The sequence below is a fragment of the Dendropsophus ebraccatus genome, chromosome 9, assembly GCF_027789765.1.
Source record: "Dendropsophus ebraccatus isolate aDenEbr1 chromosome 9, aDenEbr1.pat, whole genome shotgun sequence".
NCBI lineage: Eukaryota > Metazoa > Chordata > Amphibia > Anura > Hylidae > Dendropsophus > Dendropsophus ebraccatus.
In genome coordinates, this window is record NC_091462.1 from 310,935 (window position 1) to 455,113 (window position 144,179).

Genomic DNA, 144,179 nt, shown 5'->3' on the forward strand with positions numbered 1-144,179 from the left:
ATATAGGGGGGCAGGATCTCCTCTCCTGTGTGTGCAGTGTATATATAGGGGGACAGGATCTCCTCTCCTGTGTGTGCAGTGTATGGAGACATTATGACAGTCTATACCCAGCAGCGTAGGGACAAATGAAGATTAAAGATGGATCCTGGGGAGAACTGGTGAACAATGTTATATACAAGTTATAAGATCCAGGACTAGCGCCCCCCATTCTGTGCACACGGCGCATCCTGAGCAGTCACATGACAGGACAGACAGCTTTATTTACTGATGGTTAGAGTGCTGCGCTGGGGGTCTGTTCTGCTGCCAGAGAGTGAATGTTCTTAATGGCGTCTTGGGGGCGATTCTTGTGCAGCATGAAGTGTCCCTGCACCTGGGCAGCACTTATCCTGTCACCGGCCGCCAGTGCTGCCTCCGCAAACTGCTGTGCCGCTGAGTCCGGCTGCTCCGGGTAAAACCTCTGATACATGGCGGCCAGCTGCCCCCGGCTACAGTGTCCTATCACCTGCTTCACATCGATACGGCCGGGACGGATCAGCGCCGGGTCCAACCTGCAATCACAGAGATAGGGCTCAGATATAAGTCACATCTAAACGATTATCAGCCGTATCGTCCCGTGGAATAGAAGGCAACGATCAGCCGACATTGTTCAGCACGGGATGCAACTGTGCCAGACCCTCAGCAGTGAGAAGCATTAGACAAGCTTCAGACTCCATTCACTGACAGCAAACAGAAGGAATGGAAACCAAAGATCAGAGTTGACTGTCAGCAGCCAATCACACGCCAGCATCTGCACTGATAGAACACAAGCTGGCCTCTGATTGGCTGCTCGCATGATAAATGAGGCAAAGTGAATCCACAACAATGGCGCCCCCAACCCCCCCCCCCCCCCCCGTCCTACCGCTCAATGTGATTGGTCGTCATGAAGACAATGCGCGCTTCAGAGGAGGCGACACCGTCCAGAGCGTTCAGCAGACCACTGAAGGAGAGCCGGCCGAAACCCTGATAGGCAGTGGGGTCTGCAGAGAGAGGAGATGTCAGCAAACAGAATAGTGAGTGCAGCTCTGGAGTATAATACAGCATCAGTACATCCAGTAATGTAATGTATGTACACAGTGACCTCACCAGCAGAATAGTGAGTGCAGCTCTGGGGTATAATACAGCATCAGTAATGTATGTACACAGTGACCCCACCAGCAGAATAGTGAGTGCAGCTCTGGAGTATAATACAGGATGTAACTCAGGATCAGTAATGTAATGTATAAACACAGTGACCGCACCAGCAGAATAGTGAGTGCAGCTCTGGGGTATAATACAGGATGTAACTCAGGATCAGTAATGTAATGTAGATACACAGTGACCTCACCAGCAGAATAGTGAGTGCAGCTCTGGGGTATAATACAGGATGTAACTCAGGATCAGTAATGTATGTACACAGTGACCTCACCAGCAGAATAGTGAGTGCAGCTCTGGGGTATAATACAGGATGAGTAATGTATGTACACAGTGACCCTACCAGCAGAATAGTGAGTGCAGCTCTGGAGTAGACTGGAGGATAGGCGGGTGTGGTCACTCTCTGTGTCTAGGTGTGTCTGTCTGAGCTCCAGAGAGAGAGGCTGATTTTCCCACCTGTCTTCCCCGGGAGTGTGGCAGGCTCCTGGGAGAGGCTTTCAGCATGGATCCCCGGGAATCCCAGGCCTCCATCTCCCGAACCAGGCCGGCGGGGGGTGGAGAGGAGAAGCTACCGGCCAGCGCTCCAGCCTGTGGACTGAGGAGATCTGGAAGGGTCCGCAGCAATGTGGCCCCTGGCCCCCAGGCAATGGCTTCCAGTGATGGGGGAAAGAAAGCTGCGGCTAAGAAAACTCCAGCAGTGTCCAGGAGTCAGCCGGTGGAGATGTGGGGTGAGCGAGGCCCCAAGGAGTCTGCCAGCACGTACTGCTCCCGCATCACCGCTAAGTTTGCGGAGTACGAACAGCTTGGGAAGGAACTGAAGGCAGCAAGAGAAGATCTGCACTTTCTCAGATACCAGGCGAATACGGCTCCCGAGAGGAAGAAGCCCGAGTTCTCTCCCAGGATCAAGTCCCTGAGTGCTCAGGTAAAGGGGATAGAGGAGAGGAGGGCGGCCATCCCGAAGGGGATAGAGGAGAGGAGGGCGGCCATCCCCGAGGGGATAGAGGAGAGGAGGGCGGCCATCCCGAAGGGGATAGAGGAGAGGAGAGGAGGGCGGCCATCCCCGAGGGGATAGAGGAGAGGAGAGGAGGGCGGCCATCCCGAAGGGGATAGAGGAGAGGAGAGGAGGGCGGCCATCCCCGAGGGGATAGAGGAGAGGAGGGCGGCCATCCCGAAGGGGATAGAGGAGAGGAGAGGAGGGCGGCCATCCCGGAAGGGAGTGAGGAGAGGAGAGGAGGGCGGCCATCCCCGAGGGGATAGAGGAGAGGAGGGCGGCCATCCCCGAGGGGATAGAGGAGAGGAGAGGAGGCCATCCCGGAGGGGATAGAGGAGAGGAGAGGTGGGCGGCCATCCCGGAGGGGATAGAGGAGAGGAGGCCGGCCATCCTGGAGGCGATAGAGGAGAGGAGAGGAGGGCGGCCATCCTGGAGGGGATAGAGGAGAGGAGAGGAGGGCGGCCATCCTGGAGGGGATAGAGGAGAGGAGAGGAGGGCGGCCATCCCCGAGGGGATAGAGGAGAGGAGAGGAGGCCGGCCATCCCCGAGGGGATAGAGGAGAGGAGGGCGGCCATCCCCGAGGGGATAGAGGAGAGGAGGGCGGCCATCCCGGAGGGGATAGAGGAGAGGACGGCGGCCATCCCGGAGGGGATAGAGGAGAGGAGGGCGGCCATCCCGGAGGGGATAGAGAGGACGGCGGCCATCCTAGAAGGGATAGAGGAGAGGAGGGCGGCCATCCTGGAGGGGATAGAGAGGACGGCGGCCATCCTAGAAGGGATAGAGGAGAGGAGGGCGGCCATCCTGGAGGGGATAGAGGAGAGGACGGCGGCCATCCTGGAAGGGAGCGACCTGTTCAGGGAGAAATTGCACAATGAGGATCGCTTTGCCACTATGAAATCCCCTAGCAGCAGAGCGGATGATGGGGGTGATGCTGCAGTAGATGGGGAGAGTAGTAGTGGTGAGGAGGAAGAAATGGAGGCTGAGGAGGCTGTAAAAGCTGAGGACTTGGTGGAGTGTAAGGAGGAGGAGGACTGTGTGGTGAATGAAGACCCCTCTGATGTCACCCAAAGTACCCCCCAAAGCATGCAGGAGAGCTACAGTATTATGGCAGCGCAGGTGGCTCGGCCAGAAACTGATGATGATGATGATGATGGTCTGTCAGATGGAGGACTACTACAGGCCATAATCAGGCAGGAGTCCCCCCTGAGGATGGAGGCCTTCACATTTGGAGAAGATCTCGGTGAGGATGTTCCTGTAAAAAGAAAAGCAGCCAAAAAGCAAGAGAGTGTGAGTCTTGTATTTACTCCATTCCAGCAGTCCGGGGCGGCTGAGAAGTCAGTCCGGGCGGCTGGTGACTCCTCTACACTGCCAGTCCCCATTTCTGATGTGGAATGGGGCCACCAAGGAGGAGAGAGAGATGGCAAGATGGCGGAGAAAGCCGCTCCTGCTTGTGTCAGTAGTGGGGGCGGCCATAGTAAGGGTAAAGAAGGGCCGGACAGGAAGGTTCAGGGCCACTCGGGAGTCTCGGGTGCTGCAGGACGCTCCTCTGTGGGGGGTGCCCGGGCATCAGAGACTGGTGCAGAAGGTTCCGGAATGTCACATCCACCCGGAGTGACGGCGTTTCCGGTTGCTGTGTCTCCTGCTGTTGGCTCTGCGGGGTCGCAGCGGGGTGGCGTGTCTTCCGGAAATGCAGTAGACAACTCTCCCAGGGCAAGAAAATTGGAGCCTATAACAGGTTCCAGCGGGAGAGTTCATGATGATGCGGGGCCATGTGCGTCACCTGTCATGGCATCCGCAGCTAAAGAGACTGTTGGGACTGAGACGCGAAAAATCGATAAAACTGTGATAAAACCTGCCACACTGATCCACAAGGTCAGCCCAGCTACTGAGTGCATGGAGGTGACGGATGGGGGGAGTAGTAGTGGTATGAATGTTGTGCAGACTGGGGGAGGGAGTGGTGTTATTGATGGGAGTAGTAGTCATGTGCATGATGGGGATGTGAGTGGTTTGAATGCTGGGGGTGGTGAAGTTAACCCTTCAGGTGCCACTGGAGAAGTGGCAATTCTCAGGGCAGATATTGCTGGGATATATTCTGGTAATGCGGTTACTAGTCAGTCTGGGCCGGGTCCGGCTGCCCCTCCAGCTGCCATCAGGAGTTACGCTAATGTTGCGGCAGCCGGAGGTCCAGGGAGATCTTCACTTCTACCCCCTGGGGAGGGTCACTTGCAACGACGCCTTCTGGAGGCACTTAGGAAAGGAGATAGAACGCTCCAGGTAGAGGGGAGGGAGGTCGACTTGTCCTTCTACATAGAAAGACATGGACTTGGAGCCTTCCGAGAGAACAATGGGGAAGTGGTCTGGTCGCTTCCAACACCCGGGCAGGAGGTGGTCGTAGGAACGTGGCCCGTCTGGTATGGAGAGGCAGTGATGCGTGCGCACAGAGAGGGAAGGTGGTGGAGCTTCTCTTCCAGATGAGGTTCAAGGCCAGTGACATCTTTGCCTTGATCCACCCCTACGGCTCCTCTGAGTTCGACATCATCTTTGTAAGACCAGAGGGGCTTGAACTTTTCTGGTCTAATTATGAGCTGGTGAAGGACGAGCCCGGATGGCGAGATTTCGTTGTTAAAGCGATATCTCGCCAGAGCCTGGTAAAGAAAGTGACCGTTTTGACACGTAACGAATCACTTTCTTGTTATGACATCATGACTTGGTTGGGCAGGTACGGGGAAGTGACGGACGTTCCCCGGAAGAACTTAGATCAGCATGGCATCTGGTCTGGGGCCTGGACGTTCTCAGTCCGTCTAAAACATTCAGGCAATACTGTTGCGCACATACCATCAGCCGCTTTCCTTGGTCGCGACAGAATCCAGGTCTTTTACCAGGGCCAACCGAAGCTGTGCCACAGGTGCGGTGATCCCACCCACTTTAGCGTAAACTGCTCTAAGCTGATGTGCGCTCTGTGCGGTGCGGAGGGTCATCTGGCTGCATCCTGTGGCCGGATTAGGTGCCACCTGTGTGGTGACCTTGGTCACCCATTTAGTAGGTGTCCCCGTTCTTTCTCTTATGCTGCAGCCACCCGAGCTGGGGAGAGCCCTGAGGTTGCCTCAGCGGGGGAGGGGACCAGCAGAGGAGAGGGAGCACCAGAGCCAAGGAAGAGAACTGACAAGGAAAAGCGTAAGAGCCCCACTCAGCTTAGGCGAGAGGAAAGGCGCAGAAGGAGCAAGGACCTTGGGAGTTCCAAGATGGTCGGGGTAGTCCAGGGTCCTGCTCCTGGCGTTGGCTCAGATGGTCAGGCTGAGGCTTTGGGGGGCGCTGAACTAGATGAAGAGATGGGGAGACTGCGCAAAGAGGAAAGCGAGGCTATAGCCATCTCCTCAGGTTCTTCCCAGTATGAAAGTCTGGATGAGGATGGAGGGAGATGGCAAGAGGAAAAACCTAAGCGCAACAGAAGGAAGAATGTTAAGAAGATGCCTAAAAAATCTAAGGCGACTTCTTCGTCTTCCCAAAAAATTATTAAAGGCCAGATGTCAAAGGAAGCTCTGACTGACCCCCCTCTGATCGGTCTATCTAACAGATATCAGTCCCTCAGTGAAGGAACCTCTCCATTTATAGAGGGAGAGGTTGAAGGACTGGTGTCTAGGGCAGAGGAACCTCCAGGAGGTGCCGAGCCTGCTCTACCAGAGGTACTTTCCTCAGGGGGTCAGGTGGCCTCAGGTGGTGGAAGTGAAGATCAAGAGATGGATATGTCCACCTCTCTAAAACGGTCTAAGGAATCATCTAAGGGGTCTTCCTCTGATGTTGAAGGGGGTGGAAAGAAAAAAGGAAAGAAAACAAGTAAGTAGGGGTTTAAGGCCGTCCAACTCTATCATCCATGATGGCGGCACTCACCCCATTGACGCTGGCATCCATTAACTGTGCCAGCATTAAGTCTGATACGGCTAGATTTGCAGCCTTTGATTTTCTCGGTCGTATTAACGCCGACATTTTGTTTTTGCAGGAGACCAGGTTGACATATCAAGCCTTACTAGTAAAAGCCAAGCGAGAGTGGAGGCATGGACCTTCACACTGGTCTCTTGCGGCTGAGCCGTATAGTGGGGTGGCGGTCCTTTTTACCGCTCCTGTAGAATGCAGACGGGTTATTGAGTTAGAAATGGGGAGGTGCCTGATCTTGGATGTCCTCTTGAAGGGGCAAGAGCTCAGGCTCATTAACATCTATGCCCCACAAACTAAGTGGGACCGTAAAAGCCTCTTCATGAGGATTAAGCCCTTTCTTTTTACGAGTCGGCAGGTGGTCTTTGGTGGAGACTTCAACACTATCACGAGGTCTCAGGACAGGAGAGGCGCCAAAGACAAGCTGGCTTATGATAGCATGGCCCTGATCAGCATAGTTAGGGAAGCTCGCCTAGAGGATGCCCACATCCGGACCCCCTCGGGCCACACGGGTATCACCTATCATCGAGGTAGCTGCAGGTCTAGATTAGACAGGTTTTATTTAAAGGAGGAAGCAGTCTCTTCCGCAGTGTCCGTGGTTGAGGTGGAGTTCTCCGATCACTGTTTAATTTTGTTTTCCCTGAATGTGTCCGAGACCCCCCGGATGGGTAGAGGCTACTGGAGGCTGAATTCGTCCCTCCTGGAAGAAGCAAAGGTAAGACAGTCCTTTGAGGATTTTCTTCAGAGTCAGGTACCTCTACTGGGCCTATGTAGTAGTAAGTCAGAGTGGTGGGAGATATTCAAGAAGCGGGTTGCGAGGTTCTTCCGCCAGCTCTCGAGCCTCAGGTCCCTGAATAGGTATCGTGTGTATCAGGGCCTGAGGAGGAAACTCGAGCATCTCGTCTCGACTGGAGGTAGTAGAGAAGAGATCTCCAGAGTGAAAGCCTTGCTCATGAGGTGTCAGTATGATAGGCACGCATCTTTAGTTTTTGAGAGGGATTTCGGGAGGTACCGCTCGCCCGACCCCTACAGAAACTGTAAGATGTCAGTGAATAGTAAGATCGTGACTGGACTGGTTGATAGTACGGGATCTCTGAACCGGTCCAGATCAGGGATCCTGGAGGTCGTCAGATCCTTTTACTCACACCTCTTGGGGAGGAAGGATCTAGATCGAGACGTGATGTCGGGTTTCCTGGCTGAAACCATTCCTGAGCCAGGGGTAGACCCCTCTCTTGATGTTTTGGCAGAAGAGATCAGGGAAGAGGAAGTTAGACTGGCGATTGAAGGGCTTGCCCTGAAGAAGTCGCCAGGTCCAGATGGCTTAACATCTGAGTGGTATAAGACCTTCAGGGACCTCTTGGTTCCCCTCTTGACCGAGGTCTTCAATGAGTGTCTTTCCTCGGGCACTCTGCCGAGGTCAATGAGGAGGTCAGCCCTGATTCTTCTGTCAAAGGGTAAAGATTCGAGCCGCATTGAGAATTGGAGACCCATAGCTCTTCTCAATGCGGACAGGAAGATTCTGGCCAAGATACTGTTTAATCGGCTGGTGAAGTTTGCACCCCGGCTCCTTTCGGAGGCTCAGCACTGCTCTGTTCCAGGCCGAAGCACCTTAAGTGCTGTCCTTAGTGTCAGGGAGGCAGTGGAGCGGAGTAGTGCGGGTCTTTGGAAGGGGTACTTGCTGTCCCTGGATCAGGCCAAAGCATTTGATCGGGTGAACCATGAGTACCTCTGGTCTGGACTTCTGAGATATGGCCTACCAGATACTTTTGTCAATTGGCTTAAGATCTTGTATGCAGGGGCAGAGAGTTTCCCGCTGGTGAACGGTTGCTCTGGCCGCTCTTTTGAGGTTGGGTCTGGTGTTCGCCAGGGCTGTCCTTTGAGCCCACTGTTGTATGTGTTCGCGATCGACCCTTTCCTTAGGAGGGTTGGTTGTGGACCATTGGCAGGGGTCGGGATGAGCCTGGAGGAGCCAGAAGCCACCCTGAGAGTGGTAGCGTACGCTGAGGATGTCACTATCTTCGTGTCCTCGAGAGAGGAGGTCGATATGGTGATGTCGGAGGTGGACCGCTACTCAGAGGCATCTGGGTCCAGCATCAACCCGGATGTGTGAAAGTCTATGGCTGGGAGGGGGAGATCCTGAGTTTGATCTCCTGGGCACCCTTCCAGGGCCCCAAGACTCGGCAAAAGTCCTAGGCATTACATTTGGCCAGGGTAATTACCCCACTAAAAACTGGGATGGTAGGCTGCAGAATGCCGCTCAGAAGGTGGACCAGTGGAAGGGTTGGTCCTTAACCTTAAGGGAAAGGGTACACCTGATCAAATCGTACCTGCTCCCTTTGTTCATCTACCTGGGCAGTGTATGTATCCTGCCAGAGGCTTCCTATACTAGGATCTACAGCCTGTTCTTCCAGCTGTTATGGGGGAATAGGCTGAACCTGGTCAAGAGAGAGGTTACGTACCGCACAAGTAGACTTGGGGGTTTGTCTATGGTGAACCCTGTGGTGTTCTTAGCAAACACTTTTTTGAATGCTCACCTCACAAACCTCTGGAAAGAGAGGGCTCCTCCGTGGGTACTCTCCTGCAGGGAATGGTTTCGGCCTTTCTTCCAGGAATGGGAGACAGGAGGGCGAGTGAAGGACCTTCGTACACCTCATGGATATCTTCCGGCTTACGCTACCCCGACTCTGAAGGTTATACGCCCATGGGGTCTGGGAATGTGGGTGCTCAGGACTCAGTTGAGGAAATTCCTTGACCAAAGAGTTCTGTTGACCCATTTCCCGAAGCCCCTGGCGCTCAGGGATTGCCCAGGTCGGGATCTAGAGGTTGGGTTTAGTCTTTTAAACTCAAATTGGATCTACCAGAGTTTTTATGATGTGACCTGACGCTGCCTCTAGGGGAAGCTATATGTAAGGGACAACTTGAAGTGCAGGAGCTCCGATGATCGGGGGTGTCCCCAAGAGGAGTGTGGGAATATGCTGAAAAGCATGGATCATTTCCTGCTTCATTGTCCCTTCAATACAGGGGTTTACACCAGGGTGGGCGCCTTCATAGGTTGGAGTCAGTTAGCCAGCCTCACCTATCTGGAGTGGGCTCATGGAGCATTCAGGAACCTGGGTGGCCGAGATCGCTGCACGTTATTTCTAGTCAGCTTAGTGTGTCTAGTACCTACACAGCGTAGAGTCCTCTTCAAGGTGGAGGTCTGTAGGAACATCACTGGTGACCTTGGGAAGATCAGGTCTTTGGAGTATGGCAGGCTGGGTGCCAGTAAGGCTTCTCTCCTGTGGAGAGCTTTTTCCTTCGCTGTGCCCTAGGTACTGAGCCCACTGGGTGAGGTGCCATAATTATAATTAGGGACAGAGTAGGTAGGGACAGCGGTAGGGAAAAAGCATAGGGTCAGTTTAAACTTAGGGTTAGAGGTAGGAGGAAAACAGGGTAAGATAGTAAGGGATAGTTTATAAATTTCTAGTACCGGGTCTGCCATCCTCCGATCCCGGTGGGGGGCTGGTGCATGCCACTCTAGCTTTTTGTTTTGTTTTTATGGTCAGCAGTAGGTATAAAGGGCTTATAGGTCACTGAACTTGGGCCTTATTATAATTTTGTATTGTTGTGTTATGTTATTATGCTGTGCTATGTTTATATATGTTATGTGATAAGTGTTGGTAAGGTTAAGGCTACATAAGCCATGTGACCTTTATGGAGGTTACAGTCATTGTATATATTGCATATATGAGGGGATACAGAAAAAGGTTGGGAGGAGGGATATGGGGGGGGGGGGTCTGTGGGAAGATGTGGGGTGAATGGAGCTGATGCTAAAGAAGGACTGAACTTTAACTCCATGGAGTGAGCTCACACTGGGGTCTGGGGGTAGGTGGAGGGGCAGGTGGGTAATAGTATTGTTGGGTGTGTTGCTGTTACTGGGGTCTGGGGGTAGGTGGAGGGGCAGGTGGGTAATAGTATTGTTGGGTGTGTTGCTGTTACTGGGGTCTGGCGGTAGGTGGAGGGGCAGGTGGGTAATAGTAGTTTTTCAGGGCAGCCGGGCTCATGTGTTCTGCTGGAATAACCAGTTACTTAGTATTTATTTATTTTTATTGGTTTACTTTTTTTTAAATATTGGTTTAATATATATATATATATATATATATATATATATATATATACACACACATACAAAGTATATATAGTATATGCAGAGTATATATGACAATACAGAATATATATAGTATATGCAGAGTATATATGGTTAAACAGAGTATACATGGTATATGCAGGGTGTATATGATTATACAGAGTATATATGGTATATGGAGAGTATATATATGATTATATAGAGTATACATGGTATATGCAGAGTATATATATATATATATATATATATATATATATATATATATATATATATATATGTGTGAGGGAGTTTGTATGTGTATATGTATATCTGTGTGTGTGTATGTGTATGTATATCTGTGTGTATGTATATGTGTTATGTATATGTGTATATGTATGTATATGTATGTATGTATATCTGTGTGTATGTATATGTGTATGTATATCTGTGTGTATGTATATGTGTTATGTATATGTGTATATGTATGTATATGTATGTATGTATATCTGTTTGTATGTATATGTGTATGTATATATGTATATGTGTGTATGTATATGTATGTATGTATGTATATCTGTGTATATGTATGTATGTGTATGTATATGTGTATATGTATTTATATCTGTGTGTATATGTATATATATCTGTGTGTATATGTATGTATATCTGTATGTATGTGTATGTATATGTTAATTTGTTTGTATATCTGTATGTATGTGTGTACACACTACCGTTCAAACGTTTGGGGTCACACTGAAATGTCCTTATTTTTGAAGGAAAAGCGCTGTACTTCTCAATGAAGATAACTTTAAACTAGTCCTAACTGTAACCCAATCCCCTCTATACATTGCTAATGTGGTAAGTGACTATTCTAGCTGCAAATGTCTGGTGTTTGGTGCAATATCTACATAGGTGTATAGAGGCCCATTTCCAGCAACTATCACTCCAGTCTTCTAATGGTACAAGGTGTTTGCTCATTGGCTCAGAAGGCTAATTGATGATTAGAAAACCCTTGTGCAATCATGTTCACACATCTGAAAACAGTCTAGCTGGTTACAGAAGCTACAAAACTGACCTTCCTTTGAGCAGATTGTGTTTCTGGAGCATCACATTTGTGGGGTCAATTAAACGCTCAAAATGGCCAGAAAGAGAGAACTTTCATCTGAAACTGGACAGTCTATTCTTGTTCTTAGAAATGAAGGCTATCCCATGCCAGAAATTGCTAAGAAATTGAAGATTTCCTACAACAGTGTGTACTACTTCCTTCAGAGGACAGCACAAGCAGGCTCTAACCAGAGTAGAGAAAGAAGTGGGAGGCCGCGTTGCACAACTAAGCAAGAAGATAAGCACATTAGAGTCTCTAGTTTGAGAAACAGACGCCTCACAGGTCCCCAACTGGCATCTTCATTACATAGTCCCCGCAAAACACCAGTGTCACCATCTACAGGGAAGAGGCGGCTGCCGGATTTTGTGGCAAAGAAAAAGCCATATCTGAGACTGGCCAATAAAAGAAAAAGATTAAGATGGGCAAAAGAACACAGAGATTGGACAGAGGAAGACTGGAAAAAAGTGTTGCCGACGGATGAATCCAAGTTTGAGGTGTTTGGATCACAAAGAAGAAGGTTTGTGAGACGCAGTAGAAATGAGAAGATGCTGGAAGAATGCCTGACGCCATCTGTTATACATGGTGGAGGTCATGTGATGGTCTGGGGTTGGTGCTGGTAAGGGGGGAGATTTGTACAGGGTAAAAGGGATTGTGAATAAGGAAGGCTATCACTCTGCACCGCCATGCCATACCCAGTGGGCAGCGCTTGGTTGGAGCCAATTTCATCCTACAACAGGACAATGACCCTAAACACCTCCAAATTGTGCGAGAACTATTTCCAGCAGAAGCAGCAGCTGGTATTCTATCATAGGTAATGGAGTGGCCAGCGCAGTCACCAGATCACCACCCCCATTGTGGGAGCAGCTGGACCGTATGGTACGCCAGAAGTGCCCATCCAACCAATCCAACTTGTGGGAGCTGCTTCTAGAAGCGTGGGGGGCAATTTCTCCAGCTTACCCCAACAGATTAATAGCTAGAATGCCAAAGGTGTGCAATGCTGGAATTGCTGCACAAGGAGGATTCTGGGACGGAAGCAAAGTGTGATGGAAGAACAATGTTATTTCACATACAAATCAGTATTTCTAACCTTGTCAATGTCTTGTCTCTATTTTCTATTCATTTCACAACGTCTGGTGGTGAAGAAGTGGGACTACATGGAAAACACTAAATTGTTTGGGTGACCACAAACTTTTGAACGGTAGTGTGTATGTGTGTGTGTATATATATAATATATATGTATAGTAGACATGTCACTGGTAAAGTGTTCGAGGGGGTGTACATCTCACCTAGGCTGATACATAACGTGAGATGGTAAGTGCGGAAGAGATCGGTTGCTCAGCAGTGATATGCTGCTGAGTCCTTATTTAATTTTCCGGGCTGGATTTACTGAAATGGTGGATAGGTTGGTAGTGGGATCTGCCATTCCCTCCCCCTCGATCCAGTGTGGGTTTTGGGGTCAGATGAGCTCTGATCCTAATCAGCCTGAGAAAAAGTGTGCTCAGTGGCAGGAGATGCTCTCAGCCAGGAGTGACCAGCCTGGATGCGGTGTTTGGTGGGAGCTGGGAATACAGCCGCTGCTGAAGCCTATTCACACCCAGCAATATTGCTTATCCAAGTGTCAGACAGGTGATCTGCATGTTTAGTAAGTGCTCAGACGGGCAAGACCTCTTTGTTTGTTTGGTTCTTATAAGCGCGGTGTTGCTGTATTTCTGTTTGCTGGACGGTTTATGATACAAATAAACGCCAAGCTCCTGTTTTATAAAGCCAAGTCTGTTGTGAACTGTGTCCAAACCCACCATCCCCCGGGAAGATCCCTACAATATATATATAATTGTATGCTGGGCTGTGTGTCTGTGTATATATATTAGGGATGAGCGAACTTTTGAAAAGTTCGGTTCGGTTCAATCCCCCGAACTTTCCTGAAGTTCGGATTCTTACGAACCGAACCAAAAACGAACCTTGCAATACCGGCTGAATAATTGCAGCTACAATAGTGGGAGTGTGATAGGGTATAGTATTTTCGTGTAGTTGCAGTTGCTATTACAATGAAAAAAGTGGAAAAAATCAAAGTGCAAAAATAGTGGAAAAAAAAAAATAGCCAGCAAATCGGCAATAATGCCGACTCCTCTAATGGTTAATATATTTAATTAATAGAACACATTTTTGTTGTAATAAAGTCCCTTTTGTTGTTCAATAATTTAATTAAAACAAATCCATCATTGTGCAATTAAATATACTGTTAAAATAAATATATATATAAATAAATGTATATTATATATATTTATTTTTTTACAGTATATTTAATTGCACAAGTATGGATTCGTTCAACCCCTTAGTGACTGCCATGCTGCCTTTTCACGGCGGCCACTAATGGGCTTTATTCCGATGCGTACGCCTTTAACAGCGGGCGCATCGGAATAAATTACCGCCCGGCAGCGGCAGCGGAGCGGGTGATCAGCGGTCAGTGTGACCACTGACATCCTCCGCTCCGGGCAGTTTAACCCGTTAAATGCCGCTGTCAAACCATGACAGCGGCATCTAACGGGTCCCAGTGGATCCCGGACGGCGCCGTAGGTCCCGCGGCGCCGTCCGGTCCTCTAATGTCTCCATGGTGATCCCGGGGTCACCATGGAGAGGCCTCATGCTGACAGGGGTGGCCGTGGCTATTGCCTGTCAGCATGAGGCATGATACAATACATTGCAGTACATCAGGTACTGCAGTGTATTGTATCAGTGATCTAAGTATTTTACACTAGTGCACAGTAATGTACACTAATGTAAAAGTAAAAAAAAAGTGAAAAAAGTGTGCAAACACAACACAGCCCCCCCCCAATAATAAAAATGCATTACATTCCCCATTCACTATAAAACATGACATAAAAGTGATCAAAAACACAAATCCTATACATATTTGGTATCGCCACGTCCGTAACGACCCAATCTATAAAACGATATCAATAATTATATCGCACGACACACGCTGTAAAAAATAAATAAAAAAAAACAGTACCAGAATAGCCATAAAAGAGATCAAAGTCATATACATATAAAACTTGGTATCAATAGAAACTACAGATCTTCCCGCATAAAATAAGCCCCAAACCAGCTCTGTCGCGCAGAAGATGAGAACGCTATGGATCTTGCAATGTGGCGACAGTTTTTGTGGGTTTTTGCTAGGAAGATAGTTTCTATTGTGCCAAAGTGGTAATAGTTAAAAAAACCTACACAAATGTGATACCGCCGTAACCGTAGTGACCCAGAGAATACATGTTTTATGTTATTAGTGACCGCCGATACCGATTTTTACGGCGATCACTAATAGACACTATTCTGCTGCCATCAGCTCTTTATGGCAATGGGGCAGAATAGTGCAGCGGCGTCGGTAATGCCCGCAGCCCCCTCCTCTCAGCTACCGGAGATCGCTGAGGGGTTGGAGCAGAATGTGGGGTCAGTCCCGGCCAGTCCCCTCACTGGCAATCGCTGTTATTACCAGTATAATGGCGGCCACCGGTAACTGGCATTGCCAGCGCAGCTGAACGCTTTCATTTCTTCTCACCGTGAATCCACAGTGAGAGGAGATAAGAACATGTCCCCCCCTGTCCCCAGAATTAACCCTAGTGACCTGGTCACTGACCCTCCCCTCCCAGGGCGGCCATCTGATCCAAGATGGCCGCCGCCATCTCTGTGAACAGACACTGTTCACAGTGATGGATTCCTAAAAATGATCAAAGCTCCATTCTCTCCACCACCGGAGGTGACGAAGAGCATGGGGCAATGATCGGGGACCACCCGGTGTGGTCTCAGTACAAGTGATCAGCGGTATATACTATATACCACTGATCGCTTTTTCCAAATGGTGTCGGCACTTTTTTACGCCTGTCACCAAAGTCAAGTGCCCTGGATTAAACCGTAACCACCCCAGATTGCCCGTAACCACCCTAGATTGCCTGTAATCTCCCCAGATTGCCCGTATCCACCCTAGATTGCCCGTATCCACCCCAGATAGCCCATAACCATCCCAGACAGTCCATAACCACCCCAGATTGCCCGTCACCACCCCAGATTGCCCGTCACCTCCCCAGATTGCCCGTAATCTCCCCAGATTTCCCGTAATCTCCCCAGATTGCCCGTAATCTCCCCAGATTGCCCGTATCCCCCCCAGATAGACCATAACCATTCCAGACAGCCCGTAACCACCCCAGATTGCCACAGACTGCCTGTAACTACCCCAAATTGCCTGTCACCACCCCAGATTGCTCGTCATCACCCCAGATTTCCTGTCACCACCCCAGATTGCCCGTTGCAACCCCAGATAGTCAGTGAAAACCACCAGATTGCCCGTCACCACCCCCAGATAGCCAGTAAACACCCCTAGATATGTGCGCTCAGCTGATTGGCTGATCGGCTGAACGCACATATAAAGAGCCGGTCCGCAGTACAGTGACTTCATTGTGCTGCGGACCAGCGAAGAGACAACATCGGGGTGAGTATAGAGCTCTCCCCAGCACTGCACCCCTCCCAGTAAGGAAGGGGGGGTCAGTTAACCCCTTCCTTGCTGGGATGGGTGCAGTCTGACATCAGTCTGGCCCCCAGGGGGTTAAGGGGGATGCAATGCATCCTCCCTTAACCCCTTGGGGGCCAGACTGTAAGCAGCGATCTGTAAAGATGCTGCATACTGTAAGGAGCACAACACCGCTCACAATGATGGGTGTTGTGCTCCTGTTTGTGTGTTTTTTGTGTGTTTCTCCCTTTTTGTTTCTCAGATATCGGTATCCTGGGGATTACGTCGGATTCGGTGGACTACGTCGATGACCAGCGGTTGTTTGGATTTTTTTTTTTTTTAAATAAAATGGTCAATGAGGGGTGTGGGGGTGTTTTTATTTGAATAAAAAAAAATTTTCACTTGTTTCTTGTCTTTATTTCTTTACTTTATAGACTTAGTAGTGGAAGCCGTCTAATAGACGGAATCCATTACTAAGTTGGGGCCTAGTGTTAGCCGGTATAAAATGGCTAACACTAACCCCCCATTATTACCCCAGTACCCAATGCCACCAGGGGTACTGGGAAGAGCCGGGTGCCAGTGGTCCCGGAGCGTCAAAATTGGCGCTCCTGGACCGGGCGGCAGCAGGCTGGTAAGATTTAGGCTGGGGAGGGCCTAAACCAATGGCTCTTCCCACCCTGGTGTTTAGGCCCTCCCCAGCCTAAATCTTACCACTGGCCACTGGCACCCGGCTCTTCCCAGTACCCCTGGTGGCATTGGGTACTGGGGTAATAATGGGGGGTTAGTGTTAGTCATTTTATACCGGCTAACACTAGGCCCCAACTTAGTAATGGATTCCGTCTATTAGCCTGCTTCCACTACTAAGTCTATAAAGTAAAGAAATAAAGACAAGACAGAAGTGGAAAAAAATAACACCCCCACACCCCTCATTGACCATTTTATTTACAAAAAAAAAAAATCCAAACAACCGCTGGTCATCGACGTAGTCCACGGAATCCGACGTAATCCCCAGGATACCGATATCTGAAAAACAAAAAGTGAGAAACACACAAAAAACACACAAACAGGAGCACAACACCCATCATTGTGAGCGGTGTTGTGCTCCTTACAGTATGCAGCATCTTTACAGATCGCTGCTTACAGTCTGGCCCCCAAGGGGTTAAGGGAGGATGCATTGCATCCCCCTTAACCCCTTGGGGGCCAGACTGATGTCAGACTGCACCCATCCCAGCAAGGAAGGGGTTAAGTAACCCCCCTTCCTTGCTGGGAGGGGTGCAGTGCAGGGGAGGGGGTGGGGAGAGCTCTATACTCACCATCCGATGTCTTAATCTTCTATCTTCTATCTTCCATCTTCTCTCTTCTCCAGTCCACGGCACAATGAAGTGACTGTACTGCGGATCGGCTCTTTATATGTGCAATCAGCCAATCAGCTGAGCGCACATATGAATCAAAATGTTTCTTCTAATAATGCTATTGTGATAACATATTTAGAAGAAAGATTTGATGTTTTAATTAAAGTAAAGTATTAATTATGACAGAAAACTATTGCCAGCAATATGAATTAACGGCTTTAACCCCTTCACGTCAGCAATCTGTATATATACGTTCCTATTGCACATGCCCTGTGCAGTAGGAATGTATATATATGTTCCTGACTGACAGGGACTTTATGATGAGAGCGGGATCGCTGCAGGGATAGCAATACTGCTCTCATGTGTGTCCGGGGCCGGAGGTAATGAGAATCAGCTGCGAACCTGCAGCTGACCCTCATTAACCCCTTAGTGACCGCCGATACGGCGGTCACTAATGGGCCGGCGCCTCAGCTTCTTTTCATCTCCCCCCACCGTGAATCCACGGTGGGGGGAGATGAAAAGTGTCCATCAGACCCCAGATCAGTCCCCCCTACCTAGTAGGCAATCACTAACCCCCCTCCCCCGGCGGCCATCAAATTCAAGATGGCCGCCGCCATCACTGTGAACAGAATGTCTGTTCACAGCAATGGAAAACTAAAAATGAATGAAAGCCACATGCTCTCCGCCACCGGAGGTAGCAGAGAGCATGGGGTAGTGATCAGGGACGCTGATCGCTTGTACCATGTGCTGATCCGCACTTTTTATCCCCTGTCACCATGAATGATTGGTGACAGGGGATAAAAAGTGTTAGAGTCCGTCCCCCAAGTCGCCCCCCCCCCCCCCCCCAGTCACCCCCCCCCCCCCCCATATACTCACCTGATCCTGAAGCTCCTTCCTCTTCGGCGTCCTGGCTGGTTATTAAGTGCGCATGCGCTCCACAACCAGCCAGCTCTGAAAATTTTAAGTGACAGAGACCAATTTGGTGTCTCTCACTAAACTATGATTACTGAGATAGAAAATATCACAGTAATCATAGTAATACAGTGAAAATGAATGGATAAAGTACAAAAAGTGACAAACATACAAAAAAAACCCACACACTTTTTATTTTAGTAATAATTGCAGTTTACTCCAAAATTACACCTAACCCCCGCAGATTACCCGTAACCACCGCACGTTGCCCGTAACCACCGCACGTTGCCAGTTACCATCTCCAGATTGTCCATAATCTCCCCAGATTGCCTGTAACCACCCCAAATTACATGTACCCACCCCAGATTACCTATAAGCACTTCAGTCTGTCCATGACAATCCCAGATTGTCTGTAAGCCCCCCAGATTGCACGCAACCACCGCAGGTCGCCTCTGACCACCGCCCCTCGCCAATGACCCCCTCCAGATTGCCCGTAACCACCCCAGATTGCCCGTAACCACCCCAGATTGTCCGTAACCACCCCAGATTGTCCGTAACCACAGCAGGTTGCCTGTAACCACAATAGATTTTCTGTAACCACCGCGGGTTGTCTGTAGCCACCCCAGATTGTCCGTAACCACCCCAGATTGTCCGTAACCACCCCAGATTGTCCGTAGCCACCCCACGTTGCCCATAACCAGCCCAGGTTGCCGTAACCCTAGGTTGCCCTAGACCACCCCATGTTGACTGTATCCACCCCAGATTACCCGTAACCACCCCAGACTGTCCGTAACCACCCCACATTACCTGTAATCTCATTTTTTTTATTTTATTTTAGTAACTGCGCTATTCTAATAACTATTACTAGCTGCGGTTTTGCTCCAGCAAATTGGCGCTCCTTCCCTTCTGAGCCCGGCTGTGTGCCCATACAGTGGTTTATACCCACCTATGGGGTACCGTTGTACTCAGGAGAACCTGCGTTGCAGATTTTGGGGCACATTTTCTCCCCTGTTCCTCGTCAAATTTTGAAATTTCAAACTAAACCAACATATTATTGGAAAAATTTGAGTTTTTCATTTTTACTGGCCAATTTTGAATACTTTCCTCTAATACCTGTGGGGTCAAAATGCTCACCACACCCCAAGATGAATTCTTTGAGGGGTGTACGTTCCAAAATAGGGTGACTTTTGGGGGGATTCTATTCTGTAGACATTACAGGGGCACTGCAAACGCACCTGGCGCTCAGAAACTTCTTCAGAAAAATCTGCATTGAAAATGCTAATTGGCGCTCCTTCCCTTCTGAGCCCCGCTGTGTGCCCATACAGTGGTTTATGCCCACATATGGGGTACCGTTCTACTCAGGGGAACCTGCGTTACAAATTTTGGGGTGCTTTTTTTTCTCTTGTTCCTCGTGAAATTGAGAAATTTCAAACTAAACGAACATATTATTGGAAAAATTTGAGTTTTTCATTTTTACTGTCTACTTTTGAATACTTTCCTCTAATACCTGTGGGGTCAAAATGCTCATCCTACCCTAAGATGAATTCTTTGAGGGGTGTACTTTCCAAAATGGGGTGACTTATGGGGGGGTTTCCTCTCTGCTGACACTACAGGGGCTCTGCAAACGCACCTGGCGCTCAGAAACTTCTTCAGCAAAATCTGCATTGGAAAAGCTAATTGGCGCTCCTTCCCTTCTGAGCCCCGCTGTGTGCCCATACAGTGGTTTATGCCCACATATGGGGTACCGTTGTACTCAGGAGAACCTGCGTTACAAATTTTGGGGTGCTTTTTCTCTCATGTTCCTTTTGAAAATGAGAAACTTTAATCTAAACGTATATATTATTGGAAAATTTAAATTTTTCATTTTTTTTACGGCCTAATTGTGAATACTTTCCTCCAGCCCCTGTAGGGTTAAAATGCTCATTATACCCCTAGATTAATTCTTTAAGGTGTCTAGTTTCCAAAATGGGGTCACTTATGGGGGTTTCCAGTATACAAACCTCCTAAATCTACTTAAAGAACTGGTCCCTTAAAAAATTAGTTTTGGAAACATTCACGAAAATGTGATAATTTGCTGATAAATTTCTAAGCCCCATAACACCCTAAAAAAGTAAAATATGTTTATGAAATGAAGCCAGAATAAAGAGGACATATTGGTAATGTGACTTAGTAACTAATTTACGTGATACGACTTTTCTTTTTAGAAGCAGAGAATTTCAAAGTTCATAAAATGCAAATTTTTTAAATTTTTCATATTTTGATGTTTTTCACAAAAAACACACAAAGTAGTGACCAAATTTTGCCACTTATTTAAAGTGCCATATGTGACGAAAAAACAATCTCAGAATCGCTAGCATACGTTAAAGCATCACTGAGGTATAAGCGCATAAAGTGAGACAGGTCAGATTTTGAAAAATGAGCCTGGTCTTTTGGGTGCAAATAAGCTTGGTCTTGAAGGGGTTAATAGAGCTTCCTGTACTAATTAATATTTAATTAAAAAAACACATTTTCGTTGTAATTAGTTTCGTTGTTCAATAATTTAATTTAAATGAATCCATACTTATGCAATTAAATATACTGTAAAAAAAAAATATATATATATACATAAATATACATTTATTTATATATATTTATTGTATCAGTATATTTAATTGCACAATGATGGATTCGTTTACATTTAATTATTGAACAATGAAAGGGACTTTATTACAAAGAAAATGTGTTTTATTAATTAAATATATTAAACATGAGAGGCATCGGCATTAGTGCAGAGGATCGCAAACCCCGGTAATAGCAATTCCTGTAAACTGTTTCCCTGCTTTCCCAGATGCAGCCAGAGGTGTTTCCATCACTTTCTAAAGATTTTATTTGTTATTGTTATTTTAACCAGATTTGTTACGAACTTTTTGCAAAGTTCGTAACGAATCTGGTTTGTTGCGGTTTGGTTCACTCATCCCTAATATATATATATTGGTATGCTGGGTGCTGTGTGTGTATATGTATATATATATCTGTGTGTATATATGTATATGTATGTATGTATGTATGTATGTATGTATGTATATCTGTGTGTATATATGTATGTATGTATGTATGTATGTATGTATGTATATCTGTGTATATGTATGTATATCTGTGTGTATATATGTATATGTATGTATGTATGTATGTATGTATGTATGTATATCTGTGTGTATGTATGTATGTATATCTGTGTGTATATATGTATGTATGTATGTATATCTGTGTGTATTTTTATATATATTTATATATATATATTATATATGTGTGTGTGTGTGTGTGTGTGTATGTATGTATATCTGTGTGTATGTGTGTATATGTAATAATAATAATATTTATTTGTATAGCGCCAACAGATTCCGCAGCGCATTATTTAAATATATATATACATAACAAGTTATATATTAAATTAAACAATGAATTAAAATACAGAATTAGAGACCTGCTCTCAAGAGCATACAGACTAGGAGGACTGGGGGGGGGGGGGACACGAAAGCGTACAGACTAGGAGGACTGGGGGGGGGGGGGGGGGGGACACGAAAGCGTACAGACTAGGAGGACTGGGGGGGGGGGGGGGGGGACACGAAAGCGTACAGACTAGGAGGACTGGGGGGGGGGGACACAAGAGCGTACAGACTAGGAGGACTGGGGGGGGGACACGAGAGCGTACAGACTAGGAGGACTGGGGGGGGGGGACATAAGAGCGTACAGACTAGGAGGACTGGGGGGGGGACACAAGAGCGTACAGGATAGGAGGACTGGGGGGGGGGGACACAAGAGCGTACAGACTAGGAGGACTGGGGGGGGGGGGGACACAAGAGCGTACAGACTAGGAGGACTGGGGGGGGGGGGGACTCAAGAGCATACAGACTAGGAGGACTGGGGGGGGGGGGACACGAAAGCGTACAGACTAGGAGGACTGGGGGGGGGGGGGGGGGGACACGAAAGCGTACAGACTAGGAGGACTGGGGGGGGGGGACACAAGAGCGTACAGACTAGGAGGACTGGGGGGGGGACACGAGAGCGTACAGACTAGGAGGACTGGGGGGGGGGGACATAAGAGCGTACAGACTAGGAGGACTGGGGGGGGGACACAAGAGCGTACAGGATAGGAGGACTGGGGGGGGGGGACACAAGAGCGTACAGACTAGGAGGACTGGGGGGGGGGACACAAGAGCGTACAGACTAGGAGGACTGGGGGGGGGCCAAAAGAGCGTACAGACTAGGAGGACGGGGGGGGGGGGGGGGGAAAGAGCGTACAGACTAGGAGGACTGGGGGGGGGGGACACGAGCGTACAGACTAGGAGGACGGGGGGGGGGGGGACACGAGAGCGTACAGACTAGGAGGACTGGGGGGGGGGGGGACACAAGAGCGTACAGACTAGGAGGACTGGGGGAGGGGGACACAAGAGCGTACAGACTAGGAGGACTGGGGGGGGGGGGGACACGAGAGCGTACAGACTAGGAGGACTGGGGGGGGGGACACGAGAGCGTACAGACTAGGAGGACTGGGGGGGGGGGACACGAGAGCGTACAGACTAGGAGGACTGGGAGTAACACGAGAGCGTACAGACTAGGAGGACTGGGGGGGGTGACACGAGAGCGTACAGACTAGGAGGACTGGGGGGTGACACGAGAGCGTACAGACTAGGAGGACTGGGGGGGACACGAGAGCGTACAGACTAGGAGGACTGGGGGGGGGACACGAGAGCGTACAGACTAGGAGGACTGGGGGGGGACACGAGAGCGTACAGACTAGGAGGACTGGGGGGTGACACGAGAGCGTACAGACTAGGAGGACTGGGGGGGGGGACACGAGAGCGTACAGACTAGGAGGACTGGGGGGGGGGGACACGAGAGCGTACAGACTAGGAGGACTGGGGGGTGACACGAGAGCGTACAGACTAGGAGGACTGGGGGGGGACACGAGAGCGTACAGACTAGGAGGACTGGGGGGGGGACACGAGAGCGTACAGACTAGGAGGACTGGGGGGGGGGACACAAGAGCGTACAGACTAGGAGGACTGGGGGGGGGGGGGGACACAAGAGCGTACAGACTAGGAGGACTGGGGGGGGGGGGGACACGAGAGCGTACAGACTAGGAGGACTGGGGGGGGACACGAGAGCGTACAGACTAGGAGGACTGGGGGGGGGGGACACAAGAGCGTACAGACTAGGAGGACGGGGGGGGGGGACACGAGAGCGTACAGACTAGGAGGACTGGGGGGGGGACACGAGAGCGTACAGACTAGGAGGACTGGGGGGGGGGACACGAGAGCGTACAGACTAGGAGGACTGGGGGGGTGACACGAGAGCATAAAGACTAGGAGGACTGGGAGTAACACGAGAGCGTACAGACTAGGAGGACTGGGGGGGGGACACGAGAGCGTACAGACTAGGAGGACTGGGGGGTGACACGAGAGCGTACAGACTAGGAGGACGGGGGGGGGGGACACGAGAGCGTACAGACTAGGAGGACTGGGAGTAACACGAGAGCGTACAGACTAGGAGGACTGGGGGTGACACGAGAGCGTACAGACTAGGAGGACTGGGGGGGACACGAGAGCGTACAGACTAGGAGGACTGGGGGGGGGGGGACACGAGAGCGTACAGACTAGAAGGACGGGGGGGGGGGGGACACGAGAGCGTACAGACTAGGAGGACTGGGGGGGGGGTGACACGAGAGCGTACAGACTAGGAGGACTGGGGGGGGGGTGACACGAGAGCGTACAGACTAGGAGGACTGGGGGGGGACACGAGAGCGTACAGACTAGGAGGACTGGGGGGGGGGGGACACGAGAGCGTACAGACTAGGAGGACTGGGGGGGGGACACAAGAGCGTACAGACTAGGAGGACTGGGGAGTAACACGAGAGCGTACAGACTAGGAGGACTGGGGGGGGGTGACACGAGAGCGTACAGACTAGGAGGACTGGGGGGGGGGACACGAGAGCGTACAGACTAGGAGGACTGGGGGGGGGGGACACGAGAGCGTACAGACTAGAAGGACGGGGGGGGGGGGGGACACGAGAGCGTACAGACTAGGAGGACGGGGGGGGGACACGAAAGCGTACAGACTAGGAGGACTGGGGAGGGGGGACACGAGAGCGTACAGACTAGGAGGACTGGGGGGGGGGGGGGACACGAGAGCGTACAGACTAGGAGGACTGGGGAGGGGGGGACATAAGAGCGTACAGACTAGGAGGACTGGGGGGGGGGGACACAAGAGCGTACAGGATAGGAGGACTGGGGGGGGGGGACACAAGAGCGTACAGACTAGGAGGACTGGGGGGGGGGGGGACACAAGAGCGTACAGACTAGGAGGGCGGGGGGGGGGGGCCAAAAGAGCGTACAGACTAGGAGGACGGGGGGGGGGGGGGAAGAGCGTACAGACTAGGAGGACTGGGGGGGGGGGACACGAGCGTACAGACTAGGAGGACTGGGGGGGGGGGACACGAGAGCGTACAGACTAGGAGGACTGGGGGGGGGGGGACACAAGAGCGTACAGAATAGGAGGACTGGGGAGGGGGACACAAGAGCGTACAGACTAGGAGGACTGGGGGGGGGGGACACGAGAGCGTACAGACTAGGAGGACTGGGGGGGGGACACGAGAGCGTACAGACTAGGAGGACTGGGGGGGGGGGACACGAGAGCGTACAGACTAGGAGGACTGGGAGTAACACGAGAGCGTACAGACTAGGAGGACTGGGGGGGGGTGACACGAGAGCGTACAGACTAGGAGGACTGGGGGGGTGACACGAGAGCGTACAGACTAGGAGGACTGGGGGGGACACGAGAGCGTACAGACTAGGAGGACTGGGGGGGGGGGACACAAGAGCGTACAGACTAGGAGGACTGGGGGGGGGACACAAGAGCGTACAGACTAGGAGGACTGGGGGGGGGACACAAGAGCGTACAGACTAGGAGGACTGGGGGGGGGGGACACGAGAGCGTACAGACTAGGAGGACTGGGGGGGGACACAAGAGCGTACAGACTAGGAGGACTGGGGGGGGGACACGAGAGCGTACAGACTAGGAGGACTGGGGGGGGACACGAGAGCGTACAGACTAGGAGGACTGGGGGGGGGGGGGGACACAAGAGCGTACAGACTAGGAGGACTGGGGGGGGGGGGACACGAGAGCGTTACAGACTAGGAGGACTGGGGGGGGACACGAGAGCGTACATGACTAGGAGGACTGGGGGGGGGGACACAAGAGCGTACAGACTAGGAGGACTGGGGGGGGGGGACACAAGAGCGTACAGACTAGGAGGACTGGGGGGGGACACTGAGAGCGTACAGACTAGGAGGACTGGGGGGGGGACACGAGAGCGTACAGACTAGGAGGACTGGGGGGGGGACACGAGAGCGTACAGACTAGGAGGACTGGGGGGGGTGACACGAGAGCATACAGACTAGGAGGACTGGGAGTAACACGAGAGCGTACAGACTAGGAGGACTGGGGGGGGGACACGAGAGCGTACAGACTAGGAGGACTGGGGGGTGACACGAGAGCATACAGACTAGGAGGACTGGGGGGGGGGGACACGAGAGCGTACAGACTAGGAGGACTGGGGGGGGGGGTGACACGAGAGCGTACAGACTAGGAGGACTGGGGGGGGGGGGGTGACACGAGAGCGTACAGACTAGGAGGACTGGGGGGGGGGGGACACGAGAGCGTACAGACTAGGAGGACTGGGGGGGGGGGGGACACGAGAGCGTACAGACTAGGAGGACTGGGGGGGGGGACACAAGAGCGTACAGACTAGGAGGACTGGGGGGTGACACGAGAGCGTACAGACTAGGAGGACTGGGGGGGGGGGGGACACGAGAGCGTACAGACTAGGAGGGACTGGGGGGGGGGACACGAGAGCGTACAGACTAGGAGGACGGGGGGGGGGGGGACACGAGAGCGTACAGACTAGGAGGACTGGGGGGGGACACGAAAGCGTACAGACTAGGAGGACTGGGGGGGGGGACACGAGAGCGTACAGACTAGGAGGACTGGGGAGGGGGGACACGAGAGCGTACAGACTAGGAGGACTGGGGAGGGGGGGACACGAGAGCGTACAGACTAGGAGGACTGGGGGGGGGGACACGAGAGCGTACAGACTAGGAGGACTGGGGGGGGGGACACGAGAGCGTACAGACTAGGAGGACTGGGGGGGGGACACGACGAGCGTACAGACTAGGAGGACTGGGGGGTGACACGAGAGCGTACAGGACTAGGAGGACTGGGGGGGACACAAGAGCGTACAGACTAGGAGGACTGGGGGGGGGGACACCGAGAGCGTACAGACTAGGAGGACTGGGGGGGTGACACGAGAGCGTACAGACTAGGAGGACTGGGAGTAACACGAGAGCGTACAGACTAGGAGGACTGGGGGGTGACACGAGAGCGTACAGACTAGGAGGACTGGGGGGTGACACGAGAGCGTACAGACTAGGAGGACTGGGGGGGGGGACACGAGAGCGTACAGACTAGGAGGACTGGGGGGGGGACACGAGAGCGTACAGACTAGGAGGACTGGGGGGACACGAGAGCGTACAGACTAGGAGGACTGGGGGGGGGGACACGAGAGCGTACAGACTAGGAGGACTGGGGGGGGGGACACGAGAGCGTACAGACTAGGAGGACTGGGGGGGGGGGACACGAGAGCGTACAGACTAGGAGGACTGGGGGGGACACGAGAGCATACAGACTAGGAGGACTGGGGGGGGGACACGAGAGCGTACAGACTAGGAGGACTGGGGGGGGGGGGGACACGAGAGCGTACAGACTAGGAGGACTGGGGGGGGGGGACACGAGAGCGTACAGACTAGGAGGACTGGGGGGGGGACACGAGAGCGTACAGACTAGGGAGGACTGGGGGGGGACACGAGAGCGTACAGACTAGAAGGACGGGGGGGGGGGACACGAGAGCGTACAGACTAGGAGGACTGGGGGGGGACACGAGAGCGTACAGACTAGAAGGACGGGGGGGGGGGGGACACGAGAGGCTTTATTTGTCAATGTTCCTATATTGTATACGTAGAATCTCTAAGTGCCTATAGGTGACTGGGAGAGCCAATCACAAGCCATCTTCTAAGCTCAGATAACAAGGACAGTGTAACTAGCACCGAAGAAGTTATAGAGAGGATGGAGAGGGGGAGGGGCTGATGGGAGCTATACATAGGGGAGGGGAGAGCAAAGGGGCTGATGGGAGCTATACATAGGGGAGAGGGGGAGGGGCTGATGGGAGCTATACATAGGGGAGGAGAGAGGGGCTGATGGGAGCTATACATAGGGGAGGGGAGAGGGGCTGATGGGAGCTATACATAGGGGGGGAGAGGGGGCTGATGGGAGCTATACATAGGGGAGGAGAGAGGGGCTGATGGGAGCTATACATAGGAGAGGAGAGAGGGGCTGATGGGAGCTATACATAGGGGAGGGGAGAGGGGACTGATGGGAGCTATACATAGGGGAGGAGAGAGGGGGCTGATGGGAGCTATACATAGGGGAGGGGGCTGATGGGAGCTATACATAGGGGAGGAGAGGGGCTGATGGGAGCTATACATAGGGGAGGAGAGAGGGGCTGATGGGAGCTATACATAGGGGGGGAGAGGGGCTGATGGGAGCTATACATAGGGGAGGAGAGGGGCTGATGGGAGCTATACATAGGGGAGGAGAGAGGGGCTGATGGGAGCTATACATAGGGGAGGAGAGAGGGGCTGATGGGAGCTATACATAGGGGAGGAGAGGGGCTGATGGGAGCTATACATAGGGGAGGGGAGAGGGGCTGATGGGAGCTATACATAGGGGAGGAGAGAGGGGATGATGGGAGCTATACATAGGGGAGGGGAGAGGGGCTGATGGGAGCTATACATAGGGGAGGAGAGAGGGGCTGATGGGAGCTATACATAGGGGAGGAGAGAGGGGATGATGGGAGCTATACATAGGGGAGGAGAGAGGGGCTGATGGGAGCTATACATAGGGGAGGAGAGAGGGGATGATGGGAGCTATACATAGGGGAGGGGAGAGGGGCTGATGGGAGCTATACATAGGGGAGGAGAGAGGGGCTGATGGGAGCTATACATAGGGGAGGAGAGAGGGGCTGATGGGAGCTATACATAGAAGAGGAGAGGGGCTGATGGGAGCTATACATAGGGGAGGAGGAGAGGGGCTGATGGGAGCTATACATAGGGGAGGGGAGAGGGGCTGATGGGAGCTATACATAGGGGAGGAGAGGGGCTGATGGGAGCTATACATAGGGGAGGGGAGAGGGGGCTGATGGGAGCTATACATAGGGGGGAGAGAGGGGACTGATGGGAGCTATACATAGGGGGGAGAGGGGGCTGATGGGAGCTATACATAGGGGAGGAGGAGAGGGGCTGATGGGAGCTATACATAGGGGAGGAGGAGAGGGGCTGATGGGAGCTATACATAGGGGAGGAGAGGGGCTGATGGGAGCTATACATAGGGGAGGGGGAGAGAGGGGCTGATGGGAGCTATACATAGGGGAGGGGAGAGCAAAGGGGCTGATGGGAGCTATACATAGGGGAGGAGAGAGGGGCTGATGGGAGCTATACATAGGGGAGGAGAGGGGCTGATGGGAGCTATACATAGGGGAGGGGAGAGGGGCTGATGGGAGCTATACATAGGGGGGAGAGGGGGCTGATGGGAGCTATACATAGGGGAGGGGAGAGGGGCTGATGGGAGCTATACATAGGGGAGGAGAGAGGGGCTGATGGGAGCTATACATAGGGGAGGAGAGGGGCTGATGGGAGCTATACATAGGGGAGGAGGGGAGAGGGGCTGATGGGAGCTATACATAGGGGAGGAGAGAGGGGCTGATGGGAGCTATACATAGGGGAGGAGAGAGGGGCTGATGGGAGCTATACATAGGGGAGGAGAGAGGGGGCTGATGGGAGCTATACATAGGGGAGGAGAGAGGGGCTGATGGGAGCTATACATAGGGGAGGAGAGAGGGGCTGATGGGAGCTATACATAGGGGGGAGAGAGGGGCTGATGGGAGCTATACATAGGGGGGGGAGAGGGGCTGATGGGAGCTATACATAGGGGAGGAGAGGGGCTGATGGGAGCTATACATAGGGGAGGAGAGAGAGGGCTGATGGGAGCTATACATAGGGGAGGGGAGGGGCTGATGGGAGCTATACATAGGGGAGGAGAGAGAGGGGCTGATGGGAGCTATACATAGGGGAGGGGAGAGGGGCTGATGGGAGCTATACATAGGGGAGAGGGGGAGGGGCTGATGGGAGCTATACATAGGGGAGGAGAGAGGGGCTGATGGGCGCTATACATAGGGGGGGAGAGGGGGCTGATGGGAGCTATACATAGGGGAGGAGAGAGGGGGCTGATGGGAGCTATACATAGGGGAGGAGAGAGGGGCTGATGGGAGCTATACATAGGGGGGAGAGAGGGGCTGATGGGAGCTATACATAGGGGGGGGAGAGGGGCTGATGGGAGCTATACATAGGGGGGAGAGAGGGGCTGATGGGAGCTATACATAGGGGGGGGAGAGGGGCTGATGGGAGCTATACATAGGGGAGGAGAGGGGCTGATGGGAGCTATACATAGGGGAGGGGAGAGGGGCTGATGGGAGCTATACATAGGGGAGGGGAGAGGGGCTGATGGGAGCTATACATAGGGGAGAGGGGGAGGGGCTGATGGGAGCTATACATAGGGGAGGAGAGAGGGGCTGATGGGCGCTATACATAGGGGGGGAGAGGGGGCTGATGGGAGCTATACATAGGGGAGGAGAGAGGGGGCTGATGGGAGATATACATAGGGGAGAGGGGCTGATGGGAGCTATACATAGGGGAGGAGAGAGGGGGCTGATGGGAGCTATACATAGGGGAGGGGAGAGGGGCTGATGGGAGCTATACATAGGGGAGGAGAGAGGGGGCTGATGGGAGCTATACATAGGGGAGGAGAGAGGGGGCTGATGGGAGCTATACATAGGGGAGGAGGGGAGGGGCTGATGGGAGCTATACATAGGGGAGGAGAGAGAGGGGCTGATGGGAGCTATACATAGGGGAGGGGAGGAGAGAGGGGCTGATGGGAGCTATACATAGGGGAGGGGGGAGGGGCTGATGGGAGCTATACATAGGGGAGGAGAGGAGAGAGGGGCTGATGGGAGCTATACATAGGGGAGAGGGGGAGGGGCTGATGGGAGCTATACATAGGGGAGGAGAGGAGAGAGGGGCTGATGGGAGCTATACATAGGGGAGAGGGGGAGGGGCTGATGGGAGCTATACATAGGGGGGAGAGAGGGGCTGATGGGAGCTATACATAGGGGAGGGGAGAGGGGGCTGATGGGAGCTATACATAGGGGAGAGGGGGAGGGGCTGATGGGAGCTATACATAGGGGAGGGGAGAGGGGCTGATGGGAGCTATACATAGGGGAGGGGAGAGGGGCTGATGGGAGCTATACATAGGGGAGGAGAGAGGGGCTGATGGGAGCTATACATAGGGGAGGAGAGAGGGGCTGATGGGAGCTATACATAGGAGAGGAGAGGGGGCTGATGGGAGCTATACATAGGGGAGGAGAGAGGGGCTGATGGGAGCTATACATAGGGGAGAAGAGAGGGGCTGATGGGAGCTATACATAGGAGAGGAGAGAGGGGACTGATGGGAGCTATACATAGGGGAGGAGAGAGGGACTGATGGGAGCTATACATAGGGGAGGGGAGAGGGGGCTGATGGGAGCTATACATAGGGGGGGAGAGGGGGCTGATGGGAGCTATACATAGGGGAGGAGAGAGGGGCTGATGGGAGCTATACATAGGGGAGGAGAGAGGGGCTGATGGGAGCTATACATAGGGGAGGAGAGAGGGGAGAGGGGCTGATGGGAGCTATACATAGGGGAGGAGAGAGGGGGCTGATGGGAGCTATACATAGGGGAGGAGAGAGAGGGGCTGATGGGAGCTATACATAGGGGGGGAGAGGGGGCTGATGGGAGCTATACATAGGGGAGGGGAGGAGAGAGGGGCTGATGGGAGCTATACATAGGGGAGGGGAGAGGGGCTGATGGGAGCTATACATAGGGGAGGGGAGAGGGGCTGATGGGAGCTATACATAGGGGAGGAGAGAGGGGCTGATGGGAGCTATACATAGGGGAGGGGAGGAGAGAGGGGGCTGATGGGAGCTATACATAGGGGAGGAGAGGGGCTGATGGGAGCTATACATAGGGGAGGAGAGGGGCTGATGGGAGCTATACATAGGGGAGGAGAGAGGGGCTGATGGGAGCTATACATAGGGGAGGGGAGGAGAGAGGGGGCTGATGGGAGCTATACATAGGGGAGGAGAGGGGCTGATGGGAGCTATACATAGGGGAGGAGAGAGGGGCTGATGGGAGCTATACATAGGGGAGGAGAGAGGGGCTGATGGGAGCTATACATAGGGGAGGAGAGAGGGGCTGATGGGAGCTATACATAGGGGAGGAGAGAGGGGAGGGGCTGATGGGAGCTATACATAGGGGAGGAGAGGGGCTGATGGGAGCTATACATAGGGGAGGAGAGGGGCTGATGGGAGCTATACATAGGGGAGGAGAGAGGGGCTGATGGGAGCTATACATAGGGGAGGAGAGAGGGGCTGATGGGAGCTATACATAGGGGAGGAGAGAGGGGCTGATGGGAGCTATACATAGGGGAGAGGGGCTGATGGGAGCTATACATAGGGGAGGAGAGAGGGGCTGATGGGAGCTATACATAGGGGAGAGAGGGGCTGATGGGAGCTATACATAGGGGAGGGGAGAGGGGCTGATGGGAGCTATACATAGGGGAGGGGAGAGGGGCTGATGGGAGCTATACATAGGGGAGGAGAGAGGGGCTGATGGGAGCTATACATAGGGGGGAGAGAGGGGCTGATGGGAGCTATACATAGGGGAGGAGAGAGGGGCTGATGGGAGCTATACATAGGGGAGGAGGAGAGGGGCTGATGGGAGCTATACATAGGGGAGGAGGAGAGAGGGGGCTGATGGGAGCTATACATAGGGGAGGGGAGAGGGGCTGATGGGAGCTATACATAGGGGAGGGGAGAGGGGCTGATGGGAGCTATACATAGGGGAGGAGAGAGGGGCTGATGGGAGCTATACATAGGGGAGAGGGGCTGATGGGAGCTATACATAGGGGAGGAGAGAGGGGGCTGATGGGAGCTATACATAGGGGAGGAGAGGGGCTGATGGGAGCTATACATAGGGGAGGGGAGAGGGGCTGATGGGAGCTATACATAGGGGAGGAGAGAGGGGCTGATGGGAGCTATACATAGGGGAGGAGAGAGGGGCTGATGGGAGCTATACATAGGGGAGAGGGGCTGATGGGAGCTATACATAGGGAGGAGAGAGGGGGCTGATGGGAGCTATACATAGGGGAGGAGAGGGGCTGATGGGAGCTATACATAGGGGAGGAGAGAGGGGCTGATGGGAGCTATACATAGGGGAGGAGAGAGGGGCTGATGGGAGCTATACATAGGGGAGGGGAGAGGGGCTGATGGGAGCTATACATAGGGGAGGAGGGGAGAGGGGCTGATGGGAGCTATACATAGGGGAGGAGAGGGGGCTGATGGGAGCTATACATAGGGGAGGAGAGGGGCTGATGGGAGCTATACATTGGGAGGGGAGAGGGGCTGATGGGAGCTATACATAGGGGAGGGGAGGAGAGAGGGGGCTGATGGGAGCTATACATAGGGGAGGAGAGGGGCTGATGGGAGCTATACATAGGGGAGGGGAGAGGGGCTGATGGGAGCTATACATAGGGGAGGGGAGGAGAGAGGGGCTGATGGGAGCTATACATAGGGGAGGAGAGGGGCTGATGGGAGCTATACATAGGGGGGGAGAGAGGCTGATGGGAGCTATACATAGGGGAGGAGAGAGGGGCTGATGGGAGCTATACATAGGGGAGGAGAGGGGCTGATGGGAGCTATACATAGGGGAGGGGAGAGGGGCTGATGGGAGCTATACATAGGGGAGGAGAGGGGCTGATGGGAGCTATACATAGGGGAGGAGAGAGGGGCTGATGGGAGCTATACATAGGGGGGGAGAGGGGGCTGATGGGAGCTATACATAGGGGAGGAGAGAGGGGCTGATGGGAGCTATACATAGGGGAGGGGGAGAGGGGCTGATGGGAGCTATACATAGGGGAGGAGAGAGGGGGCTGATGGGAGCTATACATAGGGGAGGAGAGAGGGGCTGATGGGAGCTATACATAGGGGAGGAGAGGGGCTGATGGGAGCTATACATAGGAGAGGAGAGGGGCTGATGGGAGCTATACATAGGGGAGGAGGAGAGGGGCTGATGGGAGCTATACATAAGGGAGGAGAGAGGGGCTGATGGGAGCTATACATAGGGGAGGGGAGAGGGGCTGATGGGAGCTATACATAGGGGAGGAGAGAGGGGCTGATGGGAGCTATACATAGGGGAGGAGAGAGGGGCTGATGGGAGCTATACATAGGGGAGGGGAGAGGGGCTGATGGGAGCTATACATAGGGGAGGAGAGAGGGGCTGATGGGAGCTATACATAGGGGAGGAGAGGGGCTGATGGGAGCTATACATAGCGGAGGAGAGAGGGGCTGATGGGAGCTATACATAGGGGGGGAGAGGGGGCTGATGGGAGCTATACATAGGGGAGGAGAGAGGGGCTGATGGGAGCTATACATAGGGGAGGAGAGGGGCTGATGGGAGCTATACATAGGGGAGGAGAGAGGGGCTGATGGGAGCTATACATAGGGGAGGAGAGAGGGGCTGATGGGAGCTATACATAGGGGAGGAGAGAGGGGCTGATGGGAGCTATACATAGGGGAGGGGAGAGGGGCTGATGGGAGCTATACATAGGAGAGGAGAGAGGGGCTGATGGGAGCTATACATAGGGGAGGAGAGGAGAGGGGCTGATGGGAGCTATACATAGGAGAGGAGAGAGGGGCTGATGGGAGCTATACATAGGGGAGGAGGAGAGAGGGGCTGATGGGAGCTATACATAGTGGAGGAGAGAGGGGCTGATGGGAGCTATACATAGGGGAGGAGGGGAGGGGCTGATGGGAGCTATACATAGGGGAGGAGAGAGGGGCTGATGGGAGCTATACATAGGGGAGGAGAGAGGGGCTGATGGGAGCTATACATAGGGGAGGAGAGAGGGGCTGATGGGAGCTATACATAGGGGAGGAGAGAGAGGGCTGATGGGAGCTATACATAGGGGAGGAGAGAGGGGATGATGGGAGCTATACATAGGGGAGGAGAGGGGCTGATGGGAGCTATACATAGGGGAGGAGAGAGGGGGCTGATGGGAGCTATACATAGGAGAGGAGAGGGGCTGATGGGAGCTATACATAGGGGAGGAGAGAGGGGCTGATGGGAGCTATACATAGGGGAGGGGAGAGGGGACTGATGGGAGCTATACATAGGGGAGGGGAGAGGGGCTGATGGGAGCTATACATAGGGGAGGAGAGAGGGGGCTGATGGGAGCTATACATAGGGGAGGAGAGAGGGGGCTGATGGGAGCTATACATAGGGGGGGAGAGAGGGGGCTGATGGGAGCTATACATAGGGGAGGAGAGAGGGGCTGATGGGAGCTATACATAGGGGAGGAGAGAGGGGCTGATGGGAGCTATACATAGGGGAGGGGAGAGGGGCTGATGGGAGCTACACATAGGGGGGAGAGAGGGGCTGATGGGAGCTATACATAGGGGAGGAGAGAGGGGCTGATGGGAGCTATACATAGGGGAGGAGAGAGGGGCTGATGGGAGCTATACATAGGGGAGGGGAGGGGAGAGGGGACTGATGGGAGCTATACATAGGGGAGGGGAGAGGGGCTGATGGGAGCTATACATAGGGGAGGAGAGAGGGGCTGATGGGAGCTATACATAGGGGAGGGGAGGAGAGAGAGGCTGATGTAAAGGTGATTTTCAGTGCTGATGGGGGGTCAGTAGGATAGAAAGAAAACGCAACACATGTAGATAAGGGCAGATACAAGGTTGAGGAAATATTTCATGGTTAAATAGGTTGTAACTTACAAAAGTATGTTTGGAGAGCTGTTCTTTCTGTTCAATTCTGATCCAATTCTGGCCTAATTCTAAATATTACACTTTAAGCTGGCATTTTAAGATGTTCTACAATGAGACTTAGATCTAAATTTATACTACTTGGAGGGAAGTTGAATCAGACTTGATCAGAACTTAGGTGTGAAAATGGGTGCGATAGAGCAGATGGGAGAAGCTCATCAGCCGGGAAAGGAAAGATGGTGCCGTGCTATGTTATACACAATCAGATATCCCAATAAATGACAAAAACACATACCAGTGAAACACAAAACAATTATGTATGTATATCTGTGTGTATATGTGTGTATGTGTATATGTATGTATATCTGTGTGTATGTATGTATGTATATATATCTGTGTGTATATGTATGTATATCTGTATATATGTGTGTATGTATATGTGTATATCTGTGTGTATATGTGTGTATGTATGTATGCATATCTGTGAGTATGTGTGTATATCTGTGTGTATATGTATGTGTGTATGTATATGAGTGTATGTGAATCTGTGTGTATATGTATGTGTGTATGTATGTATATCTGTGTGTATATGTATGTATATCTGTGTGTATATGTATGTGTGTATGTGAATCTGTGTGTATATGTATGTATGTATGTATGTATATCTGTGTTTGTGTATATGTGTATATATATATATATATATATATGTGTGTATGTATATGTGTATATCTGTGTGTATATATATGTATGTGTATGTGTGTATGTATATGTGTGTATGTATGTATATCTGTGTGTATATGTACACTCACCGGCCACTTTATTAGGTACACCTGTCCAACTGCACGTTACCACTTAATTTCTAATCAGCCAATCACATGGCGGCAACTCAGTGCATTTAGGCATGTAGACATGGTCAAGACAATCTCCTGCAGTTCAAACCGAGCATCAGTATGGGGAAGAAAGGTGATTTGGTGCTTTTGAATGTGGCATGGTTGTTGGTGCCAGAAGGGCTGGTCTGAGTATTTCAGAAACTGCTGATCTACTGGGATTTTCACACACAACCATCTCTAGGGTTTACAGAGAATGGTTCGAAAAAGAAAAACCATCCAGTGAGCGGCAGTTCTGTGGGCGGAAATGCCTTGTTGATGCCAGAGGTCAGAGGAGAATGGGCAGACTGGTTCCAGCTGATAGAAAGGCAACAGTGACTCAAATAGCCAACCGTTACACCCAAGGTAGGCCGAAGAGCGTCTCTGAACGCACAGTACGGCCAACTCTGAGGCAGATGGGCTACAGCAGCAGAAGACCACACCGGGGGCCACTCCGCTCAGCTAAGAACAGGAAACTGAGGCTACAATTTGCACAAGCTCATCGGAATTGGACAGTAGAAGATTGGAAAAACGTTGCCTGGTCTGATGAGTCTCGATTTCTGCTGCGACATTCGGATGGTAGGGTCAGAATTTGGCCCCAACAACATGAAAGCATGGATCCATCCTGCCTTGTATCAGCGGTTCAGGCTGGTGGTGGTGGTGTCATGGTGTGGGGAATATTTTCTTGGCACTCTTTGGGCCCCTTGGTACCAATTGAGCATGGTTACAACGCCACAGCCTACCTGAGTATTGTTGCTGACCATGTCCATCCCTTTATGACCACAATGGACCCAACATCTGATGGCGACTTTCAGCAGGATAATGCGCCATGTCATAAAGCTAGAATCATCTCAGACTGGTTTCTTGAACATGACAATGAGGTCACTGTACTCCAATGGCCTCCACAGTCACCAGATCTCAATCCAATAGAGCATCTTTGGGATGTGGTGGAACGGGAGATTGGCATCATGGATGTGCAGCCGACAAATCTGCGGCAACTGTGTGATGCCATCATGTCAATATGGACCAAAATCTCTGGAAGCTTCCAGCACCTTGTTGTATCTATGCCACCAAGAATTGGGGCAGTTCTGAAGGCAAAAGGGGGTCCGACCCGTTACTAGCATGGTGTACCTAATAAAGTGGCAGCTGAGTGTATGTATGTGTGTGTGTATGTATATGTGTACATGTGTGTATGTGTGTATGTATGTATGTCTGTGTGTATATGTGTATGTGTATATGTGTGTATATGTGTATGTGTATGTATATCTGTGTGTATGTATATGTATGTATGTGTATATGTATGTATATCTGTGTGTATATGTATAGCTCTGTATATCTATTATCACTCAGGTTTGGGGGTTTATCTTATGGTTCTTTCTCCAGCCGGGCGGCTTCTCTCGTTAGGATTACAGATGAGATGGCTTTGTAGGTAACATTGTCTGGCCTGATGTCCTTTCTGTGTGTGAATAGGTAGTATGAATGCTGGGTTGGCTTTGCGGCAAAAGTTTAAGGATGATTTAAGTTTCCTTTCTCCTATTATAATGTTTATTATTAATAATATCAGTTATGGCGAGATACACCTTGTTTATTCATTCTTATATTGTTCTAATAAAAGAATGACAGGATGTGGTCAGTACACTGTTCACACTTACTCTGCTTGGCCAGGTCCCGACTAACAAAAGCAGCGTCCACGTCCTCCAGGAGGATGATGCTCTGCTGCGGAGCCACGCTCAGGAGGTGGTTGAGACGGTCGTCAGAGAGGCTGCTGTCACTCAGGCTCAGTAAGCAGATGCTGTACTCCAGCTCTCCTGCCAGGGCGGTGCTGGGGGAACAGAGAGAGACGCCTCATAACATTGCGGACCAGGAAGCAGAACGCTCAACAAGGTTTCTAAAAATCCCTAAAAGTCCCTGAGCGCAGCTGTAGGTATATCCATATCCAGCTGGGTGACACTGGCCGTACAGTGCAGGTATATCCATATCCAGCTGGGTGACACTGGCCGTACAGTGCAGGTATATCCCCCCTCCAGCTGGGTGACACTGGCCGTACAGTGCAGGTATATCCCCCCTCCAGCTGGGTGACACTGGCCGTACAGTGCAGGTATATCCATATCCAGCTGGGTGACACTGGCCGTACAGTGCAGGTATATCCATATCCAGCTGGGTGACACTGGCCGTACAGTGCAGGTATATCCCCCCTCCAGCTGGGTGACACTGGCCGTACAGTGCAGGTATATCCCCCCCTCCAGCTGGGTGACACTGGCCGTACAGTGCAGGTATATCCATATCCAGCTGGGTGACATTGGCCGTACAGTGCAGGTATATCCATATCCAGCTGGGTGACACTGGCCGTACAGTGCAGGTATATCCATATCCAGCTGGGTGACACTGGCCGTACAGTGCAGGTATATCCCCCCTCCAGCTGGGTGACACTGGCCGTACAGTGCAGGTATATCCCCCCTCCAGCTGGGTGACACTGGCCGTACAGTGCAGGTATATCCATATCCAGCTGGGTGACACTGGCCGTACAGTGCAGGTATATCCATATCCAGCTGGGTGACACTGGCCGTACAGTGCAGGTATATCCCCCCTCCAGCTGGGTGACACTGGCCGTACAGTGCAGGTATATCCCCCCTCCAGCTGGGTGACACTGGCCGTACAGTGCAGGTATATCCATATCCAGCTGGGTGACACTGGCCGTACAGTGCAGGTATATCCCCCCTCCAGCTGGGTGACACTGGCCGTACAGTGCAGGTATATCCATATCCAGCTGGGTGACACTGGCCGTACAGTGCAGGTATATCCATATCCAGCTGGGTGACACTGGCCGTACAGTGCAGGTATATCCATATCCAGCTGGGTGACACTGGCCGTACAGTGCAGGTATATCCCCCCTCCAGCTGGGTGACACTGGCCGTACAGTGCAGGTATATCCATATCCAGCTGGGTGACACTGGCCGTACAGTGCAGGTATATCCCCCCTCCAGCTGGGTGACACTGGCCGTACAGTGCAGGTATATCCCCCCTCCAGCTGGGTGACACTGGCCGTACAGTGCAGGTATATCCCCCCTCCAGCTGGGTGACACTGGCCGTACAGTGCAGGTATATCCATATCCAGCTGGGTGACACTGGCCGTACAGTGCAGGTATATCCATATCCAGCTGGGTGACATTGGCCGAACAGTGCAGGTATATTACAGAACATAGGAGACTGCGCTAATCCCCCTCCCCCTGCGCTATAATACACGGGCTAATATAAGACACAATGGAACTTACATGAAGCTGCTCTTCCCACATCCTGGTGGCCCGTACAGGAGATATCCTCGTCTGTAAGGGATTCCTGGGATATAAAGGCAAACATACAGTATGTAACCAGAGGTGTCCATGACCTCATGTCCTCATGATAATAGCGCATACCAACGACCTCCCCCTGACAGCAGCGCACACCAATGGCGTCCATGACCTCCCCCTGACAGCAGCGCACACCAATGGCGTCCATGACCTCCCCCTGACAGCAGCGCACACCAATGACGTCCATGATCTCCCCCTGACAGCAGCGCACACCAATGGCGTCCATGACCTCAGCCTGACAGCAGCGCACACCAATGGCGTCCATGACCTCCCTCTGACAGCAGCGCACACCAATGACGTCCATGATCTCCCCCTGACAGCAGCGCACACCAATGGCAACCATGACCTCCCCCTGACAGCAGCGCACACCAATGGCGTCCATGACCTCCCCCTGACAGAAGCGCACACCAATGGCGTCCATGACCTCCCTCTGACAGCAGCGCACACCAATGGCGTCCATGATCTCCCCCTGACAGCAGCGCACACCAATGACGTCCATGATCTCCCCTTGACAGCAGCGCACACCTCCCCCTGACAGCCTTACCTCGGTCACTGTACCACTTAGGGTTATCGATAAATCCTTTTACATCCTGAACGATCCTGTCAGACACCCCTTCTTCTAGCACCACAGAGCTCAGGGGGCGACGACGTCTCGGGAAGCCAAATGGTCGCCATTCAGAACCCATGGCCGTGTACATGACTGTCTTCCCTTCCTGCTGACGCAAAGCGAGTTCCCTGGCTGTGTGGGAAAACAAGATAAGTGTCATGATGTCATGGTGCCGTACCTGCAGTTGCGGTGGCTGTTACCTTCTTGGAGAATGGCGAAGTAAATGTCCCGATTGGTCCCGACTGCAGTGAAGGTGACCGACTCCCAGGGAGTCCCAGTGTGAAGGTCGATCATCTGCTTCTCCCGATTCCTCTCTACACGGATCCATTTCTTTCTGTACCTGAAGAGAAGAACCACATATAGTGTAAAGCGTTCATGAAACTGGATGGCACAGATTGCTAGGACACTGTCCTGGTGGCAACACGATAGATGGCACCGGATGTCGGGACACTGATCTGGTGGCCGCACGCTGGATGGCACAGAATCCCGGGACACTGATCTGGTGGCTGCTCGATAGATGGCCCCAGATGCCAGGACATATGTGATCTGCTGGCAGCACGATAGATGGCACAGGATCTGGAAACACATGTGATCTGGTGGCCGCACAATAGATGGCACCGGATGCCAGGAAATATGAGATCTGGTGGCAGCATGTTAGATGGCCCCAGATCCTGGGACACATGTGATCTGGTGGGCGCATGATAGATGGCACAGGATCCCGGGACATATGTGATCTAGTGGCCGCTCGATAGATGGCACTGGATGCCAGGACACGTGATCTGGTGGCCACACAATAGATGGCACAGGATCCTGGGACATATGTGATGTGGTAGCAGCTCGATAGATGGCACAGGATCCTGGGACACATGTGATCTGATGGCAGCACTATAGATGGTACTAGATCCCGGGACACATGTGATCTGATGGCAGCACTATAGATGGTACTAGATCCCGGGACACATGTAATCCCGCCTATTACCTATAGCTGAAAGACAATATATTCACCAAGACGCTCCCATCCAGCCTTCTAGGCTTCCCCCTTAGCTACATCACTAGGCAGTTAGCCATCAGTGCCGGAGAAAGCTGACCAAGAAAGACGCCATACTGATTGCCCCGACTGGGGGTTGGATGAGCATAAGCGTCCCACCTGATGATACGGGATGGGGGGCACTCACCAGATAAAGTGGTTTCCAGGACTGGGCACAAAGTCGAACTTAGTGGTGATGCGTCCGCTCTCGTGCTGCAGATACGACGTCTCCACGCTCAGGTGCTGCGTGCGCTTGGCATGATGGGAGATCCAGCTCAGCAGCCATTGATAGCTCTTGTCCTTGCTGGGGACCTCTAGCGTTATCATGTAATGTCTCCGGAAGGCAACCATCCCCAACTGGGCGCCTTTACGGGCTAAAGCCAAAGCTGTGCCCACACCCACCAAACCGAAGCCCGCCCCAAAGTACGGGTTGTCCTTCAGGGCCGCCAGGAAGTCTGACACTGGCATGGTGACGGATGATGGGAGAGACTGACGTCTCCTCTGTTATCTCCTCTGCGGTATCTGCCAGGAAGGTGAGAGAGCGGTCAGATACATAATGTCACACAGAGACACCGCCAGGGGTCAGTAATAACAGCGGGTAATATAACGGCCGGGGGTCAGTGATAACAGCGGGTAATATAACGGCCGGGGGTCAGTGATAACAGCGGGTAATATAATATAATGGCCGGGGGTCAGTGATAACAGCGGGTAATATAATATAATATAACGGCCGGGGGTCAGTGATAACAGCGGGTAATATAATATAACGGCCGGGGGTCAGTAATAACAGCGGGTAATATAATATAACCGCCAGGGGTCAGTAATAACAGCGGGTAATATAACGGCCGGGGGTCAGTGATAACAGCGGGTAATATAACGGCCGGGGGTCAGTGATAACAGTGGGTAATATAACGGCCGGGGGTCAGTGATAACAGCGGGTAATATAATATAATGGCCGGGGGTCAGTGATAACAGCGGGTAATATAATATAACGGCCGGGGGTCAGTGATAACAGCGGGTAATATAATATAACGGCCGGGGGTCAGTAATAACAGCGGGTAATATAATATAATGGCCGGGGGTCAGTGATAACAGCGGGTAATATAACGGCCAGGGGTCAGTGATAACAGCGGGTAATATAATATAACGGCCGGGGGTCAGGGATAACAGCGGGTAATATAATATAACGGCCGGGGATCAGTGATAACAGCGGGTAATATAATATAACGGCCGGGGGTCAGGGATAACAGCGGGTAATATAATATAACGGCCGGGGGTCAGTGATAACAGTGGGTAATATAACGGCCGGGGGTCAGTGATAACAGCGGGTAATATAACGGCCGGGGGTCAGTGATAACAGCGGGTAATATAACGGCTGGGGGTCAGTGATAACAACGGGTAATATAACGGCCGGGGGTCAGTGATAACAACGGGTAATATAACGGCCGGGGGTCAGTGATAACAGCGGGTAATATAATGGCCGGGGGTCAGTGATAACAGCGAGTAATATAATATAACGGCCGGGGGTCAGTGATAACAGCGGGTAATATAATATAACGGCCGGGGGTCAGTGATAACAGCGGGTAATATAATATAACGGCCGGGGGTCAGTGATAACAGCGGGTAATATAATATAATGGCCGGGGGTCAGTGATAACAGCGGGTAATATAACGGCCGGGGGTCAGAGATAACAGCGGGTAATATAACGGCCGGGGGTCAGTGATAACAGCGGGTAATATAATGGCCGGGGGTCAGTGATAACAGCGGGTAATATAATATAACGGCCGGGGGTCAGTGATAACAGCGGGTAATATAATATAACGGCCAGGGGTCAGTGATAACAGCGGGTAATATAATATAACGGCCGGGGGTCAGGGATAACAGCGGGTAATATAATATAACGGCCGGGGGTCAGTGATAACAGTGGGTAATATAACGGCCGGGGGTCAGTGATAACAGCGGGTAATATAACGGCCGGGGGTCAGTGATAACAGCGGGTAATATAACGGCCGGGGGTCAGTGATAACAGCGGGTAATATAACGGCCGGGGGTCAGTGATAACAACGGGTAATATAACGGCCGGGGGTCAGTGATAACAGAGGGTAATATAATGGCCGGGGGTCAGTGATAACAGCGGGTAATATAATATAATATAACGGCCGGGGATCAGTGATAACAGCGGGTAATATAATATAACGGCCGGGGATCAGTGATAACAGTGGTAATAATATAATATAATGGCCAGGGGTCAGTGATAACAGCGGGTAATATAATATAACGGCCGGGGGTCAGTGATAACAGCGGGTAATATAATATAATGGCCGGGGGTCAGTGATAACAGCGGGTAATATAATATAATATAACGGCCGGGGATCAGTGATAACAGCGGGTAATATAATATAACGGCCGGGGGTCAGTGATAACAGCGGGTAATATAATATAACGGCCAGGGGTCAGTGATAACAGCGGGTAATATAATAGAACGGCCGGGGGTCAGTGATAACAGCGGGTAATATAATGGCCGGGGGTCAGTGATAACAGCGGGTAATATAATATAACGGCCAGGGGTCAGTGATAACAGCGGGTAATATAATGGCCGGGGGTCAGTGATAACAGCGGGTAATATAATATAACGGCCGGGGGTCAGTGATAACAGCGGGTAATATAATAGAACGGCCGGGGGTCAGTGATAACAGCGGGTAATATAATATAACGGCCGGGGGTAAGTGATAACAGCGGGTAATATAATATAACGGCCGGGGGTCAGTGATAACAGCGGGTAATATAATATAATATAACGGCCGGGGGTCAGTGATAACAGCGGGTAATATAATATAATGGCCGGGGATCAGTGATAACAGCGGGTAATATAATATAATATAACGGCCGTGGGTCAGTGATAACAGCGGGTAATATAATATAACGGCCGGGGATCAGTGATAACAGCGGGTAATATAATGGCCGGGGGTCAGTGATAACAGCGGGTAATATAATAGAATGGCCGGGGGTCAGTAATAACAGCGGGTAATATAATATAACGGCCGGGGGTCAGTGATAACAGCGGGTAATATAATATAATATAATGGCCGGGGGTCAGTGATAACAGCGGGTAATATAATATAACGGCCGGGGGTCAGTGATAACAGCGGGTAATATAATATAACGGCCGGGGGTCAGTGATAACAGCGGGTAATATAATATAACGGCCGGGGGTCAGTGATAACAGCGGGTAATATAATATAACGGCCGGGGGTCAGTGATAACAGCGGGTAATATAATATAACGGCCGGGGGTCAGTGATAACAGCGGGTAATATAATATAATATAATGGCCGGGGGTCAGTGATAACAGCGGGTAATATAATATAACGGCCGGGGGTCAGTAATAACAGCGGGTAATATAATATAACGGCCGGGGGTCAGTGATAACAGCGGGTAATATAACAGCCGGGGGTCAGTGATAACAACGGGTAATATAACGGCCGGGGGTCAGTGATAACAGCGGGTAATATAACGGCCGGGGGTCAGTGATAACAGCGGGTAATATAACGGCCGGGGGTCAGTGATAACAGCGGGTAATATAACGGCCGGGGGTCAGTGATAACAGCGGGTAATGTAATATAATGGCCGGGGGTCAGTGATAACAGCAGGTAATATAATATAACGGCCGGGGGTCAGTGATAACAGCGGGTAATATAATATAATGGCCGGGGGTCAGTGATAACAGCGGGTAATATAATATAACAGCCGGGGGTCAGTGATAACAGCGGGTAATATAATATAATACAACGGCCGGGGGTCAGTAATAACAGCGGGTAATATAACGGCCGGGGGTCAGTGATAACAGCGGGTAATATAATATAACGGCCGGGGGTCAGTGATAACAGCGGGTAATATAATATAATATAACGGCCGGGGGTCAGTGATAACAGCGGGTAATATAATATAACGGCCGGGGATCAGTGATAACAGCGGGTAATATAATATAATGGCCGGGGGTCAGTGATAACAGCGGGTAATATAATATAATGGCCGGGGGTCAGTGATAACAGCGGGTAATATAATATAACGGCCGGGGATCAGTGATAACAGCGGGTAATATAATATAACGGCCGGGGGTCAGTGATAACAGCGGGTAATATAATATAACGGCCGGGGGTCAGTGATAACAGCGGGTAATATAATATAATGGCCGGGGGTCAGTGATAACAGTGAGTAATATAATATAACGGCCGGGGGTCAGTGATAACAGCGGGTAATATAATAGAATGGCCGGGGGTCAGTGATAACAGCGGGTAATGTAATATAACGGCCGGGGGTCAGTGATAACAGCGGGTAATATAATATAATATAACGGCCGGGGGTCAGTGATAACAGCGGGTAATATAATATAATATAACGGCCAGGGGTCAGTGATAACAGCGGGTAATATAATATAATATAACGGCCGGGGGTCAGTGATAACAGCGGGTAATATAACGGCCGGGGGTCAGTGATAACAGCGGGTAATATAATATAACGGCCGGGGGTCAGTGATAACAGCGGGTAATATAATATAACGGCCGGGGGTCAGTGATAACAGCGGGTAATATAATATAATATAACGGCCGGGGGTCAGTGATAACAGCGGGTAATATAATATAATATAACGGCCGGGGGTCAGTGATAACAGCGGGTAATATAATATAATGGCCGGGGGTCAGTGAGAACAGTGAGTAATATAATATAATGGCCGGGGGTCAGTGATAACAGCGGGTAATATAATATAACGGCCGGGGGTCAGTGATAACAGCGGGTAATATAATATAACGGCCGGGGGTCAGTGATAACAGCGGGTAATATAATATAACGGCCGGGGGTCAGTGATAACAGCGGGTAATATAATATAACGGCCGGGGGTCAGTGATAACATCGGGTAATATAATATAATATAACGGCCGGGGGTCAGTGATAACAGTGAGTAATATAATATAATGGCCGGGGGTCAGTGAGAACAGTGAGTAATATAACGGCCGGGGGTAAGTAATAACAGCGGGTAATATAATATAACGGCCGGGGATCAGTGATAACAGCGGGTAATATAATATAATATAACGGCCGGGGGTCAGTGATAACAGCCGGTAATATAATATAACGGCCGGGGGTCAGTGATAACAGCGGGTATATAATATAACGGCCGGGGGTCAGTGATAACATCGGGTAATATAATATAATATAACGGCCGGGGGTCAGTGATAACAGTGAGTAATATAACGGCCGGGGGTAAGTAATAACAGCGGGTAATATAATATAACGGCCGGGGGTCAGTGATAACAGCGGGTAATATAATATAATATAACGGCCGGGGGTCAGTGATAACAGTGGTAATATAATATAATATAACGGCCGGGGGTCAGTGATAACAGCGGGTAATATAATATAACGGCCGGGGGTCAGTGATAACAGCGGGTAATATAATATAATATAACGGCCGGGGGTCAGTGATAACAGCGGGTAATATAACGGCCGGGGGTCAGTGATAACAGTGGTAATATAATATAATATAACGGCCAGGGGTCAGTGATAACAGTGGTAATATAATATAATATAACGGCCGGGGATCAGTGATAACAGTGGTAATATAATATAATATAATGGCCGGGGATCAGTGATAACAGCGGGTAATATAATATAATATAACGGCCGGGGATCAGTGATAACAGCGGGTAATATAATATAATATAATGGCCGGGGGTCAGTGATAACAGCGGGTAATATAATATAATATAATGGCCGGGGATCAGTGATAACAGCGGGTAATATAATATAATATAATGGCCGGGGATCAGTGATAACAGCGGGTAATATAATATAATATAATGGCCGGGGGTCAGTGATAACAGCGGGTAATATAATATAACGGCCGGGGATCAGTGATAACAGTGGTAATATAATATAACGGCCGGGGATCAGTGATAACAGTGGTAATATAATATAATATAATGGCCGGGGATCAGTGATAACAGCGGGTAATATAATATAATATAATGGCCGGGGATCAGTGATAACAGCGGGTAATATAATATAATATAATGGCCGGGGGTCAGTGATAACAGCGGGTAATATAATATAACGGCCGGGGATCAGTGATAACAGTGGTAATATAATATAACGGCCGGGGATCAGTGATAACAGCGGGTAATATAATATAACGGCCGGGGGTCAGTGATAACAGCGGGCAATATAATATAATATAACGGCCGGGGATCAGTGATAACAGTGGTAATATAATATAACGGCCGGGGATCAGTGATAACAGCGGGTAATATAATATAATATAACGGCCGGGGGTCAGTGATAACAGCGGGTAATATAATATAATGGCCGGGGGTCAGTGATAACAGCGGGTAATATAATATAATGGCCGGGGGTCAGTGATAACAGCGGGTAATATAATATAATATAACGGCCGGGGATCAGTGATAACAGCGGGTAATATAATATAACGGCCGGGGGTCAGTGATAACAGCGGGTAATATAATATAATATAACGGCCGGGGATCAGTGATAACAGTGGTAATATAATATAATATAATATAACGGCCGGGGATCAGTGATAACAGCGGGTAATATAATATAACGGCCGGGGGTCAGTGATAACAGCGGGTAATATAACAGCCGGGGGTCAGTGATAACAGCGGGTAATATAATATAATGGCCGGGGGTCAGTGATAACAGCGGGTAATATAATATAACGGCCGGGGATCAGTGATAACAGCGGGTAATATAATATAACGGCCGGGGGTCAGTGATAACAGCAGGTAATATAATATAACGGCCGGGGGTCAGTGATAACAGCGGGTAATATAATATAATGGCCGGGGGTCAGTGATAACAGTGAGTAATATAATATAACGGCCGGGGGTCAGTGATAACAGCGGGTAATATAATAGAATGGCCGGGGGTCAGTGATAACAGCGGGTAATGTAATATAACGGCCGGGGGTCAGTGATAACAGCGGGTAATATAATATAATATAACGGCCGGGGGTCAGTGATAACAGCGGGTAATATAATATAATATAACGGCCAGGGGTCAGTGATAACAGCGGGTAATATAATATAATATAACGGCCGGGGGTCAGTGATAACAGCGGGTAATATAACGGCCGGGGGTCAGTGATAACAGCGGGTAATATAATATAACGGCCGGGGGTCAGTGATAACAGCGGGTAATATAATATAACGGCCGGGGGTCAGTGATAACAGCGGGTAATATAATATAATATAACGGCCGGGGGTCAGTGATAACAGCGGGTAATATAATATAATATAACGGCCGGGGGTCAGTGATAACAGCGGGTAATATAATATAATGGCCGGGGGTCAGTGAGAACAGTGAGTAATATAATATAATGGCCGGGGGTCAGTGATAACAGCGGGTAATATAATATAACGGCCGGGGGTCAGTGATAACAGCGGGTAATATAATATAACGGCCGGGGGTCAGTGATAACAGCGGGTAATATAATATAACAGCCGGGGGTCAGTGATAACAGCGGGTAATATAATATAACGGCCGGGGGTCAGTGATAACATCGGGTAATATAATATAATATAACGGCCGGGGGTCAGTGATAACAGTGAGTAATATAATATAATGGCCGGGGGTCAGTGAGAACAGTGAGTAATATAACGGCCGGGGGTAAGTAATAACAGCGGGTAATATAATATAACGGCCGGGGATCAGTGATAACAGCGGGTAATATAATATAATATAACGGCCGGGGGTCAGTGATAACAGCCGGTAATATAATATAACGGCCGGGGGTCAGTGATAACAGCGGGTAATATAATATAACGGCCGGGGGTCAGTGATAACATCGGGTAATATAATATAATATAACGGCCGGGGGTCAGTGATAACAGTGAGTAATATAACGGCCGGGGGTAAGTAATAACAGCGGGTAATATAATATAACGGCCGGGGGTCAGTGATAACAGCGGGTAATATAATATAATATAACGGCCGGGGGTCAGTGATAACAGTGGTAATATAATATAATATAACGGCCGGGGGTCAGTGATAACAGCGGGTAATATAATATAACGGCCGGGGGTCAGTGATAACAGCGGGTAATATAATATAATATAACGGCCAGGGGTCAGTGATAACAGCGGGTAATATAACGGCCGGGGGTCAGTGATAACAGTGGTAATATAATATAATATAACGGCCAGGGGTCAGTGATAACAGTGGTAATATAATATAATATAACGGCCGGGGATCAGTGATAACAGTGGTAATATAATATAATATAATGGCCGGGGATCAGTGATAACAGCGGGTAATATAATATAATATAACGGCCGGGGATCAGTGATAACAGTGGTAATATAATATAATGGCCGGGGGTCAGTGATAACAGCGGGTAATATAATATAACGGCCGGGGATCAGTGATAACAGTGGTAATATAATATAACGGCCGGGGATCAGTGATAACAGCGGGTAATATAATATAACGGCCGGGGGTCAGTGATAACAGCGGGCAATATAATATAATATAACGGCCGGGGATCAGTGATAACAGTGGTAATATAATATAACGGCCGGGGATCAGTGATAACAGCGGGTAATATAATATAATATAACGGCCGGGGGTCAGTGATAACAGCGGGTAATATAATATAATGGCCGGGGGTCAGTGATAACAGCGGGTAATATAATATAATGGCCGGGGGTCAGTGATAACAGCGGGTAATATAATATAATATAACGGCCGGGGATCAGTGATAACAGCGGGTAATATAATATAACGGCCGGGGGTCAGTGATAACAGCGGGTAATATAATATAATATAACGGCCGGGGATCAGTGATAACAGTGGTAATATAATATAATATAATATAACGGCCGGGGATCAGTGATAACAGTGGTAATATAATATAACGGCCGGGGATCAGTGATAACAGCGGGTAATATAATATAATATAACGGCCGGGGATCAGTGATAACAGTGGTAATATAATATAATATAATGGCCGGGGGTCAGTGATAACAGTGGTAATATAATATAATATAACGGCCGGGGATCAGTGATAACAGTGGTAATATAATATAACGGCCGGGGATCAGTGATAACAGCGGGTAATATAATATAATATAACGGCCGGGGATCAGTGATAACAGTGGTAATATATAATATAACGGCCGGGGATCAGTGATAACAGTGGTAATATAATATAACGGCCGGGGATCAGTGATAACAGTGGTAATATATAATATAACGGCCGGGGATCAGTGATAACAGCGGGTAATATAATATAACGGCCGGGGGTCAGTGATAACAGCGGGTAATATAATATAATATAACGGCCGGGGATCAGTGATAACAGCGGGTAATATAATATAACGGCCGGGGGTCAGTGATAACAGCGGGTAATATAATATAATATAACGGCCGGGGGTCAGTGATAACAGTGGTAATATAATATAATATAATGGCCGGGGGTCAGTGATAACAGCGGGTAATATAATATAATGGCCGGGGATCAGTGATAACAGTGGTAATATAATATAATATAATATAATGGCCGGGGATCAGTGATAACAGTGGTAATATAATATAATATAATGGCCGGGGGTCAGTGATAACAGTGGTAATATAATATAATATAACGGCCGGGGATCAGTGATAACAGCGGGTAATATAATATAACGGCCGGGGATCAGTGATAACAGTGGTAATATAATATAATATAACGGCCGGGGATCAGTGATAACAGCGGGTAATATAATATAATATAACGGCCGGGGATCAGTGATAACAGCGGGTAATATAATATAACGGCCGGGGATCAGTGATAACAGTGGTAATATATAATATAACGGCCGGGGATCAGTGATAACAGCGGGTAATATAATATAACGGCCGGGGGTCAGTGATAACAGCGGGTAATATAATATAATATAACGGCCGGGGATCAGTGATAACAGCGGGTAATATAATATAACGGCCGGGGGTCAGTGATAACAGCGGGTAATATAATATAATATAACGGCCGGGGGTCAGTGATAACAGTGGTAATATAATATAATATAATGGCCGGGGGTCAGTGATAACAGCGGGTAATATAATATAATGGCCGGGGATCAGTGATAACAGTGGTAATATAATATAATATAATATAATGGCCGGGGGTCAGTGATAACAGTGGTAATATAATATAATATAACGGCCGGGGATCAGTGATAACAGCGGGTAATATAATATAACGGCCGGGGATCAGTGATAACAGTGGTAATATAATATAATATAACGGCCGGGGATCAGTGATAACAGCGGGTAATATAATATAATATAACGGCCGGGGATCAGTGATAACAGCGGGTAATATAATATAACGGCCGGGGATCAGTGATAACAGTGGTAATATATAATATAACGGCCGGGGATCAGTGATAACAGCGGGTAATATAATATAACGGCCGGGGATCAGTGATAACAGTGGTAATATAATATAATATAACGGCCGGGGATCAGTGATAACAGCGGGTAATATAATATAATATAACGGCCGGGGATCAGTGATAACAGTGGTAATATAATATAATATAACGGCCGGGGATCAGTGATAACAGCGGGTAATATAATATAATATAACGGCCGGGGATCAGTGATAACAGTGGTAATATAATATAATATAACGGCCGGGGATCAGTGATAACAGCGGGTAATATAATATAATATAACGGCCGGGGATCAGTGATAACAGTGGGTAATATAATATAATATAATATAACGGCCGGGGATCAGTGATAACAGCGAGTAATATAATATAATTGTCGCATCATCATTATGAAAAACACAAGAACCAGAGACGTACAAGGAGAAGCTCAACCAATCATACAGGGGTCTGTTACCCGTCCTGCAGCATCTCTCACCCATATACACAGGGCACACTATGGGCAATACAGGGGGCACACTATACGGGGCACTGTATACGGGGCACACTATACACAGGGCACACTATACAGGGCACACTATACAGGACACACTATACAGGGCACACTATGGGCAATACAGGGGGCACACTATACAGGACACACTATGGGCAATACACGGGGCACACTATACAGGACACACTATACAGGGGGCACACACTATACAGGACACACTATGGGCAATACACGGGGCACACTATACAGGACACACTATACAGGACACACTATACAGGACACACTATGGGCAATACAGGGGGCACACTATACAGGACACACACTATACAGGACACACACTATACAGGACACACTATACAGGACACACTATACAGGGCACACACTATACAGGACACACACTATACAGGACACACTATACAGGACACACACTATACAGGACACACACTATACAGGACACACACTATACAGGACACACACTATACAGGACACACACTATACAGGACACACACTATACAGGACACACACTATACAGGACACACACTATACAGGACACACTATACAGGGCACACTATACAGGGCACACTATACAGGGCACACTATACAGGGCACACTATACAGGGCACACTATACAGGACACACTATACAGGGCACACTATACAGGGCACACTATACAGGACACACACTATACAGGACACACTATACAGGGCACACTATACAGGACACACTATACAGGACACACTATACAGGGCACACTATACAGGGCACACACTATACAGGGCACACACTATACAGGACACACTATACAGGGCACACTATACAGGGCACACTATACAGGGCACACTATACAGGGCACACTATACAGGGCACACACTATACGGGGCACACTATACAGGGCACACACTATACAGGGCACACACTATACAGGACACACACTATACAGGACACACTATACAGGACACACTATACAGGGCACACACTATACAGGACACACTATACAGGGCACACACTATACAGGACACACTATACAGGGCACACTATACAGGGCACACTATACAGGGCACACACTATACAGGGCACACACTATACAGGGCACACACTATACAGGGCACACACTATACAGGGCACACACTATACAGGGCACACACTATACAGGGCACACACTATACAGGGCACACACTATACAGGACACACACTATACAGGGCACACTATACAGGGCACACTATACAGGGCACACTATACAGGACACACTATACAGGGCACACTATACAGGGCACACTATACAGGGCACACTATACAGGGCACACACTATACAGGGCACACACTATACAGGGCACACACTATACAGGGCACACACTATACAGGGCACACACTATACAGGGCACACACTATACAGGGCACACACTATACAGGGCACACACTATACAGGGCACACACTATACAGGGCACACTATACAGGGCACACACTATACAGGGCACACTATACAGGGCACACACTATACAGGGCACACACTATACAGGGCACACACTATACAGGGCACACTATACAGGGCACACTATACAGGGCACACACTATACAGGGCACACTATACAGGGCACACTATACAGGGCACACTATACAGGGCACACTATACAGGGCACACTATACAGGGCACACTATACAGGGCACACTATACAGGGCACACTATACAGGGCACACTATACAGGGCACACTATACAGGGCACACTATACAGGACACACTATACAGGACACACTATACAGGACACACTATACAGGACACACTATACAGGACACACTATACAGGACACACTATACAGGACACACTATACAGGACACACTATACAGGACACACTATACAGGACACACTATACAGGACACACTATACAGGACACACTATACAGGACACACTATACAGGACACACTATACGGGACACACTATACGGGACACACTATACGGGACACACTATACGGGACACACTATACGGGACACACTATACGGGGCACACTATACAGGGCACACTATGGGCAATACAGGGGGCACACTATACGGGGCACACTATACGGGACACGCTATACGGGGCACGCTATACGGGGCACGCTATACGGGGCACGCTATACGGGACACACTATACGGGGCACGCTATACGGGACACACTATACGGGACACGCTATACGGGACACGCTATACGGGGCACGCTATACGGGGCACGCTATACGGGGCACGCTATACACGGCACGCTATACACGGCACGCTATACACGGCACGCTATACACGGCACGCTATACACGGCACGCTATACACGGCACGCTATACACGGCACACTATGGGCAATACACAGGGCACGCTATACACGGCACGCTATACACGGCACGCTATACACGGCACGCTATACACGGCACGCTATACACGGCACGCTATACACGGCACGCTATACACGGCACGCTATACAGGGCACACTATGGGCAATACACAGGGCACGCTATACAAGGCACACTATACAGGACACACTATACACGGCACACTATGGGCAATACAGGGGGCACACTATACAGGGCACACTATACAGGGCACGCTATACAGGGCACGCTATACAGGGCACACTATGGGCAATACACAGGGCACGCTATACAAGGCACACTATACAGGACACACTATGGGCAATACAGGGGGCACGCTATACACGGCACACTATACACGGCACACTATACACGGCACACTATACACGGCACACTATACACGGCACACTATACACGGCACACTATACACGGCACACTATACACGGCACACTATACAGGACACACTATACAGGACACACTATACAGGGCACACTATACAGGGCACACTATACACGGCACACTATACACGGCACACTATACACGGCACACTATGGGCAATACACGGGGCACACTATACAGGACACACTATACACGGCACACTATACAGGACACACTATACACGGCACACTATACACGGCACACTATACACGGCACACTATACACGGCACACTATACACGGCACACTATACACGGCACACTATACACGGCACACTATGGGCAATACACGGGGCACACTATACAGGGCACACTATACACGGCACACTATACACGGCACACTATACACGGCACACTATACACGACACACTATACACGGCACACTATACACGGCACACTATACACGGCACACTATACACGGCACACTATACAGGACACACTATACACGGCACACTATACACGGCACACTATACAGGACACACTATGGGCAATACACAGGGCACACTATACACGGCACACTATACACGGCACACTATACACGGCACACTATACACGGCACACTATACACGGCACACTATACACGGCACACTATACACGGCACACTATGGGCAATACGCAGGGCACACTATGGGCAATGCCCGGGGCACACTATACAGGGCACACTATGGGCAATAGACGGGGCACACTATACAGGGCACACTATACAGGGCACACTATGGGCAATACACAGGGCACACTATACAGGGCACACTAGGGGCAATACACAGGGCACACTATACAGGGCACACTATGGGCAATGCCCGGGGCACACTATGGGCAATACACAGGGCACACTATTGGCAATATACAGGGCACACTATACAGGGCCCACTATGGGCAATACACAGGGCACACTATACAGGGCACACTATGGGCAATAGACGGGGCACACTATACAGGGCACACTATGGGCAATTGACGGGGCACACTATACAGGGCAAAATATGGGCAATACACAGGGCACGCTACACAAGGCACACTATACAGGGCACACTATACAGGGCACACTATGGGCAATACACAGGGCACACTATGGGCAATACACAGGGCACACTATGGGCAATACACAGGGCACACTATGGGCAATACACAGGGCACACTATACAGGGCACACTATACAGGACACACTATACAGGACACACTATACAGGGCACACTATACAGGGCACACTATACAGGGCACACTATACAGGGCACACTATGGGCAATGCCCGGGGCACACTATGGGCAATACACAGGGCACACTATACAGGGCACACTATACAGGGCACACTATGGGCAATGCCCGGGGCACACTATACAGGGCACACTATGGGCAATACACAGGGCACGCTGTACAGGGCACACTATGGGCAATACACAGGGCACACTATACAGGACACACTATACAGGACACACTATGGGCAATACACAGGGCACACTATACAGGGGGCACACTATGGGCAATACACGGGGCACACTATACAGGGCACACTATGGGCAATGCCCGGGGCACACTATACAGGGCACACTATGGGCAAAACACAAGGCACGCTGTACAGGGCACACAATACAGGGGGCACACTATGGGCAATACACGGGGCACGCTATACAGGGCACATTATACAGGGGGTACACACTATACACATGGCACGCTATACAGGGGGCGCACACTATACAGGGGGCGCACACTATACAGGGGGCACACACTATACAGGGGGCACACACTATACAGGGGGCACACACTATACAGGGGGCACACACTATACAGGGGGCACACACTATACAGGGGGCACATACTATACAGGGGGCACATACTATACAGGGGGCACATACTATACAGGGGACACATACTATACAGGGGGCACACACTATACAGGGGGCACACACTATACAGGGGGCACATACTATACAGGGGGCACATACTATACAGGGGACACACACTATACAGGGGGCACACACTATACAGGGGGCACACACTATACAGGGGGCACACACTATACAGGGGGCACACACTATACAGGGGGCACATACTATACAGGGGGCACATACTATACAGGGGGCACATACTATACAGGGGGCACATTATACAGGGGGCACATTATACAGGGGGCACATACTATACAGGGGGCACATACTATACAGGGGGCACATACTATACAGGGGGCACATACTATACAGGGGGCACATACTATACAGGGGGCACATACTATACAGGGGGCACATACTATACAGGGGGCACATACTATACAGGGGGCACATACTATACAGGGGGCACATACTATACAGGGGGCACATACTATACAGGGGGCACATACTATACAGGGGGCACATACTATACAGGGGGCACATACTATACAGGGGGCACACTATACAGGGGGCACATACTATACAGGGGGCACATACTATACAGGGGACACATACTATACAGGGGGCACATACTATACAGGGGGCACATACTATACAGGGGGCACACACTATACAGGGGGCACACACTATACAGGGGGCACATACTATACAGGGGGCACATACTATACAGGGGGCACACACTATACAGGGGGCACACACTATACAGGGGGCACATTATACAGGGGGAACATACTATACAGGGGGAACATACTATACAGGGGGCACACACACATTATACAGGGGGCACACACTATACAGGGGGCACATACTATACAGGGGGCACATTATACAGGGGACACATACTATACAGGGGGCACACACTATACAGGGGGCACATACTATACAGGGGGCACATACTATACAGGGGGCACATACTATACAGGGGGCACATACTATACAGGGGGCACATACTATACAGGGGGCACATACTATACAGGGGACACATACTATACAGGGGGCACACACTATACAGGGGGCACATACTATACAGGGGGCACATACTATACAGGGGGCACATACTATACAGGGGGCACATACTATACAGGGGGCACATACTATACAGGGGGCACATACTATACAGGGGGCACATACTATACAGGGGGCACATACTATACAGGGGGCACATACTATACAGGGGACACATACTATACAGGGGGCACATACTATACAGGGGGCACACTATACAGGGGGCACATACTATACAGGGGGCACACACTATACAGGGGGCACATACTATACAGGGGGCACATACTATACAGGGGGCACATACTATACAGGGGGCACATACTATACAGGGGGCACATTATACAGGGGACACATACTATACAGGGGGCACACACTATACAGGGGGCACACACTATACAGGGGGCACACACTATACAGGGGGCACACACTATACAGGGGGCACATACTATACAGGGGGCACATACTATACAGGGGGCACATACTATACAGGGGGCACACACTATACAGGGGGCACATACTATACAGGGGGCACATACTATACAGGGGACACATACTATACAGGGGGCACATACTATACAGGGGGCACACTATACAGGGGGCACATACTATACAGGGGGCACATACTATACAGGGGGCACACACTATACAGGGGGCACACACTATACAGGGGGCACATACTATACAGGGGGCACACTATACAGGGGGAACATACTATACAGGGGGAACATACTATACAGGGGGCACACACACATTATACAGGGGGCACACACATTATACACGGGGCACACACACATTATACACGGGGCACACTATACAGGGGGCACACAAACATTATACAGGGGGCACAGTATACAGGGGGCACAGTATACAGGGGGCACAGTATACAGGGGGCACAATATACAGGGGGCACAATATACAGGGGGCACACACACATTATACAGGGGGCACAGTATACAGGGGGCACAATATACAGGGGGCACACACACATTATACAGGGGGCACAGTATACAGGGGGCACACACATTATACAGGGGGCACATTATACAGGGGGCACACACACATTATACAGGGGGCACATACTATACAGGGGGCACACACACATTATACAGGGGGCACAGTATACAGGGGGCACATTATACAGGGAGCACAGTATACAGGGGGCACACACACATTATACAGGGGGCACATTATACAGGGGGCACATTATACAGGGGGCACACACACATTATACAGGGGGCACAGTATACAGGGGGCACACACATTATACAGGGGGCACATTATACAGGGGGCACACACACATTATACAGGGGGCACATACTATACAGGGGGCACACACACATTATACAGGGGGCACAGTATACAGGGGGCACATTATACAGGGAGCACAGTATACAGGGGGCACACACACATTATACAGGGGGCACACTATACAGGGGGCACACTATACAGAGGGCACACACACATTATACAGGGGGCACAGTATACAGGGGGCACATTATACAGGGGGCACATTATACAGGGGGCACACACACATTATACAGGGGGCACAGTATTCAGGGGGCACAGTATACAGGGGGCACAGTATACAGGGGGCACAGTATACAGGGGGCACAGTATACAGGGGGCACAATATACAGGGGGCACAGTATACAGGGGGCACACACACATTATACAGGGGGCACACACATTATACACGGGGCACATACTATTCAGAGGGCACACACACATTATACAGGGGGCACACACACATTATACAGGAGGCACAGTATACAGGGGGCACAGTATACAGGGGGCACACACATTATACAGGAGGCACAGTATACAGGGGGCACACACACATTATACAGGAGGCACAGTATACAGGGGGCACACACATTATACAGGAGGCACAGTATACAGGGGGCACACACACATTATACAGGGGGCACACACTAATTATACAGGGGGCACAGTATACAGGGGGCACAGTATACAGGGGGCACAGTATACAGGGGGCACAGTATACAGGGGGCACACACACATTATACAGGGGGCACATTATACAGGGGGCACACACATTATACAGGGGGCACAGTATACAGGGGGCACACACACATTATACAGGGGGCACAGTATACAGGGGGCACACACACATTATACAGGGGGCACATTATACAGGGGGCACACACACATTATACAGGGGGCACACACACATTATACAGGGGGCACACACATTATACAGGGGGCACACACACATTATACAGGGGGCACAGTATACAGGGGGCACAGTATACAGGGGGCACACACACAGTATACAGGAGGCACAGTATACAGGGGGCACACACACAGTATACAGGAGGCACAGTATACAGGAGGCACAGTATACAGGGGGCACACACACATTATACAGGGGGCACACACATTATACAGGGGGCACATACTCAATATACAGGGGGCACACACACATTATACAGGAGGCACAGTATACAGGGGGCACACACATTATACAGGAGGCACAGTATACAGGGGGCACACACACATTATACAGGGGGCACAGTATACAGGGGGCACATTATACAGGGGGCACACACATTATACAGGAGGCACAGTATACAGGGGGCACATTATACAGGGGGCACAGTATACAGGGGGCACACACTAATTATACAGGGGGCACAGTATACAGGGGGCACATTATACAGGGGGCACACACACATTATACAGGGGGCACAGTATACAGGGGGCACATTATACAGGGGGCACATTATATAGGGGGCACAGTATACAGGGGGCACACACACATTATACAGGGGGCACAGTATACAGGGGGCACACACACATTATACAGGGGGCACAGTATACAGGGGGCACACACACATTATACAGGGGGCACACACACATTATACAGGGGGCACACACATTATACAGGGGGCACAGTATACAGGGGGCACACACACATTATACAGGGGGCACAGTATACAGGGGGCACACACATTATACAGGGGGCACAGTATACAGGGGGCACACACACATTATACAGGGGGCACAGTATACAGAGGGCACACACACATTATACAGGGGGCACAGTATACAGGGGGCACAGTATACAGGGGGCACACACACATTATACAGGAGGCACAGTATACAGGGGGCACAGTATACAGGGGGCACAGTATACAGGGGGCACACACACAGTATACAGGAGGCACAGTATACAGGAGGCACAGTATACAGGGGGCACACACACATTATACAGGGGGCACAGTATACAGGGGGCACACACACATTATACAGAGGGCACAGTATACAGGGGGCACACACACAGTATACAGGAGGCACAGTATACAGGAGGCACAGTATACAGGGGGCACACACACAGTATACAGGAGGAACAGTATACAGGGGGCACAGTATACAGGGGGCACAGTATACAGAGGGCACAGTATACAGAGGGCACACACATTATACAGAGGGCACAGTATACAGGGGGCACACACATTATACAGGGGGCACAGTATACAGGGGGCACAGTATACAGAGGGCACACACACATTATACAGGGGGCACACACACATTATACAGGGGGCACATACTATACAGGGGGCACACACACATTATACAGGGGGCACACTATACAGGGGGCACATTATACAGGGGGCACATTATACAGGGGGCACACACACATTATACAGGGGGCACAGTATACAGGGGGCACACACACATTATACAGAGGGCACAGTATACAGAGGGCACACACACATTATACAGGGGGCACAGTATACAGGGGGCACAGTATACAGGGGGCACACACATTATACAGGGGGCACACACATTATACAGGGGGCACAGTATACAGGGGGCACACACACATTATACAGGGGGCACATTATACAGGGGGCACAGTATACAGGGGGCACACACATTATACAGGGGGCACATTATACAGGGGGCACACACACATTATACAGGGGGCACACACACATTATACAGGGGGCACATACTATACAGGGGGCACACACACATTATACAGGGGGCACACTATACAGGGGGCACACACACATTATACAGGGGGCACATTATACAGAGGGCACACACACATTATACAGGGGGCACAGTATACAGGGGGCACAGTATACAGGAGGCACAGTATACAGGAGGCACAGTATACAGGGGGCACACACATTATACAGGGGGCACAGTATACAGGGGGCACACACATTATACAGGGGGCACAGTATACAGGGGGCACACACATTATACAGGGGGCACAGTATACAGGGGGCACAGTATACAGGGGGCACAGTATACAGGGGGCACACACACATTATACAGGGGGCACACACACATTATACAGGGGGCACATACTATACAGGGGGCACACACACATTATACAGGGGGCACACTATACAGGGGGCACATTATACAGGGGGCACACACACATTATACAGGGGGCACACACACATTATACAGGGGGCACACTATACAGGGGGCACATTATACAGGGGGCACATTATACAGGGGGCACACACACATTATACAGGAGGCACAGTATACAGAGGGCACACACACATTATACAGGGGGCACAGTATACAGGGGGCACACACACATTATACAGAGGGCACAGTATACAGAGGGCACACACACATTATACAGGGGGCACAGTATACAGGGGGCACAGTATACAGAGGGCACACACACATTATACAGGAGGCACAGTATACAGGGGGCACAGTATACAGGGGGCACAGTATACAGGGGGCACACACACAGTATACAGGAGGCACAGTATACAGGGGGCACACACATTATACAGGAGGCACAGTATACAGGAGGCACAGTATACAGGGGGCACAGTATACAGGGGGCACACACACAGTATACAGGAGGCACAGTATACAGGAGGCACAGTATACAGGAGGCACAGTATACAGGGGGCACATTATACAGGGGGCACACACACATTATACAGGAGGCACAGTATACAGAGGGCACACACACATTATACAGGGGGCACAGTATACAGGGGGCACACACATTATACAGGGGGCACAGTATACAGGGGGCACACACATTATACAGGGGGCACACACACATTATACAGGAGGCACATTATACAGGGGGCACACACACATTATACAGGGGGCACAGTATACAGAGGGCACACACACATTATACAGGGGGCACAGTATACAGAGGGCACACACACATTATACAGGAGGCACAGTATACAGGGGGCACAGTATACAGGGGGCACAGTATACAGGGGGCACACACACAGTATACAGGAGGCACAGTATACAGGGCACACACACATTATACAGGAGGCACAGTATACAGGGGGCACAGTATACAGGGGGCACAGTATACACGGGGCACACACACATTATACAGAGGGCACAGTATACAGAGGGCACACACACATTATACAGGAGGCACAGTATACAGGGGGCACAGTATACAGGGGGCACACACACAGTATACAGGAGGCACAGTATACAGGGGGCACACACATTATACAGGGGGCACAGTATACAGGGGGCACACACATTATACAGGGGGCACATACTCAATATACAGGGGGCACACTATACAGGGGGCACACTATGGGCACAGATCACACCCCGGCCTCCCGCACACCCAGAAGACACCGCTCTCGCCCTACTTCACTCTGTGACCGGCATGTGTCCACCACTTCCTGCGGGCTGCGTTCCAAACCTCGCTTCAGTTTGTAATTTGCGTTTCAAGGCTCCCCCGTCCTATAAGTTGCTAGTAAGGTGATATCCGGGGTTTCCTTTGCGTTCCACGAGGCTTTTCCGGTTGCGCTCCACCGTTTGTGTCTTTATACCGAGCTCCTCTGTAATGGGGATGAGAAGAATTGGGAGGACGGTGACGTGAGGAGATGTCCCGAGACCTAAGAGACCGGATACCGAGGGTTACCGGAGAACGGGACGCGTGAGGTAATAAGAGAATAGTGTATAGGGACTATAGTATAATAGCTGTAATATGGGGACTATACTAGTATAATAGCTGTAATATATGGACTATACTAGTATAATAGCTGTAATATAGGGACTATACTAGTATAATAGCTGTAATATAGGGACTATACTAGTATAATAGCTGTAATATAGGGACTATACTAGTATAATAGCTGTAATATGGGGACTATACTAGTATAATAGCTGTAATATAGGGACTATACTAGTATAATAGCTGTAATATAGGGACTATAGTATAATAGCTGTAATATAAGGACTATAGTATAATAGCTGTAATATAGGGACTATACTAGTATAATAGCTGTAATATAGGGACTATACTAGTATAATAGCTGTAATATAGGGACTATAGTATAATAGCTGTAATATAGGGACTATACTAGTATAATAGCTGTAATATATGGACTATACTAGTATAATAGCTGTAATATAGGGACTATACTAGTATAATAGCTGTAATATAGGGACTATACTAGTATAATAGCTGTAATATAGGGACTATACTAGTATAATAGCTGTAATATAGGGACTATACTAGTATAATAGCTGTAATATGGGGACTATACTAGTATAATAGCTGTAATATAGGGACTATAGTATAATAGCTGTAATATGGGGACTATACTAGTATAATAGCTGTAATATAGGGACTATACTAGTATAATAGCTGTAATATAGGGACTATACTAGTATAATAGCTGTAATATAGGGACTATAGTATAATAGCTGTAATATAGGGACTATAGTATAATAGCTGTAATATAGGGACTATAGTAGTATAATAGCTGTAATATATGGGGACTATACTAGTATAATAGCTGTAATATGGGGACTATAGTATAATAGCTGTAATATGGGGACTATACTAGTATAATAGCTGTAATATAGGGACTATAGTATAATAGCTGTAATATAGGGACTATAGTATAATAGCTGTAATATAGGGACTATACTAGTATAATAGCTGTAATATAGGGACTATACTAGTATAATAGCTGTAATATAGGGACTATACTAGTATAATAGCTGTAATATAGGGACTATAGTATAATAGCTGTAATATAGGGACTATACTAGTATAATAGCTGTAATATAGGGACTATAGTATAATAGCTGTAATATAGGGACTATAGTATAATAGCTGTAATATAGGGACTATACTAGTATAATAGCTGTAATATGGGGACTATAGTATAATAGCTGTAATATAGGGACTATAGTATAATAGCTGTAATATAGGGACTATACTAGTATAATAGCTGTAATATAGGGACTATACTAGTATAATAGCTGTAATATAGGGACTATAGTATAATAGCTGTAATATAGGGACTATAGTATAATAGCTGTAATATAGGGACTATACTAGTATAATAGCTGTAATATAGGGACTATACTAGTATAATAGCTGTAATATAGGGACTATACTAGTATAATAGCTGTAATATAGGGACTATACTAGTATAATAGCTGTAATATAGGGACTATAGTATAATAGCTGTAATATAGGGACTATAGTATAATAGCTGTAATATAGGGACTATAGTATAATAGCTGTAATATAGGGACTATACTAGTATAATAGCTGTAATATGGGGACTATAGTATAATAGCTGTAATATAGGGACTATAGTATAATAGCTGTAATATAGGGACTATACTAGTATAATAGCTGTAATATAGGGACTATACTAGTATAATAGCTGTAATATAGGGACTATACTAGTATAATAGCTGTAATATAGAGACTATACTAGTATAATAGCTGTAATATAGGGACTATACCAGTATAATAGCTGTAATATAGAGACTATAGTATAATAGCTGTAATATAGGGACTATACTAGTATAATAGCTGTAATATAGGGACTATAGTATAATAGCTGTAATATAGGGACTATACTAGTATAATAGCTGTAATATAGGGACTATAGTATAATAGCTGTAATATAGGGACTATACTAGTATAATAGCTGTAATATAGGGAGTATACTAGTATAATAGCTGTAATATAGGGACTATACTAGTATAATAGCTGTAATATGGGGACTATACTAGTATAATAGCTGTAATATAGGGACTATAGTATAATAGCTGTAATATATGGACTATACTAGTATAATAGCTGTAATATAGGGACTATAGTATAATAGCTGTAATATAGGGACTATACTAGTATAATAGCTGTAATATAGGGACTATACTAGTATAATAGCTGTAATATAGGGACTATAGTATAATAGCTGTAATATATGGACTATAGTATAATAGCTGTAATATATGGACTATACTAGTATAATAGCTGTAATATATGGACTATAGTATAATAGCTGTAATATAGGGACTATAGTATAATAGCTGTAATATATGGACTATACTAGTATAATAGCTGTAATATAGGGACTATAGTATAATAGCTGTAATATAGGGACTATACTAGTATAATAGCTGTAATATAGGGACTATACTAGTATAATAGCTGTAATATAGGGACTATAGTATAATAGCTGTAATATATGGACTATAGTATAATAGCTGTAATATATGGACTATACTAGTATAATAGCTGTAATATATGGACTATAGTATAATAGCTGTAATATAGGGACTATACTAGTATAATAGCTGTAATATAGGGACTATAGTATAATAGCTGTAATATAGAGACTATACCAGTATAATAGCTGTAATATAGGGACTATAGTATAATAGCTGTAATATGGGGACTATACTAGTATAATAGCTGTAATATAGGGACTATACTAGTATAATAGCTGTAATATAGGGACTATACTAGTATAATAGCTGTAATATAGGGACTATACTAGTATAATAGCTGTAATATAGGGACTATAGTATAATAGCTGTAATATAGAGACTATACCAGTATAATAGCTGTAATATAGGGACTATAGTATAATAGCTGTAATATGGGGACTATACTAGTATAATAGCTGTAATATAGGGACTATACTAGTATAATAGCTGTAATATAGGGACTATACTAGTATAATAGCTGTAATATAGGGACTATACTAGTATAATAGCTGTAATATAGGGACTATACTAGTATAATAGCTGTAATATAGGGACCTATACTAGTATAATAGCTGTAATATAGGGGACTATACTAGTATAATAGCTGTAATATAGGGACTATAGTATAATAGCTTGTAATATAGGGGACTATAGTATAATAGCTGTAATATAGGGACTATACTAGTATAATAGCTGTAATATAGGGACTATAGTATAATAGCTGTAATATAGGGACTATAGTATAATAGCTGTAATATAGGGACTATAGTATAATAGCTGTAATATAGGGACTATACTAGTATAATAGCTGTAATATAGGGACTATAGTATAATAGCTGTAATATAGAGACTATACCAGTATAATAGCTGTAATATAGGGACTATAGTATAATAGCTGTAATATGGGGACTATACTAGTATAATAGCTGTAATATAGGGACTATACTAGTATAATAGCTGTAATATAGGGACTATAGTATAATAGCTGTAATATAGGGACTATACTAGTATAATAGCTGTAATATAGGGACTATACTAGTATAATAGCTGTAATATAGGGACTATACTAGTATAATAGCTGTAATATAGGGACTATACTAGTATAATAGCTGTAATATAGGGACTATACTAGTATAATAGCTGTAATATAGGGACTATAGTATAATAGCTGTAATATAGGGACTATACTAGTATAATAGCTGTAATATAGGGACTATACTAGTATAATAGCTGTAATATAGGGACTATACTAGTATAATAGCTGTAATATAGGGACTATACTAGTATAATAGCTGTAATATAGGGACTATAGTATAATAGCTGTAATATATGGGGACTATACTAGTATAATAGCTGTAATATAGGGAGTATACTAGTATAATAGCTGTAATATAGGGAGTATACTAGTATAATAGCTGTAATATATGGACTATAGTATAATAGCTGTAATATATGGACTATAGTATAATAGCTGTAATATAGGGACTATACTAGTATAATAGCTGTAATATGGGGACTATACTAGTATAATAGCTGTAATATAGGGACTATACTAGTATAATAGCTGTAATATATGGGGACTATACTAGTATAATAGCTGTAATATAGGGACTATAGTATAATAGCTGTAATATATGGACTATAGTATAATAGCTGTAATATATGGACTATACTAGTATAATAGCTGTAATATATGGACTATACTAGTATAATAGCTGTAATATAGGGACTATACTAGTATAATAGCTGTAATATAGGGACTATACTAGTATAATAGCTGTAATATAGGGACTATACTAGTATAATAGCTGTAATATAGGGACTATAGTATAATAGCTGTAATATATGGGGACTATACTAGTATAATAGCTGTAATATAGGGACTATAGTATAATAGCTGTAATATAGGGACTATAGTATAATAGCTGTAATATAGGGACTATACTAGTATAATAGCTGTAATATAGGGACTATACTAGTATAATAGCTGTAATATAGGGACTATAGTATAATAGCTGTAATATAGGGACTATACTAGTATAATAGCTGTAATATATGGACTATACTAGTATAATAGCTGTAATATAGGGACTATACTAGTATAATAGCTGTAATATATGGACTATACTAGTATAATAGCTGTAATATAGGGACTATACTAGTATAATAGCTGTAATATGGGGACTATACTAGTATAATAGCTGTAATATAGGGACTATACTAGTATAATAGCTGTAATATAGGGACTATACCAGTATAATAGCTGTAATATAGGGACTATACTAGTATAATAGCTGTAATATGGGGACTATACTAGTATAATAGCTGTAATATAGGGACTATACTAGTATAATAGCTGTAATATAGGGACTATACTAGTATAATAGCTGTAATATAGGGACTATAGTATAATAGCTGTAATATAGGGACTATACTAGTATAATAGCTGTAATATAGAGACTATACTAGTATAATAGCTGTAATATAGGGACTATAGTATAATAGCTGTAATATAGGGACTATAGTATAATAGCTGTAATATAGGGACTATACTAGTATAATAGCTGTAATATAGAGACTATACTAGTATAATAGCTGTAATATAGGGACTATACTAGTATAATAGCTGTAATATAGGGACTATAGTATAATAGCTGTAATATAGGGACTATACTAGTATAATAGCTGTAATATATGGACTATACTAGTATAATAGCTGTAATATAGGGACTATACTAGTATAATAGCTGTAATATAGGGACTATAGTATAATAGCTGTAATATATGGGGACTATACTAGTATAATAGCTGTAATATGGGGACTATACTAGTATAATAGCTGTAATATAGGGACTATACTAGTATAATAGCTGTAATATATGGGGACTATACTAGTATAATAGCTGTAATATGGGGACTATAGTATAATAGCTGTAATATAGGGACTATACTAGTATAATAGCTGTAATATAGGGACTATAGTATAATAGCTGTAATATAGGGACTATAGTATAATAGCTGTAATATGGGGACTATAGTATAATAGCTGTAATATAGGGACTATAGTATAATAGCTGTAATATAGGGACTATACTAGTATAATAGCTGTAATATGGGGGACTATACTAGATAATAGCTGTAATATAGGGACTATACTAGTATAATAGCTGTAATATATGGGGACTATACTAGTATAATAGCTGTAATTGGGGACTATAGTATATAGCTGTATATAGGGACTATACTAGTATAATAGCTGTAATATAGGGACTATAGTATAATAGCTGTAATATAGGGACTATAGTATAATAGCTGTAATATGGGGACTATAGTATAATAGCTGTAATATAGGGACTATAGTATAATAGCTGTAATATAGGGACTATACTAGTATAATAGCTGTAATATGGGGACTATACTAGTATAATAGCTGTAATATAGGGACTATACTAGTATAATAGCTGTAATATAGGGACTATACTAGTATAATAGCTGTAATATAGGGACTATAGTATAATAGCTGTAATATAGGGACTATACTAGTATAATAGCTGTAATATGGGGACTATACTAGTATAATAGCTGTAATATAGGGACTATACTAGTATAATAGCTGTAATATAGGGACTATACTAGTATAATAGCTGTAATATAGGGACTATAGTATAATAGCTGTAATATAGGGACTATAGTATAATAGCTGTAATATAGGGACTATACTAGTATAATAGCTGTAATACAGGGACTATAGTATAATAGCTGTAATATATGGACTATACTAGTATAATAGCTGTAATATAGGGACTATAGTATAATAGCTGTAATATATGGACTATACTAGTATAATAGCTGTAATATAGGGACTATACTAGTATAATAGCTGTAATATAGGGACTATACTAGTATAATAGCTGTAATATAGGGACTATAGTATAATAGCTGTAATATATGGACTATACTAGTATAATAGCTGTAGTATAGGGACTATACTAGTATAATAGCTGTAGTATAGGGACTATACTAGTATAATAGCTGTAATATAGGGACTATACTAGTATAATAGCTGTAATATAGGGACTATAGTATAATAGCTGTAATATAGGGACTATACTAGTATAATAGCTGTAATATAGGGACTATAGTATAATAGCTGTAATATAGGGACTATACTAGTATAATAGCTGTAATATGGGGACTATACTAGTATAATAGCTGTAATATAGGGACTATACTAGTATAATAGCTGTAATATAGGGACTATACTAGTATAATAGCTGTAATATAGGGACTATACTAGTATAATAGCTGTAATATAGGGACTATACTAGTATAATAGCTGTAATATAGAGACTATACTAGTATAATAGCTGTAATATGGGGACTATACTAGTATAATAGCTGTAATATAGGGACTATAGTATAATACCTGTAATATAGGGAGTATACTAGTATAATAGCTGTAATATAGGGACTATACTAGTATAATAGCTGTAATATGGGGACTATACTAGTATAATAGCTGTAATATAGGGACTATACTAGTATAATAGCTGTAATATAGGGACTATAGTATAATAGCTGTAATATAGGGACTATACTAGTATAATAGCTGTAATATAGGCACTATACTAGTATAATAGCTGTAATATGGGGACTATACTAGTATAATAGCTGTAATATGGGGACTATACTAGTATAATAGCTGTAATATGGGGACTATAGTATAATAGCTGTAATATATGGGGACTATACTAGTATAATAGCTGTAATATAGGGACTATACTAGTATAATAGCTGTAATATAGGGACTATACTAGTATAATAGCTGTAATATGGGGACTATACTAGTATAATAGCTGTAATATGGGGACTATACTAGTATAATAGCTGTAATATAGGGACTATACTAGTATAATAGCTGTAATATAGGGAGTATACTAGTATAATAGCTGTAATATAGGAACTATAGTAGTATAATAGCTGTAATATAGGGACTATAGTATAATACCTGTAATATAGGGACTATAGTATAATAGCTGTAATATATGGACTATACTAGTATAATAGCTGTAATATGGGGACTATAGTATAATAGCTGTAATATAGGGACTATACTAGTATAATAGCTGTAATATAGGGACTATACTAGTATAATAGCTGTAATATAGGGACTATACTAGTATAATAGCTGTAATATAGGGACTATAGTATAATAGCTGTAATATAGGGACTATACTAGTATAATAGCTGTAATATAGGGACTATAGTATAATAGCTGTAATATAGGGAGTATACTAGTATAATAGCTGTAATATAGGGACTATACTAGTATAATAGCTGTAATATAGGGACTATAGTATAATAGCTGTAATATATGGGGACTATACTAGTATAATAGCTGTAATATAGGGACTATACTAGTATAATAGCTGTAATATAGGGACTATACTAGTATAATAGCTGTAATATAGGGACTATACTAGTATAATAGCTGTAATATAGGGACTATACTAGTATAATAGCTGTAATATAGGGACTATAGTAGTATAATAGCTGTAATATAGGGACTATACTAGTATAATAGCTGTAATATGGGGACTATAGTATAATAGCTGTAATATAGGGACTATACTAGTATAATAGCTGTAATATAGGGACTATAGTATAATAGCTGTAATATAGGGACTATACTAGTATAATAGCTGTAATATAGGGACTATACTAGTATAATAGCTGTAATATGGGGACTATACTAGTATAATAGCTGTAATATAGAGACTATACTAGTATAATAGCTGTAATATGGGGACTATACTAGTATAATAGCTGTAATATGGGGACTATACTAGTATAATAGCTGTAATATAGGGACTATACTAGTATAATAGCTGTAATATAGGGACTATAGTATAATAGCTGTAATATGGGGACTATACTAGTATAATAGCTGTAATATAGAGACTATACTAGTATAATAGCTGTAATATAGGGACTATAGTATAATAGCTGTAATATGGGGACTATACTAGTATAATAGCTGTAATATAGGGACTATAGTATAATAGCTGTAATATATGGGGACTATACTAGTATAATAGCTGTAATATAGGGACTATACTAGTATAATAGCTGTAATATATGGGGACTATACTAGTATAATAGCTGTAATATAGGGACTATACTAGTATAATAGCTGTAATATAGGGACTATAGTATAATAGCTGTAATATATGGGGACTATACTAGTATAATAGCTGTAATATATGGGGACTATACTAGTATAATAGCTGTAATATAGGGACTATACTAGTATAATAGCTGTAATATAGGGACTATAGTATAATAGCTGTAATATAGGGACTATACTAGTATAATAGCTGTAATATAGGGACTATACCAGTATAATAGCTGTAATATAGGGACTATACTAGTATAATAGCTGTAATATAGGGACTATACTAGTATAATAGCTGTAATATAGGGACTATACTAGTATAATAGCTGTAATATAGGGACTATACTAGTATAATAGCTGTAATATAGGGACTATACTAGTATAATAGCTGTAATATAGGGAGTATACTAGTATAATAGCTGTAGTGTACAGTCATGGGCAAAATTTTTGAGAATGATACAAATATTAATGGTTACAAAGTATTGCTTCAGTTTATAAAATGGCAATTTGCATATACCCCAGGATGTTATACAGAGGGATCAGCTTATCAGCAATTACTTGCACAGTCAATATTTACCTAGAAAATTAACTTTATCCCCCCAAACACCTTTCACCATCATTGCAGCCCGGCCTTACAGGGAGCAGCTAACATTGTGTCAGTGATCGCTCCAGTAACACAGCTGTGGGATGAGGACAGGGCTGGAGATCAATCTGTCATGATTAAGTAAGAATGACACCACTGGACACTTTAAAAGGAGGCTGGTGCTTGGCATCATTGTTTCTCTTCTGTTACCATGGTTATCTCTAAAGAAACACGTGCAGTCATCATTGCACAAAAATGGCCGAACAGGGAAGAGTATCGCAGCTAGAAAGATTGCACCTCAGTCACCAATCTGTCGCATCATCAAGAACTTCAAGGAGAGAGGTTCCATTGTTGCCAAAAAGGCTCCAGGGCGGCCAAGAAAGACCAGCGAAATAAAAAAAAGACAATGTGTCATTCTCAAAAAAACTTTTGGCCATGACTGTATATAGGGAGCAATATTAGTTATAATACTGTATATAGGAGCAGTATTATAGTAGTATATCCCTGTATATAGGAGCAGTATTATAGTAGTATATCCCTGTATATAGGGGGCAGTATTATAGTAGTTATATCCCTGTATATAGGAGCAGTATTATAGTAGTTATATCCCTGTATATAGGAGCAGTATTATAGTAGTTATATTCCTGTATATAGGAGCAGTATTATAGTAGTTATATCCCTGTATATAGGGGGCAGTATTATAGTAGTATATCCCTGTATATAGGAGCAGTATTATAGTAGTTATATTCCTGTATATAGGAGCAGTATTATAGTAGTATATCCCTGTATATAGGAGCAGTATTATAGTAGTATATTCCTGTATATAGGAGCAGTATTATAGTAGTTATATCCCTGTATATAGGAGCAGTATTATAGTAGTATATTCCTGTATATAGGAGCAGTATTATAGTAGTTATATCCCTGTATATAGGAGCAGTATTATAGTAGTATATTCCTGTATAAAGGAGCAGTATTATAGTAGTATATTCCTGTATATAGGGAGCAGTATTATAGTAGTTATATTCCTGTATATAGGAGCAGTATTATAGTAGTTATATTCCTGTATATAGGAGCAGTATTATAGTAGTATATCCCTGTATATAGGAGCAGTATTATAGTAGTTATATCCCTGTATATAGGAGCAGTATTATAGTAGTTATATCCCTGTATATAGGAGCAGTATTATAGTAATTATATTCCTGTATATAGGGGGCAGTATTATAGTAGTTATATCCCTGTATATAGGAGCAGTATTATAGTAGTATATCCCTGTATATAGGAGCAGTATTATAGTAGTTATATTCCTGTATATAGAAGCAGTATTATAGTAGTATATTCCTGTATATAGGAGCAGTATTATAGTAGTTATATCCCTGTATATAGGAGCAGTATTATAGTAGTATATTCCTGTATATAGGAGCAGTATTATAGTAGTTATATCCCTGTATATAGGAGCATTATTATAGTAGTATATTCCTGTATATAGGAGCAGTATTATAGTAGTTATATTCCTGTATATAGGAGCAGTATTATAGTAGTTATATCCCTGTATATAGGAGCAGTATTATAGTAGTTATATTCCTGTATATAGGGGGCAGTATTATAGTAGTTATATTCCTGTATATAGGAGCAGTATTATAGTAGTATATTCCTGTATATAGGAGCAGTATTATAGTAGTATAGCCAGAAAAGAAACTTGATTCCTCCAGCTCATATAAAATTCCACTTTATTGATTCCAAACGTCTAAAATAATAGCCGACGCGTTTCGAGCCTACTCGGCTCTTAGTCATGGCATCTATACAATTAGACAAACAGACTAAGTGTTAATATACAAAGTTACAGAGATAATTAAAAACATATATACATAAGTGCACATACATAGAAATCACAAACACAGGAACAAATTAGTGTACACCATAGATAACCAACTGTTTGTCCTCATGGTAGATGTTTATCTAATGCCCAGTGCAATAGCCCATATTGCATAATGGGTGGTTAGCTCTAAAAATAGCATGTCCAAATTTAAATATATAAATAATGCTAGGTATTGCATAAATAGTTACTGAGCTTAAAGTACAATACATGAGTATACATGAGGGAGGAAAGAAAGGAGGAGAGACATAGTACCTGCATCCGCACAAATCTAGAAATACTCATAATTCATCCCAAAAAGGTCACCAGGAGGCATCTGAACTCTGAAATAATGTGAATACAATGACCTGACCAGGTAATACTAACAGCCAAATGTAAGAAAATCAATCAGGGAAACATCAGAGAAACACACATATGTAGAAGGGGCAAATCTGCCCTCGTACTGACCTCCGGGACCATGGCTGCAGGAGAGATTAGACAAACCGCCGCTCACCTTGCCGGCGTCTGGAGCAAATGGCCATGTGTCCAACCTTATGTGCGAGCAAACCGGAAGTGGCCTCATACATCACATCCGCCCGGTGGAACGCAGCATGCGTTCCACCGCCAGCAATACAAGTTCCACTGCCTGAGGATTCACTGATGATGCGCTCCAGTGTGGAACGCATGTACCATGTGTCATATCCGCCCGGTGGAACGCAAATGCAATGTACGTACTCAGCTGTCTAATACAGCAGTGTGGAACGCATACTATGGGGAAACAAGGGCAGTGGAGAAGAGCACCCGCGGGTCAGAATGTACGTACTCAGCTGTCCAAAGATTGTGTAACAGTATGGAGCACATACTGTAGGAAAACAAAAACAGTGGAGAATAACACCCGCGGGTCAGATCTGAGAAATGAGCAGGACATAAACCAAAAATACTGTGGCAGGAACAGAAATCTAATAAAGAAAAAACCCCATGCTAAGATCACAAATAGGGCAAAAAACGACAATGTGATCACAATGTAATCATATAATATACTGCAATTGCAAAACACACAGTATGAGATAGAATAAACCATCAGTATAGTAACATTAGATCGCTCCTGATGTTAAGTCCATGTGGTGTTCGTGTGTCTAGTTTAAAAATCCACTCGGCTTCTTTCCTAAGTAGTTTCTTTCTCCAGTCTCCACCCCTGATGGGTTCCTGTACTTTCTCTATAGCGAAACAGCTAAACGTATCAAGACTGCCCCCATGTGTGGTGCAAAAATGTCTGGCCGCCCCAGATAGCTGTACCCCTCCGTGCTTGATGCTACTAACATGTTCAGCAATTCTTATTTTTAGCTTTCTAATGGAGCATCCCACATACTGTAAGTTACATTCACGGCAATAAATGACATATATAATGTGATCGGACTCACAATTGAGGGGGTGATAGATGTTATAAATTTTATACACAATTCTGTTGTTACTTTTTCGTACTCTGCTTCGTTTCTTTTTAACCCCTTGCCCCAAAATGACGTTTGGGGAACGTCATGTAAAGTAGGTAGTTAATGCAACATGACGTTCCCCAAACGTCATGTTGTTCCTGCCTCCCCCCGCAGCCCGTAAGTGAGATCGGGCAGCGGGAGGAGGCAGTATCACACCACATCCTCCCGCTGCCTCTGCCCGGAGGGGAGCCGCGCTCCCCCCGGGCAGTTAACCCCATAAACGCCGCGGTCGATGCGACCGCAGCGTCTATGGGGGAGATGTGGTGTTTGCCGGTGATCGGGCGGCGGGAGGAGGCTGCAGGACGTTGCCTCCTCCCGCCGCCACTGTCACAGTGTCCCCTGGCCCCCCTTCCACTGCCGCCGGTACCGGAGATCGCCGATATCAACGTTATACCGGCAATCTCCGGTACCGGCGCCGCCGACAGCTTTCATCTCCCCCCACCGTGAATCCACGGTGGGGGGAGATGAAAATGTAATCATCAGACCCCAGATCAGCCCCCCTAGTGCCCCGATTTCTAACCCGCTCCCTCCCCGGGCGGCCATCAGATCCAAGATGGCCGCCCCCATCCCAGCGAACAAACGATGTTTGTTCGCAGGGATGGAAATGAAAGAATGATCAAAGCCCCATGCTCTCCGCCACCGGAGGTAGCGGAGAGCATGGGGCAGTGATCGGGGACCCCCCCGTGTGGTCCCGGAGCAGGCGATCGGCGGTATATACTATATACCGCCGATCGCCTGTTCCCAGTGCTGCCGGCACTTTTTATCCCCTGTCACCATGAATCATTGGTGACAGGGGATAAAAAGTGTTACAGTGTCGCCCCCCCAGTCGCCCCCCACCCCCCCCAGTCACCCCCGTCCCCCAGTCACCCGCCCTTCCCATTATACGTTACCTGATCCTGGAGCTCCTTCCTCTTCGGTGTCCTGGCTGCTTCTGATGTGCGCATGTGCGCCAGAAGCGTCCAGCTCTGAAAATTTAAAGTGACAGAGACCAATTTGGTCTCTGTCACTAAACTATGATTACTGTGATAGAAAATATCACAGTAATCATAGTAATACAGTGAAAATGAATATGTAAAGTACAAAAAGTGACAAACATACAAAAAAAAAACACACACACTTTTTATTATAGCAATAATTGCAGTTTACTCCCAAATTACCCGTAACCACCGCACGTTGCCCATAACCGCCCCAGGTTGGCCGAAATCACGCCAGATTGCACGTAACCACCACACGTTGCCCGTAACAACCGCACATTACCCTTAACCCCCGCACGTTGCCAGTAACAACCGCACATTGCCCGTAACCACCGCACGTTGCCCGTAACCACCGCACGTTGCCCGTAACCACCGCACGTTGCCCGTAACCACCGCACGTTGCCCGTAATCATGCCAGATTGCCCGTAACAACCACACGTTGCCTCTAACCACCCCAGGTTGCATGTAATCACAACAGATTACCCGTAACCACCCCAGGTTGCCCGTAATCACGCCAGATTACACTTAACCACCGCACGTTGCCCGTAACCACCGCACGTTGCCCGTAACCACCGCACGTTGCCGGTAACCACCGCACATTGCCCGTAACCACCGCACGTTGCCCGTAATCACGCCAGATTGCCCGTAACCACCGCACGTTGCCCCTAACCGCCCCAGGTTGCCTGTAATCACACCAGATTACCCGTAACCACTGCACGTTGCCCCTAATCGCCCCAGGTTGCCCGTAATCACGCCAGATTACACGTAACGACCGCACGTTGCCACTGACGGCCGCACGTTGCCACTGACGGCCGCACGTTGCCACTGACGGCCGCACGTTGCCACTGACGGCCGCACGTTGCCACTGACGGCCGCACGTTGCCACTGACGGCCGCACGTTGCCTCTAACCACCCCAAATTGCCAAAGACCCCCTCCAGATTGCCGTAACCAACCCAAATTACATATAAGCACTTCAGTTTATCCGTAACCAACCCAGATTGTCCGTAACCACCCCACGTTGGCCGTAACCACAGCAGGTTACCTGTAACCACCCCAGATTGTCTGTAACCACCGCAGATTACCCATAACCACCTCCAGATTACCCGTAACCACCTCCAGATTACCTGGAACCACCCCAGATTACCCGTAACCACCCCACATTACCTGTAATCTAATTTTTTATTGTATTTTAGTAACTGCGCTATTCTAATAACTGTTTCTAGCTGCGGTTTTGCTCCAGCAAATTGGCGCTCCTTCCCTTCTGAGCCCGGCTGTGTGCCCATACAGTGGTTTATGCCCACATATGGGGTACCGTTCTACTCAGGAGAACCTGCGTTACAGATTTTGGGGTACGCTTTCTTTCCTGTTCCTCGTGAAATTTAGAAATTTCCAACTAAAGGAACATATTACTGGAAAAATTCGAGTTTTTCATTTTTACTGTCTACTTTTGAATACTTTCCTCTAATACCTGTGGGGTCAAAATGGTCACCACACCCCAAGATGAATTCTTTCAGGGGTGTACTTTCCTAAATGGGGTGACTTTTGGGGGGAGTTCTATTCTGTAGACATTACAGGGGCTCTGCAAACGCACCTGGCGCTCAGAAACTTCTTCGGAAAAATCTGCACTGAAAATGCTAATTGGCGCTCCTTCCCTTCTGAGCCCAGCTGGGTGCCCATACAGTGGTTTATGCCCACATATGGGGTACCATTCTACTCAGGAGAACCTGCGTTACAGATTTTGGCATGCAGCTTCTCCCCTGTTCCTTGTGAAATTGAGAAATTTCCAACTAAACGAACATATTATTGGAAAAATTCTAGTTTTTCAATTTTACTGTCTTATTTTGAATACTTTCCTCTAATACCTGTGGGGTCAAAATGGTCACCACACCCAAAGATGAATTCCTTGAGGGGTGTACTTTCCAAAATGGGGTGACTTATGGGGGGTTTCTCGTCTGCGGACACTACAGGGGCGCTGCAAACGCTCCTGGCGCTCAGAAACTTCTTCAGAAAAATCTGCATTGAAAAAGCTAATTGGCGCTCCTTCCCTTCTGAGCCCGGCTGTGTGGCCATACAGTGGTTTATGCCCACATATGGGGTACCGTTGTATTCAGGAGAACCTGCGTTACAAATTTTGGGGTACTTTTTTTCTCTTGTTCCTCGTGAAATTGAGAAATTTCAAACTAATCAAACATATTATTGGAAAAATTCGTGTTTTTCATTTTTACTGTCTAATTCTGAATACTTTCCTCTAATACCTGTGGGGTCAAAGTGCTCATCCTACCCAAAGATGAATTCTTTGAGGGGTGTAGTTTCGAAAATGGGGTGACTTTTGGGGGGATTCTATTCTGCGGACACTACAGGGGCTCTGCAAACGCACCTGGCGCTCAGAAACTTCTTCAGCAAAATCTGCATTAAAAAAGCTAATTGGCGCTCCTTCCCTTCTGAGCCCGGCTGTGTGCCCATACAGTGGTTTACGCCCACATATGGGGTACCGTTGTATTCAGGAAAACCTGCGTTACAAATTTTGGCATGCTTTTTTTCTCATGTTCCTTTTGAAAATGAGAAACTTTAATCTAAACGTTTATATTTGAAAATTTTAATTTTCGATTTTTTTACGGCCTAATTGTGAATACTTTCCTCCAGCCCCTGTAGGGTTAAAATGCTCATTATACCCCTAGATTAATTCTTTAAGGTGTCTAGTTTCCAAAATGGGGTCACTTATGGGGGTTTCCAGTATACAAGCCTTCTAAATCCATTTAAAAAAAGAACTGGTCCCTAAAAAAAATCAGTTTTGGAAATTTTCACAAAATGTGATAATTTGCTAATAAATTTCTAAGCCCAGTAACACCCTAAAAAAGTAAAATATGTTTTCAAAATTATGCCAGAATAAAGAGGACATATTGGTAATGTGACTTACTAACTAATTTATGTGCTATGACTTGCTTTTTTAGAAGCAGAGAATTTCAGAAGTTCATAAAATGCAAAATTTTCAAATTTTTCTTGATATTTTGATGTTTTTCACAAAAAATACACAAAGTAATGACCAAATTTTGCCACTAATATAAAGTGCCATATGTGACGAAAAAACAATCTCAGAATGGCTGGCATACGTTACAGCATCACTGAGCTATAAGAGCATAAAGTGAGACAGGTCAGATTTTGAAAAATGAGCCTGGTCATTAAGGCCAAAACAGGCTTTAGAGGCAAGGGGTTAATGTCAGTAGCATGAATTTAAATGAGCGCTCTTCTTGTACTTTTGCCCACTCTGCAAGAAAGCATTTGTCTGCCTGGAATTGTGAAGCTTCCTTGTGTACCCTGAGTCCTCTAGAGTTTTTATGAGTTTAGTGATTTTACACTCCAGAACAGTCTGATTTCTTTCTCTGCCAGCTGGGTTATTTTGTACTCAAGGCTCTTAGTGCTAATCAGTTGTATATCTTCTTTGAGGTCACATTGTTCAAAGAAATCCTCCACATCTTCTCTCCCTGCGCCTATAGCTAGTTCTGCAACATCTTTTATCAGCGCTTCCTCTTCCATATCGCATACGGACATCTCAGGTATTGTGGGTTTTACTGATGTGCTCAAACACCAGTTTAGACAAAACCATATGCACAAGCAGGTAGATGTGTTGGCACGATCAGTAACCCGTGGTTATATGGAGCTATTTATGTGTTCAGGTTGAGTGACCTTGCGTGATAAGGAGCGTTGTAGTCTTTGTTAACTGAGAAATCTCAGTGAAATTCCTGCATCACAGTGGTGCTCAGCGTAAATGAGAAAGCAGTTCATTTAATCAGCACAAGCCATTGAGAAAGTAAAAACCAGCGGCACTCACCGGATTAATGCAGTGATGGTGATTTATTGATACGATGTCATCATGCAGGTGACTTCAGGGCAGGGGGAGACGGGTCCAATGGTGCTGTGCACCGTGGCTACAGCCGTTTCGCGGGCTAACTTTCCCGCTTCATCTGGCCTCCGGGGGTTTGAATCAGTTGTCAGTTTAAAGCCTCGTCTTCTGACGTCACCGATAAGGGGGACAATTCATTAGGCTTAAAAAGGTGAATACTACAGAAGCAGATTTTGAAGTCCAAGCAGCAGAACTGAAGTCAATCCTTCTGCAGAGAGGATACCCCCTACCAATACTAAATGATGCTCTCAGCAGAGTAAGAGAAATCCCAAGATACCAACTCTTCAAAAAAAAGAAGAAAAAAGTTTCAGAACAAAGGTTCATTTTCACTTTCAGGTACAATCCGGCAGCAAATGCCATTCGGGAAGCTATAAAAGACAACTGGCACATCCTGGAGAATGACAACACAATTGGAGACATTGCAGCAGGAAAGCCCTTAATCTCCTTCAGAAGAAGCAGAACCCTCAAAAACGTGCTAGTATCCAGCAATTTTAAAGATGCCCCCCCAAAAAAGAACAACTGGTTGCAACAATTAAATCCCCCAGGAAACAAAAAATGCGGGCGCTGCAATTACTGCGATTTCATGGAGCAAGGAAACCACACAAAAATAGGAGCGTATGACGTAGAAATACGCCAACCTATATGCTGCATTAGTGACTACCTCATCTACGTCACCTTCTGCCCCTGCAGAAGATTCTACATAGGATCCACCATCAGAAGTTTCTTCAAAAGGTTTCAGGAGCACCTAAGGTCCATAAGAACAGGACAAGGCTGCCATCACTTGGTAGAGCACATCAGGACTGCCCACAATAGCGACCCCAATACCTTATCTTTTGCCGGCATCGAAAGGGTGAATACCTGGATCCCGGGCACGGACAGACACAAACTCCTTCTGAGGAAAGAAGCTAAGTGGATTGCACGCACCGATGCCCTGGGAGGACTTGGACTAAACGAAAGAAATGAACTCGTAGCTTTCCTGTAATCACTGTAGTGATGCAGGGTTCTCTTAGCCAGACAGCGCTCTTCTCGGAGGACACGTCCCCCGCAGAGAGATAGACAACACAGCGATCCGGCAGCCCCAGGGAGCCGTAGATCTTTGTTACTCTGTCCTCACTCGTAAATCCATTATTGTAGCACTTGTTCACTTGGTGTTTTGTTTTGGAGTACGTGTATTACACACACACACACACCCCCCCCCCCCCCCCCCCCTTATCGGTGACGTCAGAAGACGAGGCTTTAAACTGACAACCGATTCAAACCCCCAGAGGCCAGATGAAGCGGGAAAGTTAGCCCGCGAAACGGCTGTAGCCACGGTGCACACCCTTGGACCCGTCTCCCCCTGCCCTGAAGTCACCTGCATGATGACATCTTATCAATAAATCACCATCACTGCATTAATCCGGTGAGTGCCGCTGGTTTTTACTTTCTCAATGGCTTGTGCTGATTAACCTCTTAAGGACATATGACGTACCCCTACGTCATATGTCCTCACTTGCACTTATAAGCGGGGCCGCGCGGCGGCCCCGCTTTGAAGTGCCGCGATCCCGGGTGCCGCGAGTAGCCCGGGACCGCTGCTATTAGCGGGCACGGTCTGATCGCCGTGCCCGCTAATTAGCTAATCGGAGGCAGCTGTCAAAAGTTGACAGCTGCCTCCGATTACCGGAGGCAACGTTTCCCTGGGGTCTAGTGGGGGAGATCGCTCCTCCGGGACCTTGTCCCGGAGGAGCGATCTCCGTTACTGATGCCGGCCGGGGACGCGTCCAAGATGGCGCCGTCCTCGGCTCGGCACTCGTTCGTTTTCGGCTGCAGCAGCCGAAAGCAAACGAGTGCCGATCTCATGGATCTCTGCAGCATATCTATGCTGCAGAGATCTCAATGGGAGATCACAGTGTATATACTAGAAGTCCCCCAGGGGTGGAATAACCCTAACCCCAGGGGTGGAATAACCCTAACCCCAGGGGTGGAATAACCCTAACCCCAGGGGTGGAATAACCCTAACCCCAGGGGTGGAATAACCCTAACCCCAGGGGTGGAATAACCCTAACCCCAGGGGTGGAATAACCCTAACCCCAGGGGTGGAATAACCCTAACCCCAGGGGTGGAATAACCCTAACCCCAGGGGTGGAATAACCCTAACCCCAGGGGTGGAATAACCCTAACCCCGGGGGGGGGGGGATAACCCTAACCCCAGGGGGGAATAACCCTAACCCCAGGGGGAAATAACCCTAACCCCAGGGGGGAATAACCCTAACCCCAGGGGGGCTTCTAGTATATGTGTAAAAAAAATAAATAAAGTGTTGTTAATAGTAAAAAGCCCCCTCCCCTAATAAAAGTCTGAATCACCCCCCTTTTCCCAGGTTTTAAATAAAAGTAAATAAATAAACATGTTTGGTATCGCCGCACACGTAATCGCCCAAACTATTAATTAATCACATTCCTGATCTCGTACGGTAAACGGCGTCAGCGCAAAAAAATCCCAAAGTGCAAAATTGCGCATTTTTGGTCGCATCAAATCCAGAAAAAATTTAATAAAAAGCGATCAAAAAGTCGCATATGCGCAATCAAGGTACCGATAGAAAGATCACATCATGGCGCAAAAAATGACACCTGACACAGCCCCATAGACCCAAGGATAAAAGCGCTATAAGCCTGGAATGGAGCGATTTTAAGGAACGTATATTGGTTAACAATGGTTTGAATTTTTTACAGGCCATCAGATACAATATAAGTTATACATGTTACATATCATAGTAATCGTAACGACTTGAGGAACATGCATAACAAGTCAGTTTTACCCCAGGGCGAATGGTGTAAAAACACATTTCCCCCAAATAAAAGAAATGCGTTTTTTTTTTTCAATTTCACCACACTTTGAATTTTTTTCTGGTTTCGCAGTGTACTTTATGCAAAAATTCAGCCTGTAATTGCAAAGTACAATTAGTGACGGGGGTCATGTGGGTTTCTAGGTGGAAAAATGCAAGTGCTATGTATGTATGTATGTATGTATGTATGTATGGCCTTATATACACAAGGAGGAAAAACTGAAAACGTAAAAACGAAAATGGGCCACGTCCTTAAAGGGTTAAATGAACTGCTTTCTCATTTACGCTGAGCACCACTGTGATGCAGGAATTTCACTGAGATTTCTCAGTTAACAAAGACTACAACGCTCCTTATCACACAAGGTCACTCAACCTGAACACATAAATAGCTCCATATAACCACGGGTTACTGATAGTGCCAACACATCTACCTGCTTGTGCATATGGTAGTTATATCCCTGTATATAGCAGCAGTATTATAGTAGTTATATTCCTGTATATAGGAGCAGTATTATAGTAGTTATATCTCTGTATATAGGGGGCAGTATTATAGTAGTATATCCCTGTATATAGGAGCAGTATTATAGTAGTATATTCCTGTATATAGGAGCAGTATTATAGTAGTATATCCCTGTATATAGGAGCAGTATTATAGTAGTATATTCCTGTATATAGGAGCAGTATTATAGTAGTATATCCCTGTATATAGGAGCAGTATTATAGTAGTATATTCCTGTATATAGGAGCAGTATTATAGTAGTTATATCCCTGTATATAGGAGCAGTATTATAGTAGTATATTCCTGTATATAGGAGCAGTATTATAGTAGTTATATCCCTGTATATAGGAGCAGTATTATAGTAGTATATCCCTGTATATAGGAGGCAGTATTATAGTAGTTATATCCCTGTATATAGGGAGCAGTATTATAGTAGCTATATCCCTGTATATAGGAGCAGTATTATAGTAGTATATTCCTGTATATAGGAGCAGTATTATAGTAGTTATATTCCTGTATATAGGAGGCAGTATTATAGTAGTATATCCCTGTATATAGGAGCAGTATAATAGTAGTTATATCCCTGTATATAGGGAGCAGTATTATAGTAGTATATCCCTGTATATAGGAGCAGTATTATAGTAGTTATATCCCTGTATATAAGAGCAGTATTATAGTAGTTATATCCCTGTATATAGGAGCAGTATTATAGTAGTATATCCCTGTATATAGGAGCAGTATTATAGTAATTATATCCCTGTATATAGGAGCAGTATTATAGTAGTTATATCCCTGTATATAGGAGCAGTATTATAGTAGTATATTCCTGTATATAGGAGCAGTATTATAGTAGTTATATTCCTGTATATAGGAGCAGTATTATAGTAGTTATATTCCTGTATATAGGGAGCAGTATTATAGTAGTATATGCCTGTATATAGGAGCAGTATTATAGTAGTATAATCCTGTATATAGGAGCAGTATTATAGTAGTTATATTCCTGTATATAGGAGCAGTATTATAGTAGTATATTCCTGTATATAGGAGCAGTATTATAGTAGTATATTCCTGTATATAGGGGGCAGTATTATAGTAATTATATCCCTGTATATAGGAGCAGTATTATAGTAGTATATTCCTGTATATAGGGGGCAGTATTATAGTAGTTATATCCCTGTATATAGGAGCAGTATTATAGTAGTATATTCCTGTATATAGGGGGCAGTATTATAGTAATTATATCCCTGTATATAGGAGCAGTATTATAGTAGTATATTCCTGTATATAGGAGCAGTATTATAGTAGTATATTCCTGTATATAGGAGCAGTAGTATAGTAGTATATTCCTGTATATAGGAGCAGTATTATAGTAGTATATTCCTGTATATAGGAGCAGTATTATAGTAATTATATCCCTGTATATAGGAGCAGTATTATAGTAGTATATCCCTGTATATAGGAGCAGTATTATAGTAGTATATTCCTGTATATAGGAGCAGTATTATAGTAGTATATCCCTGTATATAGGAGCAGTATTATAGTAGTTATATTCCTGTATATAGCAGCAGTATTATAGTAGTTATATCCCTGTATATAGGAGCAGTATTATAGTAGTATATTCCTGTATATAGGAGCAGTATTATAGTAGTTATATTCCTGTATATAGGAGCAGTATTATAGTAGTATATTCCTGTATATAGGAGCAGTATTATAGTAGTTATATTCCTGTATATAGGAGCAGTATTATAGTAGTTATATTCCTGTATATAGGAGCAGTATTATAGTAGTATATCCCTGTATATAGGGGCATTATTATAGTAGTATATTCCTGTATATAGGGGGCAGTATTATAGTAATTATATCCCTGTATATAGGAGCAGTATTATAGTAGTTATATTCCTGTATATAGGAGCAGTATTATAGTAATTATATCCCTGTATATAGGAGCAGTATTATAGTAGTATATTCCTGTATATAGGAGCAGTATTATAGTAGTATATCCCTGTATATAGGGGCAGTATTATAGTAGTATATCCCTGTATATAGGAGCAGTATTATAGTAGTATATTCCTGTATATAGGAGCAGTATTATAGTAGTTATACGAACTGGAGAGAATGGAACGGCTGCACATCCCATCTATGGCTGACACTAATGCCGCTAGGCCTATATTAAAAATCAACACCAGAGTGTCTGTATATGAATTGATCAAGCCATATTGCCCCGTGTACCACCGCGCAGGTCCTCTGGTCCACACGGGTCCCTACGCTAACTCCACACCGTGTCGGTCAGCGACTGCCAACCCCGCAAAGCGTGCACTTGCAGGGAAGGGAGGCCATGGAACGGCCCTGCAACCCCAATGTCACAGGACCAGACCCAAAAAGCCCCACCAAAACCCAGCCAGCACCACCGGCAGGGAAGGCTGCCCCCAAACGACACAAGTATGGATATGGTATTACACTTACCATTGCTGCTCTCACAGAATGGGGAAGACATAGGGTCCAGACATGTGAGCACAGACATATCCTGCTAATTGTGGTCATGTGGGTCTTATAAAGGAGTGCGAGCTGCTCAGAGAGGGAGAACTGTGAAACACGAACTGGAGAGAATGGAACGGCTGCACATCCCATCTATGGCTGATACTAATGCCGCTAGGCCTGTATTAAAAATCAACACCAGAGTGTCTGTATATGAATTGATCAGCCATATTGCCCCGTGTACCACCGCGCAGGTCCTCTGGTCCACACAGGTCCCTACGACCTTCTCCGCCGGCGGTGCTGGCCGGGTTCTGGTGTGGTGTTTTTGGGTCTGGTCCTGTGGCATGGGGGTCGCAGGCCGTCCCATGGCCCCCGTTCCCTGGCTGTGCACGCCTGCGGGGGTGGTGGCCACTGACTGGCACGGTGTGGACTTAGTGTAGGGACCCATGTGTATCAGATACCGGCACGAGGTACATGGGGCAGTATGGCTTGATCAATTCATACACTAAATTCTGATGTGTTTTTTATTTAGCCTAGGGGCACTAGTATCAGCCATAGGTGTGAGGTGCAGCACTCTGTTTCTTCCCTGAACCGCATTATAGTAGTTATATTCCTGTATATAGGGGCAGTATTATAGTAGTATATTCCTGTATATAGGGGGCAGTATTATAGTAGTATATTCCTGTATATAGGAGCAGTATTATAGTAGTATATTCCTGTATATAGGAGCAGTATTATAGTAGTATATTCCTGTATATAGGAGCAGTATTATAGTAGTATATCCCTGTATATAGGAGCAGTATTATAGTAGTATATTCCTGTATATAGGAGCAGTATTATAATAGTATATCCCTGTATATAGGGGCAGTATTATAGTAGTTATATTCCTGTATATAGGGAGCAGTATTATAGTAGTATATTCCTGTATATAGGGGGCAGTATTATAGTAGTATATTCCTGTATATAGGGGCAGTATTATAGTAGTATATTCCTGTATATAGGGGGCAGTATTATAGTAGTTATATTCCTGTATATAGGGGCAGTATTATAGTAGTATATTCCTGTATATAGGGGGCAGTATTATAGTAGTATATTCCTGTATATAGGAGCAGTATTATAGTAGTATATTCCTGTATATAGGAGCAGTATTATAGTAGTATATCCCTGTATATAGGAGCAGTATTATAGTAGTATATTCCTGTATATAGGAGCAGTATTATAATAGTATATCCCTGTATATAGGGGCAGTATTATAGTAGTTATATTCCTGTATATAGGGAGCAGTATTATAGTAGTATATTCCTGTATATAGGAGCAGTATTATAGTAGTATATTCCTGTATATAGGAGCAGTATTATAGTAGTTATATTCCTGTATATAGGAGCAGTATTATAGTAGTTATATTCCTGTATATAGGAGCAGTATTATAGTAGTATATTCCTGTATATAGGGGCAGTATTATAGTAGTATATTCCTGTATATAGGAGCAGTATTATAGTAGTTATATCCCTGTATATAGGAGCAGTATTATAGTAGTATATCCCTGTATATAGGAGCAGTATTATAGTAGTATATCCCTGTATATAGGAGCAGTATTATAGTAGTATATCCCTGTATATAGGAGCAGTATTATAGTAGTTATATTCCTGTATATAGGGGCAGTATTATAGTAGTTATATTCCTGTATATAGGGAGCAGTATTATAGTAGTATATTCCTGTATATAGGAGCAGTATTATAGTAGTATATTCCTGTATATAGGAGCAGTATTATAGTAGTTATATTCCTGTATATAGGGAGCAGTATTGTAGTAGTATATCCCTGTATATAGGAGCAGTATTATAGTATATTCCTGTATATAGGAGCAGTATTATAGTAGTATATTCCTGTATATATGAGCAGTATTATAGTAGTATATAGGAGTAGTATTATAGTAGTTATATCCCTGTATATAGGGGCAGTATTATAGTAGTATATCCCTGTATATAGGAGCAGTATTATAGTAGTTATATTCCTGTATATAGGAGCAGTATTATAGTAGTTATATCCCTGTATATAGGAGCAGAGTTATAGTAGTATATCCCTGTATATAGGAGCAGTATTATAGTAGTTATATTCCTGTATATAGGGGCAGTATTATAGTAGTTATATTCCTGTATATAGGAGCAGTATTATAGTAGTATATTCCTGTATATAGGAGCAGTATTATAATAGTATATTCCTATATATAGGAGCAGTATTATAGTAGTTATATTCCTGTATATAGGAGCAGTATTATAGTAGTTATATTCCTGTATATAGGGAGCAGTATTATAGTAGTATATTCCTGTATATAGGAGCAGTATTATAGTAGTATATTCCTGTATATAGGAGCAGTATTATAGTAGTTATATCCCTGTATATAGGGAGCAGTATTATAGTAGTATATTCCTGTATATAGGAGCAGTATTATAGTAGTTATATTCCTGTATATAGGAGGCAGTATTATAGTAGTTATATTCCTGTATATAGGAGCAGTATTATAGTAGTTATATTCCTGTATATAGGGGCAGTATTATAGTAGTTATATCCCTGTATATAGGAGCAGTATTATAGTAGTATATCCCTGTATATAGGGGCAGTATTATAGTAGTATATCCCTGTATATAGGAGCAGTATTATAGTAGTATATTCCTGTATATAGGAGCAGTATTATAGTAGTTATACGAACTGGAGAGAATGGAACGGCTGCACATCCCATCTATGGCTGACACTAATGCCGCTAGGCCTATATTAAAAATCAACACCAGAGTGTCTGTATATGAATTGATCAAGCCATATTGCCCCGTGTACCACCGCGCAGGTCCTCTGGTCCACACGGGTCCCTACGCTAACTCCACACCGTGTCGGTCAGCGACTGCCAACCCCGCAAAGCGTGCACTTGCAGGGAAGGGAGGCCATGGAACGGCCCTGCAACCCCAATGTCACAGGACCAGACCCAAAAAGCCCCACCAAAACCCAGCCAGCACCACCGGCAGGGAAGGCTGCCCCCAAACGACACAAGTATGGATATGGTATTACACTTACCATTGCTGCTCTCACAGAATGGGGAAGACATAGGGTCCAGACATGTGAGCACAGACATATCCTGCTAATTGTGGTCATGTGGGTCTTATAAAGGAGTGCGAGCTGCTCAGAGAGGGAGAACTGTGAAACACGAACTGGAGAGAATGGAACGGCTGCACATCCCATCTATGGCTGATACTAATGCCGCTAGGCCTGTATTAAAAATCAACACCAGAGTGTCTGTATATGAATTGATCAGCCATATTGCCCCGTGTACCACCGCGCAGGTCCTCTGGTCCACACAGGTCCCTACGACCTTCTCCGCCGGCGGTGCTGGCCGGGTTCTGGTGTGGTGTTTTTGGGTCTGGTCCTGTGGCATGGGGGTCGCAGGCCGTCCCATGGCCCCCGTTCCCTGGCTGTGCACGCCTGCGGGGGTGGTGGCCACTGACTGGCACGGTGTGGACTTAGTGTAGGGACCCATGTGTATCAGATACCGGCACGAGGTACATGGGGCAGTATGGCTTGATCAATTCATACACTAAATTCTGATGTGTTTTTTATTTAGCCTAGGGGCACTAGTATCAGCCATAGGTGTGATGTGCAGCACTCTGTTTCTTCCCTGAACCGCATTATAGTAGTTATATTCCTGTATATAGGGGCAGTATTATAGTAGTATATTCCTGTATATAGGGGGCAGTATTATAGTAGTATATTCCTGTATATAGGGGGCAGTATTATAGTAGTTATATTCCTGTATATAGGGAGCAATATTAGTTATAATACTGTATATAGGAGCAGTATTATTGTAGTATATTCCTGTATATAGGAGCAGTATTATAGTAGTTATATTCCTGTATATAGGAGCAGTATTATAGTAGTTATATCCCTGTATATAGGAGCAGTATTATAGTAGTTATATTCCTGTATATAGGGAGCAGTATTATAGTAGTATATTCCTGTATATAGGGGGCAGTATTATAGTAGTTATATTCCTGTATATAGGAGCAGTATTATAATAGTATATCCCTGTATATAGGGGCAGTATTATAGTAGTTATATTCCTGTATATAGGGAGCAGTATTATAGTAGTATATTCCTGTATATAGGGGCAGTATTATAGTAGTATATTCCTGTATATAGGGGCAGTATTATAGTAGTATATCCCTGTATATAGGGGCAGTATTATAGTAGTATATCCCTGTATATAGGAGCAGTATTATAGTAGTTATATCCCTGTATATAGGAGCAGTATTATAGTAGTATATCCCTGTATATAGGAGCAGTATTATAGTAGTTATATTCCTGTATATAGGGGCAGTATTATAGTAGTATATTCCTGTATATAGGGGGCAGTATTATAGTAGTATATTCCTGTATATAGGAGCAGTATTATAGTAGTATATTCCTGTATATAGGAGCAGTATTATAGTAGTATATTCCTGTATATAGGAGCAGTATTATAGTAGTATATCCCTGTATATAGGAGCAGTATTATAGTAGTATATTCCTGTATATAGGAGCAGTATTATAATAGTATATCCCTGTATATAGGGGCAGTATTATAGTAGTTATATTCCTGTATATAGGGAGCAGTATTATAGTAGTATATTCCTGTATATAGGGGGCAGTATTATAGTAGTATATTCCTGTATATAGGGGCAGTATTATAGTAGTATATTCCTGTATATAGGGGGCAGTATTATAGTAGTTATATTCCTGTATATAGGGGCAGTATTATAGTAGTATATTCCTGTATATAGGGGGCAGTATTATAGTAGTATATTCCTGTATATAGGAGCAGTATTATAGTAGTATATTCCTGTATATAGGAGCAGTATTATAGTAGTATATCCCTGTATATAGGAGCAGTATTATAGTAGTATATTCCTGTATATAGGAGCAGTATTATAATAGTATATCCCTGTATATAGGGGCAGTATTATAGTAGTTATATTCCTGTATATAGGGAGCAGTATTATAGTAGTATATTCCTGTATATAGGAGCAGTATTATAGTAGTATATTCCTGTATATAGGAGCAGTATTATAGTAGGTATATTCCTGTATATAGGAGCAGTATTATAGTAGTTATATTCCTGTATATAGGAGCAGTATTATAGTAGTATATTCCTGTATATAGGGGCAGTATTATAGTAGTATATTCCTGTATATAGGAGCAGTATTATAGTAGTTATATCCCTGTATATAGGAGCAGTATTATAGTAGTATATCCCTGTATATAGGAGCAGTATTATAGTAGTATATCCCTGTATATAGGAGCAGTATTATAGTAGTATATCCCTGTATATAGGAGCAGTATTATAGTAGTTATATTCCTGTATATAGGGGCAGTATTATAGTAGTTATATTCCTGTATATAGGGAGCAGTATTATAGTAGTATATTCCTGTATATAGGAGCAGTATTATAGTAGTATATTCCTGTATATAGGAGCAGTATTATAGTAGTTATATTCCTGTATATAGGGAGCAGTATTGTAGTAGTATATCCCTGTATATAGGAGCAGTATTATAGTATATTCCTGTATATAGGAGCAGTATTATAGTATATTCCTGTATATAGGAGCAGTATTATAGTAGTATATTCCTGTATATATGAGCAGTATTATAGTAGTATATAGGAGTAGTATTATAGTAGTTATATCCCTGTATATAGGGGCAGTATTATAGTAGTATATCCCTGTATATAGGAGCAGTATTATAGTAGTATATCCCTGTATATAGGAGCAGTATTATAGTAGTTATATTCCTGTATATAGGAGCAGTATTATAGTAGTTATATCCCTGTATATAGGAGCAGAGTTATAGTAGTATATCCCTGTATATAGGAGCAGTATTATAGTAGTTATATTCCTGTATATAGGGGCAGTATTATAGTAGTTATATTCCTGTATATAGGGAGCAGTATTATAGTAGTATATTCCTGTATATAGGAGCAGTATTATAGTAGTATATTCCTGTATATAGGAGCAGTATTATAGTAGTTATATCCCTGTATATAGGGAGCAGTATTATAGTAGTATATTCCTGTATATAGGAGCAGTATTATAGTAGTTATATTCCTGTATATAGGAGGCAGTATTATAGTAGTTATATTCCTGTATATAGGAGCAGTATTATAGTAGTATATCCCTGTATATAGGAGCAGTATTATAGTAGTTATATTCCTGTATATAGGGGCAGTATTATAGTAGTTATATCCCTGTATATAGGAGCAGTATTATAATAGTATATTCCTGTATATAGGAGCAGTATTATAGTAGTTATATCCCTGTATATAGGAGGCAGTATTATAGTAGTATATTCCTGTATATAGTGGGCAGTATTATAGTAGTATATTCCTGTATATAGGAGCAGTATTATAGTAGTGTATCCCTGTATATAGGGAGCAGTATTATAGTAGTATATTCCTGTATATAGGAGCAGTATTATAGTAGTATATCCCTGTATATAGGGACAGTATTATAGTAGTTATATCCCTGTATATAGGAGCAGTATTATAGTAGTATATCCCTGTATATAGGAGCAGTATTATAGTAGTTATATTCCTGTATATAGGAGCAGTATTATAGTAGTATATCCCTGTATATAGGAGCAGTAGTATAGTAGTTATATTCCTGTATATAGGAGTATTATAGTAGTATATTCCTGTATATAGGAGCAGTATTATAGTAGTATATTCCTGTATATAGGAGCAGTATTATAGTAGTATATTCCTGTATATAGGAGCAGTATTATAGTAGTTATATTCCTGTATATAGGAGCAGTATTATAGTAGTTATATTCCTGTATATAGGGAGCAGTATTATAGTAGTATATGCCTGTATATAGGAGCAGTATTATAGTAGTATAATCCTGTATATAGGAGCAGTATTATAGTAGTTATATTCCTGTATATAGGAGCAGTATTATAGTAGTATATTCCTGTATATAGGAGCAGTATTATAGTAGTATATTCCTGTATATAGGGGGCAGTATTATAGTAATTATATCCCTGTATATAGGAGCAGTATTATAGTAGTATATTCCTGTATATAGGGGCAGTATTATAGTAGTTATATCCCTGTATATAGGAGCAGTATTATAGTAGTATATTCCTGTATATAGGGGGCAGTATTATAGTAATTATATCCCTGTATATAGGAGCAGTATTATAGTAGTATATTCCTGTATATAGGAGCAGTATTATAGTAGTATATTCCTGTATATAGGAGCAGTAGTATAGTAGTATATTCCTGTATATAGGAGCAGTATTATAGTAGTATATTCCTGTATATAGGAGCAGTATTATAGTAATTATATCCCTGTATATAGGAGCAGTATTATAGTAGTATATCCCTGTATATAGGAGCAGTATTATAGTAGTATATTCCTGTATATAGGAGCAGTATTATAGTAGTATATCCCTGTATATAGGAGCAGTATTATAGTAGTTATATTCCTGTATATAGCAGCAGTATTATAGTAGTTATATCCCTGTATATAGGAGCAGTATTATAGTAGTATATTCCTGTATATAGGAGCAGTATTATAGTAGTTATATTCCTGTATATAGGAGCAGTATTATAGTAGTATATTCCTGTATATAGGAGCAGTATTATAGTAGTTATATTCCTGTATATAGGAGCAGTATTATAGTAGTATATTCCTGTATATAGGAGCAGTATTATAGTAGTATATCCCTGTATATAGGGGCATTATTATAGTAGTATATTCCTGTATATAGGGGGCAGTATTATAGTAATTATATCCCTGTATATAGGAGCAGTATTATAGTAGTATATTCCTGTATATAGGAGCAGTATTATAGTAGTTATATCCCTGTATATAGGAGCAGTATTATAGTAGTTATATCCCTGTATATAGGAGCAGTATTATAGTAGTTATATTCCTGTATATAGGAGCAGTATTATAGTAGTATATTCCTGTATATAGGAGCAGTATTATAGTAGTTATATCCCTGTATATAGGAGCAGTATTATAGTAGTATATTCCTGTATATAGGAGCAGTATTATAGTAGTATATCCCTGTATATAGGGGCAGTATTATAGTAGTATATCCCTGTATATAGGAGCAGTATTATAGTAGTATATTCCTGTATATAGGAGCAGTATTATAGTAGTTATACGAACTGGAGAGAATGGAACGGCTGCACATCCCATCTATGGCTGACACTAATGCCGCTAGGCCTATATTAAAAATCAACACCAGAGTGTCTGTATATGAATTGATCAAGCCATATTGCCCCGTGTACCACCGCGCAGGTCCTCTGGTCCACACGGGTCCCTACGCTAACTCCACACCGTGTCGGTCAGCGACTGCCAACCCCGCAAAGCGTGCACTTGCAGGGAAGGGAGGCCATGGAACGGCCCTGCAACCCCAATGTCACAGGACCAGACCCAAAAAGCCCCACCAAAACCCAGCCAGCACCACCGGCAGGGAAGGCTGCCCCCAAACGACACAAGTATGGATATGGTATTACACTTACCATTGCTGCTCTCACAGAATGGGGAAGACATAGGGTCCAGACATGTGAGCACAGACATATCCTGCTAATTGTGGTCATGTGGGTCTTATAAAGGAGTGCGAGCTGCTCAGAGAGGGAGAACTGTGAAACACGAACTGGAGAGAATGGAACGGCTGCACATCCCATCTATGGCTGATACTAATGCCGCTAGGCCTGTATTAAAAATCAACACCAGAGTGTCTGTATATGAATTGATCAGCCATATTGCCCCGTGTACCACCGCGCAGGTCCTCTGGTCCACACAGGTCCCTACGACCTTCTCCGCCGGCGGTGCTGGCCGGGTTCTGGTGTGGTGTTTTTGGGTCTGGTCCTGTGGCATGGGGGTCGCAGGCCGTCCCATGGCCCCCGTTCCCTGGCTGTGCACGCCTGCGGGGGTGGTGGCCACTGACTGGCACGGTGTGGACTTAGTGTAGGGACCCATGTGTATCAGATACCGGCACGAGGTACATGGGGCAGTATGGCTTGATCAATTCATACACTAAATTCTGATGTGTTTTTTATTTAGCCTAGGGGCACTAGTATCAGCCATAGGTGTGATGTGCAGCACTCTGTTTCTTCCCTGAACCGCATTATAGTAGTTATATTCCTGTATATAGGGGCAGTATTATAGTAGTATATTCCTGTATATAGGGGGCAGTATTATAGTAGTATATTCCTGTATATAGGGGGCAGTATTATAGTAGTTATATTCCTGTATATAGGAGCAGTATTATAGTAGTTATATCCCTGTATATAGGAGCAGTATTATAGTAGTTATATTCCTGTATATAGGGAGCAGTATTATAGTAGTATATTCCTGTATATAGGGGGCAGTATTATAGTAGTTATATTCCTGTATATAGGAGCAGTATTATAATAGTATATCCCTGTATATAGGGGCAGTATTATAGTAGTTATATTCCTGTATATAGGGAGCAGTATTATAGTAGTATATTCCTGTATATAGGGGGCAGTATTATAGTAGTATATTCCTGTATATAGGGGCAGTATTATAGTAGTATATTCCTGTATATAGGGGCAGTATTATAGTAGTATATCCCTGTATATAGGGGCAGTATTATAGTAGTATATCCCTGTATATAGGAGCAGTATTATAGTAGTATATCCCTGTATATAGGAGCAGTATTATAGTAGTATATCCCTGTATATAGGAGCAGTATTATAGTAGTATATCCCTGTATATAGGAGCAGTATTATAGTAGTTATATTCCTGTATATAGGGGCAGTATTATAGTAGTTATATTCCTGTATATAGGGAGCAGTATTATAGTAGTATATTCCTGTATATAGGAGCAGTATTATAGTAGTATATTCCTGTATATAGGAGCAGTATTATAGTAGTTATATTCCTGTATATAGGGAGCAGTATTATAGTAGTATATCCCTGTATATAGGAGCAGTATTATAGTATATTCCTGTATATAGGAGCAGTATTATAGTATATTCCTGTATATAGGAGCAGTATTATAGTAGTATATTCCTGTATATATGAGCAGTATTATAGTAGTTATATTCCTGTATATATGAGCAGTATTATAGTAGTATATAGGAGTAGTATTATAGTAGTTATATCCCTGTATATAGGGGCAGTATTATAGTAGTATATCCCTGTATATAGGAGCAGTATTATAGTAGTATATCCCTGTATATAGGAGCAGTATTATAGTAGTTATATTCCTGTATATAGGAGCAGTATTATAGTAGTTATATCCCTGTATATAGGAGCAGTGTTATAGTAGTATATCCCTGTATATAGGAGCAGTATTATAGTAGTTATATTCCTGTATATAGGGGCAGTATTATAGTAGTATATTCCTGTATATAGGAGCAGTATTATAGTAGTATATTCCTGTATATAGGAGCAGTATTATAGTAGTTATATCCCTGTATATAGGGAGCAGTATTATAGTAGTATATTCCTGTATATAGGAGCAGTATTATAGTCGTTATATTCCTGTATATAGGAGGCAGTATTATAGTAGTTATATTCCTGTATATAGGAGCAGTATTATAGTAGTATATCCCTGTATATAGGAGCAGTATTATAGTAGTTATATTCCTGTATATAGGGGCAGTATTATAGTAGTTATATCCCTGTATATAGGAGCAGTATTATAATAGTATATTCCTGTATATAGGAGCAGTATTATAGTAGTTATATCCCTGTATATAGGAGGCAGTATTATAGTAGTATATTCCTGTATATAGTGGGCAGTATTATAGTAGTATATTCCTGTATATAGGAGCAGTATTATAGTAGTGTATCCCTGTATATAGGGAGCAGTATTATAGTAGTATATTCCTGTATATAGGAGCAGTATTATAGTAGTATATCCCTGTATATAGGGGCAGTATTATAGTAGTATATTCCTGTATATAGGAGCAGTATTATAGTAGTATATTCCTGTATATAGGAGCAGTATTATAGTAGTTATATCCCTGTATATAGGGAGCAGTATTATAGTAGTATATTCTTGTATATAGGATCAGTATTATAGTAGTTATATTCCTGTATATAGGAGCAGTATTATAGTAGTATATTCCTGTATATAGGGGACAGTATTATAGTAGTTATATCCCTGTATATAGGAGCAGTATTATAGTAGTATATCCCTGTATATAGGAGCAGTATTATAGTAGTTATATTCCTGTATATAGGAGCAGTATTATAGTAGTATATCCCTGTATATAGGAGCAGTAGTATAGTAGTTATATTCCTGTATATAGGAGTATTATAGTAGTATATTCCTGTATATAGGAGCAGTATTATAGTAGTATATTCCTGTATATAGGAGCAGTATTATAGTAGGTATATTCCTGTATATAGGAGCAGTATTATAGTAGTTATATCCCTGTATATAGGAGCAGTATTATAGTAGTTATATCCCTGTATATAGGAGCAGTATTATAGTAGTATATCCCTGTATATAGGAGCAGTATTATAGTAGTATATTCCTGTATATAGGAGCAGTATTATAGTAGTTATATTCCTGTATATAGGAGCAGTATTATAGTAGTTATATCCCTGTATATAGGAGCAGTATTATAGTAGTTATATCCCTGTATATAGGAGCAGTATTATAGTAGTTATATTCCTGTATATAGGGGGCAGTATTATAGTAGTATATCCCTGTATATAGGGAGCAGTATTATAGTAGTATATCCCTGTATATAGGGGCAGTATTATAGTAGTACATCCCTGTATATAGGAGGCAGTATTATAGTAGTTATATTCCTGTATATAGGAGCAGTATTATAGTAGTTATATCCCTGTATATAGGAGCAGTATTATAGTAGTTATATCCCTGTATATAGGGGCAGTATTATAGTAGTACATCCCTGTATATAGGAGGCAATTTTTATTTGTATAAAACAAACATAAATACAGAAATACTTTTCCATCAGAATAAATAAATAAATGATCTTACAGTATAACTTATACTTGTGCAAAGGAAATTGAAATTATACTAATTGTACCTTAAGTGCTTTTTAACTAAAGGGGAAAAGAAAAAGAAGTAAATAATAGCCTCCATGACAATATACAATACAATACATTAGTCCAGATGGACGTTCCTCCATAATCTGATGTTCTCCCCTTTTTTCCTGACCTCTAATGCCTGGATCCACCTGAGCTCTGACATAATAAGGGATATGGCTTTGCTGTGATTGAATGGCTCACTATGTATGGAGACTCTTGTTCTTGTGTGCCAGTGATAGTACTTGGTCACAGAGATGATCAGATACAGGGTCCCCCGGTTGATGTTATACCCATTAGATGTGACCCCATAGATGATTTCTGGGTATTTCAGGGACTGTAATGTGGGGATCTGTAGCTTGGTGGATATGTCACACCAGATTTTCCGTCCACCCCAACACTCTGAGATGAAGTGAAGCATAGTCTCCTCCTGCTGACAACCCAAGGGACACATGCGATCTGACACACTGAGGAACTTTAGATTTCCCCTAACAAAAAGCTTCCCCTGTAATGACAGCCAGGAGATATCCCAGAACTTAGGGGGGAGCCGCAGACCATTGAGAAGCCTCAGACTGTCCTGCAGGGTTGTGGTCGGACAGTCTCTAAGTACAGGCTGTACACTGTAGAAGGTCTTACACACTCTGGAGTATAGATCTTTCCTGGTTTTACTCTCAATGAAACACTTATCTATACTCCATTTCTTGAGACATCGTATTCCGTACTCCAGATACTGGGGAAGGTGTCCAGGAGTCAATCTCCCCCTCTTGAGACTGCCGCCTCGCATCCAAGGTTCTGCAAAAGGCAATATCCAGTCCCTGATACTATTTACCCACAGAGGACTGTTGTTTGAGTCCAGGCAACCAAAATTTACTTTAAGAAACATGGAGTCAAAGAACACCCTTGGATTTAACATATCTAGCCCACCCTCTCTCCTCTGCAGGTAAGTTATCCCTCTTTTTACTGGGTTCAACCTGTTCCCCCATAAGAGCTGGAAGAACAGGCTAAAGAGCCTAGCCGAGAAAGATTCTGGCAAAGGAAAGACAACAGAGACGTACAAGAAGACGGGGACCAGGTAAGTCTTCAGCATTGAGATCCGCTCTCTATAGGTCAGCCTCCAGTTCTTCCACCGCTGAACCTTTATATTTCCGGCATCCAACTTCACTTCCCAATTTAGCCTGGAATTATCGTCCCTCCCGAATTTAACCCCAAGGATCTTAATATGGGTGGAGGCCTTGGCAAACTGCGGCAGATCAAAATCTGGGTCTTTATTCAATGTCCAGAAAGCTTGACTCTTCTCAAGGTTGACCAGAGACCCTGAGGCCTCCGAGTAGCTTCTGATGGCTGCAGACAACATCTCCACCTCTCGAGGCTCAGATATTACTACAGTCACATCATCCGCGTAGGCAACAACATCCAGGGGCAAGCAATGGGGGACTGGTACCCCCTGAAAACCACACCGCTGCAGTGATCTCAGGAACGGATCGATAGCAAACACATACAGCAGTGGACTCAGTGGGCAACCTTGTCTCACCCCTGCCTCTACCCTGAATGTGCCACCCCGCCAACCATTGATCAGAGGAAAGCTCTCAGCCTCACAATACAAAGTTCTCAGCCAATCTATGAATTGTCCGGGAATACCGTACTTTGATAAAGTGGCCCATAGATATGCATGATCCACTCTGTCAAAGGCTTTAGCCTGGTCAAGACCTACAACATATCTCCCACACCCAAGGGCTTTACATCTCTCAAACATCTCCCTGATGGAGAGCACCGCTCCAGAGATGTTCCGCCCTTGTACTGTGCCATACTGACAGCCTGCCAACAGTGCTGGGGACAAACAAACTAATCTACAGAACAGAATTTTTGCCAGAATCTTCCTGTCGACATTCAAGAGGGCAATTGGCCTCCAGTTCTTGATGTCGCTAGGGTCTTTACCTTTAGACAGCAGAATCAACGATGAGACCCTCATGGATGGAGGCATCAGGTGATTTTCTAGACAATTCCTATATACATCCACGAGGATTGGAGCCAAGAGATCTCTGAATTTCTTATAAAATTCTGCTGTAATACCATCTGGACCTGGTGCCTTCTTCAGATGTAACTTATCAATGGCCTCTTTGACCTCCTCCACCGTTAGTTCTGCTGTCAAAGGAGAAAAGTCCAAATCATTAGTATCAGGCACTGGAGTTGCCTCCAAGAATTGGGTCACTTTTTCCTTATCCAAAGCCTTCCTCTGAAACAAGTCAGTATAGTAAGATCTCACGACCCCCAAGATACCCTCCCGCGATTCCTGCAAAACACCCTGGGAGTCAGTGAGACCCGAGATTAATTTCTTTGCCACCCGCTCCCGGCAATTCTCATAGGGATCAGGAGACCCTAAGGACCCATAATCCCGTTCAACCACCAGGGAGGTATACCTACTGTACTGATACTGGCTCATCTCAGATTTCAGCCGGTCAATCCTTTGTTGGTCACCCCCACCCACCGAATAGAGTGACTCCAATTCTTTACGCAGTCTTAGATACTGGCCATACTTACTCTTCCCTCTCTTAATAGACAGTTTCTTCAAGAGGGAGCAGATCTCCTCCTTGACATCCTCCCACCAGTCAGCCATACTGTCATAAAAATCCACTCTCTCAAGTTGGTTCTGGAGGAGGGAGTGAACACAATTCTGGACATAAACGTCATCCAGGAGGCTGGAATTAAGTTTCCATAACCCCCTACCAAGATCTGGGCGTTTAGCGACTCCCAGACAGAAACACAAGGCCAGGTGGTCGGAGTATGGGACGGCTTTCTCACTCATCCCGCTAACAGTTTCTGTAGGATTCACGAACGCCAGATCTATTCTACTCCTCCTGTCACCACAGCAATATGTGAATTTTGGCCTCCTTCCACCCTGTGCAAAGACATCACTCAGACCAGCCTGCAAAATGATGTTGTTAAGGACTGTAGAGTCCCTGGCCACAGCTCTGCCGGAGGACCTGTCACCCGCTGACCGGGCAACGTTAAAGTCTCCAGCTAATACAACGGGAATAGAAGTAAACAGGTATGGCTTCACCTCATTAAGGACATGGATCCTTTCAGTCACTGTCTGTGGGCCATAGATGTTAATAAGCCTGAGCCGTCTGCTATGGACAGTGACCTCAAGGACCAGACACCTCCCCATAACAACCTCTGTCATCCTATGTACAGTCACGTCAGTGGTGTTAAACAATATGGCTACTCCCGCATAAGGCTCTACAGCCAGCGACCAAAAGGACGGACCAGACGTCCAATCTCTCTGGGCCTCAGACAACAGTCCAGATGACGTTAGACGTGTCTCTTGTAAGAAGATTACATCAGCATTCAGGTGTTTCAGATGGTCGTATACCGCATGTCTCGTCCTTCTTACTTTTATGCTGTTGGCATTACTGGAGATGATGTTTAAAGTGAACCCAGCCATGAGAAGACAACAGAAGACTATATTGGTGACTGTCATCATCACATGTCAGAGTCGCTGTCTCTACCCCCAGTCTCCATATCTGACTGTGTCGGAGTCTCTATAGTGGGGGTTTTCTTTTTTGTGCGGGGGAGCCCTGTGTCCTCTTCACACTCTTTGTCAATCCTTTCTAGCTCCTTCTCATAGTCACCATCTGATTCCGAGAGAACATCATATCTATTAGATAAGACCATGACTCCATCACCGCTAGTGACTGGTTTCTTGGCCCTCTGGCCTGCACTGGGACTCTCCTCAGGTTTGCGGGAGGACGGGTCTTTTTTCTTCCTCTTATTGCTCTTAATTTCCTCAAAAACAGATGGTGACTTAGAGGAGACTGTCTGTGACTGCTGTTGGTCTGAGGTGGCCTCTATGGGTGCTTGTACCCCCTCTGTGCGTCTCTGTACCCCCTGTGTGTGTGCTTGCACCCCCTCTGACGATGGACCTGGATGTACATTATCTGACCCCTGCTGGACCTCCTGTCTGGTCAGTACTGTCCCTGAAATTAGAGCCTCCTCCTCTAACACATCTGTCGCTGCCAGCAAGTCCTGGTCAGGGAGATCTCCACATATGTTGTGCCAGGCATCTGGGCATTCCCTGTGCGGGTGGCCAATCCTACCACATAGGTTACAGCGGATGTTCTTGCAGGTGGAACTGACATGGCCGACCTCCCCACACAGGTTGCACCTCAGCACCGTGCACACACTCGCCACATGACCAAGTTTACCACACTTGAAGCATTTCCTGGGCTGACCGGGGTAGAAACAGACCCCCTTCTCCCTCCCAATAAAGAAGGAATTGGGGAGATGCAGCGTGATGTTATTATGCTGCCGTAGTTTCACCAGTGCCCGCCACCCTCCAGTCCAGATACCATCATCGTCACGGGCTTTGGTGAGGTCAGACATGAGGTCACAGTGTCGCCTGAGCCATACCACTATATCCTGGGGGGGAACAGACTCATTCCAGAAGATGATATTTACCGTGGCCGTATCGGGCTTAGAAATGGGAATGAGAATGAAATGACTCCAGCCCTCGGTGTCCCTAAACCTTGGAAACTGCGCCCAAAACCGATCCAGACTGGACATGAGCTTAAAGCTAACGTCATAGCCCTGTCTGTCTGGAAGGTTTATTACGGCCAGGATGTCGGCTGGTGTAAACCCCATCTGGTGGCACAGGAGCTCCCGGATGACTAGTCTCCTGGCAGGGAGGTCTTCCTTGTTGCCCTTATGCTTGAACCTTACCACGTTCCTCCTCTTAAACGCCTGGCCGGTATAATGGGCACTGGGGGTGAATGATGGAGCACCCCGACTCCAGGCGTTTCTGGGGGGTTCCTGATGGGGGGCACTCTCAGGGGGTTTAGGGTGAAGGTCTGTACTAGAGGGGGCAGCCTCAACATGTGGGGGGCTTAATGGGGGGAAATCACATGCAACATTATTTTCTATCGCCACCACCCCATCTACCATAGCATCATCAGATGGTTCCATCTCCCACACAGACTGCGTATCCCCTCCAACCCCTGACCCCTCAGGTACACCATGACCACCACTACTGTCCACAGTCTGACACCCAGATGATTGTCCACTGTCCTGCTGCTGTGCAGTGTTGGCTGGGACTTGTGGTGCCGATGATGCTTCTCCTGGGACTTGTAGTCCATGTGCTGCTGTCTGAGGGTCAGACACACCATGATCACCATTACTATCCACAGTCTCACACAAAGATGACACTCCACTGTCCTGCTGCTGTGCAGTGTTGGCTGGGACTTGTAGTGCATGTGCAGTCTGAGGCATAGTTTGTTGCTCAGGGACAGCCAGAGATGTTTTTGGCTGTTGTCTCTGCTGATGTTTCCCCTCCTGGAACACAAAACTTGGGGCCTGCAGGATGACACGTGGCCCTCGCTGGGACATAGACGCAGTGTCTGAGGGTCTGGACTGGGATGATAGAGTCTGAGCTTGGGCAGCAAAGCGTTCCTGGTTGTGGTAAGTCTCAGCCAGAGGCCCCATCCTCTCCAGGACACAGTCCATCTCCCTCACCACCTCAGCCAGCTCAACGCTCAGGGAGTGCAGCTTAGCATCATACAGGGTGTTACTCTCAGGGTGGACAGTTTTTAGATTGTATATACAGTCTATCTGTACTTGCAGCAGTTGCTTATGGTGTTTTAGCTCCCCCATCCTCCTTACCAGACCTGGAATCTCCTCGGCCATCTGCAGCTCAGGTGCTCTCTCTGGCTCCTTCTCTGCTGGTCTCTCTGGCTTCTCCTCAGGTGTAGGCCTCTGTGGTCTCTCAGACTGTTTGCAGTCACCTGGTTCCAGCTTTGTTGCAGATCTGGTCTTGCCGTGACCCACCATCCTGGAGACCATCACCTGCTGCCTGATGTTCTCCTGCAGGGTCTGTCTCTCCAGAGATGTCCTCTTCTGTCTGGGTGCAGGAGTGGGGGGCTGTGCACCTGCTGCTTCTCCTGCTTGTCTCACCATGCACTCACCTTGCTGGCTTGGCCTTGGGCTTGCTGCTGCTTTCTCACTAACTTCCATCTTGTTATCTTTCAGTTTACTTGTGCTTCTTACGTTCTTTTCATTACTAGAAACTTTGGGATTTCCATCCACCTTAGAAAGAGCTTGGGAGTTGTCTCCCAGTGTAGGCCTTGGAGCCTGGGCCTCGCTTGGGGAGCTTCCCCACCCAGGGTGGCCCCGCCCTGGGCTTTCTCCAGGCATGAGAGCAATGCAGGAGAGCTACCAACACACGTCCTCACAGGTAGGAGGCAGTATTATAGTAGTTATATCCCTGTATATAGGAGCAGTATTATAGTAGTTATATCCCTGTATATAGGAGCAGTATTATAGTAGTTATATTCCTGTATATAGGGGGCAGTATTATAGTAGTATATCCCTGTATATAGGGAGCAGTATTATAGTAGTATATCCCTGTATATAGGGGCAGTATTATAGTAGTACATCCCTGTATATAGGAGGCAGTATTATAGTAGTTATATTCCTGTATATAGGAGCAGTATTATAGTAGTTATATCCCTGTATATAGGAGCAGTATTATAGTAGTTATATCCCTGTATATAGGGGCAGTATTATAGTAGTACATCCCTGTATATAGGAGGCAGTATTATAGTAGTTATATTCCTGTATATAGGAGCAGTATTATAGTAGTATATCCCTGTATATAGGAGCAGTATTATAGTAGTTATATTCCTGTATATAGGGGGCAGTATTATAGTAGTATATTCCTGTATATAGGGAGCAGTATTATAGTAGTATATTCCTGTATATAGGGAGCAGTATTATAGTAGTTATATTCCTGTATATAGGAGCAGTATTATAGTAGTTATATTCCTGTATATAGGAGCAGTATTATAGTAGTTATATCCCTGTATATAGGAGCAGTATTATAGTAGTTATATGCACAAGCAAATAGATGTGTTGGCACTATCAGTGACCCGTGATTTGTGTGGAGCTGTTTATGTTTTCAGATTAAGTGTCTTTGTGAGATGAGGAGCGTTGTAGTCTTTGTTGGCTGAGTAATCTCAGTGACATTCATGCATTACAGTGGTGCTCAGCGTAAATGAGAAAGCAGTTCATTTAATCAGCACAAGCCATTGAGGAAGTAAAGACCAGCGGCACTCACCGGGTTAATGCAGTTGTGATGATTTATTGATACGATGTCATCTTGCAGATAAGCTCAGGGCAGGGGGAGACAGGTCCAGAGGTGCTGTGCACCGTGGCGACGGCCGTTTCGCGGGTTAACTTTCCCGCTTCGTCTAGCCTCCGGGGGTTTGAATCGGTTGTCAGTTTAAAGCCTCTTCTTCTGACGTCACCGATGAGGGGGTGTGTGTGATACACGTATTCCAAAACATGACACCAAGTGAACAAGTGTTACAATAAAAACAATTACAACAAGATGTGGGGATCTGAGGAACAAATGGGATAGTTATTGCACTTGTAAATCAGTGCTACTGACAATGATGAATGGTTTACGTACTAATAGGGTTCGCAGAGCCGATACAATAACACATTGCGTAAGGCTCATTGAGGGAAGGTAGTGATATACGTATGCTAGCCTGTGAGGCTGCTATCTCAGATTGAGCTGTCACGCTCCGTGGATTTACGGGTGAGAACAGAGTATTAGAGATCTACGGCTCCCTGGGGCTGCCGGATCGCTGTGTAGTCTATCACTCTGTGGGGGGCGTGTCTTCCGTGACGAGCGCTGTCTGGCTGAAAGAAACATGCATCACTACTATGTTTACAGGAAGGCTACGAGTTCATTTCTTTCATTTAGTCCAAGTCCTCCCAGGGCATCAGTGCGTGCAATCCATTTAGCTTCTTTCCTTAGAAGGAGTTTGTGTCTGTCCGTGCCCGGGATCCAGGAATTAACCCTTTCAATGCCGGCAAAGGATAAGGTATTGGGGTCGCTGTTGTGAGCAGTCCTGATGTGCTCTATCAAGCGATGACAGCCTTGTCCTGTTCTTATGGACCTTAGGTGCTCCTGAAACCTTTTGAAGAAGCTCCTGATGGTGGATCCTATGTAAAATCTTCTGCAGGGGCAGAAGATGACGTAAATAAGGTAATCACTTCTGCAGCATATTGGTTGGCGTATTTCTACGTCATACGCTCCTATTTTTGTGTGGTTACCTTGCTCCATGGAATCACAGTAATTGCAGCGCCCACATTTTTTGTTTCCTGGGGGATTTAATTGTTGCAACCAGTTGTTCTTTTTTTGGGGGGTATCTTTAAAATTGCTGGATACTAGCATATTTTTAAGGGTTCTGCTTCTTCTGAAGGAGATTAGTGGCTTTCTTGCTGCGATGTCTCCAATTGTGTTGTCATTCTCCAGGATGTGCCAGTTATCTTTTATTGCTTGCCGGATGGCATTTGCTGCTGGATTGTACCTAAAGGTAAAAATGAACCTTTGTTCTAAATCCTTTTTCTTCTTTTTTTTGAAGAGTTCGTGTCTTGGGATTTTTCTTACTCTGCTGAGAGCATCATTTATTGTTTGTAGGGGGTAACCTCTCTGCAGAAGGTTTGACTTCAGTCCTGCTGCTTGGACTTCGAAATCCGCTTCTGTAGTATTAACCTTTTTGAGCCTGATAAATTGTCCATACGGTATAGCAGTTTTTACATGGGTCGGATGGAAGCTGTTATAATGCAGGTAACTGTTTGTTGCTGTGGGTTTTCTGTACCCTTTGGTGGTGACCCCTGTGTCTGTCTTCAGCACAGTGACATCTAGGAATTCAACAGACTGTTCACTGAAGTTACTTGTGAAGAGCATGTTGAATTCATTAGTGTTGTTGAGATAAGCAACAAATGCTTCGAACTCTTCTTTTGTGCCTTCCCATGCTATAAAAATGTCATCCACAAATCTGGTGTATTTCTTGATTTTCAAGATAAAAGGGTTGCTTGCATTATAGACGTATTTTTCTTCAAATGCAGCTAAATACAGATTAGCAAATGTACAAGCTACTGGTGTCCCCATCGCAGTACCTGACCTTTGTGTATACCATTGCTCATTGAAGCTGAAGCAGTTATTCATGAGAATGAGCTCTAAGGCCTCGGCTATAAAATTCACGTAGTCTTCATTTTTTTCTGCTGCTCTTGTAAACGAGCTAATGACTTCAATGCCCTTTTTCTGGGGAATTTTGGTGTACAGGCTTTCCACATCTATTGTTGCCAGGTTCCATGTTTCCTGCCAATCGTCATCTTCAAGGATTTTGAGAAACTCTGTTGTGTCCTTACAGTAGGAGGGTATGGAGCTTAAGATTGGTCTTAGTAGCCAGTCTATATATTTAGATAAAGCTTCGGTTGGGCTACCGATCCCTGACACTATTGGTCTGCCGGGTGGTGCTACCAGAGACTTATGTGTCTTTGGCAGAAAGTACCACCTCGGTCTCTTGGGATTGTCACTCAGTAGTCTTTCAGCCGTTTTTTTGCTTATTATATTTTTCTCCATATTCCTCCTCAGGAAGGATTGCACTTTACCTTGTATTTTGGTTGTGGGGTCAGATGGTAGTTTTTCATAAATTTCTTTGTTGTGGAGTTGTCTTTCAGCCTCTTTTTTATAATATTCTTTTGTCATAATGACTACGTTGCCGCCCTTGTCCGCTTTTTTTATGACTATGTCACTGCGGGATTTTAGCCATTTTAGTGCTCTTTGTTCCTTTTGCGTTAGATTGTGGTCAGGGCGGGGGTGGACCAGTGCTTTCATATCCCTCTGTACTGCGTTGTAAAAAATGTCTAGGTTACTCCCTTTTTGAATTTGAGGGTTAAATGTGGATTTTCTACCTCCTTGGAAGTCCATGATCTGTGGGGTAGTATTGGTTGTGGGATTTTCATCACTCAGTTCTGCCAGCATGACTATGCTCTCTCTTTCTTCTTCAGTTAAGTCTGTTGCCGTGCTGAAACCTAGGGGTCCCACCTGGGTAGGTATTTCTCCTTCTTTTTTGGGTTTCTTGGATAGGTTTTTCATGTGTTTGTTTTGTTTGAAAAATTTGCTTAAATTTATTTTTCTGATGCCTTTATACAGGTCAATTTCGAAATCTGCTGTATCAAATTTGTCTGGTATGCAGTAGTTTAGTCCTTTTTCTAGGAGGTCCAAGCAGTCTTTATTCAAAGTGATGTCTGTTAAGTTGATCACGGAATGTTTGTTTGTGTTCGGTTCTGTTATTTGTCCTTCCAGGAAACGGTTTTCCTCTTTTCCCCTGTTCTGGTTGTTCTTTTTGGTTTTGCCCCTTCCTCTTCGAATTTTTCTCCCTCTAAAGGGGCTGGTGCGTTTTTTGGTGCGTGTTTGGTTAGTCCTGCGGTTTCTGTGGCGTCTTTTCTGGTGTTTTCTCTAGGTTTGTTGAGGTCTTCTGAGGAGCTTGAGTCAGTGTCCGTGGTCCAATAATCCTTATTTTTCTTCGGTTTCTGTGGGTTTCTTCCTTTGTAGTTTCTAGTGAATTTTTTCTTTTCTTGCCAGGTAAATATTTTCTCTTCTTCGTAGTCTTTCCTGTCCCGTATGAATTTGTCCTTCTTTCTTTCTTTGATTTCAGTTTGTAATGGAACTAATTTCCTTTCGAGCTTCTTACAGAACAGTTGGTTTTGTTGCTCAGTCTGTCTTGTTCTTAATTCAATTCTTGCCTTACACAATTCTGTTGTAACTTTTTCGTACTCTGCCTCGTTTCTTTTTAATGTCAGTAGCATGAATTTAAATGAGCTCTCTTCTTGTACCTTTGCCCACTCTGCCAGAAAACATTTGTCTGCCTGGAATTGTGAAGCTTCTTTGTATACCCTCAGTCCTCTGGGGACTCTTTTTGAGTTTTTGTATGAGTTTAATGATTTTACAGTCCAGAACAGTCTAATTTCTTTTTCTGCCAGCTGGGTTATTTTGTACTCAAGGCTCTTAGTGCTAATTAATTGTATATCTTCTTTGAGATCACACTGTTCAAAGAAATCCTCCACATCTTCTCTCCCTGCTCCTAAAGCGAGTTCTGCAACATCTCTTATCAACACTTCCTCTTCCATATCACACACGGACATTTCAATTGTTGTGGGTTTCTTTGATGTGCTCAAACACCGTTATAGACAAAACCATAAGCACAAGCAAATAGATGTGTTGGCACTATCAGTGACCCGTGATTTGTGTGGAGCTGTTTATGTTTTCAGATTAAGTGTCTTTGTGAGATGAGGAGCGTTGTAGTCTTTGTTGGCTGAGTAATCTCAGTGACATTCATGCATTACAGTGGTGCTCAGCGTAAATGAGAAAGCAGTTCATTTAATCAGCACAAGCCATTGAGGAAGTAAAGACCAGCGGCACTCACCGGGTTAATGCAGTTGTGATGATTTATTGATACGATGTCATCTTGCAGATAAGCTCAGGGCAGGGGGAGACAGGTCCAGAGGTGCTGTGCACCGTGGCGACGGCCGTTTCGCGGGTTAACTTTCCCGCTTCGTCTAGCCTCCGGGGGTTTGAATCGGTTGTCAGTTTAAAGCCTCTTCTTCTGACGTCACCGATGAGGGGGTGTGTGTGATACACGTATTCCAAAACATGACACCAAGTGAACAAGTGTTACAATAAAAACAATTACAACAAGATGTGGGGATCTGAGGAACAAATGGGATAGTTATTGCACTTGTAAATCAGTGCTACTGACAATGATGAATGGTTTACGTACTAATAGGGTTCGCAGAGCCGATACAATAACACATTGCGTAAGGCTCATTGAGGGAAGGTAGTGATATACGTATGCTAGCCTGTGAGGCTGCTATCTCAGATTGAGCTGTCACGCTCCGTGGATTTACGGGTGAGAACAGAGTATTAGAGATCTAGTGAACAGTCTGTTGAATTCCTAGATGTCACTGTGCTGAAGACAGACACAGGGGTCACCACCAAAGGGTACAGAAAACCCACAGCAACAAACAGTTACCTGCATTATAACAGCTTCCATCCGACCCATGTAAAAACTGCTATACCGTATGGACAATTTATCAGGCTCAAAAAGGTTAATACTACAGAAGCGGATTTCGAAGTCCAAGCAGCAGGACTGAAGTCAAACCTTCTGCAGAGAGGTTACCCCCTACAAACAATAAATGATGCTCTCAGCAGAGTAAGAAAAATCCCAAGACACGAACTCTTCAAAAAAAAGAAGAAAAAGGATTTAGAACAAAGGTTCATTTTTACCTTTAGGTACAATCCAGCAGCAAATGCCATCCGGCAAGCAATAAAAGATAACTGGCACATCCTGGAGAATGACAACACAATTGGAGACATCGCAGCAAGAAAGCCACTAATCTCCTTCAGAAGAAGCAGAACCCTTAAAAATATGCTAGTATCCAGCAATTTTAAAGATACCCCCCAAAAAAAGAACAACTGGTTGCAACAATTAAATCCCCCAGGAAACAAAAAATGTGGGCGCTGCAATTACTGTGATTCCATGGAGCAAGGTAACCACACAAAAATAGGAGCGTATGACGTAGAAATACGCCAACCAATATGCTGCAGAAGTGATTACCTTATTTACGTCATCTTCTGCCCCTGCAGAAGATTTTACATAGGATCCACCATCAGGAGCTTCTTCAAAAGGTTTCAGGAGCACCTAAGGTCCATAAGAACAGGACAAGGCTGTCATCGCTTGATAGAGCACATCAGGACTGCTCACAACAGCGACCCCAATACCTTATCCTTTGCCGGCATTGAAAGGGTTAATTCCTGGATCCCGGGCACGGACAGACACAAACTCCTTCTAAGGAAAGAAGCTAAATGGATTGCACGCACTGATGCCCTGGGAGGACTTGGACTAAATGAAAGAAATGAACTCGTAGCCTTCCTGTAAACATAGTAGTGATGCATGTTTCTTTCAGCCAGACAGCGCTCGTCACGGAAGACACGCCCCCCACAGAGTGATAGACTACACAGCGATCCGGCAGCCCCAGGGAGCCGTAGATCTCTAATACTCTGTTCTCACCCGTAAATCCACGGAGCGTGACAGCTCAATCTGAGATAGCAGCCTCACAGGCTAGCATACGTATATCACTACCTTCCCTCAATGAGCCTTACGCAATGTGTTATTGTATCGGCTCTGCGAACCCTATTAGTACGTAAACCATTCATCATTGTCAGTAGCACTGATTTACAAGTGCAATAACTATCCCATTTGTTCCTCAGATCCCCACATCTTGTTGTAATTGTTTTTATTGTAACACTTGTTCACTTGGTGTCATGTTTTGGAATACGTGTATCACACACACCCCCTCATCGGTGACGTCAGAAGAAGAGGCTTTAAACTGACAACCGATTCAAACCCCCGGAGGCTAGACGAAGCGGGAAAGTTAACCCGCGAAACGGCCGTCGCCACGGTGCACAGCACCTCTGGACCTGTCTCCCCCTGCCCTGAGCTTATCTGCAAGATGACATCGTATCAATAAATCATCACAACTGCATTAACCCGGTGAGTGCCGCTGGTCTTTACTTCCTCAATGGCTTGTGCTGATTAAATGAACTGCTTTCTCATTTACGCTGAGCACCACTGTAATGCATGAATGTCACTGAGATTACTCAGCCAACAAAGACTACAACGCTCCTCATCTCACAAAGACACTTAATCTGAAAACATAAACAGCTCCACACAAATCACGGGTCACTGATAGTGCCAACACATCTATTTGCTTGTGCTTATGGTTTTGTCTATAACGGTGTTTGAGCACATCAAAGAAACCCACAACAATTGAAATGTCCGTGTGTGATATGGAAGAGGAAGTGTTGATAAGAGATGTTGCAGAACTCGCTTTAGGAGCAGGGAGAGAAGATGTGGAGGATTTCTTTGAACAGTGTGATCTCAAAGAAGATATACAATTAATTAGCACTAAGAGCCTTGAGTACAAAATAACCCAGCTGGCAGAAAAAGAAATTAGACTGTTCTGGACTGTAAAATCATTAAACTCATACAAAAACTCAAAAAGAGTCCCCAGAGGACTGAGGGTATACAAAGAAGCTTCACAATTCCAGGCAGACAAATGTTTTCTGGCAGAGTGGGCAAAGGTACAAGAAGAGAGCTCATTTAAATTCATGCTACTGACATTAAAAAGAAACGAGGCAGAGTACGAAAAAGTTACAACAGAATTGTGTAAGGCAAGAATTGAATTAAGAACAAGACAGACTGAGCAACAAAACCAACTGTTCTGTAAGAAGCTTGAAAGGAAATTAGTTCCATTACAAACTGAAATCAAAGAAAGAAAGAAGGACAAATTCATACGGGACAGGAAAGACTACGAAGAAGAGAAAATATTTACCTGGCAAGAAAAGAAAAAATTCACTAGAAACTACAAAGGAAGAAACCCACAGAAACCGAAGAAAAATAAGGATTATTGGACCACGGACACTGACTCAAGCTCCTCAGAGGACCTCAACAAACCTAGAGAAAACACCAGAAAAGACGCCACAGAAACCGCAGGACTAACCAAACACGCACCAAAAAACGCACCAGCCCCTTTAGAGGGAGAAAAATTCGAAGAGGAAGGGGCAAAACCAAAAAGAACAACCAGAACAGGGGAAAAGAGGAAAACCGTTTCCTGGAAGGACAAATAACAGAACCGAACACAAACAAACATTCCGTGATCAACTTAACAGACATCACTTTGAATAAAGACTGCTTGGACCTCCTAGAAAAAGGACTAAACTACTGCATACCAGACAAATTTGATACAGCAGATTTCGAAATTGACCTGTATAAAGGCATCAGAAAAATAAATTTAAGCAAATTTTTCAAACAAAACAAACACATGAAAAACCTATCCAAGAAACCCAAAAAAGAAGGAGAAATACCTACCCAGGTGGGACCCCTAGGTTTCAGCACGGCAACAGACTTAACTGAAGAAGAAAGAGAGAGCATAGTCATGCTGGCAGAACTGAGTGATGAAAATCCCACAACCAATACTACCCCACAGATCATGGACTTCCAAGGAGGTAGAAAATCCACATTTAACCCTCAAATTCAAAAAGGGAGTAACCTAGACATTTTTTACAACGCAGTACAGAGGGATATGAAAGCACTGGTCCACCCCCGCCCTGACCACAATCTAACGCAAAAGGAACAAAGAGCACTAAAATGGCTAAAATCCCGCAGTGACATAGTCATAAAAAAAGCGGACAAGGGCGGCAACGTAGTCATTATGACAAAAGAATATTATAAAAAAGAGGCTGAAAGACAACTCCACAACAAAGAAATTTATGAAAAACTACCATCTGACCCCACAACCAAAATACAAGGTAAAGTGCAATCCTTCCTGAGGAGGAATATGGAGAAAAATATAATAAGCAAAAAAACGGCTGAAAGACTACTGAGTGACAATCCCAAGAGACCGAGGTGGTACTTTCTGCCAAAGACACATAAGTCTCTGGTAGCACCACCCGGCAGACCAATAGTGTCAGGGATCGGTAGCCCAACCGAAGCTTTATCTAAATATATAGACTGGCTACTAAGACCAATCTTAAGCTCCATACCCTCCTACTGTAAGGACACAACAGAGTTTCTCAAAATCCTTGAAGATGACGATTGGCAGGAAACATGGAACCTGGCAACAATAGATGTGGAAAGCCTGTACACCAAAATTCCCCAGAAAAAGGGCATTGAAGTCATTAGCTCGTTTACAAGAGCAGCAGAAAAAAATGAAGACTACGTGAATTTTATAGCCGAGGCCTTAGAGCTCATTCTCATGAATAACTGCTTCAGCTTCAATGAGCAATGGTATACACAAAGGTCAGGTACTGCGATGGGGACACCAGTAGCTTGTACATTTGCTAATCTGTATTTAGCTGCATTTGAAGAAAAATACGTCTATAATGCAAGCAACCCTTTTATCTTGAAAATCAAGAAATACACCAGATTTGTGGATGACATTTTTATAGCATGGGAAGGCACAAAAGAAGAGTTCGAAGCATTTGTTGCTTATCTCAACAACACTAATGAATTCAACATGCTCTTCACAAGTAACTTCAGTGAACAGTCTGTTGAATTCCTAGATGTCACTGTGCTGAAGACAGACACAGGGGTCACCACCAAAGGGTACAGAAAACCCACAGCAACAAACAGTTACCTGCATTATAACAGCTTCCATCCGACCCATGTAAAAACTGCTATACCGTATGGACAATTTATCAGGCTCAAAAAGGTTAATACTACAGAAGCGGATTTCGAAGTCCAAGCAGCAGGACTGAAGTCAAACCTTCTGCAGAGAGGTTACCCCCTACAAACAATAAATGATGCTCTCAGCAGAGTAAGAAAAATCCCAAGACACGAACTCTTCAAAAAAAAGAAGAAAAAGGATTTAGAACAAAGGTTCATTTTTACCTTTAGGTACAATCCAGCAGCAAATGCCATCCGGCAAGCAATAAAAGATAACTGGCACATCCTGGAGAATGACAACACAATTGGAGACATCGCAGCAAGAAAGCCACTAATCTCCTTCAGAAGAAGCAGAACCCTTAAAAATATGCTAGTATCCAGCAATTTTAAAGATACCCCCCAAAAAAAGAACAACTGGTTGCAACAATTAAATCCCCCAGGAAACAAAAAATGTGGGCGCTGCAATTACTGTGATTCCATGGAGCAAGGTAACCACACAAAAATAGGAGCGTATGACGTAGAAATACGCCAACCAATATGCTGCAGAAGTGATTACCTTATTTACGTCATCTTCTGCCCCTGCAGAAGATTTTACATAGGATCCACCATCAGGAGCTTCTTCAAAAGGTTTCAGGAGCACCTAAGGTCCATAAGAACAGGACAAGGCTGTCATCGCTTGATAGAGCACATCAGGACTGCTCACAACAGCGACCCCAATACCTTATCCTTTGCCGGCATTGAAAGGGTTAATTCCTGGATCCCGGGCACGGACAGACACAAACTCCTTCTAAGGAAAGAAGCTAAATGGATTGCACGCACTGATGCCCTGGGAGGACTTGGACTAAATGAAAGAAATGAACTCGTAGCCTTCCTGTAAACATAGTAGTGATGCATGTTTCTTTCAGCCAGACAGCGCTCGTCACGGAAGACACGCCCCCCACAGAGTGATAGACTACACAGCGATCCGGCAGCCCAGGGAGCCGTAGATCTCTAATACTCTGTTCTCACCCGTAAATCCACGGAGCGTGACAGCTCAATCTGAGATAGCAGCCTCACAGGCTAGCATACGTATATCACTACCTTCCCTCAATGAGCCTTACGCAATGTGTTATTGTATCGGCTCTGCAAACCCTATTAGTACGTAAACCATTCATCATTGTCAGTAGCACTGATTTACAAGTGCAATAACTATCCCATTTGTTCCTCAGATCCCCACATCTTGTTGTAATTGTTTTTATTGTAACACTTGTTCACTTGGTGTCATGTTTTGGAATACGTGTATCACACACACCCCCTCATCGGTGACGTCAGAAGAAGAGGCTTTAAACTGACAACCGATTCAAACCCCCGGAGGCTAGACGAAGCGGGAAAGTTAACCCGCGAAACGGCCGTCGCCACGGTGCACAGCACCTCTGGACCTGTCTCCCCCTGCCCTGAGCTTATCTGCAAGATGACATCGTATCAATAAATCATCACAACTGCATTAACCCGGTGAGTGCCGCTGGTCTTTACTTCCTCAATGGCTTGTGCTGATTATAGTAGTTATATTCCTGTATATAGGAGCAGTATTATAGTAGTATATTCCTGTATATAGGGAGCAGTATTATAGTAGTATATTCCTGTATATAGGAGCAGTATTATAGTAGTATATCCCTGTATATAGGGGGCAGTATTATAGTAGTTATATTTCTGTATATAGGAGCAGTATTATAGTAGTTATATCCCTGTATATAGGAGCAGTATTATAGTAGTTATATCCCTGTATATAGGAGCAGTATTATAGTAGTATATTCCTGTATATAGTAGCAGTATTATTCTTGTGTGTGGATATAGGGGGCAGTATTGCTGACAGTAGCTTGGTACAGTTTGGATACCAACACTACTGTATCTGGTAACAAATTTTTTATATTTTTCAGAACCTTTATGGTGGGAGTAGGAGTTTTCTGTGCATGAAATATATGGGGCGCTCGCTTCTAGTCTATGGGGCGCTCGCTTCTACTTTGACTATTGTAGTCAACATCAAAGAAGCAAAAATGAAATTTAGAGGGCAGTCACCATTAAAAACTTATTTCTGTATTTCAAAATCTTCTAAAAATGTGCCATTGCAGGAGGAGCCCTGTACAGTGTAACCCTATGGTACTTTCTCACTTTCTGTCTTTTCTTTCAGTCAGAGGAGCGGATGGTGGAGCGGATGATGTAGCCGCCATACTGTAGGACATGTCTGAGGACGGACAGCTGACATCTGATTGGACAGGACACTTATGTGAGGATCTGATGCAGCCGATGTCCCCGGATGCCGGGAGCCACATGGTGGGATTAATGGAAGACGCTTCCTCTGCGACGGCAGCGGCTCAGTCCTTGTATCTTCAGGACATGGAGCCGTCTCAGATGGATTCTCTGCCTCTCCTTACCCGGCCGACCCTCAGGACTTGTGATGGGACGTGTGGTGAAGGTATTGGGGATTATCGGGCTGTATATCCGCCCTAATGGCTGTGGATATTGCTTCTCTAGGGGGGTGACAGTCACCTTTGTCACGGTGTAGTACTGGGCTCCCTTAATAGAAGGACTCGTCCGGGTGGCCATTGTCCTCCTGCAGCATGGACACACAGTGGACCAGGAAGCTGAGATCTCAGCTGCTGTATGCTGTGTCCATATAGTCACCTGTTATATCAGTGACGAGATATATCTGGTCTCATTACCGAGATGGAAGGACTGAAAAGTGTAGACAGAGAAATAAACCTCCTATCCGGGTGTATACAGCAGCCATGATCTCTGCTGCCTTGTCCTCTGTGTGACCTGAGAGGCGGCTATATAGCGGTATTATATGGCTTATAGTCAGGATATTCTGCCATGTGGGGTCCGACCTGTTGGGTGAGGGGTCTCTGTGTGACCTGAGAGGAGAGGCGGCTATATAGCGGTTATATATGGCTTATAGTGAGGATATTCTGCTATGTGGGGTCCGACCTGTAGGGTGAGGGGTCTCTGTGTGACCTGAGAGGCGGCTATATAGCGGTTATATATGGCTTATAGCTGGGATATTCTGCCATGTGGGGTCCGACCTGTAGGGTGAGGGGTCTCTGTGTGACCTGAGAGGCGGCTATATAGCGGTTATATATGGCTTATAGTGAGGATATTCTGCCATGTGGGGTCCGACCTATAGGTAGAGGGGTCTTTGTGTGACCTGAGAGGAGAGGCGGCTATATAGCGGTATTATATGGCTTATAGTGAGGATATTCTGCCATGTGGGGTCCGACCTGTAGGGTGAGGGGTCTCTGTGTGACCTGAGAGGAGAGGCGGCTATATAGCGGTATTATATGGCTTATAGTGAGGATATTCTGCCATGTGGGGTCCGACCTATAGGTAGAGGGGTCTTTGTGTGACCTGAGAGGAGAGGCGGCTATATAGCGGTATTATATGGCTTATAGTGAGGATATTCTGCCATGTGGGGTCCGACCTGTAGGGTGAGGGGTCTCTGTGTGACCTGAGAGGCGGCTATATAGCGGTTATATATGGCTTATAGTGAGGATATTCTGCCATGTGGGGTCCGACCTGTTGGGTGAGGGGTCTCTGTGTGACCTGAGAGGAGAGGCGCCTATATAGCGGTTATATATGGCTTATAGTCAGGATATTCTGCCATGTGGGGTCCGACCTGTAGGGTGAGGGGTCTCTGTGTGACCTGAGAGGAGAGGCGCCTATATAGCGGTTATATATGGCTTATAGTCAGGATATTCTGCCATGTGGGGTCCGACCTGTAGGGTGAGGGGTCTCTGTGTGACCTGAGAGGAGAGGTGCCTATATAGCGGTTATATATGGCTTATAGTGAGGATATTCTGCCATGTGGGGTCCGACCTATAGGTAGAGGGGTCTCTGTGAGGACGGTCTATGGCTTCCTTTATGAGCGCTGCTCTGGGGCCCCGGCTGCCACATGAATGGGTTGTACTGGGGAGGCTGTGGAGAGGATACACTGATTCAGGGGGGGTCCCACATGTTAGACCTCCATATAGTGAGACCCACCTGTACGGGATGTTCGGCTAGACTTGTGTATATTGGTCGCCCACCTTCTTCTCTTTCCAGGCATGTCGCCCATGCCCATTGGCAGTGTGCTGTGTCCTGGTGACCTGCAGAATCCTCTCACCCACCAAGTCTCCAGGCAGGACCCCAAGTCTCCTGCAGCCAAGAAGGACGCCCTCACCTGCCCGCTGTGCCCTTGTGACTTCAAGACGCCGAGTGAACTGAAGGAACATTTTAGAGGCCACCCCCCTCCCCCGCCGGACCTCCGCTGCTGGCAGAGCGGCTGCTCCTTTGTGGCCTTAGACCTAAAAAGGTTCCAGTCCCATGTGAGGAGGGAGCATAAGCTGTCGCCGGTGTCCTGCTCCCATCGCAGCTGCCGCCTCCTCTTCCCGAGCTCCGAGGAGATGTCTCTGCACCTGCGCAGCCACTATCCCTTTCACTGTAACCTGTGCGACTATGTTGGCTCCAACTCCAAGATCTTCTCCCAGCACAAGAGGTCTCAGCATAGTCCTGAAGAGCCTGAACGCAGGCCGCCAGCGGACCCCCACCCCCCAGGAGGACACACGGACGGACACAAGCCGCCATCCGGTAAGTAGGACTGGGTCACTGGTGTGTCTCACCTCTGCTACACTGACAGATAATGGGGGGGGTCTCACCTCTGCTACACTGACAGATAGTGGGGGGGTCTCACCTCTGCTACACTGACAGATAATGGGGTGGGGGGGTCTCACCTCTGCTACACTGACAGATAATGGGGGGGGGGGTCTCACCTCTGCTACACTGACAGATAATGGGGTGGGGGGGTCTCACCTCTGCTATACTGACAGATAATGGGGTGGGGGGGTCTCACCTCTGCTATACTGACAGATAATGGGGGGGTGGGGTCTCACCTCTGCTATACTGACAGATAATGGGGGGAGGGGTCTCACCTCTGCTACACTGACGGATAATGGGGGGGGGTCTCACCTCTGCTACACTGACAGATATTGGGGGGGGGGGGTCTCGCCTCTGCTATACTGACAGATAAGGGGGGGGGGGGGGGTCTCACCTCTGCTATACTGACAGATAATGGGGGGGGGTCTCACCTCTGCTATACTGACAGATAATGGGGGGGGTCTCACCTCTGCTATACTGACAGATAATGGGGGGGGGGGGGTCTCACCTCTGCTACACTGACAGATAATGGGGGGGGGTCTCACCTCTGCTATACTGACAGATAATGGGGGGGGGGGTCTCACCTCTGCTATACTGACATAATGGGGGGGGTCTCACCTCTGCTATACTGACAGATAATGGGGGGGGGTCTCACCTCTGCTACACTGACAGATAATGGGGGGGGGTCTCACCTCTGCTACACTGACAGACATGGGGGGGGGGTCTCACCTCTGCTACACTGACAGATAATGGGGGGGGGGGTCTCACCTCTGCTAAACTGACAGATAATGGGGGGGGGGTCTCACCTCTGCTACACTGACAGATAATGGGGGGTGCGGTCTCACCTCTGCTATACTGACAGATAATGGGGGGGAGGGGGTCTCACCTCTGCTATGCTGACAGATAATGGGGGGGGGGTCTCACCTCTGCTATACTGACAGATAATGGGGGGGGGGGTCTCACCTCTGCAATACTGACAGATAATGGGGGGGGGGGTCTCACCTCTGCTACACTGACAGATAATGGGGGGGGGGGGTCTCACCTCTGCTATACTGACAGATAATGGGGGGGGGGGGGGGGGGTCTCACCTCTGCTACACTGACAGATAATGGGGGGGGGGGTCTCACCTCTGCTATACTGACAGATAATGGGGGGGGGGGGTCTCACCTCTGCTATACTGACAGATAATGGGGGGGGGGGGGGGGGTCTCACCTCTGCTACACTGACAGATAATGGGGGGAGGGGTCTCACCTCTGCTATACTGACAGATAATGGGGAGGGGTCTCACCTCTGCTATACTGACAGATAATGGGGGGGTCTCACCTCTGCTATACTGACAGATAATGGGGGGGGTCTCACCTCTGCTATACTGACAGATAATGGGGGGGGGGGTCTCACCTCTGCTACACTGACAGATAACGGGGGGGTCTCACCTCTGCTATACTGACAGATAATGGGGGGGGTCTCACCTCTGCTACACTGACAGATAATGGGGGGAGGGGTCTCACCTCTGCTATGCTGACAGATAATGGGGGGGGGTCTCACCTCTGCTACACTGACAGATAATGGGGGGGGAGGGGGTCTCACCTCTGCTATACTGACAGATAATGGGGGGGGGTCTCACCTCTGCTACACTGACAGATAATGGGGGGGGGTCTCACCTCTGCTACACTGACAGACATGGGGGGGGGGGTCTCACCTCTGCTACACTGACAGATAATGGGGGGGGGGTCTCACCTCTGCTATACTGACAGATAATGGGGGGGGGGGTCTCACCTCTGCTACACTGACAGATAATGGGGGGTGCGGTCTCACCTCTGCTATACTGACAGATAATGGGGGGGGGGGGGTCTCACCTCTGCTATACTGACATAAATGGGGGGGGGTCTCACCTCTGCTATACTGACAGATAATGGGGGGGGGTCTCACCTCTGCTATACTGACAGATAATGGGGGGGGGGGGTCTCACCTCTGCTATACTGACAGATAATGGGGGGGGTCTCACCTCTGCTACACTGACAGATAATGGGGGGGTCTCACCTCTGCTACACTGACAGATAATGGGGGGTGCGGTCTCACCTCTGCTATACTGACAGATAATGGGGGGGGAGGGGGTCTCACCTCTGCTATGCTGACAGATAATGGGGGGGGGGGTCTCACCTCTGCTATACTGACAGATAATGGGGGGGGGGGTCACACCTCTGCTATACTAACAGATAATGGGGGGGGGGGTCTCACCTCTGCTATACTGACAGATAATGGGGGGGGGGGGGGTCTCACCTCTGCTATGCTGACAGATAATGGGGGGGGGGGGGGTCTCACCTCTGCTATACTGACATAATGGGGGCGGGGTCTCACCTCTGCTACACTGACAGATAATGGGGGGGGGTCTCACCTCTGCTACACTGACAGATAATGGGGGGGGTCTCACCTCTGCTATACTGACAGATAATGGGGGGGGGGGTCTCACCTCTACTACACTGACAGATAATGGGGGGGGGGGTCTCACCTCTGCTATACTGACAGATAATGGGGGGAGGGGGGGGTCTCACCTCTGCTACACTGACAGATAATGGGGGGAGGGGTCTCACCTCTGCTATACTGACAGATAATGGGGAGGGGTCTCACCTCTGCTATACTGACAGATAATGGGGGGGGTCTCACCTCTGCTATACTGACAGATAATGGGGGGGGTCTCACCTCTGCTATACTGACAGATAATGGGGGGGGGGGTCTCACCTCTGCTATACTGACAGATAATGGGGGGGGGGGGGTCTCACCTCTGCTATACTGACAGATAATGGGGGGGGTCTCACCTCTGCTACACTGACAGATAATGGGGGGAGGGGTCTCACCTCTGCTATACTGACAGATAATGGGGGGGGGGTCTCACCTCTGCTATACTGACAGATAATGGGGGGGGGGGGTCTCACCTCTGCTATACTGACAGATAATGGGGGGGGGGTCTCACCTCTGCTATACTGACAGAAAATGGGGGGGGGGTCTCACCTCTGCTATACTGACAGATAATGGGGAGGGGGTCTCACCTCTGCTATACTGACAGATAATGGGGTGGGGGGGTCTCACCTCTGCTATCACTGACAGATAATGGGGGGGGGTCTCTCCTCTGCTACACTGACAGATAATGGGGGGGAGGTCTCTCCTCTGCTACACTGACAGATAATGGGGGGGAGGGGTCTCACCTCTGCTATACTGACAGATAATGGGGGGGGGGTCTCACCTCTGCTATACTGACAGATAATGGGGGGGGGGTCTCACCTCTGCTACACTGACAGATAATGGGGGGGAGGGTCTCCTCTGCTACACTGACAGATAATGGGGGGGGAGGGGTCTCACCTCTGCTACCTGACAGATAATGGGGGGGAGGGTCTCACCTCTGCTATACTGACAGATAATGGGGGGGTCTCACCTCTGCTACACTGACAGATAATGGGGGGGGGTCTCACCTATGCTATACTGACAGATAATGGGGGGGGTCTCACCCTCTGCTATACTGACAGATAATGGGGGGGGGGGTCTCACCTCTGCTATACTGACAGATATGGGGGGTCTCACCTCTGCTATACTGGACAGATAATGGGGGGGGTCTCACCTCTGCTACACTGACAGATAATGGGGGGGGGGTCTCCACCTCTGCTATACTGACAGATAATGGGGGGGGGGGGTCTCACCTCTGCTACACTGACAGATAATGGGGGGGAGGTCTCTCCTCTGCTATACTGACAGATAATGGGGGGGAGGGGGTCTCACCTCTGCTATACTGACAGATAATGGGGGGGGGGGTCTCACCTCTGCTATACTAAACAGATAATGGGGGGGGGGGGTCTCACCTCTGCTATGCTGACAGATAATGGGGGGGGGGGGTCTCACCTCTGCTACACTGACAGATAATGGGGGGAGGGGTCTCACCTCTGCTATACTGACAGATAATGGGGGGAGGGGTCTCACCTCTGCTATACTGACAGATAATGGGGGGAGGGATCTCACCTCTGCTATACTGACAGATAATGGGGGGAGGGGTCTCACCTCTGCTATACTGACAGATAATGGGGGGAGGGATCTCACCTCTGCTACACTGACAGATAATGGGGGGAGGGGTCTCACCTCTGCTATACTAACAGATAATGGGGGGGGGGGGGGTCTCACCTCTGCTATACTGACAGATAATGGGGGGGGAGGTCTCACCTCTGCTACACTGAGAGATAATGGGAGGGGTCTCACCTAACAGATAATGGGGGGGGGGGGGGGAGTCTCACATCTGCTATACTAACAGATAATGGGGGGGGGGGGGGGTCTCACCTCTGCTATACTGACAGATAATGGGGGGGGGTCTCACCTCTGCTACACTGACAGATAATGGGGGGGTCTCACCTCTGCTACACTGACAGATAATGGGGGGGAGGTCTCACCTCTGCTATACTAACAGATAATGGGGGGGAGGGGGGGGTCTCTCCTGACAGATAATGGGGGGAGGGGGGGGGGTCTCACCTGACAGATAATGGCCTAGCTTGCTGGTCTGCCCCGTGGTGGCCGTCATGGCCGTGGAGCCTTCACTGGACAATCCTCTTTTTCAGATCTCCCTGGTCACGATTACGTTTCGGCACTCAGATCCGGGAAAAACAGGAAAATGTCTCTGAGAGAAGAAAGTGAGAGACCACAGAGTAACGAGAAGACTGACAGCACCGATAAGAGACGTGCAACAAAACTGCAGGTTACTGGGACGCCTAAGGACGCCGAGCTGCCAGGTACGGCCTCACACGTCTGTGACTGCCACACCAGCTGTCCCGCTAACCTCTCGCCTGCCGTTGGCACTCACACATTAGGGGGCACTCACACATTAGGGGGTCTCCTCTAAACACCAATCCATAGACAAGGTCTGCAGACTTCTGATCTATTTTGTTACTAGCCGTCGGTGAATGGAAACAGCACCACCTCTGTCCACAGGTTATGTGTGGTGTCACAGCTAAACCCATAGAAGTTAGTAGGGCGGAGACCTAGGGACATAAGACCTGAAGACAAGAGTGGTGCTGTCTATGAAGGATGCCGCTATGTTTCTCTAATCCTGATGAAGCCGCTGCCAGGCGCAGTAGAACCAAGCCCTCTTAGACAGCCAGGAGACCTTGTTACCCCCTGTATAGCTCAGGATAGCTGCGGGGCTGCCACCCAGTACTGCTCCCATGTATATACACAGACAGTGGAGGTCGCCAGGTGCCACCATCTTGCATCTTATGCCCCTGGTATAGAGAAGAACTCATGTCCATCTCTCATTTCTTGTAGGTGACGATGGTCAGGAGCAGTACAAAACCCACATGTGCCCAGAGTGCAAGAGATGCTTCAAGAAAAGGACTCACTTAGCCGACCACCTCCATCTGCACTTCCCCGACCCAGACCTCCAGTGTCCGAACTGCCGCAAGTTCTTCACCAGCCGCAATAAGCTGAAGATCCACATGATGAGAGAGGCCGGGGAGAAGGCCCACGCCTGCCCTCTGTGTGACTATAGCGCTGTAGAGAAGAACGCCCTCAACCGTCACATGGCAAGCATCCACGAGGGCGTATCCAACTTCTACTCGGATACATACTCCTGTCCCATGTGCCAGGAAACCTTTAATCTGAGCCAGGCTTTGAAGGATCACATGAAGGGCCACAAGATGGAGCAGAGGATGCGATGCCTCCAGCAAGGCTGTGACCATGTCCTGTCTGATCGCAAAGACCTCCTGCGCCACCTGAAGGAGTCTCACAGGATCCAGGCTGTGGAGTGCCGCTACCACGCCTGCTCATTACTCTTCATGAGCCGCCAAGAGATGGAAGTCCACCGGAAGAACCACTACGCCTTCCACTGTCAGGACTGCGACTTTGTCTGCTCCAACAAACATGTTTTCCGCAAGCACAAGAAGTGCGGCCATCCTGGCAAAGAGGAGCTGGCGTGCCGCTTCTGCCCCTACAAGAGCTTCAACCCTGTGGAGTACGCCGACCACGAGGGGAAGATGCACGCCAACGAAAAGATTCACCGCTGCCAAGACTGCGACTTTGCCACCGCGCACAAGAGGGTCCTGATGCGTCATTCATTGCTACATACGGGTAACAGAAAGCCTGAGGGGTTGTGCGGATTTCTCTGCCCTCCCACAAGCTGTGAGGGCTCATTGCCACGTTCTGAGAAACACGGAACTCATGGACGAGGAAGCCCTGGAGTGGAGCCCCCCCCCCCCCCAGCATCATGTATCTGTATGGAGCCGGAGAGGGCAAAGGGTTTGAATCTTCATTGCTTCAGTACAGGGCCTCCTTGGGGGGCTTCCTTAGGGGGTCTCCTTACCGAGGGGGGGGGGTACTTGGGGGAGGTCCGTGTTTCACAGGATGTGGGAATACGCCCTTACGGCTTCATTTATTCCATCTACAGAGCCATGTGGTGCTGGATACTGTTTAGGCTCACTTTTTGCAGTGATCTGGAGCTTTTATTAGTATTATTTTGGGATAAATTGCACTTATTATTTTTATGAATTTTAATTTTATTTTGATATATGTTCTGCCCCCCTTCCCAGCTGCTGATGTCGCCCCCATACAGCAGTGATGTTATGTTTTACTAGTTTGGACATTTCCACACGTTGCGATACAAACCATGTTCACTGCGTAAGAGGTCGCTCCATGCTGCCTATTAGCGGTGGCTGTCCGCTATGGAGAGCCGCTCACAGCAGCACAATCCCACTACATCATTGTGACTGGTCACTAAGTGGTTACACTGATGGCGTTGCCGTTAAAGGGGTATTCCCCCCCCCCCCCCCCAAAAATTATTTTTGCATTAATACGCTGCCCACCCGTAGCTTTCCATCTTTCCAATATAAAGTTATTACGGATTCTGCACAGTTTTGCTGTTATCCAGCTGCATTCACCCCCACGGATTGCATAGAATCATCAGACCTCAGTCCACACCGACACGCTCCCTGCTCCTGGCCCCCACCCTCCGTGTCGGCATCACGTGTCCTCAGTCCCAGCACAGTGAAGTGACTAAGAACCCTGATGGGGCGGCTGCTGTTACAGGGGGAGACAGTGATCAGCGCAGCTGTGACAGCATCCCTCTGTAACAGCAGCCACGGGTCGGTCACCCCCAGCCCAGAGCTCACCCCCCGTGTCCAGAGCCCCCCCCCCCCCATCACCCCTGGCATCCCTCACTCACCCGCAGCATAGCCTCCGCGGCACCCCCCCCCCCCCCCCGCGACTAGCTCCGCCCCCCGCAATCGCCCCCCCCCCCCGCCGCGACTAGCTCAGCCCCCGCAATCTCCCACGCGACTAGCTCCGCCCCCACGACTCGCTCCGCCCCCGCGACTAGCTGCTCCAACCCCCCCCCCCCCCCATCCCCCCCCCACCCCCCCGCGATCCCCCGCCCAACTCAGCTCCTCCCCCCCCCCCGCGATCACCGCCAACTCAGCTCTGCTAAACCGGCATCCCCAACTCAGCTCTGCTACACCGGCGACACAGCCATCTCAGCTCTGCTACACTGTCATCATCTCCTTCATTGTTTCAGCTCTGCTACTTCACCATCATCAGGCAGAAGCATTGCATGATGGGAAATGTAGTTTCCTATCTTGGATATAGACCATGTTTTAGAAAAAGTTGTAACTTAGGAACGGCAGCAGCTAGAAAGATGAGAGACGTCTCAAAATACTCAGGGGGACTTGGTGAGTAAGGCCAGCTAGGTTTGGGGGCATTACATTTTTTTAGCTCTTGGGGGGAATACCCCTTTAAGGGAGGGACATGGTACATACTCTGTATACTCTGTGTGTCTCCATGGTAAGAGACTACAGATAGCCCCTGTGTTGTCTGATGCTGCAGCCACTCTCCCTTTCACCGTCCAGCTCACCCGTCTTTGCCTAGACCTTGGCGTAGACAGCGACTTCATAGAAATGGAGGTATCCAGCAAGACCTTGGATAACACTGCAGCTTCTTTACTTCTTCATAGCTGGGCACTGCTCCTTGGGCACAGTCTCTGCCATCTCTCCCTGACTAGCAGTGAGTAGGGACAAATGGATAGACATGGAGGCAGCATCCGGGACGTTCCCGTCACTTAATGTTCTTGTCCCTGTTCCAGGTGAGAAGCCCCATAAGTGCAGCCAGTGCGACTTCATGTGCCGGGACATCAGCTACCTCTCCAAGCACATGCTAACTCACTCCACCGAGAAGAACTACATGTGCACCGAGTGCGGCTACATCACCAAGTGGAAACACTACCTGACTGTGCACATGCGGAAACACAGTGGGGACCTCAGGTGAGTGCCGGACAAGTCTGTGTTATATCACTAATGCCAGATACCGGCCACAACTGATACATGCATCAAAAGTCTACAACATGACATCACAGAATATGTACATACATTACTGATCCTGAGTTACATCCTGTATTATACTCCAGAGCTGCACTCACTATTCTGCTGGTGGGGTCACTGTGTACATACATTACTGATCCTGAGTTACATCCTGTATATACCCCAGAGCTGCACTCACTATTCTGCTGGTGGGGTCACTGTGTACATACATTACATTACTGATCCTGAGTTACATCCTGTATTATACCCCAGAGCTGCACTCACTATACTGCTGGTGGGGGTCACTGTGTACATACATTACTGATGCTGTATTATACCCCAGAGCTGCACTCACTATTCTGCTGGTGGGGTCACTGTGTACATACATTACTGATCCTGAGTTACATCCTGTATTATACGCCAGAGCTGCGATCACTATTCTGCTGGTGGAGTCACTGTGTACATACATTACTGATCCTGAGTTACATCCTGTATTATACTCCAGAGCTGCTCTCACTATTCTGCTGGTGGGGTCACTGTGTACATACATTACTGATCCTGAGTTACATCCTGTATTATACCCCAGAGCTGCACTCACTATTCTGCTGGTGGGGTCACTGTGTACATACATTACTGATCCTGAGTTACATCCTGTATTATACCCCAGAGCTGCACTCACTATTCTGCTGGTGGGGTCACTGTGTACATACATTACATTACTTATCCTGAGTTACATCCTGTATTATACGCCAGAGCTGCACTCACTATTCTGCTGGTGCGGTCACTGTGTACATATATTACTGATCCTGAGTTACATCCTGTAATTCTTTTTATTAGAAAAATATAAAACTTAACAAGTATAACTACATAAACATAAACGCGGCTCCATCAGCCAGAACAAAAACAAATACAAAGCTTTCTGCTTATAACAAAAACAACACATTAATAAATTCTTAAACAATCTCTTCACGGAAAGGAAATCCTCCCTCACACCTGCCTCACCGGCCAGTCCAGCTTCATTATAAAATACTACCAAAATCCCCCCGAACTTACAACTATTACTACCCCACCACCACCGCTACTACCTACCCCACCACCGCTACTACCTACCCCCCACTCACACCTCACAGCACACAGAAATAATATAGTAAAGACACTTTAGACAAAGGGCCAAAAAGCTATAACATGTTTGAGCTATTCTTGACTCGAACTTAATACAGTCCCTGCTTGGACATAACTGAACAAAATAAGAAAACCAAAACTACACAGAAAGCTGCTTTTTTTTTTTTTTATTATTTATTTTAAACACACACAGCACCCCCTACTCACACACACCCCAACACAATTCACCAACCAAACCGCCCATCCCCGTATACATAACTCCCACCTAACCACACACACACACACACACACACACACACACACACACACACAACAACAACTTTAACAGTTAAGAAACTATCCCCAACTAAAACTATCCTAACAAAACCAAGTTAGTACAAATAGTATCACAAATACTAACTTTGTAGTATTTAATAATTTTGGTCCCTCACCCAGTGGGCTCAGTACCTAGGGCACAGCAAAGGAAAAACCTCTCCACAGAAGAGAAGCCCTACTGGTACCCAGCCTGCCATACTCCAAAGACCAGATCTTCCCAAGGTCACCAGTGATGTTCCTACAGACCTCCACCTCGGAGAGGACTCTACGCTGTGTAGATACTAGACACCGTGCGTTCCACGTGTGGTACCTAACCACTAAGCTGACTAGAAATAACGTGCAGCGATCTCGGCCACCCAGGTTCCTGAATGCCCCATAAGCCCACTCCATATAGGTGAGACTGACCAACTGACTCCAACCTATGGAGCCGGCCACCCTGTTGTAAACCCCTATATTTAAGGGACAATGAAGCAGGAAATGATCCATACTCTCTAGCGTATTCCCACACTCCTCTTGGGGCCACCCCCGATCATCGGAGCTCCTGCACTTCAAGTTGTCCCTTACATATAGCTTCCCCTGGAAGCAGCGCCAGGCCAAAACTTCTGGGGGATCCTCTTTGAGTTCAAAAGACTTAACCTAACCCTCAGATCCCGACCTGGGCAATCCCTGAGCGCCAGGGGCTTCTGGAAATGGGTCAATAGTACCCTTTGGTCAAGGACCTCCTTGACTGATCCTGATCTCCCACATTCCCAGACCCCACCGACGTATCATCTTCAGAGTCTGGGTAGCGTAAGCCGGAAGATATCCATGAGGTGTACGAAGGTCCTTCACTCGCCCTCCTGTCTCCCATTCCTGGAAGAAAGGCCGAAACCATTCCCTGCAGGAGAGTACCCACGGAGGAGCCCTCTCTTTCCAGAGGTTTGCGATGTTAGCTTTCAAGAAGGTGTTCACTAAGAACACCACAGGGTTCACCATAGACAAACCCCCAAGTCTCCTCGTGCGGTACGTAACCTCTCTCTTGACCAGGTTCAGCCTATTCCCCCATAACAGCTGGAAGAACAGGCTGTAGATCCTAGTATAGGAAGCCTCTGGCAAGATACATACACTGCCCAGGTAGATAAACAAAGGAAGCAGGTACGATTTGATCAGGTGTACCCTTTCCCTTAAGGTTAAGGACCAACCTTTCCACTGGTCCACCTTCCGAGTGGCATCCTGGAGCCTACCATCCCAGTTTTTAGTGGGGTAATCACCCTGGCCAAATGTGATGCCCAATACTTTTGCTAACTCTTGGGGCCCTGGAAGGGTGTCCGGGAGACCAAAACTAGGATCTCCCCCTCCCAGCCAGAGACTCACATTTATCCGGGTTGATGCTGGACCCAGATGCCTCTGAGTAGCGGTCCACCTCTGACATCACCATATCTGCCTCCCCTCTCGAGGATACAAAAACAGTGACATCCTCAGCGTATGCTACACTTTCAGGGTGGCTTCTGGCTCCTCCATGCTCATCCCGACCCCTGCCAATGGTCCACAACCAACCCTCCTAAGGAAAGGGTCGATCGTGAACACATACAACAAAAAGAGCGGCCAGACCAACCTTCACCAGCGGGAAACTTTCTGCCCCTGCATACAAGATCTTAAGCCAATTGACAAAAGTATCTGGTAGGCCATATCTCAGAAGGCCAGACCAGAGGTACTCGTGGTTCACGCGATCAAATGAAAGTACCCCTTCCAAAGACCCGCACTACTCCGCTCCACTGACTCCCTGACACTAAGGACAGCACTTAAGGTGCTTCGGCCTGGAACAGAGCAGTGCTGAGCCTCCGAAAGGAGCCTGGGTGCAAACTTCACCAGCCGATTAAACAGTATCTTGGCCAGAATCTTCCTGTCCACATTGAGAAGAGCTATGGGACGCCAATTCTCAATACGGCTCGAATCTTTACCTTTTGACAGAAGAATCAGGGTTGACCTCCTCATTGACCTTGGCAGAGTGCCCGAGGAAAGACACTCATTGAAGACTTAAGTCAAGAGGGGAACCAAGAGGTCCCTAAAGGTCTTATACCACTCAGATGTTAAGCCATCTGGACCTGGCGACTTCTTCAGGGCAAGCCCTTCAATTGCCAGTCTGACTTCCTCTTCCCTGATCTCTTCTGCCAAAACATTAAGAGAGGGGTCTACCCCTGGCTCAGGAATGATTTCAGCCAGGAAACCCGACATCACATCCCGATCTAGATCCTTCCTCCCCAAGAGGTGTGAGTAAAAGGATCTGACGGGGGAGTGGCTTAGCTATGGAGCTGTGAAGACATGCTTCCTAGGAGCTCCGTGCCAGCGGCTGCGATACAGCAGCTACTCGGTGCCTAAGTTGGCTTGATGAGGATGCAGAGGTCTCAGGGGACACCCCGAACCGCCCGGTGACACGCTCAGCCACCTCGGCTATTGGCATTGACCGCTTCTTTCTGCCACAGGGTGCACAGCTATCCAACATGGCGCCTGATCCTCCCAAACAGACCAGGCAGCAGGATTCCCAGGGATCCGGACGTGAGAACCGAGATGACCCGCTGAGGCCCCCAGGGCCACAAGTAAGTGCAGTGTCCCCCCCCAGACCAGTTTGCAGTGGATGGTGACCTGTTCGCCGGGCGGTATGACGCCCTGTCTCCCCCACAACGGGACTGACCGGAGTCGGTAGTCCGGTCGGAGCTGCAGCTGCTTCGGACTTTGATCCAGGCGCTTCCCACCAGGCAGGACTTTGATTCCGTGGTGAACCGTATTAAGATTGCCCAGCACAGGCACTGGAGGGGGTAAAGGAGGAGGTCGCGGGCATATCTTCTCGCACTACCGCTACGGAGGAAGCCATAGAGGCCCTGACTACGAGGGTCTCCTCACTGGAGTCTGAGGCGGCGCAACATAGACGCCATATTCAATCTCTCGCTATGTCGCTGGACGACCAAGAAAACCTCGGGAGGAGAAACAATGTGAGGATCAAATGGCTTGCCAGAGCGAGGGGCTCAGGACGCCCTTCACACTAGGGACACACTGTTAGTCAATATGGTGACTGGACGTCCGGGTGAAGCTACCCTTACCATTGACCGAGTGCACAGAGTGACCAGATTGCAGCAGAATGCAGGTACCCCCAGAGACGTTCTATGCAGGCTGCATTATTACACAGCTAGAGAGCTGATATTGGGGACTGCCAGGGACATGGATGCGGATATTACATTTGAAGACACTGTGGTGAAATTGTTCCCTGATGTTTCTGCACGGACATTGTATATGCGACGGCTGTTGCATCCATTGCTACTACTCATCAAGGAGTGTGGTGCGTCATATCGGTGGGGCCATCCGTTCCACGTGGTGGTGAGAAGGGAAGGACGCACGTATATCCTGCGGTCACCTGAGGACTTGCCTGGCCTCTTCGCCTTCCTTGATTCCATGCCGATCCCAATCCCCGATTGGCTCTCTGTGGACCGCCTGCCTGCAGCGAATCCGAGACCCTGGAGAGGAGAAGGGGGCAATCGCCGTCGTCTCTCCAATGCTCGGCCTAGGGAGCCCTCACCGATAGGTTGGGACCTCTCGGCTGGACTCCCATTAGAAGCGTAACATGTCACGCTTTCCCACGGTTGGCAGAAGTGGGGCCTCCGTTCCTGAAGGACCTGTTGGTGTTTTTTAGACTCAGGGGGATTATATGTTAACACCTGCGTGACTCTCCTAGTTGCAGTACAGGGAGGGGGGAGGGGATATTGCCTGTATAGTTTTTCTCTGTCCCTTGCACAGGGAGGGCTTTGTGTGATCTCATCATGTCTGCACCTCCTCCCCCGGAATAGGAGAAAGTTGCTGAGTTAAACGCGTGCACTTATGCTTTCGCTCCCCTCTGAGGTGTACCTGGGACGACGTTCCTTACTTCCTTGGGTACAGGCTACATCTTCATTGATATTGCCCCGTCGGGCGTCATGGACCGCTGTGTTCTAGACATTCTCTGTTTTGTTACGTTACTTGTCATTTGCACCGTTCTAAGTATTGTGCCCTGGAGGGTGATTTTCGGTCCGCCTCTGTCCGTCCCTCTCGGGGGGATAGGGTGGTTCGACCCCCTTTGGTGATACTGTCCACTCGGACGGCCGCTGGTCACGGACCTCCCCCATGGCTTTCCGGTCCTCTACTTTTTCTATCCCTCTGGGTTTCTCCCAGTCGGTCTTTCCGGGCAGTGCCCTTTTCTCTTTCTGATTCTTCTACTCTTCTCTCTCTTGATCTAAGTACCTCTATACTTTCCTCGGAGAGGGTTCCTGTCTCTTCCTCCGGGCCTGACTCTCCTCTCTCATACTTCAGCCCTTCTACTTTTTACTTTCTAACTTCTTTCTTTATCCTCCCCTCCTCTCCCCCTTTATTTCATCCTAGCCTCTTTCCCCTCCTACCCTTCCCTCCCCTCTTCTTTTTTTTTTTTTTTTTTCTTCTTTCCTCTCCCCCTTTTCTCTCCCCAGCCTCGGGTTGTGGATGGTGGGCTGGATGTCCTCGGTGGCCTCGCTTCGAGTGGGCTCCCTTAATGTCAAGGGACTGCATGACCCGGGCAAGCGTTCCAGTCTCATAAACCTACTTAGGAAAAAGAAGCTGCAGGTGGTGTTCTTACAGGAGACGCATCTTGTTGCTTCTCTCTAACCAAAATTTTCCTTTCACTTACCATAGTTACTCACCCAATCCAAAGACCATCCTGGTCTCGCGGCATCTTCCTTAGGAGCATCTTGGGACTTTGTGCGACGACGCAGGTAGGATGGTACTCCTCAAGGGTCGCATTGCAGCCAGCACATTTACGATTGCCTCCTTTTATTTGCCAAACACTAGCCAAGGGGCGGCTCTTTCCTAGATGCTGGACACATTGGAGGACTTTATGGAAGGGACACTAGTTCTGGGAGGGGACTTGAACGTGGCCTTGGAACCTCAATTGAACACCTCGACGGGACACTCACACATTAGCAAATCAGCCCTGAAGCGCATACGTTCCCTCTTACACGACCATAGACTGGTGGACACGTGGCGGATATGTCATCCGTCTGATAAAGACGTCACGTTTTACTCACCCGCGCACAACGTCTATTCCAGGCTCTATTATTTTTTTCTACACCATAGGGATTTGCCCATAGTTTTCCAAGTGCAGATCGATAGCATCACCTTTTCAGATCATGCTTTGGTAGAAATTTGCCTCGACCTCCCTTCATTGTCCGCTCCACAATGCCAGTGGCGCCTGAACACTTCCCTCTTGCATGACACTATGGTGCAACAGGAGATAAAGTTGACTTTGGAATCCTATTTCCCCGCCAATGATACGCCGGACGTCTCCCCACTTTGTCTGGGAGGCTCATAAGTGTGTCGTTTGTGGTATTTTATTAAAACATGGAGCACGATTAAAGAAGGCGAGGACTGCCAAAACAGAGAAGTTACTCTTGATCAATTGAGGGATCTGGAAGCAGCACACAAGGGGGCAGCTTCTATAGACACGACAGGGGCATTACTGCAAAAACGGGAAGAATTGAGGGCTCACCTGTGGCATAATGCGAAGGCTACTCTTTCCAAATGCAAACGGTATTATTATGAGCATGGGAAGAAGCCTGGTAGGGCATTAGCGAGAGCTCTGCGCACACAACAAGCGCGCTCCTACATACCTATGTTAAAATCCTCGACACAGACACCATTGCACTTGCCGTCAGCCATAGCAGAGGAATTTAGGGGCTTTTATGCACAACTTTATTCCATAGATTCCTCTAACCCCCTTACTGGGAGCGACAAGCTTTACAAATCGCATTCGGAGCTACATTGCTGAGTCGGGCATGCCTAGGTTAGACGTCACGGCTGTGGAGGATCTGGAGCGGCCCATCTCCTCTGGGAAATTCCTGCTAGCCCTTCAGAACTCACAATCTGGGAAAGCACCCGGCCCTGACGGGTTTTCCTTGGCCTATTATAAACTTTTCCAACAACACCTGGCTCCTCCCTTTGTGAAAGCCTTCAACACGGTCTCTGGCCTGGGGGAGTTGCCCCTGGATACCACGCGCGCCAACCTCTGTCATCCCGAAGGAAGGGTAAGACAGTTCATTATGTAGTAATTACCGGCCCATTTCCCTATTAAATGCCGACCTTTAAACTATTCACTAAAATCTTGGCCACTAGACTGTCCTTGGTGCTAGAGGGGGTCATTCACTCGGACCAGGTGGGCTTTATGGCAGGCCGAGAGGCTAGGGACAATACCATCAGAGTGATTAATTTGATCCAGAAAGCCAAGTCCACTGATACACAGTTCATGCTTTTATCCACAGATGCGGAGAAAGCATTTGATAGAGTGAACTGGTCTTTCATGATTGAGTCCCTGCGGTATCTGGGCTTGGGTCATAACTTCCTGAACTGAGTGCACGCCCTATATCGTTCACCTCTCGCTCAGGTCCCGGTGAATGGCCTCCTCTCTAATGAGTTCCCTATTTTGAACGGCACTAGGCAGGGTTGCCCCTTTATCTCCCTTAATTTTTATCTTGACTCTAGAGCCTCTGCTCTGTAAAATTTGAACGGCCCCGGATGTGGGGGGGATACCGGTGTGTAATACCACTCATAAGATAGCCGCATATGCGGACAATTTACTTTTCTTTGTCACCAACCCTACGGTCTCTCTCCCAAATTTGATGAGGGTATTGGAGGCCTTTTCTCAGGTATCGAACTTCAAAATACACTTTTCTAAGTCAGAGGCGCTGAATGTTGGCCTTCCGGTTGGGGTGGTGAGTGCGCTCCGGTCTGCCTTCCGCTTCCGTTGGGCCCATGAAGCATTAACATATTTGGGAATCCAACTCCCGGCAAATTCCCCCCCCCCCCTCCCCCATTACTAGCCAAGATACAAGCGCAGTGTGAGGCGTGGTCCAGGGGCTACTTCTCTTGGTTTGGGAGATGTGTAATATTCTAAATGACCATGCTCCCTAAACTCCTTTACCCTTTCCAATGCATCCCCACGGCCATACCTGTCTCCTTCTTTAGGGCAGTGGATTCTTTGCAGATACGGTTTGTCTGGAATGGTAAGCCAGCGCGCCTAAAGAGGACGCTTTTGTGCCAACCCAAAGCTAAGGGGGGGGGGATGGGTCTTCCGGACTTTCGATCTTACCACCAGGCTGCGCTCCTCACTAGAGTGGTGGATTGGTGCAGACAAGGGGACAGGAAACCATGGGTGGCTGTGGAACAGTCTTTTACCCGCATTCCGCTTGGCTGCCTCCCGTGGCTGCACCCGTCCGCCGCTTCTGGGCTCAGCTCCCACCCAACAATTGGTCCCACTATCGTAGCATGTGCAGCCCCTGCTAGTCACTCACATATGCTCCCTCACAGGTCGGCTTGCTTCCCAGTGTTGGGTAATCCCTCATTCCACTCAGGCCTGGAGGGCCGGTCCTGGGTGAAGGTGGACAGATTCAGAGTCACTACCTTTCGGGCTGGCTCGTAATGGCTCTCCGCTGAGGCGCTGAGTGAGATTTCAGAGCCCGCCCCCCTGGGGGCATGGAGGATCGCTCAATTGCGACACTATTTGCACACACTACCTCTCGCATCGTCCTATGCCACCTCTCTGACGGCCTTTGAGACGCTTTGCATGGCAACGGGAGCGTTACGACACACCTTATCCTTGACATATTCTCTACCGCTTACATCCCCCGACCAAGCGCCACCGCACTTTCTTCTTAGGTGGGAGGAAGATCTAAACCTATCGCTATCAGACCCTCAGCATGACAGAATTCTGCTTTTAATTCATAAGTCCTCCATGTGTTCCGGTCTTCAAGAAGCAGGGTATATGCAGGGTAAATTGCCACTAGGTGGTACAAAGTGCCCACGCAATTACATGCCATTTGGCCAAATGTGGATCCAATGTGTTGGCGGTGTGGGGCCTCAGAGGGTACTCATCTTCATGTCTTCTGGTCGTGTCCTGTCCTGTCCCCCTTTTGGGAGGAAGTCAGAAGGGTTATTAAGAAAGTGACCACGCTCTCCGTGGACTTGACTCCGGCCTTATTCCTCCTGCATCACTGCTCAATCCCATTGCAACAATATAAGACTTCCCTGCTGCGATTCCTGGTTATGGCAGCTCGGGCCTGTCTCCCTCTGTTTTGGAAAAGAGACGTTGCCCCGCCCATTTCGTTTTCGATTGCTAAGGTGAATGATCTTATGCATATGGAAGATCTAACATCTTCCCTCCATGAGACTAATGCCAAATTTACGGCAACGTGGTTTTCATGGATGGAATTCAGGAACTCTCCTGAGTGTGCCGCCTTGCTTGCCGGGGCTGGCCAGGGTTAAAATTGCGGGAGTGCTTTGAGTTACGGGAGCAGGATCATTTGCCCGCCGTCCGGTACTCTACCCTCTTCCCCCCCCTCACCCCCCCTCCACTGTGACCCTATCCCCCTCTACCCTTCCCTTTCCCTCACCTCTCCTCATCTTCTGCCCACCCTGGTGGGTCCCTCTCCCTTCTTTTCTGGTACCCTCTCTTCGTCTTTTTTTTATTTCTTCTTCTTGATTTCTTCATTTTTGGCCTTGGCCCCTAGTCTTCTTCAAGACGGAGCGGAGCTAAGTACTCATAGTAGTACAAGAAAAAAACTGGTTCCAGGGAGGGGGTGTGGTGATGACCCTCTGACTCTAGAACAAATTATGTTAGAATGTGACTGTTTACCTTGTGTTGTTTACACTGATTGGCTGTTATCTTTTCATCATCTCGTTTCTGTTTCTGCTTGAATTTTCATATGCACTGTTACAATGCACTAAGTGTAAACACTATGTTGTCATTTACTGAGGGGAGGAGTGGTGTTGTTGCTGCTCCACCTCCTTTGTGGACTCCAAAATAAAGAATTAAAAAAAAAAAAAAAAAGATCTGACGACCTCCAGGATCCCTGATCTGGACCGGCTCAGAGATCCCGTACTATCTTACTACTCACTGACATCTTACAGTTTCTGTAGGGGTCGGGCGAGCGGTACCTCCCGAAATCCCTCTCAAAAACTAAAGATACATGCCTATCATACTGACACTTCATGAGTAAGGCTTTCACTCTGGAGATCTCCTCTCTACTACCTCCAGTCGAGACGAGATGCTCGAGTTTCCTCCTCAGTCCCTGATACACACGATACCTATTCAGGGACCTGAGGCTCGAGAGCTGGCGGAAGAACCTGCTTCTTGAATATCTCCCACCTCTCTGACTTACTACTACATAGGCCCAGTAGAGGTACCTGACTCTGAAGAAAATCCTCAAAGGATTGTCTTACCTCTGCTTCTTCCAGGAGGGAATTCAGCCTCCAGTAGCCTCTACCCATCCGGGGGGTCTCTGAAACATTCAGGGAGAACAAAATTAGACAGTGATCGGAAAACTCCACCTCAACCACGGACACTGCGGAAGAGACGGCTTCCTCCTTTAAATAAAACCTGTCTAATCTAGACCTGCAGCTACCTCGATGATAGGTGAAACCCGCATGGCCCGAGGGGGTCCGGAAGTGGGCATCCTCCAGGCGAGCTTCCCTAACTATACTAATCAGCACCATGCTATCATAAGCCAGCTTGTCTTTGGCGCCTCTCCTGTCCTGAGACCTTGTGATAGTGTTGAAGTATCCACCAAAGACCACCTGCCGACTCGTAAAAAGAAAGGGCTTAATCCTCATGAAGAGGCTTTTACGGTCCCACTTAGTCTGTGGGGCATAGATGTTAATGAGCCTGAGCTCTTGCCCTTTCATGAGGACATCCAAGATCAGGCACCTCCCCATTTCCAACTCGATAAACCCGTCTGCATTCTACAGGAGCGGTAAAAAGGACCGCCACCCCACTATACGGCTCAGCCGCAAGAGACCAGTGTGAAGGCCCATGCCTCCACTCTCGCTTGGCTTTTACTAGCAAGGCTTGGTCTGTCAACCTGGTCTCCTGCAAAAACAAAATGTCGGCGTTAATACGACCGAGAAAATCAAAGGCTGCGAATCTAACCGTATCCGACTTAATGCTGGCACAGTTAATGGATGCCAGAGTCAATGGGGTGAGTGCCGCCATCATGGGTGATAGAGTTGGACAGCCTTGTCTCTTTTATTTCCTACCCTTCTTTTTCCCCTCTTCCCTATCAGAAGAAGATCCTTTTGCCTTCTCTTTAACCCGCTTTAAAGATGCAGACATATCCATACCCAGATCCTCATCTCCTGACCCAGGAGCCACCTGACCTCCCGAGGAAACTGCCTCAGAAGGAACAGGCTCTGCACCTCCCTGGAGACCTCACAGTCTCCAAAATCAGTCCCTCAGCCTCGGCTTTGCCGAGGCCCTGATACCTATTAGACAGAACGATCAGAGGGGGGTCAGTCAGGCTTTCCTTTGGCACTTGGCCCGCAACACCGGAGGACAAAGAAGAAAACGCCCAAGGCCCCTTCTGGCTTTGCCTCCTACTGTCGCACTTACGTTTTTCATTTTGCCCTTTCCCACCGTCGTCATCCAAACTTTCATATTGGGAGGAAATGGAGGAAATGGCTTTCTTTGCCTCCTCTTTGCGACGTCTCCTTATCTCTTCATCTAACTCTATATCCTCTAGAGCCTCAGCTGTTCCCTCTAAGCCGGCATCTGGAGCAGGACCACTGACTACTCCTGGCATCAGGGAACTTCCCAGGTCCCTGCTCCTTCTGCGCTTCTCCTCTCGCCTGAGCTTAGAGGGGGTCTTGCTATTTACCTTCTTCACTGGCACCAGTGCCCCTTCTGGTCCCCTCCCTAGGTGAGGCAACCACAAGGCTCTCTCCCTCTTGGGCGGCCGCAGCATTGGAGAATGAGCGTCGACACCTGCTAAATGGGTGACCAAGGTCACCACACAGGTGACAGCGAATCCGGCCACAGGCGGCAGCCAGATGACCCTCCGCTCCACACAATGCACAAATCAGCTATCCGGGCTCGTCCTTCACCAGTTCATAATTAGACCAGAAAAGTTCAAGACCCTCTGGCTTCACAAAGCTGATGTCGAATTCAGAGGTACCGTAGGGGTGGATCAGGGCAAAGATGTCATTCGCCCTGAAACTCATCTGGAAGAGAAGCTCCCCCACCTTTGCTGTGGATGGGCACGCATCACTGCCTCTCCATACCAGACGGGCCACTGCCAACCTCCTGCCCGGGTGTCGGAAGGGACCAGACCACTTCCTCGTTATGCTCTCGGAATGCCCCAAGCCCATGTCTTTCTACATAGAAGGACAGGTCGACCTCCCAGCCCTCTACTTGGAGCGTTCTGTCTCCTCTCCTCAATGCTTCCAGGAGGCATTGTTGCAAGTTACCTTCTCCTGGATTAAGAGATGAGGATCCCCTAGTTCCCCCAGCAGTGACGTTGGCATAGCTCCTTACTGGAGCGGCCACCACTGGGGGGGGCAGCCGGACCATCCCCACTCCCCCCAGCAACCACAGAAGAAACATTAACACCAGCATTAATCATTCCCTGCCTAGCTGGGCTGGACTGGCCTACCTGTAGTCTGGCTGGCTTTATTACATTACTACAGGAAGTAGTAGCTCTGGCATTAGCAGTGGCATCCCTGGGCACATTTGACTGGGCAACCGTCTTCCCCTTAACATGGGGAGATGCAGCATTGCCACCTGTCCGGCCCTCAGCCTCAGCCAGCACCTCTGCCTCAATTTCCTGCACCGCCTGAAGCATGGCTTCATTAATGTCATGGCTGTCAGAAATGTGTCCATGTCCATTGGTGTGTACCTGCGGCACCAGACAGGCACCTGACTTAGTGACAGTCTCTTTACTGCTTGCTCTGTCCCCAGCAGTAAGATCATCACTGGCACTTGTGCCTTCTCCTGAAGCCTGGACACTCCTCCCTTTGCCTGCAGAGGAGCGTCCTACAGCTCCAGATCCAGCGGAACGATCGCCCACAATTTTAATGTCCGACCGCCCGGGCAATGTGCCAGCCGCTGTGTCCCAGTCCTCCCTTTACCTGCAGAGGAGCGCCCTGCACACGTCACCTCAGCCACCCCCGGCCGCTCCTACACCATTACCGACCTCACTACCCTGACCAGCGAGGCCGGCGCTCTCCCCCATCTTGGTTGTACTCTTACTGGCTTTCTGGCCCCGCTCCACAGTAGCAGAAGTGGGGACAGTCAGATTACCAGTATCTGCACCCTGAGACGACTTTCCAGCCGCCCCAGACTGCACAAAGGGAACATAAACCATGTTCACCTGCGCTGCGTACTTCTTCCTCTTTTTTTTTTTTTGCCTTCTTCTTTTTAATTAACCTCTCCTTCCCCAGGTCATCTCCAAAGCTGAAGTTCTCCATGTGCACTGGGGATTCCATCTGTTTTATTTGTGCAAGCAGAGCTCCTCCAGAATCATCATCATCATCATCATCCACTGTAGAGCCTTCTCCTGAAGATGTTGGTAAGGCCACTTGTCCTGCAGGTAGACTCAGCTGGGACTCATCCACCCCTTGTGCGCTGGGGGATTTTGTAGCCAAGTCCTCCAGACTCGCTGTCACAGGGGTCTCTCCAGCTTCCATATCTTCTCCTTCCTCTTCCTCACTACTGCTCTCACCATCTGCAGAACAATCACCCCCATCATCCTCCTCCTCCTCCTTCTTTGGAGATTTCATGCTGGCAAATCTGTCCGCATTGAGGAGCTTCTCTCTGAAGACATCGCTGCCCTCCAGAATAACCATCCTCTGCAGCTCCAGGTCCTTAATCTCCTGCTGCAGAGACTTCACCTTTGCTGTGAGTCCAGGCTTCTGCTTCTTTGGGGCTGAGCTGGCTCTGTGCTTAGCAAACCTCAGGTCGTCTCTTAACCCCTTCAGTCTCTTTCCCAGCTGCTCATACTCTGCGAGCTTAGCTGAGATCCTGGAACCATAGGTGGCTGCAGACTCCCTGGGCCCCCTGAGACCCCACTGCTCCACCACCTGACTCTCCTGGGAGCCCCTCCGTGCACCTGCACCTGCACCCCGTCTTCCGCTCACCTTGCTTGCAGGCTTTGTATCCACATCAGAAACCTTGCGGCTTCCACCAGTCGCTGGAAGGGCTGGGTCCACATTGCTGCGAACCCTACTCGATCTTTTTACCCTTCCAGCCGGAGCGCTGGCCGGTAGCTTACTCTCTACACCCCCGCCGGCCTTGACCGGGAGGTGGAGATCAGGGGATCCATGCTGAAAGCTGCCACCTTCCTGGGGAAGCAGGTGGTGAATCAGCCTCTCTCCTCCTGGAAGTCTGGATGTGTGGAGCTCAGGAGCCAAAGCAGACACACCCAGTAACCACACCCTCCAGAGCTGCACTCACTATTTTGCTGCTGGGGTCACTGTGTACATACATGACATTACTGATCCTGAGTTACATCCTGTATTATACTCCAAAGCTGCACTCACTATTCTGCTGGTGGGGTCACTGTGTACATACATTACTGATCCTGTACTGATCTCGGGTTACATCCTGTAATTCTTTTATTAGAAAAATATAAAAATTAACAAACCAGGCATATCTCGCCATAACTTAAACATATCAGTAAATTACATAATTAAATAACAAATATTATTAATCATAATTAACCATTATTACAGTATAAAAACAAAATGCGGTTCAGGGAAGAAACAGAGTGCTGCACCTCACACCTATGGCTGATACTAGTGCCCCTAGGCTAAATAAAAAACACATCAGAATTTTGTGTATGAATTGATCAAGCCACACTGCCCCATGTACTTCGTGCCGGTATCTGATACACATGGGTCCCTACACTAAGTCCACACCGTGCCAGTCAGTGGCCACCACCCCCGCAGGCGTGCACAGCCAGGGAACGGGGGCCATGGGACGGCCTGCGACCCCCATGCCACAGGACCAGACCCAAAAACACCACACCAGAACCCGGCCAGCACCGCCGGCGGAGAAGGTCGCCCCCAAGCAGCACAAGTCTGGATAAGGAATTACACTCACCATTGCTGCAGCAAACAGAATGGGAAAAAACAGGAGGGATTAAAACCATGTGCACTCAGGTGTCTCCTGCTAATTGCGGTCATGTGGGTCTCACCAGGAGACCACCCTTAAATTTTTGCCACCAAGCCAGCCCAGCATTAATAGTAACTATTCACACACACAAAAAAAAAAGTCAATCCAGACAATTTAAGCCATAAAACGTAAACTACAAAGCCATCCTTGGCTGTAATCATAACTAAAGAGAAGCCGCCTGGCTAGAGAAAGAACAAAAACAAAACTCCCGAACCTGGGTTAAAAATAAATAAACAAAACTATACATATATACACACATATATATATATACACACACACACAAAAAAAATGAAAGCCATCCAGGCGTAACCAAATAAAGCATATAACATATAATCATATAACCACAGATATTGTAAAAACTTAAATCAATAAGAGAAGAAGAGAGAGGAAAAAAAAAATACTAAATAACTGGTTATTCCAGCACATGAGTCCGGCTGCCCTGAAAAATTAACACAGAACCTATACAACCCCAATAACAGAAAAACAGAACACACTACTCTATTACCCACGTGCCCCACTACCTTCCCCTAGACCCCAGTGTGAGCTCAGTTCATGGAGTCAAAGTTCAGTCCATTTTTAGCGTCAGCTCCATTCAGCCCACACCTTCCCACAGACCCCCCCCATTACCCCCCTCCCAACCTATTCTGTATCCCCTCATATATACAATGACTATAATGTCTATAAAGTTCATATGGCTTATTCAGCCATAACCATGCCAACACTTATCACATAACATATAAAACAAACATAAACATAGCACACCATAATAACATAACAACAATATACAATTATACATAAGGCCCAAGTTTGGTAGCCTGTAAGCCCTTTATACCTACTG

The 144,179-nt window shown here is 46.8% G+C and overlaps 2 protein-coding genes across 4 annotated transcripts in view; one reads left to right on the forward strand and one right to left on the reverse strand.

The window, feature by feature from the left end:
* Positions 1–245: 245 nt before the first annotated feature.
* On the reverse strand, positions 246–63,414 carry BCS1L (BCS1 homolog, ubiquinol-cytochrome c reductase complex chaperone). Of its 2 annotated transcripts, none has more exons than XM_069984791.1 (8): positions 63,171–63,414; positions 41,075–41,448; positions 40,100–40,239; positions 39,837–40,031; positions 39,218–39,281; positions 37,598–37,767; positions 899–1,016; positions 246–548 (listed from the first exon to the last, which is right to left on the reverse strand). In XM_069984791.1, the coding sequence occupies exons 2-8, from the start codon at positions 41,392–41,394 to the stop codon at positions 272–274; spliced, it is 1,284 nt and encodes a 427-aa protein (XP_069840892.1). In that variant the 5' UTR covers positions 41,395–41,448; positions 63,171–63,414; the 3' UTR covers positions 246–271. The 2 variants fall into 2 exon arrangements, with proteins under 2 accessions (XP_069840892.1, XP_069840894.1); XM_069984793.1 differs by lacking the exon at positions 63,171–63,414 and adding an exon at positions 59,949–59,967.
* A 55,616-nt stretch (positions 63,415–119,030) lies between these two features.
* The window catches only part of ZNF142 (zinc finger protein 142), a 101,241-nt gene continuing 76,092 nt past the window's right edge, over positions 119,031–144,179 (forward strand). For both annotated transcript variants that reach the window (XM_069982243.1, XM_069982244.1), the window contains exons 1-4: positions 119,031–119,551; positions 124,213–124,383; positions 124,916–125,716; positions 127,719–127,896. In XM_069982243.1, coding sequence (XP_069838344.1) covers positions 119,038–119,551; positions 124,213–124,383; positions 124,916–125,716; positions 127,719–127,896 — 1,664 coding nt within the window. In that variant the 5' untranslated portion in view covers positions 119,031–119,037. The remainder of the gene's footprint in view (positions 119,552–124,212; positions 124,384–124,915; positions 125,717–127,718; positions 127,897–144,179) is intronic.

Bases quoted from the DNA above. Each gene is read 5' to 3' on its own strand.
- BCS1L (XM_069984791.1), bottom strand. From the start codon at position 41,394: ATGCCAGTGTCAGACTTCCTGGCGGCCCTGAAGGACAACCCGTACTTT. The intron at 40,240-41,074 runs GTGAGTGCCCCC...TCTTCTCTTCAG, and splicing joins CCTGGAAACCACTTTATCTG to GTACAGAAAGAAATGGATCC. The intron at 40,032-40,099 runs GTAACAGCCACC...TTTCCCACACAG, and splicing joins CTTCGCCATTCTCCAAGAAG to CCAGGGAACTCGCTTTGCGT.